Consider the following 144,179-nt stretch of genomic DNA (forward strand, 5'->3'; position numbering starts at 1 on the left):
GAAATATGTTTAATATGTTCCTATGTAAATTAATAAACACTATTTCACCCATAATCCCTAGAAAAAATACTTATATACATATTCTTATCAGAAATTGGGTGAACTATGTGCCTATGTATATTTATAAACAATATTCCACCCATAATCCCCATGTAGAAAAATAATTATACTTGTATTCTTATCAGAAATGGGTTAAATATATTCCTTTGTATGTTTAACTAGAATGAATATTCCATTCATAATCCCTATGTTTAACTAGAATGAATATTCCATTCATAATCCCTATGTAGAAAAATAATTATATGCATATTCTTATCAGAAATGGGTTAAATAGGTTCCTATGTATATTTTTTAAACAATTTCCCACTATAATCCCCATGCAGAAAAAATATTATATGCATATTCTTATCAGAAATGCTTTAATTAGGTTCCTATGTATATTTATAAACAATATTTCACCCATAATCCCTGTGTAGAAAAATACTTATATGCATATTCTTATCAGAAATTGCTTAAATAGGGTCCTATGTATGTATATAAACAATATTCCACCAATAATCCCCATGTAGAAAAAAAATTATATGCATATTCTTATCAGAAAGGCTTTAATTAGGTTCCTATGTATATTTATAAACAATATTCCACCCATAACCCCATATAGAAAAGAAATTATATGCATAATCTTATCAGAAATGGCTTAAATACGTTCCTATGTATATTTATAAACAATATTCCACCCATGATCCATATGTAGAAAAATAATTATATGCGTATTTTTATAAGAAATTGGATAAATATATTCCTATGTATGTTTAAAAACAATATTCCATCCATAATCCCCATGTAGAAAAATAATTATATGCATATTCTTATGAGAAATGGGTTAAATAGGTTACTATGTATATTTACAAACATTATTCCACCCATAATCCCCATGTAGAGAAATAATTGTGTGCATATTCTTATCAGAAATGGGTTAAAAAGGTTACTATGTATATTTATAAACAATATTCCATCCATAATCCCCATGTAGAAAAATAATGTTATGCATATTCATATCAGAAATAGGTTTAATATGTTCCTATGTAAATGTATAAACAATATTCCACCCATAATCCCCATGTAGAAAAATAATTATATGCATATTCTTATCAGAAATGGCTTAAATACGTTCCTATGTATATTTATAAGCAATATTCCACCCATAATCCATATGTAGCAAAATAATTATATGTGTATTTTTATAAGAAATTGGATAAATATATTCCTATGTATGTTTAAGAAACAATATTCCATCCATAATCCCCATGTAGAAAAAGAATTATATGTATATTCTTATGAGAAATGGGTTAAAAAGTTACTATGTATATTTAAAAACAGTATTCCGCCATTAATCCCTATGTAGAAAATAATTATATGCATGTTCTTACCAGAAATGGGTTAAATCAGTTCCTATGTATATTTATAAACAATATTCCACCTATAATCCCCATACTGAAAAATAATTATATGCATATACTTATCAGAAATGGGTTAAATAGGTTACTATGTATATTTATCAACAATATTCCACCCATAATCCCCATGTAGAAAAATAATGTTATGCATATTCATATCAGAAATAGGTTTAATATGTTCCTATGTAAATGTATAAACAATATTCCACCCATAATCCCCATGTAGAAATATAATTATATGCATATTCTTATCAGAAATGGCTTAAATACGTTCCTATGTATATTTATAAACAATATTCCACAAACAATCCACATGTAGAAAAATAATTATATTCATATTCTTATCAGAAATGGGTTTAATATATTCCTAATTAGGTTCCTATGTATATTTATAAACAATATTTCACCCATAATCCCTATGTAGAAAAATACTTCTATGCATATTCTTATCACAAATTGGTTAAATAGGGTCCTATGTATGTATATAAACAATATTCCACCAATAATCCCCATGTAGAAATAAATTATATGCATATTCTTATCAGAAATTCTTTAATTAGGTTCCTATGTATATTTATAAACAATATTCCACCCATAATCCAAATGTAGAAAAATAATTATATGTGTATTTTTATAAGAAATGGGATAAATGGGATAAATATATTCCTATGTATGTTTAACAACAATATTCCATCCATAATCCCCATGTAGAAAAATAATTATATGCATATTCTTATGAGAAATGGGTTAAATAGGTTACTATGTATATTTATAAACAATATTCCACCCATAATCCCCATGTAGAAAAATAATGTTATGCATATTCATATCAGAAATAGGTTTAATATGTTCCTATGTAAATGTATCAAAAATATTCCACCCATAATCCCCATGTAGAAAAATAATTATATGCATATTCTTATCAGAAATGGCTTAAACGCGTTCCTATGTATATTTATAAACAATATTCAACCCATAATCCACATATAGCAATATGATTAGATGCACATTCATATCAGAAATAGGTTTAATATGTTGCTATGTAAATTTATAAACAATATTCCATCCATAATCCCCATGTATAAAAATAATTATATGCATATTGTTAACAGAAATGGGTTAAATAGGTTACAATGTATATTGATAAACAATATTCCACCCATAATCCATATGTAGAAAAATAATGATATGCGTATTTTTGTAAGCAATGGCATAAATAGGTTCCTATATATATTTATAAACAATATTCTAACTATAATCCCATGTAGAAAAATAATTATATCCATATTCTTAATAGAAAATTGGTTAAATAGGTCCTATGTATATTTATAAATAATATTGAACCCATAATCCCCATGTAGAAAAATAATGATATGCATATTCTTATCAGAAATGGGCTAAATAGGTCCCTATGTATATTTATAAACAATATTTCACCCATCATCCCTACGTAGAAAAATACTTATATGCATATTCTTATCAGAAATTGGTTAAATATATTCCTATGTATGTTTAACTACAATATTCATTCATAATCCCCATGTAAAAAATAGTTATATGCATATTCTTATGAGAAATGGGTTTAATAGGTTACTATGTATATTTAAAAACAGTATTCCACCAATAATCCCTATGTAGAAAAATAATTATATGCATATTTGTATCAAAAATGGGTTAAATAGCGTCCTATGTATATTTATAAACAATATTCCACCCATAATCCCCATGTAGAAAAATAATTTTATGCATATTCATAACAGAAATATGTTTAATATGTTCCTATGTAAATTAATAAACACTATTTCACCCATAATCCCTAGAAAAATACTTATATACATATTCTTATCAGAAATTGGGTTAACTATGTGCCTATGTATATTTATAAACAATATTCCACCCATAATCCCCATGTAGAAAAATAATTATACTCGTATTCTTATCAGAAATGGGTTAAATATATTCCTTTGTATGTTTAACTAGAATGAATATTCCATTCATAATCCCTATGTTTAACTAGGATGAATATTCCATTCATAATCCCTATGTAGAAAAATAATTATATGCATATTCTTATCAGAAATGGGTTAAATAGGTTCCTATGTATATTTTTTAAACAATTTCCCACTATAATCCCCATGCAGAAAAAATATTATATGCATATTCTTATCAGAAATGCTTTAATTAGGTTCCTATGTATATTTATAAACAATATTTCACCCATAATCCCTGTGTAGAAAAATACTTATATGCATATTCTTATCAGAAATTGGTTAAATAGGGTCCTATGTATGTATATAAACAATATTCCACCAATAATCCCCATGTAGAAAAAAAAATATATGCATATTCTTATCAGAAATGCTTTAATTAGGTTCCTATGTATATTTATAAACAATATTCCACCCATAACCCCATATAGAAAAAAAAATGATATGCATAATCTAATCAGAAATGGCTTAAATACGTTCCTATGTATATTTATAAACAATATTCCACCCATAATCCATATGTAGAAAAATAATTATATGCGTATTTTTATAAGAAATTGGATAAATATATTCCTATGTATGTTTAAAAACAATATTCCATCCATAATCCCCATGTAGAAAAATAATTATATGCATATTCTTATGAGAAATGGGTTAAATAGGTTACTATGTATATTTACAAACATTATTCCACCCATAATCCCCCTGTAGAGAAATAATTATGTGCATATTCTTATCAGGTTAAATCAGTTCCTATGTATATTTATAAACAATATTCCACCTATAATCCCCATACTGAATAATAATGACATGCATATACTTATCAGAAATGGGTTAAATAGGTTACTATGTATATTTATAAACAATATTCCACCCATAATCCCCATGTAGAAAAATAATGTTATGCATATTCATATCAGAAATAGGTTTAATATGTTCCTATGTAAATGTCTAAACAATATTCCATCCATAATCCCCATGTAGAAAAATAATTATATGCATATTCTTATCAGAAATGGCTTAAATACGTTCCTATGTATATTTATAAACAATATTCAACCCATAATCCCCATATACCAATATAATTATATGAACATTCATATCAGAAATAGGTTTAATATGTTGCTATGTAAATTTATAAACAATATTCCACCCATAATCCCCATGTAGAAAAATAATTTTATGCATATTCATATCAGAAATAGGTTTAATATATTCCTATGTAAATTAATAAACACTATTTCACCCATAATCCCTAGAAAAATACTTATATACATATTCTTATCAGAAATTGGGTTAACTATGTGCCTATTTATATTTATAAACAATATTCCACCCATAATCCTCATGTAGAAAAATAATTATATTCGTATTCTTATCAGAAATGGGTTAAATATATTAATTTGTATGTTTAACTAGAATGAATATTCCATTCATAATCCCTATGTTTAACTAGAATGAATATTCCATTCATAATCCCTATGTAGAAGAATAATTATATGCATATTCTTATCAGAAATGGGTTAAATAGGTTCCTATGTATATTTTTTAAACAATTTCCCACTATAATCCCCATGCAGAAAAAATATTATATGCATATTCTTATCAGAAATGCTTTAATTAGGTTCCTATGTATATTTATAAACAATATTTCACCCATAATCCCTGTGTAGAAAAATACTTATATGCATATTCTTATCAGAAATTGCTTAAATAGGGTCCTATGTATGTATATAAACAATATTCCACCAATAATCCCCATGTAGAAAAAAAATTATATGCATACTCTTATCAGAAATGCTTTAATTAGGTTCCTATGTATATTTATAAACAATATTCCACCCATTACCCCATATAGAAAAAAAATGATATGCATAATCTTATCAGAAATGGCTTAAATACGTTCCTATGTATATTTATAAACAATATTCCACCCATAATCCATATGTAGAAAAATAATTATATGCGTATTTTTATAAGAAATTGGATAAATATATTCCTATGTATGTTTAAAAACAATATTCCATCCATAATCCCCATGTAGAAAAATAATTATATGGATATTCTTATGAGAAATGGGTTAAATAGGTTACAGTGTATATTTACAAACATTATTCCACCCATAATCCCCATGTAGAGAAATAATTGTGTGCATATTCTTATCAGAAATGGGTTAATTAGGTTACTATGTATATTTATAAACAATATTCCACCCATAATCCCCATGTAGAAAAATAATGTTATGCATATTCATATCAGAAATAGGTTTAATATGTTCCTATGTAAATGTATAAACAATATTCCACCCATAATCCCCATGTAGAAAAATAATTATATGCATATTCTTATCAGAAATGGCTTAAATACGTTCCTATGTATATTTATAAACAATATTCCACCCATAATCCATATGTAGCAAAATAATTATATGTGTATTTTTATAAGAAATTGGATAAATATATTCCTATGTATGTTTAAGAAACAATATTCCATCCATAATCCCCATGTAGAAAAATAATTATATGTATATTCTTGTGAGAAATGGGTTAAAAAGTTACTATGTATATTTAAAAACAGTATTCCGCCATTAATCCCTATGTAGAAAATAATTATATGCATGTTCTTACCAGAAATGGGTTAAATCAGTTCCTATGTATATTTATAAACAATATTCCACCTATAATCCCCATACTGAAAAATAATTATATGCATATACTTATCAGAAATGGGTTAAATAGGTTACTATGTATATTTATAAACAATATTCCACCCATAATCCCCATGTAGAAAAATAATGTTATGCATATTCATATCAGAAATAGGTTTAATATGTTCCTATGTAAATGTATAAACAATATTCCACCCATAATCCCCATGTAGAAATATAATTATATGCATATTCTTATCAGAAATGGCTTAAATACGTTCCTATGTATATTTATAAACAATATTCCACAAACAATCCACATGTAGAAAAATAATTATATTCATATTCTTATCAGAAATGGGTTTAATATATTCCTAATTAGGTTCCTATGTATATTTATAAACAATATTTCACCCATAATCCCTATGTAGAAAAATACTTATATGCATATTCTTATCACAAATTGGTTAAATAGGGTCCTATGTATGTATATAAACAATATTCCACCAATAATCCCCATGTAGAAATAAATTATATGCATATTCTTATCAGAAATTCTTTAATTAGGTTCCTATGTATATTTATAAACAATATTCCACCCATAATCCAAATGTAGAAAAATAATTATATGTGTATTTTTATAAGAAATGGGATAAATGGGATAAATATATTCCTATGTATGTTTAACAACAATATTCCATCCATAATCCCCATGTAGAAAAATAATTATATGCATATTCTTATGAGAAATGGGTTAAATAGGTTACTATGTATATTTATAAACAATATTCCACCCATAATCCCCATGTAGAAAAATAATGTTATGCATATTCATATCAGAAATAGGTTTAATATGTTCCTATGTAAATGTATCAAAAATATTCCACCCATAATCCCCATGTAGAAAAATAATTATATGCATATTCTTATCAGAAATGGCTTAAACGCGTTCCTATGTATATTTATAAACAATATTCAACCCATAATCCACATATAGCAATATGATTAGATGCACATTCATATCAGAAATAGGTTTAATATGTTGCTATGTAAATTTATAAACAATATTCCATCCATAATCCCCATGTATAAAAATAATTATATGCATATTGTTAACAGAAATGGGTTAAATAGGTTACAATGTATATTGATAAACAATATTCCACCCATAATCCATATGTAGAAAAATAATGATATGCGTATTTTTGTAAGCAATGGCATAAATAGGTTCCTATATATATTTATAAACAATATTCTAACTATAATCCCCATGTAGAAAAATAATTATATGCATATTCTTAATAGAAAATTGGTTAAATAGGTCCTATGTATATTTATAAACAATATTTCACCCATCATCCCTACGTAGAAAAATACTTATATGCATATTCTTATCAGAAATTGGTTAAATATATTCCTATGTATGTTTAACTACAATATTCCATTCATAATCCCCATGTAAAAAAATAGTTATATGCATATTCTTATGAGAAATGGGTTTAATAGGTTACTATGTATATTTAAAAACAGTATTCCACCAATAATCCCTATGTAGAAAAATAATTATATGCATATTTGTATCAAAAATGGGTTAAATAGCGTCCTATGTATATTTATAAACAATATTCCACCCATAATCCCCATGTAGAAAAATAATTTTATGCATATTCATAACAGAAATATGTTTAATATGTTCCTATGTAAATTAATAAACACTATTTCACCCATAATCCCTAGAAAAATACTTATATACATATTCTTATCAGAAATTGGGTTAACTATGTGCCTATGTATATTTATAAACAATATTCCACCCATAATCCCCATGTAGAAAAATAATTATACTCGTATTCTTATCAGAAATGGGTTAAATATTTATAAACAATATTCCACCTATAATCCCCATACTGAAAAATAATTATATGCATATACTTATCAGAAATGGGTTAAATAGGTTACTATGTATATTTATAAACAATATTCCACCCATAATCCCCATGTAGAAAAATAATGTTATGCATATTCATATCAGAAATAGGTTTAATATGTTCCTATGTAAATGTATAAACAATATTCCATCCATAATCCCCATGTAGAAAAATAATTATATGCATATTCTTATCAGAAATGGCTTAAATACGTTCCTATGTATATTTATAAACAATATTCAACCCATAATCCCCATATACCAATATAATTATATGCACATTCATATCAGAAATAGGTTTAATATGTTGCTATGTAAATTTATAAACAATATTCCACCCATAATCCCCATGTAGAAAAATAATTTTATGCATATTCATATCAGAAATAGGTTTAATATGTTCCTATGTAAATTAATAAACACTATTTCACCCATAATCCCTAGAAAAATACTTATATACATATTCTTATCAGAAATTGGGTTAACTATGTGCCTATTTATATTTATAAACAATATTCCACCCATCATCCTCATGTAGAAAAATAATGATATTCGTATTCTTATCAGAAATGGGTTAAATATATTCCTTTGTATGTTTAACTAGAATGAATATTCCATTCATAATCCCTATGTTTAACTAGAATGAATATTCCATTCATAATCCCTATGTTGAAAAATAATTATATGCATATTCTTATCAGAAATGGGTTAAATAGGTTCCTATGTATATTTTTTAAACAATTTCCCACTATAATCCCCATGCAGAAAAAATATTATATGCATATTCTTATCAGAAATGCTTTAATTAGGTTCCTATGTATATTTATAAACAATATTTCACCCATAATCCCTGTGTAGAAAAATACTTATATGCATATTCTTATCAGAAATTGCTTAAATAGGGTCCTATGTATGTATATAAACAATATTCCACCAATAATCCCCATGTAGAAAAAAAATTATATGCATATTCTTATCAGAAATGCTTTAATTAGGTTCCTATGTATATTTATAAACAATATTCCACCCATAACCCCATATAGAAAAAAAATTATATGCATAATCTTATCAGAAATGGCTTAAATACGTTCCTATGTATATTTATAAACAATATTCCACCCTTAATCCATATGTAGAAAAATAATTATATGCGTATTTTTATAAGAAATTGGATAAATATATTATTCCTATGTATGTTTAAAAACAATATTCCATCCATAATCCCCATGTAGAAAAATAATTATATGCATATTCTTATGAGAAATGGGTTAAATAGGTTACTATGTATATTTACAAACATTATTCCACCCATAATCCCCATGTAGAGAAATAATTATGTGCATATTCTTATCAGGTTAAATCAGTTCCTATGTATATTCATAAACAATATTCCACCTATAATCCCCATACTGAATAATAATGACATGCATATACTTATCAGAAATGGGTTAAATAGGTTACTATGTATATTTATAAACAATATTCCACCCATAATCCCCATGTAGAAAAATAATGTTATGCATATTCATATCAGAAATAGGTTTAATATGTTCCTATGTAAATGTATAAACAATATTCCACCCATAATCCCCATGTAGAAAAATAATTATATGCATATTCTTATCAGAAATGGCTTAAATACGTTCCTATGTATATTTATAAACAATATTCAACCCATAATCCCCATATACCGATATAATTATATGCACATTCATATCAGAAATAGGTTTAATATGTTGCTATGTAAATTTATAAACAATATTCCACCCATAATCCCAATGTAGAAAAATTATTTTATGCATATTCATATCAGAAATATGTTTAATATGTTCCTATGTAAATTAATAAACACTATTTCACCCATAATCCATAGAAAAATACTTATATACATATTCTTATCAGAAATTGGGTTAACTATGTGCCTATGTATATTTATAAACAATATTCCACCCATAATCCCCATGTAGAAAAATAATTATATTCGTATTCTTATCAGAAATGGGTTAAAAATATTCCTTTGTATGTTTAACTAGAATGAATATTCCATTCATAATCCCTATGTTTAACTAGAATGAATATTCCATTCATAATCCCTATGTAGAAAAATAATTATATGCATATTCTTATCAGAAATGGGTTAAATAGGTTCCTATGTATATTTTTTTAACAATTTCCCACTATAATCCCCATGCAGAAAAAATATTATATGCATATTTTATCAGAAATGCTTTAATTAGGTTCCTATGTATATTTATAAACAATATTTCACCCATAATCCCTGTGTAGAAACATACTTATATGCATATTCTTATCAGAAATTGCTTAAATAGGGTCCTATGTATGTATATAAACAATATTCCACCAATAATCCCCATGTAGAAAACAAATTATATGCATATTCTTATCAGAAATGCTTTAATTAGGTTCCTATGTATATTTATAAACAATATTCCACCCATAACCCCATATAGAAAAAAAATTATATGCATAATCTTATCAGAAATGGCTTAAATACGTTCCTATGTATATTTATAAACAATATTCCACCCATAATCCATATGTAGAAAAATAATTATATGCGTATTTTTATAAGAAATTGGATAAATATATTCCTATGTATGTTTAAAAACAATATTCCATCCATAATCCCCATGTAGAAAAATAATTATATGCATATTCTTATGAGAAATGGGTTAAATAGGTTACTATGTATATTTACAAACATTATTCCACCCATAATCCCCATGTAGAGAAATAATTATGTGCATATTCTTATCAGGTTAAATCAGTTCCTATGTATATTTATGAACAATATTCCACCTATAATCCCCATACTGAATAATAATGACATGCATATACTTATCAGAAATGGGTTAAATAGGTTACTATGTATATTTATAAACAATATTCCACCCATAATCCCCATGTAGAAAAATAATGTTATGCATATTCATATCAGAAATGGTTTAATATGTTCCTATGTAAATGTATAAACAATATTCCACCCATAATCCCCATGTAGAAAAATAATTATATGCATATTCTTATCAGAAATGGCTTAAATACGTTCCTATGTATATTTATAAACAATATTCAAACCATAATCCCCATATACCAGTATAATTATATGCACATTAATATCAGAAATAGGTTTAATATGTTGCTATGTAAATTTATTAACAATATTCCATCCATAATCCCCATGTAAAAAAATAATTATATGCATTTTGTTAACTGAAATTCGTTAAATAGGTTACAATGTATATTGATAAACAATATTCCACCCATAATCCATATGTAGAAAAATAATGATATGCGTATTTTTGTAAGCAATGGCATAAATAGGTTCCTATATATATTTATAAACAATATTCTAACTATAATCCCCATGTAGAAAAATAATTATATGCATATTCTTAATAGAAAATTGGTTAAATAGGTCCTATGTATATTTATAAATAATATTGAACCCATAATCCCCATGTAGAAAAATAATGATATGCATATTCTTATCAGAAATGGGCTAAAAAGGGCCCTATGTATATTTATAAACAATATTTCAACCATCATCCGTACGTAGAAAAATACTTATATGCATATTCTTATCAGAAATTGGTTAAATATATTCCTATGTATGTTTAACTACAATATCCCATTCATAATCCCCATGTAAAAAAATAGTTATATGCATATTCTTATGAGAACTGGGTTAAATAGGTTACTATGTATATTTAAAAACAGTATTCCACCAATAATCCCTATGTAGAAAAATAATTATATGCATATTCGTATCAGAAATGGGTTAAATAGCGTCCTATGTATATTTATAAACAATATTCCACCCATAATCCCCATGTAGAAAAATAAATTTATGCATATTCATATCAGAAATATGTTTAATATGTTCCTATGTAAATTAATAAACACTATTTCACCCATAATCCCTAGAAAAAATACTTATATACATATTCTTATCAGAAATTGGGTGAACTATGTGCCTATGTATATTTATAAACAATATTCCACCCATAATCCCCATGTAGAAAAATAATTATATTCGTATTCTTATCAGAAATGGGTTAAATATATTCCTTTGTATGTTTAACTAGAATGAATATTCCATTCATAATCCCTATGTTTAACTAGAATGAATATTCCATTCATAATCCCTATGTAGAAAAATAATTATATGCATATTCTTATCAGAAATGGGTTAAATAGGTTCCTATGTATATTTTTTAAACAATTTCCCACTATAATCCCCATGCAGAAAAAATATTATATGCATATTCTTATCAGAAATGCTTTAATTAGGTTCCTATGTATATTTATAAACAATATTTCACCCATAATCCCTGTGTAGAAAAATACTTATATGCATATTCTTATCAGAAATTGCTTAAATAGGGTCCTATGTATGTATATAAACAATATTCCACCAATAATCCCCATGTAGAAAAAAAATTATATGCATATTCTTATCAGAAAGGCTTTAATTAGGTTCCTATGTATATTTATAAACAATATTCCACCCATAACCCCATATAGAAAAGAAATTATATGCATAATCTTATCAGAAATGGCTTAAATACGTTCCTATGTATATTTATAAACAATATTCCACCCATGATCCATATGTAGAAAAATAATTATATGCGTATTTTTATAAGAAATTGGATAAATATATTCCTATGTATGTTTAAAAACAATATTCCATCCATAATCCCCATGTAGAAAAATAATTATATGCATATTCTTATGAGAAATGGGTTAAATAGGTTACTATGTATATTTACAAACATTATTCCACCCATAATCCCCATGTAGAGAAATAATTGTGTGCATATTCTTATCAGAAATGGGTTAAAAAGGTTACTATGTATATTTATAAACAATATTCCACCCATAATCCCCATGTAGAAAAATAATGTTATGCATATTCATATCAGAAATAGGTTTAATATGTTCCTATGTAAATGTATAAACAATATTCCACCCATAATCCCCATGTAGAAAAATAATTATATGCATATTCTTATCAGAAATGGCTTAAATACGTTCCTATGTATATTTATAAACAATATTCCACCCATAATCCATATGTAGCAAAATAAATATATGTGTATTTTTATAAGAAATTGGATAAATATATTCCTATGTATGTTTAAGAAACAATATTCCATCCATAATCCCCATGTAGAAAAATAATTATATGTATATTCTTGTGAGAAATGGGTTAAAAAGTTACTATGTATATTTAAAAACAGTATTCCGCCATTAATCCCTATGTAGAAAATAATTATATGCATGTTCTTACCAGAAATGGGTTAAATCAGTTCCTATGTATATTTATAAACAATATTCCACCTATAATCCCCATACTGAAAAATAATTATATGCATATACTTATCAGAAATGGGTTAAATAGGTTACTATGTATATTTATAAACAATATTCCACCCATAATCCCCATGTAGAAAAATAATGTTATGCATATTCATATCAGAAATAGGTTTAATATGTTCCTATGTAAATGTATAAACAATATTCCACCCATAATCCCCATGTAGAAATATAATTATATCCATATTCTTATCAGAAATGGCTTAAATACGTTCCTATGTATATTTATAAACAATATTCCACAAACAATCCACATGTAGAAAAATAATTATATTCATATTCTTATCAGAAATGGGTTTAATATATTCCTAATTAGGTTCCTATGTATATTTATAAACAATATTTCACCCATAATCCCTATGTAGAAAAATACTTATATGCATATTCTTATCACAAATTGGTTAAATAGGGTCCTATGTATGTATATAAACAATATTCCACCAATAATCCCCATGTAGAAATAAATTATATGCATATTCTTATCAGAAATTCTTTAATTAGGTTCCTATGTATATTTATAAACAATATTCCACCCATAATCCAAATGTAGAAAAATAATTATATGTGTATTTTTATAAGAAATGGGATAAATGGGATAAATATATTCCTATGTATGTTTAACAACAATATTCCATCCATAATCCCCATGTAGAAAAATAATTATATGCATATTCTTATGAGAAATGGGTTAAATAGGTTACTATGTATATTTATAAACAATATTCCACCCATAATCCCCATGTAGAAAAATAATGTTATGCATATTCATATCAGAAATAGGTTTAATATGTTCCTATGTAAATGTATCAAAAATATTCCACCCATAATCCCCATGTAGAAAAATAATTATATGCATATTCTTATCAGAAATGGCTTAAACGCGTTCCTATGTATAGTTATAAACAATATTCAACCCATAATCCACATATAGCAATATGATTAGATGCACATTCATATCAGAAATAGGTTTAATATGTTGCTATGTAAATTTATAAACAATATTCCATCCATAATCCCCATGTATAAAAATAATTATATGCATATTGTTAACAGAAATGGGTTAAATAGGTTACAATGTATATTGATAAACAATATTCCACCCATAATCCATATGTAGAAAAATAATGATATGCGTATTTTTGTAAGCAATGGCATAAATAGGTTCCTATATATATTTATAAACAATATTCTAACTATAATCCCCATGTAGAAAAATAATTATATGCATATTCTTAATAGAAAATTGGTTAAATAGGTCCTATGTATATTTATAAATAATATTGAACCCATAATCCCCATGTAGAAAAATAATGATATGCATATTCTTATCAGAAATGGGCTAAATAAGTCCCTATGTATATTTATAAACAATATTTCACCCATCATCCCTACGTAGAAAAATACTTATATGCATATTCTTATCAGAAATTGGTTAAATATATTCCTATGTATGTTTAACTACAATATTCCATTCATAATCCCCATGTAAAAAAATAGTTATATGCATATTCTTATGAGAAATGGGTTTAATAGGTTACTATGTATATTTAAAAACAGTATTCCACCAATAATCCCTATTTAGAAAAATAATTATATGCATATTTGTATCAAAAATGGGTTAAATAGCATCCTATGTATATTTATAAACAATATTCCACCCATAATCCCCATGTAGAAAAATAATTTTATGCATATTCATAACAGAAATATGTTTAATATGTTCCTATGTAAATTAATAAACACTATTTCACCCATCATCCCTAGAAAAATACTTATATACATATTCTTATCAGAAATTGGGTTAACTATGTGCCTATGTATATTTATAAACAATATTCCACCCATAATCCCCATGTAGAAAAATAATTATACTCGTATTCTTATCAGAAATGGGTTAAATATATTCCTTTGTATGTTTAACTAGAATGAATATTCCATTCATAATCCCTATGTTTAACTAGAATGAATATTCCATTCATAATCCCTATGTAGAAAAATAATTATATGCATATTCTTATCAGAAATGGGTTAAATAGGTTCCTATGTATATTTTTTAAACAATTTCCCACTATAATCCCCATGCAGAAAAAATATTATATGCATATTCTTATCAGAAATGCTTTAATTAGGTTCCTGTGTATATTTATAAACAATATTTCACCCATAATCCCTGTGTAGAAAAATACTTATATGCATATTCTTATCAGAAATTGCTTAAATAGGGTCCTATGTATGTATATAAACAATATTCCACCAATAATCCCCATGTAGAAAAAAAATTATATGCATACTCTTATCAGAAATGCTTTAATTAGGTTCCTATGTATATTTATAAACAATATTCCACCCATTACCTCATATAGAAAAAAAATGATATGCATAATCTTATCAGAAATAGCTTAAATACGTTCCTATGTATATTTATAAACAATATTCCACCCATAATCCATATGTAGAAAAATAATTATATGCATATTTTTATAAGAAATTGGATAAATATATTCCTATGTATGTTTAAAAACAATATTCCATCCATAATCCCCATGTAGAAAAATAATTATATGCATATTCTTATGAGAAATGGGTTAAATAGGTTACTGTGTATATTTACAAACATTATTCCACCCATAATCCCCATGTAGAAAAATAATGTTATGCATATTCATATCAGAAATAAGTTTAATATGTTCCTATGTAAATGTATCAAAAATATTCCACCCATAATCCCCATGTAGAAAAATAATTATATGCATATTCTTATCAGAAATGGCTTAAACACGTTCCTATGTATATTTATAAACAATATTCAACCCATAATCCACATATAGCAATATGATTAGATGCACATTCATATCAGAAATAGGTTTAATATGTTGCTATGTAAATTTATAAACAATATTCCATCCATAATCCCCATGTAAAAAAATAATTATATGCATATTGTTAACAGAAATGGGTTAAATAGGTTACAATGTATATTGATAAACAATATTCCACCCATAATCCATATGTAGAAAAATAATGATATGCGTATTTTTGTAAGCAATGGCATAAATAGGTTCCTATATATATTTATAAACAATATTCTAACTATAATCCCCATGTAGAAAAATAATTATATGCATATTCTTAATAGAAAATTGGTTAAATAGGTCCTATGTATATTTATAAACAATATTGAACCCATAATCCAGATGTAGAAAAATAATGATATGCATATTCTTATCAGAAATGGGCTAAATAGGTCCCTATGTATATTTATAAACAATATTTCACCCATCATCCCTACGTAGAAAAATACTTATATGCATATTCTTATCAGAAATTGGTTAAATATATTCCTATGTATGTTTAACTACAATATTCCATTCATAATCCCCATGTAAAAAAATAGTTATATGCATATTCTTATGAGAAATTGGTTTAATAGGTTACTATGTATATTTAAAAACAGTATTCCACCAATAATCCCTATGTAGAAAAATAATTATATGCATATTTGTATCAAAAATGGGTTAAATAGCGTCCTATGTATATTTATAAACAATATTCCACCCATAATCCCCATGTAGAAAAATAATTTTATGCATATTCATAACAGAAATATGTTTAATATGTTCCTATGTAAATTAATAAACACTATTTCACCCATAATCCCTAGAAAAATACTTATATACATATTCTTATCAGAAATTGGGTTAACTATGTGCCTATGTATATTTATAAACAATATTCCACCCGTAATCCCCATGTAGAAAAATAATTATATTCGTATTCTTATCAGAAATGGGTTAAATATATTCCTTTGTATGTTTAACTAGAATGAATATTCCATTCATAATCCCTATGTTTAACTAGAATGAATATTCCATTCATAATCCCTATGTAGAAAAATAATTATATGCATATTCTTATCAGAAATGGGTTAAATAGGTTCCTATGTATATTTTTTAAACAATTTCCCACTATAATCCCCATGCAGAAAAAATATTATATGCATATTCTTATCAGAAATGCTTTAATTAGGTTCCTATGTATATTTATAAACAATATTTCACCCATAATCCCTGTGTAGAAAAATACTTATATGCATATTCTTATCAGAAATTGGTTAAATAGGGTCCTATGTATGTATATAAACAATATTCCACCAATAATCCCCATGTAGAAAAAAAATTATATGCATATTCTTATCAGAAATGCTTTAATTAGGTTCCTATGTATATTTATAAACAATATTCCACCCATAACCCCATATAGAAAAAAAATGATATGCATAATCTTATCAGAAATGGCTTAAATACGTTCCTATGTATATTTATAAACAATATTCCACCCATAATCCATATGTAGAAAAATAATTATATGCGTATTTTTATAAGAAATTGGATAAATATATTCCTATGTATGTTTAAAAACAATATTCCATCCATAATCCCCATGTAGAAAAATAATTATATGCATATTCTTATGAGAAATGGGTTAAATAGGTTACTATGTATATTTACAAACATTATTCCACCCATAAATCCCCATGTAGAGAAATAACTATGTGCATATTCTTATCAGGTTAAATCAGTTCCTATGTATATTTATAAACAATATTCCACCTATAATCCCCATACTGAATAATAATGACATGCATATACTTATCAGAAATGGGTTAAATAGGTTACTATGTATATTTATAAACAATATTCCACCCATAATCCCCATGTAGAAAAATAATGTTATGCATATTCATATCAGAAATAGGTTTAATATGTTCCTATGTAAATGTATAAACAATATTCCATCCATAATCCCCATGTAGAAAAATAATCATATGCATATTCTTATCAGAAATGGCTTAAATACGTTCCTATGTATATTTATAAACAATATTCCACAAACAATCCACATGTAGAAAAATAATTATATTCATATTCTTATCAGAAATGGGTTTAATATATTCCTAATTAGGTTCCTATGTATATTTATAAACAATATTTCACCCATAATCCCTATGTAGAAAAATACTTATATGCATATTCTTATCACAAATTGGTTAAATAGGGTCCTATGTATGTATATAAACAATATTCCACCAATAATCCCCATGTAGAAATAAATTATATGCATATTCTTATCAGAAATTCTTTAATTAGGTTCCTATGTATATTTATAAACAATATTCCACCCATAATCCAAATGTAGAAAAATAATTATATGTTTATTTTTATAAGAAATGTGATAAATGGGATAAATATATTCCTATGTATGTTTAACAACAATATTCCATCCATAATCCCCATGTAGAAAAATAATTATATGCATATTCTTATGAGAAATGGGTTAAATAGGTTACTATGTATATTTATAAACAATATTCCACCCATAATCCACATATAGCAATATGATTAGATGCACATTCATATCAGAAATAGGTTTAATATGTTGCTATGTAAATTTATAAACAATATTCCATCCATAATCCCCATGTAAAAAAAATAATTATATGCATATTGTTAACAGAAATGGGTTAAATAGGTTACAATGTATAATGATAAACAATATTCCACCCATAATCCATATGTAGAAAAATAATGATATGCGTATTTTTGTAAGCAATGGCATAAATAGGTTCCTATATATATTTATAAACAATATTCTAACTATAATCCCCATGTAGAAAAATAATTATATGCATATTCTTAATAGAAAATTGGTTAAATAGGTCCTATGTATATTTATAAACAATATTGAACCCATAATCCCCATGTAGAAAAATAATGATATGCATAGTCTTATCAGAAATGGGCTAAATAGGTCCCTATGTATATTTATAAACAATATTTCACCCATCATCCCTACGTAGAAAAATACTTATATGCATATTCTTATCAGAAATTGGTTAAATATATTCCTATGTATGTTTAACTACAATATTCCATTCATAATCCCCATGTAAAAAAATAGTTATATGCATATTCTTATGAGAAAGGGATTTAATAGGTTACTATGTATATTTAAAAACAGTATTCCACCAATAATCCCTATGTAGAAAAATAATTATATGCATATTTGTATCAAAAATGGGTTAAATAGCGTCCTATGTATATTTATAAACAATATTCCACCCATAATCCCCATGTAGAAAAATAATTTTATGCATATTCATAACAGAAATATGTTTAATATGTTCCTATGTAAATTAATAAACACTATTTCACCCATAATCCCTAGAAAAATACTTATATACATATTCTTATCAGAAATTGGGTTAACTATGTGCCTATGTATATTTATAAACAATATTCCACCCATAATCCCCATGTAGAAAAATAATTATATTCGTATTCTTATCAGAAATGGGTTAAATATATTCCTTTGTATGTTTAACTAGAATGAATATTCCATTCATAATCCCTATGTTTAACTAGAATGAATATTCCATTCATAATCCCTATGTAGAAAAATAATTATATGCATATTCTTATCAGAAATGGGTTAAATAGGTTCCTATGTATATTTTTTAAACAATTTCCCACTATAATCCCCATGCAGAAAAAATATTATATGCATATTCTTATCAGAAATGCTTTAATTAGGTTCCTATGTATATTTATAAACAATATTTCACCCATAATCCCTGTGTAGAAAAATACTTATATGCATATTCTTATCAGAAATTGGTTAAATAGGGTCCTATGTATGTATATAAACAATATTCCACCAATAATCCCCATGTAGAAAAAAAATTATATGCATATTCTTATCAGAAATGCTTTAATTAGGTTCCTATGTATATTTATAAACAATATTCCACCCATAACCCCATATAGAAAAAAAATTATATGCATAATCTAATCAGAAATGGCTTAAATACGTTCCTATGTATATTTATAAACAATATTCCACCCATAATCCATATGTAGAAAAATAATTATATGCGTATTTTTATAAGAAATTGGATAAATATATTCCTATGTATGTTTAAAAACAATATTCCATCCATAATCCCCATGTAGAAAAATAATTATATGCATATTCTTATGAGAAATGGGTTAAATAGGTTACTATGTATATTTACAAACATTATTCCACCCCTAATCCCCATGTAGAGAAATAACTATGTGCATATTCTTATCAGGTTAAATCAGTTCCTATGTATATTTATAAACAATATTCCACCTATAATCCCCATACTGAATAATAATGACATGCATATACTTATCAGAAATGGGTTAATTAGGTTACTATGTATATTTATAAACAATATTCCACCCATAATCCCCATGTAGAAAAATAATGTTATGCATATTCATATCAGAAATAGGTTTAATATGTTCCTATGTAAATGTATAAACAATATTCCACCCATAATCCCCATGTAGAAAAATAATTATATGCATATTCTTATCAGAAATGGCTTAAATACGTACCTATGTATATTTATAAACAATATTCCACCCATAATCCATATGTAGCAAAATAATTATATGTGTATTTTTATAAGAAATTGGATAAATATATTCCTATGTATGTTTAAGAAACAATATTCCATCCATAATCCCCATGTAGAAAAATAATTATATGTATATTCTTGTGAGAAATGGGTTAAAAAGTTACTATGTATATTTAAAAACAGTATTCCGCCATTAATCCCTATGTAGAAAATAATTATATGCATGTTCTTACCAGAAATGGGTTAAATCAGTTCCTATGTATATTTATAAACAATATTCCACCTATAATCCCCATACTGAAAAATAATTATATGCATATACTTATCAGAAATGGGTTAAATAGGTTACTATGTATATTTATAAACAATATTCCACCCATAATCCCCATGTAGAAAAATAATGTTATGCATATTCATATCAGAAATAGGTTTAATATGTTCCTATGTAAATGTATAAACAATATTCCACCCATAATCCCCATGTAGAAATATAATTATATGAATATTCTTATCAGAAATGGCTTAAATACGTTCCTATGTATATTTATAAACAATATTCCACAAACAATCCACATGTAGAAAAATAATTATATTCATATTCTTATCAGAAATGGGTTTAATATATTCCTAATTAGGTTCCTATGTATATTTATAAACAATATTTCACCCATAATCCCTATGTAGAAAAATACTTATATGCATATTCTTATCACAAATTGGTTAAATAGGGTCCTATGTATGTATATAAACAATATTCCACCAATAATCCCCATGTAGAAATAAATTATATGCATATTCTTATCAGAAATTCTTTAATTAGGTTCCTATGTATATTTATAAACAATATTCCACCCATAATCCAAATGTAGAAAAATAATTATATGTTTATTTTTATAAGAAATGGGATAAATGGGATAAATATATTCCTATGTATGTTTAACAACAATATTCCATCCATAATCCCCATGTAGAAAAATAATTATATGCATATTCTTATGAGAAATGGGTTAAATAGGTTACTATGTATATTTATAAACAATATTCCACCCATAATCCCCATGTAGAAAAATAATGTTATGCATATTCATATCAGAAATAGGTTTAATATATTCCTATGTAAATGTATCAAAAATATTCCACCCATAATCCCCATGTAGAAAAATAATTATATGCATATTCTTATCAGAAATGGCTTAAACGCGTTCCTATGTATATTTATAAACAATATTCAACCCATAATCCAAATATAGCAATATGATTAGATGCACATTTATATCAGAAATAGGTTTAATATGTTGCTATGTAAATTTATAAACAATATTCCATCCATAATCCCCATGTAAAAAAATAATTATATGCATATTGTTAACAGAAATGGGTTAAATAGGTTACAATGTATATTGATAAACAATATTCCACCCATAATCCATATGTAGAAAAATAATGATATGCGTATTTTTGTAAGCAATGGCATAAATAGGTTCCTATATATATTTATAAACAATATTCTAACTATAATCCCCATGTAGAAAAATAATTATATGCATATTCTTAATAGAAAATTGGTTAAATAGGTCCTATGTATATTTATAAACAATATTGAACCCATAATCCCCATGTAGAAAAATAATGATATGCATATTCTTATCAGAAATAGGCTAAATAGGTCCCTATGTATATTTATAAACAATATTTCACCCATCATCCCTACGTGGAAAAATACTTATACTAACTACAATATTCCATTCATAATCCCCATGTAAAAAAATAGTTATATGCATATTCTTATGAGAAATGGGTTTAATAGGTTACTATGTATATTTAAAAACAGTATTCCACCAATAATCCCTATGTAGAAAAATAATTATATGCATATTTGTATCAGAAATGGGTTAAATAGCGTCCTATGTATATTTATAAACAATATTCCACTCATAATCCCCATGTAGAAAAATAATTTTATGCATATTCATAACAGAAATATGTTTAATATGTTCCTATGTAAATTAATAAACACTATTTCACCCATAATCCCTAGAAAAATACTTATATACATATTCTTATCAGAAATTGGGTTAACTATGTGCCTATGTATATTTATAAACAATATTCCACCCATAATCCCCATGTAGAAAAATAATTATATTCGTATTCTTATCAGAAATGGGTTAAATATATTCCTTTGTATGTTTAACTAGAATGAATATTCCATTCATAATCCCTATGTTTAACTAGAATGAATATTCCATTCATAATCCCTATGTAGAAAAATAATTATATGCATATTCTTATCAGAAATGGGTTAAATAGGTTCCTATGTATATTTTTTAAACAATTTCCCACTATAATCCCCATGCAGAAAAAATATTATATGCATATTCTTATCAGAAATGCTTTAATTAGGTTCCTATGTATATTTATAAACAATATTTCACCCATAATCCCTGTGTAGAAAAATACTTATATGCATATTCTTATCAGAAATTGGTTAAATAGGGTCCTATGTATGTATATAAACAATATTCCACCAATAATCCCCATGTAGAAAAAAAATTATATGCATATTCTTATCAGAAATGCTTTAATTAGGTTCCTATGTATATTTATAAACAATATTCCACCCATAACCCCATATAGAAAAAAAATTATATGCATAATCTTATCAGAAATGGCTTAAATACGTTCCTATGTATATTTATAAACAATATTCCACCCTTAATCCATATGTAGAAAAATAATTATATGAGTATTTTTATAAGAAATTGGATAAATATATTATTCCTATGTATGTTTAAAAACAATATTCCATCCATAATCCCCATGTAGAAAAATAATTATATGCATATTCTTATGAGAAATGGGTTAAATAGGTTACTATGTATATTTACAAACATTATTCCACCCATAATCCCCATGTAGAGAAATAATTATGTGCATATTCTTATCAGGTTAAATCAGTTCCTATGTATATTCATAAACAATATTCCACCTATAATCCCCATACTGAATAATAATGACATGCATATACTTATCAGAAATGGGTTAAATAGGTTACTATGTATATTTATAAACAATATTCCACCCATAATCCCCATGTAGAAAAATAATGTTATGCATATTCATATCAGAAATAGGTTTAATATGTTCCTATGTAAATGTATAAACAATATTCCACCCATAATCCCCATGTAGAAAAATAATTATATGCATATTCTTATCAGAAATGGCTTAAATACGTTCCTATGTATATTTATAAACAATATTCAAACCATAATCCCCATATACCAATATAATTATATGCACATTCATATCAGAAATAGGATTCATATGTTGCTATGTAAATTTATTAACAATATTCCATCCATAATCCCCATGTAAAAAAATAATTATATGCATTTTGTTAACTGAAATGGGTTAAATAGGTTACAATGTATATTGATAAACAATATTCCACCCATAATCCATATGTAGAAAAATAATGATATGCGTATTTTTGTAAGCAATGGCATAAATAGGTTCCTATATATATTTATAAACAATATTCTAACTATAATCCCCATGTAGAAAAATAATTATATGCATATTCTTAATAGAAAATTGGTTAAATAGGTCCTATGTATATTTATAAATAATATTGAACACATAATCCCCATGTAGAAAAATAATGATATGCATATTCTTATTAGAAATGGGCTAAAAAGGGCCCTATGTATATTTATAAACAATATTTCAACCATCATCCCTACGTAGAAAAATACTTATATGCATATTCTTATCAGAAATTGGTTAAATATATTCCTATGTATGTTTAACTACAATATTCCATTCATAATCCCCATGTAAAAAAATAGTTATATGCATATTCTTATGAGAAATGGGTTAAATAGGTTACTATGTATATTTAAAAACAGTATTCCACCAATAATCCCTATGTAGAAAAATAATTATATGCATATTCGTATCAGAAATGGGTTAAATAGCGTCCTATGAATATTTATAAACAATATTCCACCCATAATCCCCATGTAGAAAAATAATTTTATGCATACTCATATCAGAAATATGTTTAATATGTTCCTGTGTAAATTAATAAACACTATTTCACCCATAATCCCTAGAAAAAATACTTATATACATATTCTTATCAGAAATTGGGTGAACTATGTGCCTATGTATATTTATAAACAATATTCCACCCATAATCCCCATGTAGAAAAATAATTATATTCGTATTCTTATCAGAAATGGGTTAAAAATATTCCTTTGTATGTTTAACTAGAATGAATATTCCATTCATAATCCCTATGTTTAACTAGAATGAATACTCCATTCATAATCCCTATGTAGAAAAATAATTATATGCATATTCTTATCAGAAATGGGTTAAATAGGTTCCTATGTATATTTTTTAAACAATTTCCCACTATAATCCCCATGTAGAAAAAATATTATATGCATATTCTTATCAGAAATGCTTTAATTAGGTTCCTATGTATATTTATAAACAATATTTCACCTATAATCCCTGTGTAGAAAAATACTTATATGCATATTCTTATCAGAAATTGCTTAAATAGTGTCCTATGTATGTATATAAACAATATTCCACCAATAATCCCCATGTAGAAAAAAAATGATATGCATATTCTTATCAGAAATGCTTTAATTAGGTTCCTATGTATATTTATAACCAATATTTCACCCATAATCCCTGTGTAGAAAAATACTTATATGCATATTCTTATCAGAAATTGCTTAAATAGGGTCCTATGTATGTATATAAACAATATTCCACCCATAACCCAATATAGAAAAAAAATTATATGCATAATCTTATCAGAAATGGCTTAAATACGTTCCTATGTATATTTATAAACAATATTCCACCCATAATCCATATGTAGAAAAATAATTATATGCGTATTTTTATAAGAAATTGGATAAATATATTCCTATGTATGTTTAAAAACAATATTCCATCCATAATCCCCATGTAGAAAAATAATTATATGCATATTCTTATGAGAAATGGGTTAAATAGGTTACTATGTATATTTACAAACATTATTCCACCCATAATCCCCATGTAGAGAAATAATTATGTGCATATTCTTATCAGGTTAAATCAGTTCCTATGTATATTTATAAACAATATTCCACCTATAATCCCCATACTGAATAATAATGACATGCATATATTTATCAGAAATGGGTTAAATAGGTTACTATGTATATTTATAAACAATATTCCACCCATAATCCCCATGTAGAAAAATAATGTTATGCATATTCATATCAGAAATAGTTTGAATATGTTCCTATGTAAATGTATAAACAATATTCCACCCATAATCCCCATGTAGAAAAATAATTATATGCATATTCTTATCAGAAATGGCTTAAATACGTTCCTATGTATATTTATTAACAATATTCAACCCATAATCCCCATATACCAATATAATTATATGCACATTCATATCAGAAATAGGTTTAATATGTTCCTATGTAAATGTATAAACAATATTCCACCCATAAACCCCATGTAGAAAAATAATTATATGCATATTCTTATCAGAAATGGCTTAAATACGTTCCTATGTATATTTATAAACAATATTCCACCCATAATCCATATGTAGCAAAATAATTATATGTGTATTTTTATAAGAAATTGGATAAATATATTCCTATGTATGTTTAAGAAACAAAATTCCATCCATAATCCCCACGTAGAAAAATAATTATATGTATATTCTTATGAGAAATGGGTTAAAAAGTTACTATGTATATTTAAAAACAGTATTCCGCCATTAATCCCTATGTAGAAAATAATTATATGCATGTTCTTACCAGAAATGGGTTAAATCAGTTCCTATGTATATTTATAAACAATATTCCACCTATAATCCCCATACTGAAAAATAATTATATGCATATACTTATCAGAAATGGGTTAAATAGGTTACTATGTATATTTATAAACAATATTCCACCCATAATCCCCATGTAGAAAAATAATGTTATGCATATTCATATCAGAAATAGGTTTAATATGTTCCTATGTAAATGTATAAACAATATTCCACCCATAATCCCCATGTAGAAATATAATTATATGCATATTCTTATCAGAAATGGCTTAAATACGTTCCTATGTATATTTATAAACAATATTCCACAAACAATCCACATGTAGAAAAATAATTATATTCATATTCTTATCAGAAATGGGTTTAATATATTCCTAATTAGGTTCCTATGTATATTTATAAACAATATTTCACCCATAATCCCTATGTAGAAAAATACTTATATGCATATTCTTATCACAAATTGGTTAAATAGGGTCCTATGTATGTATATAAACAATATTCCACCAATAATCCCCATGTAGAAATAAATTATATGCATATTCTTATCAGAAATTCTTTAATTAGGTTCCTATGTATATTTATAAACAATATTCCATCCATAATCCAAATGTAGAAAAATAATTATATGTGTATTTTTATAAGAAATGGGATAAATGGGATAAATATATTCCTATGTATGTTTAACAACAATATTCCATCCATAATCCCCATGTAGAAAAATAATTATATGCATATTCTTATGAGAAATGGGTTAAATAGGTTACTATGTATATTTATAAACAATATTCCACCCATAATCCCCATGTAGAAAAATAATGTTATGCATATTCATATCAGAAATAGGTTTAATATGTTCCTATGTAAATGTATCAAAAATATTCCACCCATAATCCCCATGTAGAAAAATAATTATATGCATATTCTTATCAGAAATGGCTTAAACGCATTCCTATGTATATTCATAAACAATATTCAACCCATAATCCCCAATATATACCAATATAATTATATGCACATTCATATCAGAAATAGGTTTAATATGTTGCTATGTAAATTTATTAACAATATTCCATCCATAATCCCCATGTAAAAAAATAATTATATGCATATTGTTAACAGAAATGGGTTAAATAGGTTACAATGTATATTGATAAACAATATTCCACCCATAATCAATATGTAGAAAAATAATGATATGCGTATTTTTGTAAGCAATGGCATAAATAGGTTCCTATATATATTTATAAACAATATTGAACCCATAATCCCCATGTAGAAAAATAATTATATGCATATTCTTATCAGAAATGATTTAATTAGGTTCCTATGTATATTTATAAACAATATTCCACCCATAACCCCATATAGAAAAAAAATTATATGCATAATCTTATCAGAAATGGCTTAAATACGTTCCTATGTATATTTATAAACAATATTCCACCCATAATCCATATGTAGAAAAATAATTATATGCGTATTTTTATAAGAAATTGGATAAATATATTCCTATGTATGTTTAACTACAATATTCCATTCATAATCCCCATGTAAAAAAATAGTTATATGCATATTCTTATGAGAAATGGGTTAAATAGGTTACTATGTATATTTAAAAACAGTATTCCACCAATAATCCCTATGTAGAAAAATAATTATATGCATATTCGTATCAGAAATGGGTTAAATAGCGTCCTATGTAAATTTATAAACAATATTCCACCCATAATCCCCATGTAGAAAAATAATTATATTCGTATTCTTATCAGACATGGGTTAAATACTTTCCTTTGTATGTTTAACTAGAATGAATATTCCATTCATAATCCCCATGTTTAACTAGAATGAATATTCCATTCATAATCCCTATGTAGAAAAATAATTATATGCATATTCTTATCAGAAATTTGTTAAATAGGTTCCTATGTATATTTTTTAAACAATTTCCCACTATAATCCCCATGCAGAAAAAATATTATATGCATATTCTTAACAGAAATGCTTTAATTAGGTTCCTATGTATATTTATAAACAATATTTCACCCATAATCCCTATGTAGAAAATTACTTATATGCATATTCTTATCAGAAATGGGTTAAATAGGGTCCTATGTATGTATATAAACAATATTCCACCCATAATCCCCATGTAGAAAAATAATGATATGCATATTCTTACCAGAAATGGGTTAAATATATTCCTATGTATGTTTAACTACAATATTCCATCCATAATCCCAATGTAGAAAAATAATCATATGCATATTCTTATGAGAAATGGGTTAAATAGGTTACTATGAATATTTATAAACAATATTCCACCCATAATCCCCACGTAGAAAAATAATTTTATTCATATTCTTATCAGAAATAGGTTTAATATGTTCCTATGTAAATTAATAAACAATATTTCACCCATAATCCCCATTTAGAAAAATAATTATAAGCATATTCTTATCAGAAATGGGTTAAATAGGTTCCTATGTACATTTATAAACAGTCTTCCACTCATAATCCCCATGTAGAAAAATAATTATATGCATATTCTTATCAGAAATTGGTTAAATATATTCCTTTGTATGGTTAACTACAATATTCCATTCATAATCCCCATGTAGAAAAATATGCATATTCTTATGAGAAATTTGTTAAATAAGCTACTATGTATATTTAAAAACAGTAAACCACCCATAATCCCTATGTAGAAAATAATTACCGTATATGCATATTCTTATCAGAAATTGGTTAAATACGTTCCTTGGTGTATTGATAAACAATATTCCATCCATAATCCTCATGTAGAAAAAGATTTATATGCATATTCTTATCGGAATGGGTTCAATAGGTTCCTAGGTTTATAAACAATAGGTTTATAAACAATATTCCATCTATAATCCCCATATTGAAAAATATTTATATGTGCATATTCTATAAGAAATGGTTTACATAGGTTACTATGTATATCTATAAACAGTATTCCATACATAAACCCCATGTAGAAATATAATTGTACGCATATTCATATCAAAAATACGTTTAATATGTTCCTATGTAAAGTTATAAATAATTTTCCACTATAATCTCCATATTGAAAAATAATTATATACATATTCTTATCAGAAATGTTCCTTTGTATATTTATAAACATAATTCCACACATAACACCGTATAGAAAAGTAAGTATATGCATATTCTTATCAGAAATGTATGTATATTTATAAAATATATTCCATCCACAATCTACATGTAGAAAAATAATTTTATGCATATTCATATCAGAAATGCGATTACTATATTCCTATGTATGTTTAACTACAATATACCATCCTTAAATGGCAATGTAGAAAATTAATTTAATGCATATTCTTACCAGAAATGGGTATCCCTTGGAGGAATAGTGGACCCAACATTTTTGTCAGTTGAAAGAATAGTGACCCATCATTGGTGTAAGTGGAAGAAATAGTACCATATTATTGGTGTTAGTGGAGAAATAGTCACCCATGATTTGTGTCAGTGTCCCATCATTGGTGTCACTGGGAGAAATCGTACTGCATTATTGGTGTCAATGGGAAGAATAGTGAGTCATCATTGGGAGGAATAGTCTCCTATCATTGGTTCGGTGGGAGGAATAGTAACCCATGATTAGTTTTAGTGGGAGAAATCGTGACCCACGTGTCAGTGGAAAAAATAAGGATCATTGTGGGATGAGTTGGCGGTAGCCTTGTTCGTTTCAGTGGGAAGGATACTGAGCCATCGTTGGTGTATTAATGGGAGAAATAGTGAGCCATCATTATGTCAGTAGGACGAATACGGTTTGAGTAGCGGAAAAAGCCCTTAATATTTTCCTATTGTGAGTTTACCAACGAGACGTTAAGATGAGACGTTGAGTGTGACACGGTATACATTAGTATTATTTAGATGCATTTTCTTAAAACATATGGATCACACTGGCTGAGAGCTAGTTAGTGGAAAAGTAAGTTAGTGGGAAAGTAAAATAATAAGCCTATACTGATAAACTAACGAACACTGCTGTGCTTATGTAAAAATTATTCAACTATTTTGAATCCTAGTCAAACCGTCTGACAGATGTGAACTCCACAGTATCTGACATCTAAAATAATCCGTTATTCGGATTATTATATTCTGTTTTTTTATTACTCTTTTATTGGCAATGATCACTTAATTATTTACTAGATTTAGAGTAAAGCAAAAAATTCTGAGCCTATGTGTGGAAGGAACGGTTGGAGGAATAATGATGAGTGAATAAATAGTATGAGCTTGGTGTCAGATAAAGTAACACAATATTTAGCAGGGCTTTAGAAAACCAGTGCGCATTTTTATATTTTCGAGAGATAGTTGCAATTGCAATTAAGTTAGAATGTTGGTAATAACAATCAGATCAGATTGTTTGATTATTTATGCATCAACTTTTTCAGACAACAACTTGAAGACTGGGAAATTGCTTAAATTTGGAAAGATAGAACCTGTCACCTAAAAGTGAATTTGTATTACATGATCCGTATCCACTGGTCCACAGCAAAATATCAGTGAGATGTTTGACATGGTTGAGGAAAACGTCTGGTTACACTATATATATATAAAAGACCTGAAAATAGTGAGTTGGTTGCCGGACATGTTAAGAGTGTTATCACATTAGGTATACATTAAGATGCATTTTCTATAAACATATCAAATATGGCATTGAGACAACACATTGACAATTTAAATCGGTTTCCTTAGCCTGTTAGTGTTTTACGGATAGTTGCATTAGAGTAGATATATACAAAGAGATTGATATTTGTAAAGCTAAAACACAAAATATTAATCAATTGTAATCAAAGCCGTGAGTCGGTTTATAGAGATCTTTACAATCTGTATTTCACAAGCAATTTGTTTTTAAATGTAAGATATGTTGCATTTACGATAAATTTAGCAATAAGAGAAGATAACTGTTGAACATGGTATTAAATTTGCAACTATGCATTTCGTCTTATTTACGGTATTGGTAACTTATTTGTCCGAAACGTGACACCTGCATTTATGATAATTGCATGAGTATTTAGAATTACGTTAATGAGATTGAGGAAGCAGAGAAGGAGAAGATGTATCCGGAGATGTGCCAACAAATTCTCAGCCAGTGAGCGAAATAGTACACATCATTGGTGTCAGTGGAAGGCACAGTAAACAAACATTGGTGTCACACAATATTTAGCTGGGCTTTAGAAAACCAGTGCGTATTTTTATATTTTTGAGAGATAGAATGAGATAGAATAATATAGAGATAGATTTAAGAATAGCAATGAGATCAAATTGTGTGCATTATCTGTAAGACTCAAGCACAGTTATAACGAAGACTGGGTAAGTGCCGATGTGATGATATACTGTAAATTTAACATTATACTCAAGATAACACTGATTTAACCTAAATGTGAATTTGCATTACACTATCCGTTTTCCCTGGTTTTGCTATATCAGCAAAATATCACAGTACAAATATATAGCGATAAAGTCTTTATTATTATAACTATTGTGAGTGGTTTGAGAGACAGATCAAGGAGGTTGAGATGATATACATTAGGATTATTTGATGTAGATATTAAATCTATATATCTATGCGTACAACATATCAAGACGGATTTTAACACCTGCCGAGAGACAGGTTTAAGCGCAAGTTGTTAGTTGCTTAGTTTTTAGTTGCGCTGTTGTTATTTGTCAAAATAAATTCCGATACTATTACAACAGAAAGTCAGTAATGTGATGAGATGATTCCTGCATAACTTAAAATAAAGCAAACTTTAGCACATCGTGAGTCGGTTTTGTTTCAAGCAAATGTTCAGTATAGATATACATATAGTATAGTAGAGATATACATTAAATATATGATAAGGTTGCATTTATGCTAAATATAGTAAGACGAGAAGATAGCTGGTGCTATATATAGTTTATATTGCACAATCGAAATCAGGATCAGGATTAGCACTGAGATAGCTGATATAAATTGAGTGACTATTGCATTTTAATGCAATAGTCACTTAATTTATATCAGCTATCTTAGTAAAAAGAGTAAAAAAAACAGAAATACGGTTTAGCATTTATAAACAATCTTCCACTCATAATCCCCATGTAGAAAAATAATTATATGCATATTCTTATCAGAAATGGGTTAGATATATTCCTATGTATGTTTAACTACAATATTCCATTCATAATCCCCAAGTAGAAAAATAATGATATGCATATTCTTATGAGAAATTGGATAAATAGGCTACAATCCCCATGTAGAAAAATAATTTTATGTATATTCATATCAGAAATGCGTTTACTACATCCTTGGTATGTTTAACTACAATATTCCATCCTTAATGGCCATGTAGAAAATTAATTTAATGCATATTCTTACCAGAAATGGGTATCCGTTGGAGGAATAGTGGACCCAACATTTTTGTCAGTTGAAACAATAGTACCATATTATAGGTGTTAGTCACCCATGATTTGTGTCAGTGGACAGAATAGTGTCCCATCATTGGTGTCACTTAGAGAAATCGTACTGCATTATTGGTGTCAGTGGGAAGAATAGTGAGCCATCATTGGGAGGAATAGTCACCTATCATTGGTATCGGTGGGAGCAATAGTAACCCATGATTGGTTTTAGAGGGAGAAATCGTGACCCACGTGTCAGTGGAAAAAATATATATAAGCCCTGATAATAGTGAGTTGGTTGCGGGACATGTTAAGAGTATTATCTTATTAGTTATACATTAGGATACATTTTCTTTAAACATATCAAATATGGCAATGAGACAACACATTGACAATTTAAATCGGTTTCTTTAACCAAATTAATAGGCTACTGCTATTAGTGTTTTAGAGATAGTTGCATTACAGTAGATATATGCAAAGACATTGATATTTGTTGAGATAAAGCTTAAACACAAAATAGTGATCAATGGTAATCAAAAGCCGTGAGTCGGTATATATGGAGATCGTTACAATCTGTCTTTCACAAGCAATTTGTTTTTAGAGGTAAGATATGTTGCATTTACGCTAAATTTAGCAATAAGAGAAGATAAGCTGTTGAACATCGTATTGTAATTGCGACTATGCATTTCGTCTTAATTAAGGTATTGGTAACTTATTTGTCCGACAATATTAACGTGAGACCTGCAACTTTATCTCAATGCTTGATGTTATCCTGACTTTATTTATGATAATGCATGAGTATTTAGGATTACGTTAATGAGATTGTGGAAGCAGAGAAGGAGAAGGAGAAGATGTATACCAGATTTAGAGTAATGCAAAAAATTCTCAGCCAGTTAGCGAAATAATACATCATTGGTGTCAGTGGAAGGCACAGTAAACAAACATTGGTGTCACACAATATTTAGCTGGGCTTTAGAAAACCAGTGCGTATTTTTATATTTTTTGAGAGATAATTGAGAGTATAACTGGACAGTTAACGAAGACTGGGGAAGTGCTGAAGTGCTGAAATACTGAAATTTAACATTACTCAAGATAGCACTGATATCACCTAAATGTGAATTTGCATTACACTATCCGTTTTCAGTGGTTTTGCTATATCACCAAAATATCAGAGTACAAATATATAGCGAAAAAGTCTTTATTTATTTATTTATTTATTTATTTATTTGAGTGGTTTGCGAGACATGTCAAGGAGGTTGAGACGATATACATTAGGATTATTTGATGTAGATGTTAAATAGATGCATAAAACATATCAAGTATAGCAGTAACACTTACCGAGAGACAGGTTTAAGCGCAAGTTGTTATTGTTTAGTTGTTAGTTGCGCTGTTGTTATTTGTCATAATAAAAGCCGAAATTATTACAACAGAGGGTCGGTAATTGTGATGAGATGATTCCTGCATAACATAAAATAAAGCAAACTTTAGCACACATTGAGTCGGTTTTGTTTCAAGCAAATTTTCAGTATATCTTACATTAAATATATGATAAGGTTGCATTTATGCTAAATATAGTAAGACGAGACGATTGCTGTTGCATTTCAGGTTATATTGCACAATCGAAATCAGGATCAGGATTAGCACTGAGTTACCTCATATAAATTGAGTGACTATTGCATTTTAATGCAATAGTCACTCAATTTATATCAGCTATTTTGGTAAAAAGAGTAAAAAAAACAGAAATACTGTTTAGCTTAGATACGGTTTAGCTTAGACATTGCGGAGTTTAAGCATAGCATAGCTTTGTCAGACAGTTAGACTTGGTTTCGAGTAATTAAATAAAAACAGCAGTGAGACAAGCCCCACATGTCAGACGGATTGAATCGGATCCGCCCTAGTTGAATAATTCTTAAATTAGCACAGTGTGGCAAACCTGATTCTTTTTCTAACTTTGAAGATAGAAGACTTTAAGTGTTTTCATAGCTAACTTGAGAGTTTTCATAGCTTAGTTAATATATTTGAATTATGTTCAAAATACCAATATCAATATTGGGCTTTATTTTTAATGGCTGAGTCGGTTTCTATTCGTTTCTAATATTGTTATATTAGAAACGAATAGAAACCGACTCAAACCTATGCCGATATTGTCCTCTGTGTTTTTCTCTTTGCAATTCCGACATTCTGTCTTAATTTTGGTTATTGGCAACTATGTCTCCAACAGTATAAACCGTGAGCCCTGTAACTCTATTGCAAAGAATATATACTGGCTCAATGCTATCCTGACTTTAGTTATGCAACACGTTATGTTGTATGCAATTATGTTAATGCGACTATTCCTTAACCGATGTAAACCTCAATCTTTACACATTTTTATCAGGACCAGTGAAATAAATAGTACCCCATTGTTGTTGTGAGTGGGTAGAGGACCTTTGTAAAGGAACTAAAGGTGTCAGTGTGATTGGTGTGTTGTTCGTGTCAGTGGAGGAATATTTAAATCATCATTTGTGGAAGGAATAATGACTCATCAAGCGTTGTGGGTTCTCAGTGGAGAAATAAGCATTGGTGTCAGTTAGAGGAACAGTGACCCATCATTTCTTATGAGAAATGGGTTAAATAGGTTACTATGTATATTTAAAAACAGTATTCCACCAATAATCCCTATGTAAAAAAATAGTTATATGTATATGCTTACCAGAAATGGGTTAAATAAGTTCCTATGTATATTTATAAACAATATTCCACCTATAATCCTCATACTGAAAAATAATTATATGCATATTTTTATCAGAAATGGGTTAAATAGGTTACTATGTATATTTATAAACAATATTCCACCCATAATCCTCATGTAAGAAAATAATTATATGCATATTCTTAACAGAAATGGGTTAAATAGGTTACAATGTATATTTGTAAACAATATTCCACCCATAATCCCCATGTAGAAAAATAATTATATGCATATTCTTATCAGAAATGCTTCCTATGTATATTTATAAACAATTTCCCAATATAATCCCCATGTAGAAAAAACATTATATGAATATTCTTATCAGAAATGCTTTAATTAGGTTCCTATCTATATTTATAAACGATATTTCACCCATAATCCCTATGTAGAAAAATACTTATATGCATATTCTTATCAGAAATTGGTTAAATAGAGTCCTATGTATATTTATAAACAATATTCCACCCATAATCCATATGTAGAAAAATAATTATATGTCTATTTTTATAAGAAATTGGATAAATATATTCCTGTGTATTTTTAACAACAATATTCCATCCATAATCCCCATGTAGAAAAATAATGATATGCATATTCATATGAGAAATGGGTTAAATAAGTTACTATGTATATTTATAAACAATATTCCACCCATAATCCCCATGTAGAAAAATAATTAAATGCATATTCATATCAGAAATAGGTTTAATATGTTCCTATGTGAATGTATAAACAATATTCCATCCATAATCTCCATGTAGAAAAATAATTATATGCATATTCTTATGAGAAATGGGTTAAATAGGTTACTATGTATATTTACAAACATTATTCCACCCATAATCCCCATGTAGATAAATAATTATATGCATATTTTTTATAAGAAATGGGATAAATAGGTTCCTATATATATTTCTAAACAATATTCTATCTATAATCCCCATGTAGAAAAATGATTATATGCATATTCTTATCAGAAATTGGTTAAATAGGTCCTATGTATATTTATAAACAATATTCAATCCATAATCCCCATATAGCAAAATAATTATATGCATGTTCAAACAGAAATAGGTTTAATATGTTGCTAAGTATATTTATAAACAATATTCCACCCATAATCCCCATGTAGAAAAATAATGATATGCATATTCTTATCAGAAATTGTTTAAATATATTCCTATGTATGTTTAACTACAATATTCTATCCATAATTCCCATGTAGAAAAATAATGATATGCATATTCTTATCAGAAATTGGTTAAATATATTCCTATGTATGTTTAACTACAATATTCTATCCATAATTCCCATGTAGAAAAATAATTATCTGCATTTTCTCATGAGAAATGGGTTAAATAGGTTACTATGTATATTTTAAAACAGTATTTCACCCATAATCCCCATACAGAAAAATAATTAAATGCATATTCTTACCAGAAATGGGTTAAATAAGTTACTATGAATAATTATAAACAATATTCCACTCATAATCCCCATGTAGAAAAATAATTTTATTCATATTCATATCAGAAATAGGTTTAATATGTTTCTATGTAAATTAATAAACAATATTTCACCCATAATCCCTACGTAGTAAAATACTCATATACATATTCTTATCAGAAATGGGTGAAATATGTTCGTATGTATATTTATGAACAGTATTCCACCAATAGCCGCATATAGAAAAATAATTATATGCATATTCGTATCAGAAAATGGGTTAAATAGCGTCCTATGTATATTTATAAACAATATTCCACCCATAATTCCCATGTAGAAAAATAATTTTATGCATATTCATATCAGAAATATGTTTAATATGTTCCTATGTAAATTAACCACTTGACCACCGCCTCACGACGATTTACGTCGGCAAGGTGGCACGGACAGGCAAAATCACGTACATATACATGATTTGCCGTCCGCGGGTGGGGGGTCCGATCGGACCCCCCCCCGGTGCCCGAGGCTTCCGTCTTTTGTCCCACGGCGATAGGAGATGAGGGGGAGGCCATCCGTTCGTGGCCCCCCCCTCGCGATCGCCGCCGGCCAATCACATCATTCCTTTGCTGCTGTATGCTAAACAGCAGCAGAGGAAATGATATCATCTCTCAAAGGAAATGATGTCATATGTTCCTATGTAAGTTAATAAACAAAATTTCACCCATAATCCCTACATAGTAAAATACTCATATACATATTCTTATCAGAAATGGGTGAAATACGTTACTATGTATATTTATAAACAATATTCAACTCATAATCCCCATATAGCAATATAATTATATGCGTATTCATATCAGAAATAGGTTTAATATGTTGCTATGTAAATATATAAACACTATTCCTTCTATAATCCCAATGTAAAAAAATAATTATATGCATATTCTTAACAGAAATGGGTTAAATAGGATACAATGTATATTTATAAACAATATTCCACCCATAATCCATATGTCGAAAAATAATGATATGCATATTTTTATGAGAAAATAGATAAATAGGTTCCTATGTATATTTATAAACAATATTCCACCCATAATCCATATGTAGAATAATAATGATATGCATATTTTTATAAGAAAATTTATAAATAGGTTCCTATGTATATTTATAAACAATATTCAATCCATAATCCCCATATAGCAAACTAATTATATTCAAACAGAAATAGGTTTAATATGTTGCTATGTATATTTATTAACAATATTAGACCCATAATCCCTATGTAGAAAAATAATTATATGCATATTCTTATCAGAAATTGGCTAAATAGGTTCCTATGTATATTTATAAACAATATTTCACCCATAATCCATATGTAGAAAAATACTTATATGCATATTCTTATCAGAAATTGGTTAAATAAGGTCCTATGTATATATATATAAATACTATTCCACCAATAATCTCCATGTAGAAAAAAAATGATATGCATATTCTTATCAGAAATGCTTTAATTAGGTTCCTATGTATATTTATAAACAATATTCCTCCCATAATCCATATGTAGAAAAAAAATATATGCATATTTTTATAAGAAATGGGATAAAAATATTCCTATGTATGTTTAACAACAATATTCCATCCATAATCCCCATGTAGAAAAATAATTATATGCATATTCTTATGAGAAATGGGTTAAGTAGGTTACTATGTATATTTTAAAAAATTATTCCACGCAAAATCCCTATGTAGAAAATAATTTTATGCATTTTCTTACCAGAAATGGGTTAAATAAGTTCCTATGTATATTTATAAACAAAATTCCACCTATAATCCCCATACTGAAAAATAATTATATGCATATTCTTATCAGAAATGGGTTAAATATGTTACTATGTATATTTATAAACAATATTCCACCCATAATCCCCATGTAGAAAAATAATGTTATGCATATTCATATCAGAAATAGGTTTAATATGTTCTTATGTAAATGTATCAAAAAAATCCACCCATAATCCCCATGTAGAAAAATAATTATATGCATATTCTTATCAGAAATGGCTTAAACGCGTTCCTATGTATATTTATAAACAATATTCAACCCATAATCCACATATAGCAATATGATTAGATGCACATTCATTTCAGAAATAGGTTTAATATGTTGCTATGTAAATTTATAAACAATATTCCATCCATAATCCCCATGTAAAAAAATAATTATATGCATATTGTTAACAGAAATGGGTTAAACAGGTTACAATGTATATTGATAAACAATATTCCACCCATAATCCATATGTAGAAAAATAATGATATGCGTATTTTTTTAAGCAATGGCATAAATAGGTTCCTATATATATTTATAAATAATATTCTAACTATAATCCCCATGTAGAAAAACAATTATATGCATATTCTTAATAGAAAATTGGTTAAATAGGTTCTATGTATATTTATAAACAATATTGAACCCATAATCCCCATGTAGAAAAATAATGATATGCATATTCTTATCAGAAATGGGCTAAATAGGTCCCTATGTATATTTATAAACAATATTTCACCCATCATCCCTACGTAGAAAAATACTTATATGCATATTCTTATCAGAAATTGGTTAAATATATTCCTATGTATGTTTAACTACAATATTCCATTCATAATCCCCATGTAAAAAATAGTTATATGCATATTCGTGTCCGAAATAGGTTAAATAGCGTCCTATGTATATTTATAAACAATATTCCACCCATAATCCCCATGTAGAAAAATAATTTTATGCATATTCATATCAGAAATAGGTTTAATATGTTCCCATGTCAATTAATAAACACTATTTCACCCATAATCCCTAGAAAAATACTTATATACATATTCTTATCAGAAATTGGTTAAATATATTCCTTTGTATGTTTAACTAGAATGAATATTCCATTCATAATCCCTATGTTTAACTAGAATGAATATTCCATTCATAATCCCTATGAAGAAAAATAATTATATGCATATTCTTATCAGAAATGGGTTAAATAGGTTCCTATGTATATTTTTTAAACAATTTCCCACTATAATCCCCATGCAGAAAAAATATTATATGCATGTTCTTATCAGAAATGCTTTAATTAGGTTCCTATGTATATTTATAAACAATATTTCACCCATAATCCCTATGTAGAAAAATAGTAATATGCATATTCTTATGAGAAATGGGTTAAATAGGTTACTATGTATATTTAAAAACAGTATTCCACCAATAATCCCTATGTAGAAAAATAATTATATGCATATTCTTATCAGAAATGGGTTAAATAGCGTCCTATGTATATTTATAAACAATATTCCACCCATAATCCCCATGTAGAAAAATAATTATATTCGTATTTTTATCAGAAATGGGTTAAATATATTCCTTTGTATGTTTAACTAGAATGAATATTCCATCCATAATCCCTATGTTTAACTAGGAATTATGGGTGGAATACTGTTTTTAAATATACATAGGAACCGATATTAAATCCCCATATTGAAAAATATTTACATATGCATATTCTATAAGAAATGGTTTACATAGGTTACTATGTATACCTATAAACAGTATTCCACCCATAATCCCCATGTAGAAATATAATTGGAACATATGGATCACACTGGCTGAGAGCTAGTTAGTGGAAAAGTAAGTTAGTGGGAAAGTAAAATAATAAGGCTATACTGATATACTAACGAACACTGCTGTGCTTATGTAAAAATTATTCAACTATTTCGAATCCTAGTCAAACCGGCTGACAGATGTGAACTCCACAGTATCTGACATCTAAAATAATCCGTTATTCGGATTATTATATTCTGTTTTTTTATTACTCTTTTATTGGCAATGATCACTTAATTATTTACTAGATTTAGAGTAATGCAAAAAAAAATTCTGAGCGTATGTGTGGAAGGAACAGTTGAGACATAATTAGTGTCAGTTGGAGGAGTAATGATGAGTGAATGAATAGTATGAGCTTGGTGTCAGATAAAATATAAAAATTTTTAGCAGGGCTTTAGAAAACCAGTGCGCAATTTTATATTTTCGAGAGATAGTTGCAATTGCAATTAAGGTAGAATGTTGGTAATAACAATCAGATCAGATTGTTTGATAATTCATGCATCATTTTTTTCGGACAACTGTTTGAAGACTGGGAAATTGCTTAAATTTGTAAAGATAGAACCTGTCACCTAAATGTGAATTTGTATTACATGATCCGTATCCACTGGTCCACAGCAAAATATCAGTGAGATGTTTGACATGGTTGAGGAAAACGTCTGGTTACACTATATATATATAAAAGACCTGAAAATAGTGAGTTGGTTGCCGGACATGTTAAGAGTGTTATCACATTAGGTATACATTAAGATGCATTTTCTATAAACATATCAAATATGGCAGTGAGACAACACATTGACAATTTAAATCTGTTCCCTTAACCAAATTAATAGGCAGTAGCCTGTTAGTGTTTTACGGATAGTTGCATTAGAGTAGATATATACAAAGACATTGATATTTGTTGAGATAAAGCTAAACACAAAATATTAATCAATTGTAATCAAAGCCGTGAGTGGGTTTATAGAAATCGTTACAATCTGTATTTCACAAGCAATTTGTTTTTAGATGTAAGATTTACGCTAAATTTAGCAATAAGAGAAGATAGCTGTTGAACATGGTATTAAAATTGCAACTATGTAATTAAGGTATTGGTAAATTATTTGTTTGACAATATAAAAGTGAGACCTGCAACTTTATCTTAATGCTCAATGTTATCCAGACTTTATTTATGATAATGCATGAGTATTTAGAATTACGTTAATGAGATTGAGGAAGCAGAGAAGCAGAAGATGTATCCGGAGATGTGCCAACAAATTCTCAGCCAGTGAGCGAAATAGTACACATCATTGGTGTCAGTGGATTGCACAGTAAACAAACATTAGTGTCACACAATATTTAGCTGGGCTTTAGAAAACCAGTGCGTATTTTTATATTTTTGAGAGATAGAATAAGATAGAATAATATAGAGATAGATTTAAGAATAGCATTGAGATCAAATTGTGTGCATTATCTTGTAAGACTCAAGCAGCAGCAGAGTATAATTGGACAGTTAACGAAGACTAGGGAAGTGCTGAAGTGATGATATACTGTAAATTTAACATTACTCAAGATAGCACTGATATAACCTAAAGGTGAATTTGCATTACACTATCCGTTTTCCCTGGTTTTGCTATATCAGCAAAATATCACAGTACAAATATATAGCGAAAAAGTCTTTATAATAGTAAGTGGTTTGCGAGACATGTCAAGGAAGTTGAGACGTTATACATTAGGATTATTTGAAGTAGATATTAAATCTATATTTAACACCTGCCGAGAGACAGGTTTAAGCGCAAGTTGTTAGTTGCGCTGTTGCTAGTTGCGCTGTTGTTATATTATTCCACCCATAATCCCCATGTAGAAAAATAATTATATGCATATTCTTATCAGATATGGGTTAAATAGGTTCCTATGTACATTTATAAACAATCTTCCACTATAATCCCCATGTAGAAGAATAATTATATGCATATTCTTAAAACAAATATGTCAAAACAAATTCCGAAACTATTACAACAGAAAGTCAGTAATGTGATGAGATGATTCCTGCATAACACAAAATAAAGCAAACTTTAGCACATCGTGAGTCGGTTTTGTTTCAAGCAAATGTTCAGTATATGTACATTAAATATATGATAAGGTTGCATTTATGCTAAATATAGTAAGACGAGAAGATAGCTGGTGCACGGTAATTTCAGTTTATATTGCACAATCGAAATCAGGATCAGGATTAGCACTGAGATAGCTGATATAAATTGAGTGACTATTGCATTTTAATGCAATAATCACTCAATTTATATCAGCTATCTTAGTAAAAAGAGTAAAAAAAACAGAAATACGGTTTAGCTTAGATACGGTTTAGTTTAGACATTGCGGAGTTTGTCAGACAGTTTGACTTGGTTTCGAGTAATTCTTAAATAAGAAAAGCAGTTAGACAAGCCCCACATAGTATGTCAGACGGTTTGAATTGGATTCGAACTAGTTAAATAATTCTGAAATTAGCAAACCTGATTTTTTTACTTTGAAGATAGTCTTAGTAGACAATAGTAGACAATATTCCACCCATAATCCCCATGTAGAAAAATAATTATATGCATATTCTTATCAGATATGGGTTAAATAGGTTCCTATGTACATTTATAAACAATCTTCCACTATAATCCCCATGTAGAAGAATAATTATATGCATATTCTTATCAGAAATGGGTTAGATATATTCCTATGTATGTTTAACTACAATATTCCATTCATATTCAATTCATAATCCCCATGTAGAAAAATAATGATATGCATATTCTTATGAGAAATTGGATAAATAGGCTACTATGTATATTTAAAAACAGTAATCCACCCATAATCCCCATGTAGAAAAATAATTTTATGTATATTCATATCAGAAATGCGTTTACTATATTCCTATGTATGTTTAACTACAATATTCCATCCTTAATGGCCATGTAGAAAATATTCTTACCAGAAATGGGAATAGTGGAGGAATAGTGGACCCAACATTTTTGTCAGTTGAAAGAATAGTACCATATTATTGGTGTTAGAGGGAGAAATAGTCACCCATTTCGTCTTAATTAAGGTATTGGTAACTTATTTGTCCGACAATATTAACGTGAGACCTGCAACTTTATCTCAATGCTTGATGTTATCCTGACTTTATCTATGATAATGCATGAATATTTAGAATTACGTTAATGAGATTGAGGAAGCAGAGAAGGAGAAGATGTATACCAAATTTAGAGTAATGCAAAAAATTCTCAGCCAGTGAACGAAATAATACACATCATTGGTGTGAGTGGAAGGCACAGTAAACAAACATTGGTGTCACACAATATATTTAGCAGGGCTTTAGAAAACCAATGCGTATTTTTATATTTTTGAGAAATAGAAAAAGATAGAATAATATAGAGATAGATTGGAGAATAGCAATGAGATCAAATTGTGTGCAGCAGCAGAGTATAATTGGACAGTTAACGAAGACTGGGGAAGTGCTGAAGTGCTGAAATACTGCAGGATTAGCACTGAGTTAGCTCATATAAATTGAGTGACTATTGCATTTTAATTTATATCAGCTATCTTGGTAAAAAGAGTAAAAGAGTAAAAAAAACAGAAATACTGTTTAGCTTAGATACGGTTTAGCTTAGACATTGCGGAGTTTAAGCATAGCATAGCTTTGTCAGACAGTTTGACTTGGTTTCGAGTAATTCTTAAATAAAAACAGAAGTGAGACAAGCCCCACATGTCAGACGGATTTACTTGGATTCGCCCTAGTTGAATAATTCTTAAATAAGCACAGTGTGGCAAACCTGATTTTTTTTCTTACTTTGAAGATAGAAGATTTTAAGTGTTTTCATAGCTAACTTGAGAGTTTTCATAGCTTAGTTAATATATTTGAATTATGTTCAAAATACCAATATCAATATTGGGCCATATTTTAATGGCTGAGTAACAACATTAGAAACGAATAGAAACCGACTCAAGCCTATGCCGATATTGTCCTCTATTTGTGTTTTTCTCTTTGCAATTCCGACATTCTGTCTTAATTTTGGTTATTGGCAACTATGTCTCCAACAGTATAAACCGTGAGCCCTGTAACTCTATTGCAAAGAATATATACTCGCTCAATGCTATCCTGACTTTAGTTATGCAACACGTTATGTTGTATGCAATTATGTTAATGCGACTATTCCTTAACCGATGTAAACCTCAATCTTTACACATTTTTATCAGGACCAGTGAAATAAATAGTACCCCATTGTTGTTGTGAGTGGGTAGAGGACCTTTGTAAAGGAACTAAAGGTGTCAGTGTGATTGGTGTGTTGTTCGTGTCAGTGGAGGAATATTTAAATCATCATTTGTGGAAGGAATAATGACTCATCAACCGCTGTGTGTTCTCAGTGGAGAAATAATCATTGGTGTCAGATAGAGGAACAGTGACCCATCATTTCTTATGAGAAATGGGTTAAATAGGTTACTATGTATATTTAAAAACAGTATTCAACCAATAAACCCTATGTAAAAAAATTATTATATGTAAATGCTTACCAGAAATTGGTTAAATAAGTTCCTATGTATATTTATAAACAATATTCCACCTATAATCCTCATACTGAAAAATAATTTTTTTGCATATTTTTATCAGAAATGGGTTAAATAGGTTACTATGTATATTTATAAACAATATTCCACCCATAATCCTCATGTAGACAAATAATGTTATGCATATTCATATCAGAAATAGCTTTAATATGTTCCTATGTAAATGTATAAACAATATTCCACCAATAATCCCCATGTAAGAAAATAATTATATGCATATTCTTAACAGAAATGGGTTAAATAGGTTACAATGTATATTTGTAAACAATATTCCACCCATAATCCATATGTAGAAAAATAATGATAAGCATATTTTTATAAGAAATGGGATAAATAGGTTCCTATATATATTTATAAACAATATTCTATCTATAATCCCCATGTAGAAAAATGATCATATGCATATTCTTATCAGAAATTGGTTAAATATGTCCTATGTATTTTTAAAAACAATATTCACTCAATAATCTCCATATAGCAAAATAATTATATGCATGTTCAAACAGAAATAGGTTGATATGTCGCTATGTATAATAATTATATGCATATTCTTATCAGTAATGGGCTAAATAGGTTCCTATGTATATTTATAGACAATATTTCACCCATAATTGCTATGTAGAAAAATACTTACATGCATATTCTTATCAGAAATGGGTTAAATAGGTTCCTATGGTCATGATGCTCTTAGAATGACGGGGTGGAGAGGGACTGTTGGTTTCAAGAAAAGCAGACAGATTTAGATGTTATCAATGCAAGATTAGATATTTGGACAAACTTCTATGATGTTCCTACGTTGACATTGTGGTTAATGTTAGATATAAACAAATGATACTGAAAAATTTGCATTATTACAGTACCACAATGACACCTGGCCCTAAATGTGATTACCCTTAATGTGAAAGGACTTAACGTCCCGGAGAAGAGTCGGATGCTATTAAACGACATGAAGCGATTGAAAGCAGACATTGTGCTTCTACAAGAGACACACTTTAAGGACAACAAATTACCAATACTTAAAAACAGACACTACCCAACAGTATACCATTCTACCCACTCAGCAGACAAATCCAGGGGGGTCTCTATTCAGATTTCAGCAAAAGTTCCGTGGACCTTGACAGACAAAAAGACAGACACGATGGGGAGATTCCTGTTTTTAAAGGGCTCCATAGGTGGAGCTAAGGTGACCATCGCCAATTTTTATGCTCCAAACGTCCAACAAGACTATTTTGTGCAGAGACAATCAGACGCGCTCCAAAAATTCAATGAGGGCCAACTCATCCATTGGAGGTGATTTTAATGTCCCCCTACTTCCCGCAGAGGACACCTCTACAGGGTCCTTATCATTTACCAGAGGCACACGTAAGAGGATACAAGCTGCGCTCCACACACTACAGCTGGTGGATGTCTGGCGCCTCTTTCACCCGGGTGAAAGAGATTACTCCTTCTTCTCCCGGCCCCATCAAGCGTATTCACGCATTGATTTTTTCCTAATCCCTCAAAATCAATTACATGCGGTCAAAGGCTCGGCTATCGGTTCTATCACATGGTCAGACCACGCTCCAGTCTCAATGCAATACGCTCTAGCAGAATACTTTAGGGGACAAAGAAGCCCGTGGAGACTTAATGAAAGCCTCCTACAAAATCCAGATGTAGTTGCGGATGTGACTAAAGAAATCACACAGTATTTTCCACTCTAACCCCCCAGCCGATGTGGACGGGGGTTTGGTTTGGGAAGCACACAAGGCAGTGATCCGTGGATTGCTCATAAAGCATGGAGCACGCCTGAAAAAACAAAGAACTGCACAATTAACAACACTTTTAACTAAACTACGCAGCCTGGAAAAAGATCACAAACAGACACCGACCAGGGTGCGAGGCAATGAACTTTTCAATGACTTAGGCAAGGGGAAGGCGCTACACCACGACACATTACAGGCCCAAATTGCAGTGATTCCCAAAGAGGGTAAAGACCCGACGCAATGCGGGAGTTATCGCCCAATATCCCTTTTAAACACAGACCTAAAATTGTTTACTAAAATACTAGCCACCAGAATACAACAACAGATTCCTAACTTAATACATCTTGACCAAGTAGGCTTCGTCCAATCCAGGGAAGCTCGCGACAACACTACAAAAGTCTTGAACCTGCTCAATAATGCCATCACAACTAACACACCGACGGTCTTCCTTAGCACAGATGCCGAGAAGGCATTCGATCGGGTAAACTGGTCATTTATGTTTGCCACTCTGAGACATATAGGCCTGGGAAGTAATATGCTGAATTGGATCTCTGCTATCTATACCACACCGTCAGCAAAAGTCAGGGTTAATGGAGTAACTTCAAACACCTTTGCAATCACGAACGGTACGCGACAGGGATGCCCACTATCACCCCTACTTTTTGCACTCTCACTAGAACCTTTCCTGTGCCACGTAAGACAAAATCCAGACATAACTGGGATACCCATCAACCAAATCCAACATAAAGTCTCTGCTTATGCGGACGATTTGATGTTTTCATTATCGAACCCGTTACTCTCACTCCCCAATCTGTTAAAAGAATTTACCACATATGGAGCCCTTTCCCACCTGAAAATTAATTTCGCGAAATCAGAAGCGATGGGGGTGGGGATTCAACCTACACAACTGACTCATCTCCAATCCAGCTTCAAGCTGATGTTGACGAATAAAGCCCAAAAATATCTGGGTACATTTATCCCTCCATCACTATCCCAGGTATATGAACTAAACTCCCCCCCATTGTTAGCAAAAATTAAAACGCTTCTGAACAACTGGCAAACCGGTCTCCACTCCTGGTTAGGCCGATGCAACATTTTGAAAATGTCCATACTACCAAAAATTCTATATTTAATGCAGGCCCTCCCTGTACGCATCCCCTCCATCTTTTTTAAGCGGGTACAAACAGCCTTCACAGACTTTGTTTGGGCAAAAAAAAAACCAAGACTCTCTAACAAACTATTGGTACTCCCCAAAGAAGACGGGGGTCTTGCACTACCAAACATCCGTGCATACTATCAAGCGGTACATCTAGGAAGGCTCGTAGACTGGTGTCGCCATCAAGAGACCAAGCTATGGACTCATATTGAACAATCTCACACCGCTATTCCACTAGGGGGCACTCCATGGTGTTATAAGGATATACCTGCAGATCTTAGACGCCACCCACTGATAGGCAACACGGCACGAATATGCTCACAATTAATTTCCCAGACGACTCTTACATCCCAAAATTCACCTCTATAACCTCTGTTCAAACCGGGACTAGAAGACGGTTTCTTCCGGAAACTTGGGGAAGCAGGACTACACCTAGCATCCCATTATAGCAATGAGGGACATTGGAGAACGCATAAAGAACTCTCTGACCCAAATGGCGTATACCGGCTAGACTTTATACGAACACTCCAGTTGCGACACTTCCTCAGGTCTATACCGCCCCCTCCTGCGGAAAACGATAGAACTCTCACGACCCTGGAGACACTCCTTACAGGGACGGGAGCGTTGCCACACACATTATCGTTGACTTACAGGCTGGTAAACACTCCCCCTACAGACTTTGTCCCCCCGGGACTACTGAAATGGGAGGCGGAACTAGATTGTAGGTTTGACAACATAAAGAAACAACATATTCTCAGATTCACGCATAAATCATCTATATGCGCCAAGATCCAGGAAACAAATTACAAAATACTCTCCCGATGGTATAGAACTCCAGCATTATTGCATAAATTTTTCCCTATGAAATGTGTTGGAGATGTCAGAGGGAAAAGGGAACCCTCTTACACATTTTCTGGTCTTGTCCCAAATTGGCACACTTCTGGGAAGTAGTGCGTGAAACAGTACAAAAATTCACGGACAGACCAATAACCGATGACCCCGCATTCTTTTTGCTACACGCTACTGACACCCCCGATAAGATCTATAAGAAGTCCGTAAAACGCCACCTACTGGACGCAGCAAAAGCTTGCATCCCGGTTTGTTGGAAATCTCCTCTCCCGCCGTCCATTGATATGTGGTTGGAGAAAGTAGAAGAAATAAGGAAAATGGAAGACCTCATCCTGACGGCACAACATAGAGAAGAAACATTCTCTAAGACCTGGCAATTATGGACCATGTTCATCTACTCATCTGAGGGCCAAGCCCTAAAAAAGACCGACGACATCCCATGACCGCAAACTCATAACACACAACCGATACCTTCCAGACTAAATTGTCAAATATCTGACAAACTCAGATCGCATAAACAATATTCCACCCATCATCCTCATGTAGAAAAATAATGATATTCGTACTCTTATCAGAAATGGGTTAAATATATTCCTTTGTATGTTTAACTAGAATGAATATTCCATTCATAATCCCTATGTTTAACTAGAATGAATATTCCATTCATAATCCCTATGTAGAAGAATAATTATATGCATATTCTTATCAGAAATGGGTTAAATAGGTTCCTATGTATATTTTTTAAACAATTTCCCACTATAATCCCCATGTAGAAAAAAAATTATATGCATATTCTTATCAGAAAGGCTTTAATTAGGTTCCTATGTATATTTATAAACAATATTCCACCCATAACCCCATATAGAAAAAAAATTATATGCATAATCTTATCAGAAATGGCTTAAATACGTTCCTATGTATATTTATAAACAATATTCCACCCATAATCCATATGTAGAAAAATAATTATATGCGTATTTTTATAAGAAATTGGATAAATATATTCCTATGTATGTTTAAAAACAATATTCCATCCATAATCCCCATGTAGAAAAATAATTATATGCATATTCTTATGAGAAATGGGTTAAATAGGTTACTATGTATATTTACAAACATTATTCCACCCATAATCCCCATGTAGAGAAATAATTATGTGCATATTCTTATCAGGTTAAATCAGTTCCTATGTATATTTATAAACAATATTCCACCTATAATCCCCATACTGAATAATAATGACATGCATATACTTATCAGAAATGGGTTAAATAGGTTACTATGTATATTTATAAACAATATTCCACCCATAATCCCCATGTAGAAAAATAATGTTATGCATATTCATATCAGAAATAGGTTTAATATGTTCCTATGTAAATGTATAAACAATATTCCATCCATAATCCCCATGTAGAAAAATAATTATATGCATATTCTTATCAGAAATGGCTTAAATACGTTCCTATGTATATTTATAAACAATATTCAACCCATAATCCCCATATACCAATATAATTATATGCACATTCATATCAGAAATAGGTTTAATATGTTGCTATGTAAATTTATAAACAATATTCCACCCATAATCCCCATGTAGAAAAATAATTTTATGCATATTCATATCAGAAATAGGTTTAATATGTTCCTATGTAAATTAATAAACACTATTTCACCCATAATCCCTAGAAAAATACTTATATACATATTCTTATCAGAAATTGGGTTAACTATGTGCCTATTTATATTTATAAACAATATTCCACCCATAATCCTCATGTAGAAAAATAATTATATTCGTATTCTTATCAGAAATGGGTTAAATATATTCCTTTGTATGTTTAACTAGAATGAATATTCCATTCATAATCCCTATGTTTAACTAGAATGAATATTCCATTCATAATCCCTATGTAGAAGAATAATTATATGCATATTCTTATCAGAAATGGGTTAAATAGGTTCCTATGTATATTTTTTAAACAATTTCCCACTATAATCCCCATGCAGAAAAAATATTATATGCATATTCTTATCAGAAATGCTTTAATTAGGTTCCTATGTATATTTATAAACAATATTTCACCCATAATCCCTGTGTAGAAAAATACTTATATGCATATTCTTATCAGAAATTGCTTAAATAGGGTCCTATGTATGTATATAAACAATATTCCACCAATAATCCCCATGTAGAAAAAAAATTATATGCATACTCTTATCAGAAATGCTTTAATTAGGTTCCTATGTATATTTATAAACAATATTCCACCCATTACCCCATATAGAAAAAAAATGATATGCATAATCTTATCAGAAATGGCTTAAATACGTTCCTATGTATATTTATAAACAATATTCCACCCATAATCCATATGTAGAAAAATAATTATATGCGTATTTTTATAAGAAATTGGATAAATATATTCCTATGTATGTTTAAAAACAATATTCCATCCATAATCCCCATGTAGAAAAATAATTATATGCATATTCTTATGAGAAATGGGTTAAATAGGTTACTGTGTATATTTACAAACATTATTCCACCCATAATCCCCATGTAGAGAAATAATTGTGTGCATATTCTTATCAGAAATGGGTTAATTAGGTTACTATGTATATTTATAAACAATATTCCACCCATAATCCCCATGTAGAAAAATAATGTTATGCATATTCTTATCAGAAATGGCTTAAATACGTTCCTATGTATATTTATAAACAATATTCCACCCATAATCCATATGTAGCAAAATAATTATATGTGTATTTTTATAAGAAATTGGATAAATATATTCCTATGTATGTTTAAATATAATTATTTTTCTACATGGGGATTATGGATGGAATATTGTTTCTTAAACATACATAGGAATATATTTATCCAATTTCTTATAAAAATACACATATAATTATTTTATTACATATGGATTATGGGTGGAATATTGTTTATAAATATACATAGGAACGTATTTAAGCCATTTCTGATAAGAATATGCATATAATTATTTTTCTACATGTGGATTATGGGTGGAATATTGTTTATACATTTACATAGGAACATATTAAACCTATTTCTGATATGAATATGCATAACATTATTTTTCTACATGGGGATTATGGGTGGAATATTGTTTATAAATATACATAGTAACCTAATTAACCCATTTCTGATAAGAATATGCACACAATTATTTCTCTACATGGGGATTATGGGTGGAATAATGTTTGTAAATATACATAGTAACCTATTTAACCCATTTCTCATAAGAATATGCATATAATTATTTTTCTACATGGGGATTATGGATGGAATATTGTTTTTAAACATACATAGGAATATATTTATCCAATTTCTTATAAAAATACGCATATAATTATTTTTCTACATATCTATTATGGGTGGAATATTGTTTATAAATATACATAGGAACGTATTTAAGCCATTTCTGATAAGATTATGCATATCATTTTTTTTCTATATGGGGTTATGGGTGGAATATTGTTTATAAATATACATAGGAACCTAATTAAAGCATTTCTGATAAGAATATGCATATAATTTTTTTTCTACATGGGGATTATTGGTGGAATATTGTTTATATACATACATAGGACCCTATTTAACCAATTTCTGATAAGAATATGCATATAAGTATTTTTCTACACAGGGATTATGGGTGAAATATTGTTTATAAATATACATAGGAACCTAATTAAAGCATTTCTGATAAGAATATGCATATAATATTTTTTCTGCATGGGGATTATAGTGCGAAATTGTTTAAAAAATATACATAGGAACCTATTTAACCCATTTCTGATAAGAATATGCATATAATTATTTTTCTACATAGGGATTATGAATGGAATATTCATTCTAGTTAAACATAGGGATTATGAATGGAATATTCATTCTAGTTAAACATACAAAGGAATATATTTAACCCATTTCTGATAAGAATACGAGTATAATTATTTTTCTACATGGGGATTATGGGTGGAATATTGTTTATAAATATACATAGGCACATAGTTAACCCAATTTCTGATAAGAATATGTATATAAGTATTTTTCTAGGGATTATGGGTGAAATAGTGTTTATTAATTTACATAGGAACATATTAAACATATTTCTGTTATGAATATGCATAAAATTATTTTTCTACATGGGGATTATGGGTGGAATATTGTTTATAAATATACATAGGACGCTATTTAACCCATTTTTGATACAAATATGCATATAATTATTTTTCTACATAGGGATTATTGGTGGAATACTGTTTTTAAATATACATAGTAACCTATTAAACCCATTTCTCATAAGAATATGCATATAACTATTTTTTTACATGGGGATTATGAATGGAATATTGTAGTTAAACATACATAGGAATATATTTAACCAATTTCTGATAAGACTATGCATATAAGTATTTTTCTACGTAGGGATGATGGGTGAAATATTGTTTATAAATATACATAGGGACCTATTTAGCCCATTTCTGATAAGAATATGCATATCATTATTTTTCTACATGGGGATTATGGGTTCAATATTGTTTATAAATATACATAGGACCTATTTAACCAATTTTCTATTAAGAATATGCATATAATTATTTTTCTACATGGGGATTATGGGTGGAATATTGTTTATAAATATACATAGTAACCTATTTAACCCATTTCTGATAAGAATATGCACATAATTATTTCTCTACATGGGGATTATGGGTGGAATAATGTTTGTAAATATACATAGTAACCTATTTAACCCATTTCTCATAAGAATATGCATATAATTATTTTTCTACATGGGGATTATGGATGGAATATTGTTTTTAAACATACATAGGAATATATTTATCCAATTTCTTATAAAAATATGCATATAATTATTTTTCTACATATATATTATGGGTGGAATATTGTTTATAAATATACATAGGAACGTATTTAAGCCATTTCTGATAAGATTATGCATATAATTTTTTTTCTATATGGGGTTATGGGTGGAATATTGTTTATAAATATACATAGTAACCTATTTAACCCATTTCTGATAAGTATATGCATATAATTATTTTTCAGTATGGGGATTATAGGTGGAATATTGTTTATAAATATACATAGGAACTGATTTAACCCATTTCTGGTAAGAACATGCATATAATTATTTTCTACATAGGGATTAATGGCGGAATACTGTTTTTAAATATACATAGTAACTTTTTAACCCATTTCTCACAAGAATATACATATAATTATTTTTCTACATGGGGATTATGGATGGAATATTGTTTCTTAAACATACATAGGAATATATTTATCCAATTTCTTATAAAAATACACATATAATTATTTTATTACATATGGATTATGGGTGGAATATTGTTTATAAATATACATAGGAACGTATTTAAGCCATTTCTGATAAGAATATGCATATAATTATTTTTCTACATGTGGATTATGGGTGGAATATTGTTTATACATTTACATAGGAACATATTAAACCTATTTCTGATATGAATATGCATAACATTATTTTTCTACATGGGGATTATGGGTGGAATATTGTTTATAAATATACATAGTAACCTAATTAACCCATTTCTGATAAGAATATGCACACAATTATTTCTCTACATGGGGATTATGGGTGGAATAATGTTTGTAAATATACATAGTAACCTATTTAACCCATTTCTCATAAGAATATGCATATAATTATTTTTCTACATGGGGATTATGGATGGAATATTGTTTTTAAACATACATAGGAATATATTTATCCAATTTCTTATAAAAATATGCATATAATTATTTTTCTACATATCTATTATGGGTGGAATATTGTTTATAAATATACATAGGAATGTATTTAAGCCATTTCTGATAAGATTATGCATATCATTTTTTTTCTATATGGGGTTATGGGTGGAATATTGTTTATAAATATACATAGGAACCTAATTAAAGCATTTCTGATAAGAATATGCATATAATTTTTTTTCTACATGGGGATTATTGGTGGAATATTGTTTATATACATACATAGGACCCTATTTAACCAATTTCTGATAAGAATATGCATATAAGTATTTTTCTACACAGGGATTATGGGTGAAATATTGTTTATAAATATACATAGGAACCTAATTAAAGCATTTCTGATAAGAATATGCATATAATATATTTTTTCTGCATGGGGATTATAGTGGGAAATTGTTTAAAAAATATACATAGGAACCTATTTAACCCATTTCTGATAAGAATATGCATATAATTATTTTTCTACATAGGGATTATGAATGGAATATTCATTCTAGTTAAACATAGGGATTATGAATGGAATATTCATTCTAGTTAAACATACAAAGGAATATATTTAACCCATTTCTGATAAGAATACGAATATAATTATTTTTCTACATGGGGATTATGGGTGGAATATTGTTTATAAATATACATAGGCACATAGTTAACCCAATTTCTGATAAGAATATGTATATAAGTATTTTTCTAGGGATTATGGGTGAAATAGTGTTTATTAATTTACATAGGAACATATTAAACATATTTCTGTTATGAATATGCATAAAATTATTTTTCTACATGGGGATTATGGGTGGAATATTGTTTATAAATGTACATAGGACGCTATTTAACCCATTTTTGATACAAGTATGCATATAATTATTTTTCTACATAGGGATTATTGGTGGAATACTGTTTTTAAATATACATAGTAACCTATTAAACCCATTTCTCATAAGAATATGCATATAACTATTTTTTTACATGGGGATTATGAATGGAATATTGTAGTTAAACATACATAGGAATATATTTAACCAATTTCTGATAAGAATATGCATATAAGTATTTTTCTACGTAGGGATGATGGGTGAAATATTGTTTATAAATATACATAGGGACCTATTTAGCCCATTTCTGATAAGACTATGCATATCATTATTTTTCTACATGGGGATTATGGGTTCAATATTGTTTATAAATATACATAGGACCTATTTAACCAATTTTCTATTAAGAATATGCATATAATTATTTTTCTACATGGGGATTATAGTTAGAATATTGTTTATAAATATATATAGGAACCTATTTATGCCATTGCTTACAAAAATACGCATATCATTATTTTTCTACATATGGATTATGGGTGGAATATTGTTTATCAATATACATTGTAACCTATTTAACCCATTTCTGTTAACAATATGCATATAATTATTTTTTTACATGGGGATTATGGATGGAATATTGTTTATAAATTTACATAGCAACATATTAAACCTATTTCTGATATATGAATGTGCATCTAATCATATTGCTATATGTGGATTATGGGTTGAATATTGTTTATAAATATACATAGGAACGCGTTTAAGCCATTTCTGATAAGAATATGCATATAATTATTTTTCTACATGGGGATTATGGGTGGAATATTTTTGATACATTTACATAGGAACATATTAAACCTATTTCTGATATGAATATGCATAACATTATTTTTCTACATGGGGATTATGGGTGGAATATTGTTTATAAATATACATAGTAACCTATTTAACCCATTTCTCATAAGAATATGCATATAATTATTTTTCTACATGGGGATTATGGATGGAATATTGTTGTTAAACATACATAGGAATATATTTATCCCATTTATCCCATTTCTTATAAAAATAAACATATAATTATTTTTCTACATTTGGATTATGGGAGGAATATTGTTTATAAATATACATAGGAACCTAATTAAAGAATTTCTGATAAGAATATGCATATAATTTATTTCTACATGGGGATTATTGGTGGAATATTGTTTATATACATACATAGGACCCTATTTAACCAATTTGTGATAAGAATATGCATATAAGTATTTTTCTACATAGGGATTATGGGTGAAATATTGTTTATAAATATACATAGGAACCTAATTAGGAATATATTAAACCCATTTCTGATAAGAATATGAATATAATTATTTTTCTACATGTGGATTGTTTGTGGAATATTGTTTATAAATATACATAGGAACGTATTTAAGCCATTTCTGATAAGAATATGCATATAATTATATTTCTACATGGGGATTATGGGTGGAATATTGTTTATACATTTACATAGGAACATATTAAACCTATTTCTGATATGAATATGCATAACATTATTTTTCTACATGGGGATTATGGGTGGAATATTGTTTATAAATATACATAGTAACCTATTTAACCCATTTCTGATAAGTATATGCATATAATTATTTTTCAGTATGGGGATTATAGGTGGAATATTGTTTATAAATATACATAGGAACTGATTTAACCCATTTCTGGTAAGAACATGCATATAATTATTTTCTACATAGGGATTAATGGCGGAATACTGTTTTTAAATATACATAGTAACTTTTTAACCCATTTCTCACAAGAATATACATATAATTATTTTTCTACATGGGGATTATGGATGGAATATTGTTTCTTAAACATACATAGGAATATATTTATCCAATTTCTTATAAAAATACACATATAATTATTTTATTACATATGGATTATGGGTGGAATATTGTTTATAAATATACATAGGAACGTATTTAAGCCATTTCTGATAAGAATATGCATATAATTATTTTTCTACATGTGGATTATGGGTGGAATATTGTTTATACATTTACATAGGAACATATTAAACCTATTTCTGATATGAATATGCATAACATTATTTTTCTACATGGGAATTATGGGTGGAATATTGTTTATAAATATACATAGTAACCTAATTAACCCATTTCTGATAAGAATATGCACATAATTATTTCTCTACATGGGGATTATGGGTGGAATAATGTTTGTAAATATACATAGTAACCTATTTAACCCATTTCTCATAAGAATATGCATATAATTATTTTTCTACATGGGGATTATGGATGGAATATTGTTTTTAAACATACATAGGAATATATTTATCCAATTTCTTATAAAAATATGCATATAATTATTTTTCTACATATATATTATGGGTGGAATATTGTTTATAAATATACATAGGAACGTATTTAAGCCATTTCTGATAAGATTATGCATATAATTTTTTTTCTATATGGGGTTATGGGTGGAATATTGTTTATGAATATATACATAGGAACCTAATTAAAGCATTTCTGATAAGAATATGCATATAATTTTTTTTTCTACATGGGGATTATTGGTGGAATATTGTTTATATACATACATAGGACCCTATTTAACCAGTTTCTGATAAGAATATGCATATAAGTATTTTTCTACACAGGGATTATGGGTGAAATATTGTTTATAAATATACATAGGAACCTAATTAAAGCATTTCTGATAAGAATATGCATATAATATTTTTTCTGCATGGGGATTATAGTGGGAAATTGTTTAAAAAATATACATAGGAACCTATTTAACCCATTTCTGATAAGAATATGCATATAATTATTTTTCTACATAGGGATTATGAATGGAATATTCATTCTAGTTAAACATAGGGATTATGAATGGAATATTCATTCTAGTTAAACATACAAAGGAATATATTTAACCCATTTCTGATAAGAATACGAGTATAATTATTTTTCTACATGGGGATTATGGGTGGAATATTGTTTATAAATATACATAGGCACATAGTTAACCCAATTTCTGATAAGAATATGTATATAAGTATTTTTCTAGGGATTATGGGTGAAATAGTGTTTATTAATTTACATAGGAACATATTAAACATATTTCTGTTATGAATATGCATAAAATTATTTTTCTACATGGGGATTATGGGTGGAATATTGTTTATAAATATACATAGGACGCTATTTAACCCATTTTTGATACAAATATGCATATAATTATTTTTCTACATAGGGATTATTGGTGGAATACTGTTTTTAAATATACATAGTAACCTATTAAACCCATTTCTCATAAGAATATGCATATAACTATTTTTTTACATGGGGATTATGAATGGAATATTGTAGTTAAATATACATAGGAATATATTTAACCAATTTCTGATAAGAATATGCATATAAGTATTTTTCTACGTAGGGATGATGGGTGAAATATTGTTTATAAATATACATAGGACCTATTTAACCAATTTTCTATTAAGAATATGCATATAATTATTTTTCTACATGGGGATTATAGTTAGAATATTGTTTATAAATATATATAGGAACCTATTTATGCCATTGCTTACAAAAATACGCATATCATTATTTTTCTACATATGGATTATGGGTGGAATATTGTTTATCAATATACATTGTAACCTATTTAACCCATTTCTGTTAACAATATGCATATAATTATTTTTTTACATGGGGATTATGGATGGAATATTGTTTATAAATTTACATAGCAACATATTAAACCTATTTCTGATATGAATGTGCATCTAATCATATTGCTATATGTGGATTATGGGTTGAATATTGTTTATAAATATACATAGGAACGCGTTTAAGCCATTTCTGATAAGAATATGCATATAATTATTTTTCTACATGGGGATTATGGGTGGAATATTTTTGATACATTTACATAGGAACATATTAAACCTATTTCTGATATGAATATGCATAACATTATTTTTCTACATGGGGATTATGGGTGGAATATTGTTTATAAATATACATAGTAACCTATTTAACCCATTTCTCATAAGAATATGCATATAATTATTTTTCTACATGGGGATTATGGATGGAATATTGTTGTTAAACATACATAGGAATATTTTTATCCCATTTCTTATAAAAATATGCATATATTTTTTTTCTACATATGGATTATGGGAGGAATATTGTTTATAAATATACATAGGAACCTAATTAAAGCATTTCTGATAAGAATATGCATATCATTTTTTTTCTACATGGGTATTTATATATATATACATAGGACCTTATTTAACCAATTTCTGATAAGAATATGCATATAAGTATTTTTCTACATATGGATTATGGGTGAAATATTGTTTATAAATATACATAGGAACCTATTTAGCCAATTTCTGATAAGAATATGCATATAATTATTTTTCTACATAGGGATTATGGGTCTAATATTGTTAATAAATATACATAGCAACATATTAAACCTATTTCTGTTTGAATATAATTAGTTTGCTATATGGGGATTATGGATTGAATATTGTTTATAAATATACATAGGAACCTATTTATCTATTTTCTTATAAAAATATGCATATCATTATTATTCTACATATGGATTATGGGTGGAATATTGTTTATAAATATACATAGGAACCTATTTATCTATTTTCTCATAAAAATATGCATATCATTATTTTTCGACATATGGATTATGGGTGGAATATTGTTTATAAATATACATTGTATCCTATTTAACCCATTTCTGTTAAGAATATGCATATAATTATTTTTTTACATTGGGATTATAGAAGGAATAGTGTTTATATATTTACATAGCAACATATTAAACCTATTTCTGATATGAATACGCATATAATTATATTGCTATATGGGGATTATGAGTTGAATATTGTTTATAAATATACATAGTAACGTATTTCACCCATTTCTGATAAGAATATGTATATGAGTATTTTACTACGTAGGGATTATGGGTGAAATATTGTTTATTAATTTACATAGGAACATATGACATCATTTCCTTTGAGAGATGATATCATTTCCTCTGCTGCTGTTTAGCATACAGCAGCAAAGGAATGATGTGATTGGCCGGCGGCGATCGCGAGGGGGGGGCCACGAACGGATGGCCTCCCCCTCATCTCCGATCGCCGTGGGACAAAAGACGGAAGCCTCGGGCACCGGGGGGGTCCGATCGGACCCCCCACCCGCGGAAGGCAAATCACGTATATGTACGTGATTTTGCCTGTCCGTGCCACCTTGCCGACGTAAATCGTCGTGAGGCGGTGGTCAAGTGGTTAATTTACATAGGAACATATTAAACATATTTCTGATATGAATATGCATAAAATTATTTTTCTACATGGGAATTATGGGTGGAATATTGTTTATAAATATACATAGGACGCTATTTAACCCATTTTCTGATACGAATATGCATATAATTATTTTTCTATATGCGGCTATTGGTGGAATACTGTTCATAAATATACATACGAACATATTTCACCCATTTCTGATAAGAATATGTATATGAGTATTTTACTACGTAGGGATTATGGGTGAAATATTGTTTATTAATTTACATAGAAACATATTAAACCTATTTCTGATATGAATATGAATAAAATTATTTTTCTACATGGGGATTATGAGTGGAATATTGTTTATAATTATTCATAGTAACTTATTTAACCCATTTCTGGTAAGAATATGCATTTAATTATTTTTCTGTATGGGGATTATGGGTGAAATACTGTTTTAAAATATACATAGTAACCTATTTAACCCATTTCTCATGAGAAAATGCAGATAATTATTTTTCTACATGGGAATTATGGATAGAATATTGTAGTTAAACATACATAGGAATATATTTAACCAATTTCTGATAAGAATATGCATATCATTATTTTTCTACATGGGGATTATGGGTGGAATATTGTTTATAAATATACTTAGCAACATATTAAACCTATTTCTGTTTGAACATGCATATAATTATTTTGCTATATGGGGATTATGGATTGAATATTGTTTATAAATATACATAGGACCTATTTAACCAATTTCTGATAAGAATATGCATATAATCATTTTTCTACATGGGGATTATAGATAGAATATTGTTTAGAAATATATATAGGAACCTATTTATCCCATTTCTTATAAAAAATATGCATATAATTATTTATCTACATGGGGATTATGGGTGGAATAATGTTTGTAAATATACATAGTAACCTATTTAACCCATTTCTCATAAGAATATGCATATAATTATTTTTCTACATGGGGATTATGGATGGAATATTGTTTATACATTTACATAGGAACATATTAAACCTATTTCTGATATGAATATGCATTTAATTATTTTTCTACATGGGGATTATGGGTGGAATATTGTTTATAAATATACATAGTAACTTATTTACCCATTTCACATAAGAATATGCATATAATTATTTTCTACATGGGGATTATAGGTGGAATACTGTTTTTAAATATACATAGTAACCTATTTAACCCATTTCTCATATGAATATGCATATCATTATTTTTCTACATGGGGATTATGGGTAAAATATTGTTTATAAATGTACATAGGACGCTATTTAACCCATTTTTGATACAAGTATGCATATAATTATTTTTCTACATAGGGATTATTGGTGGAATACTGTTTTTAAATATACATAGTAACCTATTAAACCCATTTCTCATAAGAATATGCATATAACTATTTTTTTACATGGGGATTATGAATGGAATATTGTAGTTAAACATACATAGGAATATATTTAACCAATTTCTGATAAGAATATGCATATAAGTATTTTTCTACGTAGGGATGATGAGTGAAATATTGTTTATAAATATACATAGGGACCTATTTAGCCCATTTCTGATAGGACTATGCATATCATTATTTTTCTACATGGGGATTATGGGTTCAATATTGTTTATAAATATACATAGGACCTATTTAACCAATTTTCTATTAAGAATATGCATATAATTATTTTTCTACATGGGGATTATAGTTAGAATATTGTTTATAAATATATATAGGAACCTATTTATGCCATTGCTTACAAAAATACGCATATCATTATTTTTCTACATATGGATTATGGGTGGAATATTGTTTATCAATATACATTGTAACCTATTTAACCCATTTCTGTTAACAATATGCATATAATTATTTTTTTACATGGGGATTATGGATGGAATATTGTTTATAAATTTACATAGCAACATATTAAACCTATTTCTGATATGAATGTGCATCTAATCATATTGCTATATGTGGATTATGGGTTGAATATTGTTTATAAATATACATAGGAACGCGTTTAAGCCATTTCTGATAAGAATATGCATATAATTATTTTTCTACATGGGGATTATGGGTGGAATATTTTTGATACATTTACATAGGAACATATTAAACCTATTTCTGATATGAATATGCATAACATTATTTTTCTACATGGGGATTATGGGTGGAATATTGTTTATAAATATACATAGTAACCTATTTAACCCATTTCTCATAAGAATATGCATATAATTATTTTTCTACATGGGGATTATGGATGGAATATTGTTGTTAAACATACATAGGAATATATTTATCCCATTTATCCCATTTCTTATAAAAATAAACATATAATTATTTTTCTACATTTGGATTATGGGAGGAATATTGTTTATAAATATACATAGGAACCTAATTAAAGAATTTCTGATAAGAATATGCATATAATTTATTTCTACATGGGGATTATTGGTGGAATATTGTTTATATACATACATAGGACCCTATTTAACCAATTTGTGATAAGAATATGCATATAAGTATTTTTCTACATAGGGATTATGGGTGAAATATTGTTTATAAATATACATAGGAACCTAATTAGGAATATATTAAACCCATTTCTGATAAGAATATGAATATAATTATTTTTCTACATGTGGATTGTTTGTGGAATATTGTTTATAAATATACATAGGAACGTATTTAAGTCATTTCTGATAAGAATATGCATATAATTATATTTCTACATGGGGATTATGGGTGGAATATTGTTTATACATTTACATAGGAACATATTAAACCTATTTCTGATATGAATATGCATAACATTATTTTTCTACATGGGGATTATGGGTGGAATATTGTTTATAAATATACATAGTAACCTATTTAACCCATTTCTGATAAGTATATGCATATAATTATTTTTCAGTATGGGGATTATAGGTGGAATATTGTTTATAAATATACATAGGAACTGATTTAACCCATTTCTGGTAAGAACATGCATATAATTATTTTCTACATAGGGATTAATGGCGGAATACTGTTTTTAAATATACATAGTAACTTTTTAACCCATTTCTCACAAGAATATACATATAATTATTTTTCTACATGGGGATTATGGATGGAATATTGTTTCTTAAACATACATAGGAATATATTTATCCAATTTCTTATAAAAATACACATATAATTATTTTATTACATATGGATTATGGGTGGAATATTGTTTATAAATATACATAGGAACGTATTTAAGCCATTTCTGATAAGAATATGCATATAATTATTTTTCTACATGTGGATTATGGGTGGAATATTGTTTATACATTTACATAGGAACATATTAAACCTATTTCTGATATGAATATGCATAACATTATTTTTCTACATGGGGATTATGGGTGGAATATTGTTTATAAATATACATAGTAACCTAATTAACCCATTTCTGATAAGAATATGCACACAATTATTTCTCTACATGGGGATTATGGGTGGAATAATGTTTGTAAATATACATAGTAACCTATTTAACCCATTTCTCATAAGAATATGCATATAATTATTTTTCTACATGGGGATTATGGATGGAATATTGTTTTTAAACATACATAGGAATATATTTATCCAATTTCTTATAAAAATACGCATATAATTATTTTTCTACATATCTATTATGGGTGGAATATTGTTTATAAATATACATAGGAACGTATTTAAGCCATTTCTGATAAGATTATGCATATCATTTTTTTTCTATATGGGGTTATGGGTGGAATATTGTTTATAAATATACATAGGAACCTAATTAAAGCATTTCTGATAAGAATATGCATATAATTTTTTTTCTACATGGGGATTATTGGTGGAATATTGTTTATATACATACATAGGACCCTATTTAACCAATTTCTGATAAGAATATGCATATAAGTATTTTTCTACACAGGGATTATGGGTGAAATATTGTTTATAAATATACATAGGAACCTAATTAAAGCATTTCTGATAAGAATATGCATATAATATTTTTTCTGCATGGGGATTATAGTGCGAAATTGTTTAAAAAATATACATAGGAACCTATTTAACCCATTTCTGATAAGAATATGCATATAATTATTTTTCTACATAGGGATTATGAATGGAATATTCATTCTAGTTAAACATAGGGATTATGAATGGAATATTCATTCTAGTTAAACATACAAAGGAATATATTTAACCCATTTCTGATAAGAATACGAGTATAATTATTTTTCTACATGGGGATTATGGGTGGAATATTGTTTATAAATATACATAGGCACATAGTTAACCCAATTTCTGATAAGAATATGTATATAAGTATTTTTCTAGGGATTATGGGTGAAATAGTGTTTATTAATTTACATAGGAACATATTAAACATATTTCTGTTATGAATATGCATAAAATTATTTTTCTACATGGGGATTATGGGTGGAATATTGTTTATAAATATACATAGGACGCTATTTAACCCATTTTTGATACAAATATGCATATAATTATTTTTCTACATAGGGATTATTGGTGGAATACTGTTTTTAAATATACATAGTAACCTATTAAACCCATTTCTCATAAGAATATGCATATAACTATTTTTTTACATGGGGATTATGAATGGAATATTGTAGTTAAACATACATAGGAATATATTTAACCAATTTCTGATAAGACTATGCATATAAGTATTTTTCTACGTAGGGATGATGGGTGAAATATTGTTTATAAATATACATAGGGACCTATTTAGCCCATTTCTGATAAGAATATGCATATCATTATTTTTCTACATGGGGATTATGGGTTCAATATTGTTTATAAATATACATAGGACCTATTTAACCAATTTTCTATTAAGAATATGCATATAATTATTTTTCTACATGGGGATTATGGGTGGAATATTGTTTATAAATATACATAGTAACCTATTTAACCCATTTCTGATAAGAATATGCACATAATTATTTCTCTACATGGGGATTATGGGTGGAATAATGTTTGTAAATATACATAGTAACCTATTTAACCCATTTCTCATAAGAATATGCATATAATTATTTTTCTACATGGGGATTATGGATGGAATATTGTTTTTAAACATACATAGGAATATATTTATCCAATTTCTTATAAAAATATGCATATAATTATTTTTCTACATATATATTATGGGTGGAATATTGTTTATAAATATACATAGGAACGTATTTAAGCCATTTCTGATAAGATTATGCATATAATTTTTTTTCTATATGGGGTTATGGGTGGAATATTGTTTATAAATATACATAGTAACCTATTTAACCCATTTCTGATAAGTATATGCATATAATTATTTTTCAGTATGGGGATTATAGGTGGAATATTGTTTATAAATATACATAGGAACTGATTTAACCCATTTCTGGTAAGAACATGCATATAATTATTTTCTACATAGGGATTAATGGCGGAATACTGTTTTTAAATATACATAGTAACTTTTTAACCCATTTCTCACAAGAATATACATATAATTATTTTTCTACATGGGGATTATGGATGGAATATTGTTTCTTAAACATACATAGGAATATATTTATCCAATTTCTTATAAAAATACACATATAATTATTTTATTACATATGGATTATGGGTGGAATATTGTTTATAAATATACATAGGAACGTATTTAAGCCATTTCTGATAAGAATATGCATATAATTATTTTTCTACATGTGGATTATGGGTGGAATATTGTTTATACATTTACATAGGAACATATTAAACCTATTTCTGATATGAATATGCATAACATTATTTTTCTACATGGGGATTATGGGTGGAATATTGTTTATAAATATACATAGTAACCTAATTAACCCATTTCTGATAAGAATATGCACACAATTATTTCTCTACATGGGGATTATGGGTGGAATAATGTTTGTAAATATACATAGTAACCTATTTAACCCATTTCTCATAAGAATATGCATATAATTATTTTTCTACATGGGGATTATGGATGGAATATTGTTTTTAAACATACATAGGAATATATTTATCCAATTTCTTATAAAAATATGCATATAATTATTTTTCTACATATCTATTATGGGTGGAATATTGTTTATAAATATACATAGGAATGTATTTAAGCCATTTCTGATAAGATTATGCATATCATTTTTTTTCTATATGGGGTTATGGGTGGAATATTGTTTATAAATATACATAGGAACCTAATTAAAGCATTTCTGATAAGAATATGCATATAATTTTTTTTCTACATGGGGATTATTGGTGGAATATTGTTTATATACATACATAGGACCCTATTTAACCAATTTCTGATAAGAATATGCATATAAGTATTTTTCTACACAGGGATTATGGGTGAAATATTGTTTATAAATATACATAGGAACCTAATTAAAGCATTTCTGATAAGAATATGCATATAATATATTTTTTCTGCATGGGGATTATAGTGGGAAATTGTTTAAAAAATATACATAGGAACCTATTTAACCCATTTCTGATAAGAATATGCATATAATTATTTTTCTACATAGGGATTATGAATGGAATATTCATTCTAGTTAAACATAGGGATTATGAATGGAATATTCATTCTAGTTAAACATACAAAGGAATATATTTAACCCATTTCTGATAAGAATACGAATATAATTATTTTTCTACATGGGGATTATGGGTGGAATATTGTTTATAAATATACATAGGCACATAGTTAACCCAATTTCTGATAAGAATATGTATATAAGTATTTTTCTAGGGATTATGGGTGAAATAGTGTTTATTAATTTACATAGGAACATATTAAACATATTTCTGTTATGAATATGCATAAAATTATTTTTCTACATGGGGATTATGGGTGGAATATTGTTTATAAATGTACATAGGACGCTATTTAACCCATTTTTGATACAAGTATGCATATAATTATTTTTCTACATAGGGATTATTGGTGGAATACTGTTTTTAAATATACATAGTAACCTATTAAACCCATTTCTCATAAGAATATGCATATAACTATTTTTTTACATGGGGATTATGAATGGAATATTGTAGTTAAACATACATAGGAATATATTTAACCAATTTCTGATAAGAATATGCATATAAGTATTTTTCTACGTAGGGATGATGGGTGAAATATTGTTTATAAATATACATAGGGACCTATTTAGCCCATTTCTGATAAGACTATGCATATCATTATTTTTCTACATGGGGATTATGGGTTCAATATTGTTTATAAATATACATAGGACCTATTTAACCAATTTTCTATTAAGAATATGCATATAATTATTTTTCTACATGGGGATTATAGTTAGAATATTGTTTATAAATATATATAGGAACCTATTTATGCCATTGCTTACAAAAATACGCATATCATTATTTTTCTACATATGGATTATGGGTGGAATATTGTTTATCAATATACATTGTAACCTATTTAACCCATTTCTGTTAACAATATGCATATAATTATTTTTTTACATGGGGATTATGGATGGAATATTGTTTATAAATTTACATAGCAACATATTAAACCTATTTCTGATATATGAATGTGCATCTAATCATATTGCTATATGTGGATTATGGGTTGAATATTGTTTATAAATATACATAGGAACGCGTTTAAGCCATTTCTGATAAGAATATGCATATAATTATTTTTCTACATGGGGATTATGGGTGGAATATTTTTGATACATTTACATAGGAACATATTAAACCTATTTCTGATATGAATATGCATAACATTATTTTTCTACATGGGGATTATGGGTGGAATATTGTTTATAAATATACATAGTAACCTATTTAACCCATTTCTCATAAGAATATGCATATAATTATTTTTCTACATGGGGATTATGGATGGAATATTGTTGTTAAACATACATAGGAATATATTTATCCCATTTATCCCATTTCTTATAAAAATAAACATATAATTATTTTTCTACATTTGGATTATGGGAGGAATATTGTTTATAAATATACATAGGAACCTAATTAAAGAATTTCTGATAAGAATATGCATATAATTTATTTCTACATGGGGATTATTGGTGGAATATTGTTTATATACATACATAGGACCCTATTTAACCAATTTGTGATAAGAATATGCATATAAGTATTTTTCTACATAGGGATTATGGGTGAAATATTGTTTATAAATATACATAGGAACCTAATTAGGAATATATTAAACCCATTTCTGATAAGAATATGAATATAATTATTTTTCTACATGTGGATTGTTTGTGGAATATTGTTTATAAATATACATAGGAACGTATTTAAGCCATTTCTGATAAGAATATGCATATAATTATATTTCTACATGGGGATTATGGGTGGAATATTGTTTATACATTTACATAGGAACATATTAAACCTATTTCTGATATGAATATGCATAACATTATTTTTCTACATGGGGATTATGGGTGGAATATTGTTTATAAATATACATAGTAACCTATTTAACCCATTTCTGATAAGTATATGCATATAATTATTTTTCAGTATGGGGATTATAGGTGGAATATTGTTTATAAATATACATAGGAACTGATTTAACCCATTTCTGGTAAGAACATGCATATAATTATTTTCTACATAGGGATTAATGGCGGAATACTGTTTTTAAATATACATAGTAACTTTTTAACCCATTTCTCACAAGAATATACATATAATTATTTTTCTACATGGGGATTATGGATGGAATATTGTTTCTTAAACATACATAGGAATATATTTATCCAATTTCTTATAAAAATACACATATAATTATTTTATTACATATGGATTATGGGTGGAATATTGTTTATAAATATACATAGGAACGTATTTAAGCCATTTCTGATAAGAATATGCATATAATTATTTTTCTACATGTGGATTATGGGTGGAATATTGTTTATACATTTACATAGGAACATATTAAACCTATTTCTGATATGAATATGCATAACATTATTTTTCTACATGGGAATTATGGGTGGAATATTGTTTATAAATATACATAGTAACCTAATTAACCCATTTCTGATAAGAATATGCACATAATTATTTCTCTACATGGGGATTATGGGTGGAATAATGTTTGTAAATATACATAGTAACCTATTTAACCCATTTCTCATAAGAATATGCATATAATTATTTTTCTACATGGGGATTATGGATGGAATATTGTTTTTAAACATACATAGGAATATATTTATCCAATTTCTTATAAAAATATGCATATAATTATTTTTCTACATATATATTATGGGTGGAATATTGTTTATAAATATACATAGGAACGTATTTAAGCCATTTCTGATAAGATTATGCATATAATTTTTTTTCTATATGGGGTTATGGGTGGAATATTGTTTATGAATATATACATAGGAACCTAATTAAAGCATTTCTGATAAGAATATGCATATAATTTTTTTTTCTACATGGGGATTATTGGTGGAATATTGTTTATATACATACATAGGACCCTATTTAACCAGTTTCTGATAAGAATATGCATATAAGTATTTTTCTACACAGGGATTATGGGTGAAATATTGTTTATAAATATACATAGGAACCTAATTAAAGCATTTCTGATAAGAATATGCATATAATATTTTTTCTGCATGGGGATTATAGTGGGAAATTGTTTAAAAAATATACATAGGAACCTATTTAACCCATTTCTGATAAGAATATGCATATAATTATTTTTCTACATAGGGATTATGAATGGAATATTCATTCTAGTTAAACATAGGGATTATGAATGGAATATTCATTCTAGTTAAACATACAAAGGAATATATTTAACCCATTTCTGATAAGAATACGAGTATAATTATTTTTCTACATGGGGATTATGGGTGGAATATTGTTTATAAATATACATAGGCACATAGTTAACCCAATTTCTGATAAGAATATGTATATAAGTATTTTTCTAGGGATTATGGGTGAAATAGTGTTTATTAATTTACATAGGAACATATTAAACATATTTCTGTTATGAATATGCATAAAATTATTTTTCTACATGGGGATTATGGGTGGAATATTGTTTATAAATATACATAGGACGCTATTTAACCCATTTTTGATACAAATATGCATATAATTATTTTTCTACATAGGGATTATTGGTGGAATACTGTTTTTAAATATACATAGTAACCTATTAAACCCATTTCTCATAAGAATATGCATATAACTATTTTTTTACATGGGGATTATGAATGGAATATTGTAGTTAAATATACATAGGAATATATTTAACCAATTTCTGATAAGAATATGCATATAAGTATTTTTCTACGTAGGGATGATGGGTGAAATATTGTTTATAAATATACATAGGACCTATTTAACCAATTTTCTATTAAGAATATGCATATAATTATTTTTCTACATGGGGATTATAGTTAGAATATTGTTTATAAATATATATAGGAACCTATTTATGCCATTGCTTACAAAAATACGCATATCATTATTTTTCTACATATGGATTATGGGTGGAATATTGTTTATCAATATACATTGTAACCTATTTAACCCATTTCTGTTAACAATATGCATATAATTATTTTTTTACATGGGGATTATGGATGGAATATTGTTTATAAATTTACATAGCAACATATTAAACCTATTTCTGATATGAATGTGCATCTAATCATATTGCTATATGTGGATTATGGGTTGAATATTGTTTATAAATATACATAGGAACGCGTTTAAGCCATTTCTGATAAGAATATGCATATAATTATTTTTCTACATGGGGATTATGGGTGGAATATTTTTGATACATTTACATAGGAACATATTAAACCTATTTCTGATATGAATATGCATAACATTATTTTTCTACATGGGGATTATGGGTGGAATATTGTTTATAAATATACATAGTAACCTATTTAACCCATTTCTCATAAGAATATGCATATAATTATTTTTCTACATGGGGATTATGGATGGAATATTGTTGTTAAACATACATAGGAATATTTTTATCCCATTTCTTATAAAAATATGCATATATTTTTTTTCTACATATGGATTATGGGAGGAATATTGTTTATAAATATACATAGGAACCTAATTAAAGCATTTCTGATAAGAATATGCATATCATTTTTTTTCTACATGGGTATTTATATATATATACATAGGACCTTATTTAACCAATTTCTGATAAGAATATGCATATAAGTATTTTTCTACATATGGATTATGGGTGAAATATTGTTTATAAATATACATAGGAACCTATTTAGCCAATTTCTGATAAGAATATGCATATAATTATTTTTCTACATAGGGATTATGGGTCTAATATTGTTAATAAATATACATAGCAACATATTAAACCTATTTCTGTTTGAATATAATTAGTTTGCTATATGGGGATTATGGATTGAATATTGTTTATAAATATACATAGGAACCTATTTATCTATTTTCTTATAAAAATATGCATATCATTATTATTCTACATATGGATTATGGGTGGAATATTGTTTATAAATATACATAGGAACCTATTTATCTATTTTCTCATAAAAATATGCATATCATTATTTTTCGACATATGGATTATGGGTGGAATATTGTTTATAAATATACATTGTATCCTATTTAACCCATTTCTGTTAAGAATATGCATATAATTATTTTTTTACATTGGGATTATAGAAGGAATAGTGTTTATATATTTACATAGCAACATATTAAACCTATTTCTGATATGAATACGCATATAATTATATTGCTATATGGGGATTATGAGTTGAATATTGTTTATAAATATACATAGTAACGTATTTCACCCATTTCTGATAAGAATATGTATATGAGTATTTTACTACGTAGGGATTATGGGTGAAATATTGTTTATTAATTTACATAGGAACATATGACATCATTTCCTTTGAGAGATGATATCATTTCCTCTGCTGCTGTTTAGCATACAGCAGCAAAGGAATGATGTGATTGGCCGGCGGCGATCGCGAGGGGGGGGCCACGAACGGATGGCCTCCCCCTCATCTCCGATCGCCGTGGGACAAAAGACGGAAGCCTCGGGCACCGGGGGGGTCCGATCGGACCCCCCACCCGCGGAAGGCAAATCACGTATATGTACGTGATTTTGCCTGTCCGTGCCACCTTGCCGACGTAAATCGTCGTGAGGCGGTGGTCAAGTGGTTAATTTACATAGGAACATATTAAACATATTTCTGATATGAATATGCATAAAATTATTTTTCTACATGGGAATTATGGGTGGAATATTGTTTATAAATATACATAGGACGCTATTTAACCCATTTTCTGATACGAATATGCATATAATTATTTTTCTATATGCGGCTATTGGTGGAATACTGTTCATAAATATACATACGAACATATTTCACCCATTTCTGATAAGAATATGTATATGAGTATTTTACTACGTAGGGATTATGGGTGAAATATTGTTTATTAATTTACATAGAAACATATTAAACCTATTTCTGATATGAATATGAATAAAATTATTTTTCTACATGGGGATTATGAGTGGAATATTGTTTATAATTATTCATAGTAACTTATTTAACCCATTTCTGGTAAGAATATGCATTTAATTATTTTTCTGTATGGGGATTATGGGTGAAATACTGTTTTAAAATATACATAGTAACCTATTTAACCCATTTCTCATGAGAAAATGCAGATAATTATTTTTCTACATGGGAATTATGGATAGAATATTGTAGTTAAACATACATAGGAATATATTTAACCAATTTCTGATAAGAATATGCATATCATTATTTTTCTACATGGGGATTATGGGTGGAATATTGTTTATAAATATACTTAGCAACATATTAAACCTATTTCTGTTTGAACATGCATATAATTATTTTGCTATATGGGGATTATGGATTGAATATTGTTTATAAATATACATAGGACCTATTTAACCAATTTCTGATAAGAATATGCATATAATCATTTTTCTACATGGGGATTATAGATAGAATATTGTTTAGAAATATATATAGGAACCTATTTATCCCATTTCTTATAAAAAATATGCATATAATTATTTATCTACATGGGGATTATGGGTGGAATAATGTTTGTAAATATACATAGTAACCTATTTAACCCATTTCTCATAAGAATATGCATATAATTATTTTTCTACATGGGGATTATGGATGGAATATTGTTTATACATTTACATAGGAACATATTAAACCTATTTCTGATATGAATATGCATTTAATTATTTTTCTACATGGGGATTATGGGTGGAATATTGTTTATAAATATACATAGTAACTTATTTACCCATTTCACATAAGAATATGCATATAATTATTTTCTACATGGGGATTATAGGTGGAATACTGTTTTTAAATATACATAGTAACCTATTTAACCCATTTCTCATATGAATATGCATATCATTATTTTTCTACATGGGGATTATGGGTAAAATATTGTTTATAAATGTACATAGGACGCTATTTAACCCATTTTTGATACAAGTATGCATATAATTATTTTTCTACATAGGGATTATTGGTGGAATACTGTTTTTAAATATACATAGTAACCTATTAAACCCATTTCTCATAAGAATATGCATATAACTATTTTTTTACATGGGGATTATGAATGGAATATTGTAGTTAAACATACATAGGAATATATTTAACCAATTTCTGATAAGAATATGCATATAAGTATTTTTCTACGTAGGGATGATGAGTGAAATATTGTTTATAAATATACATAGGGACCTATTTAGCCCATTTCTGATAGGACTATGCATATCATTATTTTTCTACATGGGGATTATGGGTTCAATATTGTTTATAAATATACATAGGACCTATTTAACCAATTTTCTATTAAGAATATGCATATAATTATTTTTCTACATGGGGATTATAGTTAGAATATTGTTTATAAATATATATAGGAACCTATTTATGCCATTGCTTACAAAAATACGCATATCATTATTTTTCTACATATGGATTATGGGTGGAATATTGTTTATCAATATACATTGTAACCTATTTAACCCATTTCTGTTAACAATATGCATATAATTATTTTTTTACATGGGGATTATGGATGGAATATTGTTTATAAATTTACATAGCAACATATTAAACCTATTTCTGATATGAATGTGCATCTAATCATATTGCTATATGTGGATTATGGGTTGAATATTGTTTATAAATATACATAGGAACGCGTTTAAGCCATTTCTGATAAGAATATGCATATAATTATTTTTCTACATGGGGATTATGGGTGGAATATTTTTGATACATTTACATAGGAACATATTAAACCTATTTCTGATATGAATATGCATAACATTATTTTTCTACATGGGGATTATGGGTGGAATATTGTTTATAAATATACATAGTAACCTATTTAACCCATTTCTCATAAGAATATGCATATAATTATTTTTCTACATGGGGATTATGGATGGAATATTGTTGTTAAACATACATAGGAATATATTTATCCCATTTATCCCATTTCTTATAAAAATAAACATATAATTATTTTTCTACATTTGGATTATGGGAGGAATATTGTTTATAAATATACATAGGAACCTAATTAAAGAATTTCTGATAAGAATATGCATATAATTTATTTCTACATGGGGATTATTGGTGGAATATTGTTTATATACATACATAGGACCCTATTTAACCAATTTGTGATAAGAATATGCATATAAGTATTTTTCTACATAGGGATTATGGGTGAAATATTGTTTATAAATATACATAGGAACCTAATTAGGAATATATTAAACCCATTTCTGATAAGAATATGAATATAATTATTTTTCTACATGTGGATTGTTTGTGGAATATTGTTTATAAATATACATAGGAACGTATTTAAGTCATTTCTGATAAGAATATGCATATAATTATATTTCTACATGGGGATTATGGGTGGAATATTGTTTATACATTTACATAGGAACATATTAAACCTATTTCTGATATGAATATGCATAACATTATTTTTCTACATGGGGATTATGGGTGGAATATTGTTTATAAATATACATAGTAACCTATTTAACCCATTTCTGATAAGTATATGCATATAATTATTTTTCAGTATGGGGATTATAGGTGGAATATTGTTTATAAATATACATAGGAACTGATTTAACCCATTTCTGGTAAGAACATGCATATAATTATTTTCTACATAGGGATTAATGGCGGAATACTGTTTTTAAATATACATAGTAACTTTTTAACCCATTTCTCACAAGAATATACATATAATTATTTTTCTACATGGGGATTATGGATGGAATATTGTTTCTTAAACATACATAGGAATATATTTATCCAATTTCTTATAAAAATACACATATAATTATTTTATTACATATGGATTATGGGTGGAATATTGTTTATAAATATACATAGGAACGTATTTAAGCCATTTCTGATAAGAATATGCATATAATTATTTTTCTACATGTGGATTATGGGTGGAATATTGTTTATACATTTACATAGGAACATATTAAACCTATTTCTGATATGAATATGCATAACATTATTTTTCTACATGGGGATTATGGGTGGAATATTGTTTATAAATATACATAGTAACCTAATTAACCCATTTCTGATAAGAATATGCACACAATTATTTCTCTACATGGGGATTATGGGTGGAATAATGTTTGTAAATATACATAGTAACCTATTTAACCCATTTCTCATAAGAATATGCATATAATTATTTTTCTACATGGGGATTATGGATGGAATATTGTTTTTAAACATACATAGGAATATATTTATCCAATTTCTTATAAAAATACGCATATAATTATTTTTCTACATATCTATTATGGGTGGAATATTGTTTATAAATATACATAGGAACGTATTTAAGCCATTTCTGATAAGATTATGCATATCATTTTTTTTCTATATGGGGTTATGGGTGGAATATTGTTTATAAATATACATAGGAACCTAATTAAAGCATTTCTGATAAGAATATGCATATAATTTTTTTTCTACATGGGGATTATTGGTGGAATATTGTTTATATACATACATAGGACCCTATTTAACCAATTTCTGATAAGAATATGCATATAAGTATTTTTCTACACAGGGATTATGGGTGAAATATTGTTTATAAATATACATAGGAACCTAATTAAAGCATTTCTGATAAGAATATGCATATAATATTTTTTCTGCATGGGGATTATAGTGCGAAATTGTTTAAAAAATATACATAGGAACCTATTTAACCCATTTCTGATAAGAATATGCATATAATTATTTTTCTACATAGGGATTATGAATGGAATATTCATTCTAGTTAAACATAGGGATTATGAATGGAATATTCATTCTAGTTAAACATACAAAGGAATATATTTAACCCATTTCTGATAAGAATACGAGTATAATTATTTTTCTACATGGGGATTATGGGTGGAATATTGTTTATAAATATACATAGGCACATAGTTAACCCAATTTCTGATAAGAATATGTATATAAGTATTTTTCTAGGGATTATGGGTGAAATAGTGTTTATTAATTTACATAGGAACATATTAAACATATTTCTGTTATGAATATGCATAAAATTATTTTTCTACATGGGGATTATGGGTGGAATATTGTTTATAAATATACATAGGACGCTATTTAACCCATTTTTGATACAAATATGCATATAATTATTTTTCTACATAGGGATTATTGGTGGAATACTGTTTTTAAATATACATAGTAACCTATTAAACCCATTTCTCATAAGAATATGCATATAACTATTTTTTTACATGGGGATTATGAATGGAATATTGTAGTTAAACATACATAGGAATATATTTAACCAATTTCTGATAAGAATATGCATATAAGTATTTTTCTACGTAGGGATGATGGGTGAAATATTGTTTATAAATATACATAGGGACCTATTTAGCCCATTTCTGATAAGAATATGCATATCATTATTTTTCTACATGGGGATTATGGGTTCAATATTGTTTATAAATATACATAGGACCTATTTAACCAATTTTCTATTAAGAATATGCATATAATTATTTTTCTACATGGGGATTATGGGTGGAATATTGTTTATAAATATACATAGTAACCTATTTAACCCATTTCTGATAAGAATATGCACATAATTATTTCTCTACATGGGGATTATGGGTGGAATAATGTTTGTAAATATACATAGTAACCTATTTAACCCATTTCTCATAAGAATATGCATATAATTATTTTTCTACATGGGGATTATGGATGGAATATTGTTTTTAAACATACATAGGAATATATTTATCCAATTTCTTATAAAAATATGCATATAATTATTTTTCTACATATATATTATGGGTGGAATATTGTTTATAAATATACATAGGAACGTATTTAAGCCATTTCTGATAAGATTATGCATATAATTTTTTTTCTATATGGGGTTATGGGTGGAATATTGTTTATAAATATACATAGTAACCTATTTAACCCATTTCTGATAAGTATATGCATATAATTATTTTTCAGTATGGGGATTATAGGTGGAATATTGTTTATAAATATACATAGGAACTGATTTAACCCATTTCTGGTAAGAACATGCATATAATTATTTTCTACATAGGGATTAATGGCGGAATACTGTTTTTAAATATACATAGTAACTTTTTAACCCATTTCTCACAAGAATATACATATAATTATTTTTCTACATGGGGATTATGGATGGAATATTGTTTCTTAAACATACATAGGAATATATTTATCCAATTTCTTATAAAAATACACATATAATTATTTTATTACATATGGATTATGGGTGGAATATTGTTTATAAATATACATAGGAACGTATTTAAGCCATTTCTGATAAGAATATGCATATAATTATTTTTCTACATGTGGATTATGGGTGGAATATTGTTTATACATTTACATAGGAACATATTAAACCTATTTCTGATATGAATATGCATAACATTATTTTTCTACATGGGGATTATGGGTGGAATATTGTTTATAAATATACATAGTAACTTATTTACCCATTTCACATAAGAATATCCATATAATTATTTTCTACATGGGGATTATAGGTGGAATACTGTTTTTAAATATACATAGTAACCTATTTAACCCATTTCTCATATGAATATGCATATCATTATTTTTCTACATGGGGATTATGGGTGGAATATTGTTTATAAATGTACATAGGACGCTATTTAACCCATTTTTGATACAAGTATGCATATAATTTTTTTTCTACATAGGGATTATTGGTGGAATACTGTTTTTAAATATACATAGTAACCTATTAAACCCATTTCTCATAAGAATATGCATATAACTATTTTTTTACATGGGGATTATGAATGGAATATTGTAGTTAAACATACATAGGAATATATTTAACCAATTTCTGATAAGAATATGCATATAAGTATTTTTCTACGTAGGGATGATGGGTGAAATATTGTTTATAAATATACATAGGGACCTATTTAGCCCATTTCTGATAGGACTATGCATATCATTATTTTTCTACATGGGGATTATGGGTTCAATATTGTTTATAAATATACATAGGACCTATTTAACCAATTTTCTATTAAGAATATGCATATAATTATTTTTCTACATGGGGATTATAGTTAGAATATTGTTTATAAATATATATAGGAACCTATTTATGCCATTGCTTACAAAAATACGCATATCATTATTTTTCTACATATGGATTATGGGTGGAATATTGTTTATCAATATACATTGTAACCTATTTAACCCATTTCTGTTAACAATATGCATATAATTATTTTTTTACATGGGGATTATGGATGGAATATTGTTTATAAATTTACATAGCAACATATTAAACCTATTTCTGATATGAATGTGCATCTAATCATATTGCTATATGTGGATTATGGGTTGAATATTGTTTATAAATATACATAGGAACGCGTTTAAGCCATTTCTGATAAGAATATGCATATAATTATTTTTCTACATGGGGATTATGGGTGGAATATTTTTGATACATTTACATAGGAACATATTAAACCTATTTCTGATATGAATATGCATAACATTATTTTTCTACATGGGGATTATGGGTGGAATATTGTTTATAAATATACATAGTAACCTATTTAACCCATTTCTCATAAGAATATGCATATAATTATTTTTCTACATGGGGATTATGGATGGAATATTGTTGTTAAACATACATAGGAATATATTTATCCCATTTATCCCATTTCTTATAAAAATAAACATATAATTATTTTTCTACATTTGGATTATGGGAGGAATATTGTTTATAAATATACATAGGAACCTAATTAAAGAATTTCTGATAAGAATATGCATATAATTTATTTCTACATGGGGATTATTGGTGGAATATTGTTTATATACATACATAGGACCCTATTTAACCAATTTGTGATAAGAATATGCATATAAGTATTTTTCTACATAGGGATTATGGGTGAAATATTGTTTATAAATATACATAGGAACCTAATTAGGAATATATTAAACCCATTTCTGATAAGAACATGAATATAATTATTTTTCTACATGTGGATTGTTTGTGGAATATTGTTTATAAATATACATAGGAACGTATTTAAGCCATTTCTGATAAGAATATGCATATAATTATATTTCTACATGGGGATTATGGGTGGAATATTGTTTATACATTTACATAGGAACATATTAAACCTATTTCTGATATGAATATGCATAACATTATTTTTCTACATGGGGATTATGGGTGGAATATTGTTTATAAATATACATAGTAACCTATTTAACCCATTTCTGATAAGTATATGCATATAATTATTTTTCAGTATGGGGATTATAGGTGGAATATTGTTTATAAATATACATAGGAACTGATTTAACCCATTTCTGGTAAGAACATGCATATAATTATTTTCTACATAGGGATTAATGGCGGAATACTGTTTTTAAATATACATAGTAACTTTTTAACCCATTTCTCACAAGAATATACATATAATTATTTTTCTACATGGGGATTATGGATGGAATATTGTTTCTTAAACATACATAGGAATATATTTATCCAATTTCTTATAAAAATACACATATAATTATTTTATTACATATGGATTATGGGTGGAATATTGTTTATAAATATACATAGGAACGTATTTAAGCCATTTCTGATAAGAATATGCATATAATTATTTTTCTACATGTGGATTATGGGTGGAATATTGTTTATACATTTACATAGGAACATATTAAACCTATTTCTGATATGAATATGCATAACATTATTTTTCTACATGGGGATTATGGGTGGAATATTGTTTATAAATATACATAGTAACCTAATTAACCCATTTCTGATAAGAATATGCACACAATTATTTCTCTACATGGGGATTATGGGTGGAATAATGTTTGTAAATATACATAGTAACCTATTTAACCCATTTCTCATAAGAATATGCATATAATTATTTTTCTACATGGGGATTATGGATGGAATATTGTTTTTAAACATACATAGGAATATATTTATCCAATTTCTTATAAAAATACGCATATAATTATTTTTCTACATATCTATTATGGGTGGAATATTGTTTATAAATATACATAGGAACGTATTTAAGCCATTTCTGATAAGATTATGCATATCATTTTTTTTCTATATGGGGTTATGGGTGGAATATTGTTTATAAATATACATAGGAACCTAATTAAAGCATTTCTGATAAGAATATGCATATAATTTTTTTTCTACATGGGGATTATTGGTGGAATATTGTTTATATACATACATAGGACCCTATTTAACCAATTTCTGATAAGAATATGCATATAAGTATTTTTCTACACAGGGATTATGGGTGAAATATTGTTTATAAATATACATAGGAACCTAATTAAAGCATTTCTGATAAGAATATGCATATAATATTTTTTCTGCATGGGGATTATAGTGCGAAATTGTTTAAAAAATATACATAGGAACCTATTTAACCCATTTCTGATAAGAATATGCATATAATTATTTTTCTACATAGGGATTATGAATGGAATATTCATTCTAGTTAAACATAGGGATTATGAATGGAATATTCATTCTAGTTAAACATACAAAGGAATATATTTAACCCATTTCTGATAAGAATACGAGTATAATTATTTTTCTACATGGGGATTATGGGTGGAATATTGTTTATAAATATACATAGGCACATAGTTAACCCAATTTCTGATAAGAATATGTATATAAGTATTTTTCTAGGGATTATGGGTGAAATAGTGTTTATTAATTTACATAGGAACATATTAAACATATTTCTGTTATGAATATGCATAAAATTATTTTTCTACATGGGGATTATGGGTGGAATATTGTTTATAAATATACATAGGACGCTATTTAACCCATTTTTGATACAAATATGCATATAATTATTTTTCTACATAGGGATTATTGGTGGAATACTGTTTTTAAATATACATAGTAACCTATTAAACCCATTTCTCATAAGAATATGCATATAACTATTTTTTTACATGGGGATTATGAATGGAATATTGTAGTTAAACATACATAGGAATATATTTAACCAATTTCTGATAAGAATATGCATATAAGTATTTTTCTACGTAGGGATGATGGGTGAAATATTGTTTATAAATATACATAGGGACCTATTTAGCCCATTTCTGATAAGAATATGCATATCATTATTTTTCTACATGGGGATTATGGGTTCAATATTGTTTATAAATATACATAGGACCTATTTAACCAATTTTCTATTAAGAATATGCATATAATTATTTTTCTACATGGGGATTATGGGTGGAATATTGTTTATAAATATACATAGTAACCTATTTAACCCATTTCTGATAAGAATATGCACATAATTATTTCTCTACATGGGGATTATGGGTGGAATAATGTTTGTAAATATACATAGTAACCTATTTAACCCATTTCTCATAAGAATATGCATATAATTATTTTTCTACATGGGGATTATGGATGGAATATTGTTTTTAAACATACATAGGAATATATTTATCCAATTTCTTATAAAAATATGCATATAATTATTTTTCTACATATATATTATGGGTGGAATATTGTTTATAAATATACATAGGAACGTATTTAAGCCATTTCTGATAAGATTATGCATATAATTTTTTTTCTATATGGGGTTATGGGTGGAATATTGTTTATAAATATACATAGTAACCTATTTAACCCATTTCTGATAAGTATATGCATATAATTATTTTTCAGTATGGGGATTATAGGTGGAATATTGTTTATAAATATACATAGGAACTGATTTAACCCATTTCTGGTAAGAACATGCATATAATTATTTTCTACATAGGGATTAATGGCGGAATACTGTTTTTAAATATACATAGTAACTTTTTAACCCATTTCTCACAAGAATATACATATAATTATTTTTCTACATGGGGATTATGGATGGAATATTGTTTCTTAAACATACATAGGAATATATTTATCCAATTTCTTATAAAAATACACATATAATTATTTTATTACATATGGATTATGGGTGGAATATTGTTTATAAATATATATAGGAACGTATTTAAGCCATTTCTGATAAGAATATGCATATAATTATTTTTCTACATGTGGATTATGGGTGGAATATTGTTTATACATTTACATAGGAACATATTAAACCTATTTCTGATATGAATATGCATAACATTATTTTTCTACATGGGGATTATGGGTGGAATATTGTTTATAAATATACATAGTAACCTAATTAACCCATTTCTGATAAGAATATGCACACAATTATTTCTCTACATGGGGATTATGGGTGGAATAATGTTTGTAAATATACATAGTAACCTATTTAACCCATTTCTCATAAGAATATGCATATAATTATTTTTCTACATGGGGATTATGGATGGAATATTGTTTTTAAACATACATAGGAATATATTTATCCAATTTCTTATAAAAATACGCATATAATTATTTTTCTACATATCTATTATGGGTGGAATATTGTTTATAAATATACATAGGAACGTATTTAAGCCATTTCTGATAAGATTATGCATATCATTTTTTTTCTATATGGGGTTATGGGTGGAATATTGTTTATAAATATACATAGGAACCTAATTAAAGCATTTCTGATAAGAATATGCATATAATTTTTTTTCTACATGGGGATTATTGGTGGAATATTGTTTATATACATACATAGGACCCTATTTAACCAATTTCTGATAAGAATATGCATATAAGTATTTTTCTACACAGGGATTATGGGTGAAATATTGTTTATAAATATACATAGGAACCTAATTAAAGCATTTCTGATAAGAATATGCATATAATATATTTTTTCTGCATGGGGATTATAGTGGGAAATTGTTTAAAAAATATACATAGGAACCTATTTAACCCATTTCTGATAAGAATATGCATATAATTATTTTTCTACATAGGGATTATGAATGGAATATTCATTCTAGTTAAACATAGGGATTATGAATGGAATATTCATTCTAGTTAAACATACAAAGGAATATATTTAACCCATTTCTGATAAGAATACGAATATAATTATTTTTCTACATGGGGATTATGGGTGGAATATTGTTTATAAATATACATAGGCACATAGTTAACCCAATTTCTGATAAGAATATGTATATAAGTATTTTTCTAGGGATTATGGGTGAAATAGTGTTTATTAATTTACATAGGAACATATTAAACATATTTCTGTTATGAATATGCATAAAATTATTTTTCTACATGGGGATTATGGGTGGAATATTGTTTATAAATGTACATAGGACGCTATTTAACCCATTTTTGATACAAGTATGCATATAATTATTTTTCTACATAGGGATTATTGGTGGAATACTGTTTTTAAATATACATAGTAACCTATTAAACCCATTTCTCATAAGAATATGCATATAACTATTTTTTTACATGGGGATTATGAATGGAATATTGTAGTTAAACATACATAGGAATATATTTAACCAATTTCTGATAAGAATATGCATATAAGTATTTTTCTACGTAGGGATGATGGGTGAAATATTGTTTATAAATATACATAGGGACCTATTTAGCCCATTTCTGATAAGACTATGCATATCATTATTTTTCTACATGGGGATTATGGGTTCAATATTGTTTATAAATATACATAGGACCTATTTAACCAATTTTCTATTAAGAATATGCATATAATTATTTTTCTACATGGGGATTATAGTTAGAATATTGTTTATAAATATATATAGGAACCTATTTATGCCATTGCTTACAAAAATACGCATATCATTATTTTTCTACATATGGATTATGGGTGGAATATTGTTTATCAATATACATTGTAACCTATTTAACCCATTTCTGTTAACAATATGCATATAATTATTTTTTTACATGGGGATTATGGATGGAATATTGTTTATAAATTTACATAGCAACATATTAAACCTATTTCTGATATATGAATGTGCATCTAATCATATTGCTATATGTGGATTATGGGTTGAATATTGTTTATAAATATACATAGGAACGCGTTTAAGCCATTTCTGATAAGAATATGCATATAATTATTTTTCTACATGGGGATTATGGGTGGAATATTTTTGATACATTTACATAGGAACATATTAAACCTATTTCTGATATGAATATGCATAACATTATTTTTCTACATGGGGATTATGGGTGGAATATTGTTTATAAATATACATAGTAACCTATTTAACCCATTTCTCATAAGAATATGCATATAATTATTTTTCTACATGGGGATTATGGATGGAATATTGTTGTTAAACATACATAGGAATATATTTATCCCATTTATCCCATTTCTTATAAAAATAAACATATAATTATTTTTCTACATTTGGATTATGGGAGGAATATTGTTTATAAATATACATAGGAACCTAATTAAAGAATTTCTGATAAGAATATGCATATAATTTATTTCTACATGGGGATTATTGGTGGAATATTGTTTATATACATACATAGGACCCTATTTAACCAATTTGTGATAAGAATATGCATATAAGTATTTTTCTACATAGGGATTATGGGTGAAATATTGTTTATAAATATACATAGGAACCTAATTAGGAATATATTAAACCCATTTCTGATAAGAATATGAATATAATTATTTTTCTACATGTGGATTGTTTGTGGAATATTGTTTATAAATATACATAGGAACGTATTTAAGCCATTTCTGATAAGAATATGCATATAATTATATTTCTACATGGGGATTATGGGTGGAATATTGTTTATACATTTACATAGGAACATATTAAACCTATTTCTGATATGAATATGCATAACATTATTTTTCTACATGGGGATTATGGGTGGAATATTGTTTATAAATATACATAGTAACCTATTTAACCCATTTCTGATAAGTATATGCATATAATTATTTTTCAGTATGGGGATTATAGGTGGAATATTGTTTATAAATATACATAGGAACTGATTTAACCCATTTCTGGTAAGAACATGCATATAATTATTTTCTACATAGGGATTAATGGCGGAATACTGTTTTTAAATATACATAGTAACTTTTTAACCCATTTCTCACAAGAATATACATATAATTATTTTTCTACATGGGGATTATGGATGGAATATTGTTTCTTAAACATACATAGGAATATATTTATCCAATTTCTTATAAAAATACACATATAATTATTTTATTACATATGGATTATGGGTGGAATATTGTTTATAAATATACATAGGAACGTATTTAAGCCATTTCTGATAAGAATATGCATATAATTATTTTTCTACATGTGGATTATGGGTGGAATATTGTTTATACATTTACATAGGAACATATTAAACCTATTTCTGATATGAATATGCATAACATTATTTTTCTACATGGGAATTATGGGTGGAATATTGTTTATAAATATACATAGTAACCTAATTAACCCATTTCTGATAAGAATATGCACATAATTATTTCTCTACATGGGGATTATGGGTGGAATAATGTTTGTAAATATACATAGTAACCTATTTAACCCATTTCTCATAAGAATATGCATATAATTATTTTTCTACATGGGGATTATGGATGGAATATTGTTTTTAAACATACATAGGAATATATTTATCCAATTTCTTATAAAAATATGCATATAATTATTTTTCTACATATATATTATGGGTGGAATATTGTTTATAAATATACATAGGAACGTATTTAAGCCATTTCTGATAAGATTATGCATATAATTTTTTTTCTATATGGGGTTATGGGTGGAATATTGTTTATGAATATATACATAGGAACCTAATTAAAGCATTTCTGATAAGAATATGCATATAATTTTTTTTTCTACATGGGGATTATTGGTGGAATATTGTTTATATACATACATAGGACCCTATTTAACCAGTTTCTGATAAGAATATGCATATAAGTATTTTTCTACACAGGGATTATGGGTGAAATATTGTTTATAAATATACATAGGAACCTAATTAAAGCATTTCTGATAAGAATATGCATATAATATTTTTTCTGCATGGGGATTATAGTGGGAAATTGTTTAAAAAATATACATAGGAACCTATTTAACCCATTTCTGATAAGAATATGCATATAATTATTTTTCTACATAGGGATTATGAATGGAATATTCATTCTAGTTAAACATAGGGATTATGAATGGAATATTCATTCTAGTTAAACATACAAAGGAATATATTTAACCCATTTCTGATAAGAATACGAGTATAATTATTTTTCTACATGGGGATTATGGGTGGAATATTGTTTTTAAATATACATAGGCACATAGTTAACCCAATTTCTGATAAGAATATGTATATAAGTATTTTTCTAGGGATTATGGGTGAAATAGTGTTTATTAATTTACATAGGAACATATTAAACATATTTCTGTTATGAATATGCATAAAATTATTTTTCTACATGGGGATTATGGGTGGAATATTGTTTATAAATATACATAGGACGCTATTTAACCCATTTTTGATACAAATATGCATATAATTATTTTTCTACATAGGGATTATTGGTGGAATACTGTTTTTAAATATACATAGTAACCTATTAAACCCATTTCTCATAAGAATATGCATATAACTATTTTTTTACATGGGGATTATGAATGGAATATTGTAGTTAAATATACATAGGAATATATTTAACCAATTTCTGATAAGAATATGCATATAAGTATTTTTCTACGTAGGGATGATGGGTGAAATATTGTTTATAAATATACATAGGACCTATTTAACCAATTTTCTATTAAGAATATGCATATAATTATTTTTCTACATGGGGATTATAGTTAGAATATTGTTTATAAATATATATAGGAACCTATTTATGCCATTGCTTACAAAAATACGCATATCATTATTTTTCTACATATGGATTATGGGTGGAATATTGTTTATCAATATACATTGTAACCTATTTAACCCATTTCTGTTAACAATATGCATATAATTATTTTTTTACATGGGGATTATGGATGGAATATTGTTTATAAATTTACATAGCAACATATTAAACCTATTTCTGATATGAATGTGCATCTAATCATATTGCTATATGTGGATTATGGGTTGAATATTGTTTATAAATATACATAGGAACGCGTTTAAGCCATTTCTGATAAGAATATGCATATAATTATTTTTCTACATGGGGATTATGGGTGGAATATTTTTGATACATTTACATAGGAACATATTAAACCTATTTCTGATATGAATATGCATAACATTATTTTTCTACATGGGGATTATGGGTGGAATATTGTTTATAAATATACATAGTAACCTATTTAACCCATTTCTCATAAGAATATGCATATAATTATTTTTCTACATGGGGATTATGGATGGAATATTGTTGTTAAACATACATAGGAATATTTTTATCCCATTTCTTATAAAAATATGCATATATTTTTTTTCTACATATGGATTATGGGAGGAATATTGTTTATAAATATACATAGGAACCTAATTAAAGCATTTCTGATAAGAATATGCATATCATTTTTTTTCTACATGGGTATTTATATATATATACATAGGACCTTATTTAACCAATTTCTGATAAGAATATGCATATAAGTATTTTTCTACATATGGATTATGGGTGAAATATTGTTTATAAATATACATAGGAACCTATTTAGCCAATTTCTGATAAGAATATGCATATAATTATCTTTCTACATAGGGATTATGGGTCTAATATTGTTAATAAATATACATAGCAACATATTAAACCTATTTCTGTTTGAATATAATTAGTTTGCTATATGGGGATTATGGATTGAATATTGTTTATAAATATACATAGGAACCTATTTATCTATTTTCTTATAAAAATATGCATATCATTATTATTCTACATATGGATTATGGGTGGAATATTGTTTATAAATATACATAGGAACCTATTTATCTATTTTCTCATAAAAATATGCATATCATTATTTTTCGACATATGGATTATGGGTGGAATATTGTTTATAAATATACATTGTATCCTATTTAACCCATTTCTGTTAAGAATATGCATATAATTATTTTTTTACATTGGGATTATAGAAGGAATAGTGTTTATATATTTACATAGCAACATATTAAACCTATTTCTGATATGAATACGCATATAATTATATTGCTATATGGGGATTATGAGTTGAATATTGTTTATAAATATACATAGTAACGTATTTCACCCATTTCTGATAAGAATATGTATATGAGTATTTTACTACGTAGGGATTATGGGTGAAATATTGTTTATTAATTTACATAGGAACATATGACATCATTTCCTTTGAGAGATGATATCATTTCCTCTGCTGCTGTTTAGCATACAGCAGCAAAGGAATGATGTGATTGGCCGGCGGCGATCGCGAGGGGGGGGCCACGAACGGATGGCCTTCCTCTCATCTCCGATCGCCGTGGGACAAAAGACGGAAGCCTCGGGCACCGGGGGGGTCCGATCGGACCCCCCACCCGCGGAAGGCAAATCACGTATATGTACGTGATTTTGCCTGTCCGTGCCACCTTGCCGACGTAAATCGTCGTGAGGCGGTGGTCAAGTGGTTAATTTACATAGGAACATATTAAACATATTTCTGATATGAATATGCATAAAATTATTTTTCTACATGGGAATTATGGGTGGAATATTGTTTATAAATATACATAGGACGCTATTTAACCCATTTTCTGATACGAATATGCATATAATTATTTTTCTATATGCGGCTATTGGTGGAATACTGTTCATAAATATACATACGAACATATTTCACCCATTTCTGATAAGAATATGTATATGAGTATTTTACTACGTAGGGATTATGGGTGAAATATTGTTTATTAATTTACATAGAAACATATTAAACCTATTTCTGATATGAATATGAATAAAATTATTTTTCTACATGGGGATTATGAGTGGAATATTGTTTATAATTATTCATAGTAACTTATTTAACCCATTTCTGGTAAGAATATGCATTTAATTATTTTTCTGTATGGGGATTATGGGTGAAATACTGTTTTAAAATATACATAGTAACCTATTTAACCCATTTCTCATGAGAAAATGCAGATAATTATTTTTCTACATGGGAATTATGGATAGAATATTGTAGTTAAACATACATAGGAATATATTTAACCAATTTCTGATAAGAATATGCATATCATTATTTTTCTACATGGGGATTATGGGTGGAATATTGTTTATAAATATACTTAGCAACATATTAAACCTATTTCTGTTTGAACATGCATATAATTATTTTGCTATATGGGGATTATGGATTGAATATTGTTTATAAATATACATAGGACCTATTTAACCAATTTCTGATAAGAATATGCATATAATCATTTTTCTACATGGGGATTATAGATAGAATATTGTTTAGAAATATATATAGGAACCTATTTATCCCATTTCTTATAAAAAATATGCATATAATTATTTATCTACATGGGGATTATGGGTGGAATAATGTTTGTAAATATACATAGTAACCTATTTAACCACTTGACGACCGCCTCACGCCGATGTACGTCGGCAAAGTGGCACGGACAGGCAAAATCACGTACATGTACGTGATTTGCCTTCCGCGGGTGGGGGGTCCGATCGGACCCCCCCCCGGTGCCCGAGGCGGTCGTCTTTAGTCCAGCGGCGATCGGTGATGAGGGGGAGACCATCCTTTCGTGGCCCCCCCCTCGCGATCGCCGCCGGCCAATGAAAACACTCCTTTGCTGCTGTATGCTAAACAGCAGCAAAGGAAGTGATGTCATCTCCCCTCGGGTCGGTATTTTCCGTTCCGGCCCGAGGAGAGAAGACATCTATGTGAGTGCACCAACACACACACACACAGTAGAACATGCCAGGCACACAAAACACCCCGATCCCCCCCCCGATCGCCCCCCGATCCCCCCCCAATCACCCCCCCCCCCCTGTCACAAACTGACACCAGCAGTTTTTTTTTTTTTTTTTCTGATTACTGCATAGTGTCAGTTTGTGACATTTACAGTGTTGGGACAGTTAGTATTACCCCCCTTTAGGTCTAGGGTACCCCCCTAACCCCCCCTAATAAAGTTTTAACCCCTTGATCACCCCCTGTCACCAGTGTCACTAAGCGATCATTTTTCTGATCGCTGTATTAGTGACGCTGGTGACGCTAGTTAGTGAGGTAAATATTTAGGTTCGCCGTCAGCGTTTTATAGCGTCAGGGACCCCCATATACTACCTAATAAATGTTTTAACCCCTTGATTGCCCCCTAGTTAACCCTTTCACCACTGATCACCGTATAACCATTACGGATGACGCTGGTTAGTTCGTTTATTTTTTATAGTGTCAGGGCACCCGCCGTTTATTACCGAATAAAGGTTTAGCCCCCTGATCGCCCGGCGGTGATATGCGTCGCCCCAGGCAGCGTCAGATTAGCGCCAGTACCGCTAACACCCACGCACGCAGCATACGCCTCCCTTAGTGGTATAGTATCTGATCGGATCAATATCTGATCCGATCAGATCTATACTAGCGTCCCCAGCAGTTTAGGGTTCCCAAAAACGCAGTGTTAGCGGGATCAGCCCAGATACCTGCTAGCACCTGCGTTTTGTGCCTCCGCCCAGCCCACCTAAGTGCAGTATCGATCGATCACTGTCACTTACAAAACACTAAACGCATAACTGCAGCGTTCGCAGAGTCAGGCCTGATCCCTGCGATCGCTAACAGTTTTTTTGGTAGCATTTTGGTGAACTGGCAAGCACCAGCCCCAGGCGTCAGGTTAGCGCCAGTACCGCTAACACCCACGCACGCAGCATACGCCTCCCTTAGTGGTATAGTATCTGAACGGATCAATATCTGATCCGATCAGATCTATACTAGCGTCCCCAGCAGTTTAGGGTTCCCAAAAACGCAGTGTTAGCGGAATCAGCCCAGATACCTGCTAGCACCTGCGTTTTGCCCCTCCGCCCGGCCCAGCCCAGCCCACCCAAGTGCAGTATCGATCGATCACTGACACTTACAAAACACTAAACGCATAACTGCAGCGTTCGCAGAGTCAGGCCTGATCCCTGCGATCGCTAACAGTTTTTTTTGTAGCGTTTTGGTGAACTGGCAAGCACCAGCCCCAGGCAGCGTCAGATTAGCGCCAGTACCGCTAACACCCACGCACGCACCGTACACCTCCCTTAGTGGTATAGTATCTGATCGCATCAATATCTGATCCGATCAGATCTATACTAGCGTCACCAGCAGTTTAGGGTTCCCAAAAACGCAGTGTTAGCGGGATCAGCCCAGATACCTGCTAGCACCTGCGTTTTGCCCCTCCGCCCGGCCCGGCCCAGCCCACCCAAGTGCAGTATCGATCGATCACTGACACTTACAAAACACTAAACGCATAACTGCAGCGCTCGCAGAGTCAGGCCTGATCCCTGCGATCGCTAACAGTTTTTTGGTAGCGTTTTGGTGAACTGGCAAGCGCCAGCGGCCTAGTACACCCCGGTCGTAGTCAAACCAGCACTGCAGTAACACGTGGTGACGTGGCGAGTCCCATAAGTGCAGTTCAAGCTGGTGAGGTGGCAAGCACAAGTAGTGTCCCGCTGCCACCAAAAAGACAAACACAGGCCCATCGTGCCCATAGTGCCCTTCCTGCTGCATTCGCCAATCCTAATTGGGAACCCACCGCTTCTGCAGCGCCCGTACTTCCCCCATTCACATCCCCAACCAAATGCAGTCGGCTGCATGAGAGGCATTTTTATGTCCTCCCGAGTACCCCTACCCAACGAACCCCCCCAAAAAAGATGTTGTGTCTGCAGCAAGCACGGATATAGGCGTGACACCCGCTATTATTGTCCCTCCTGTCCTGACAATCCTGGTCTTTGCATTGGTGAATGTTTTGAACGCTACCATTCACTAGTTGAGTATTAGCGTAGGGTACAGCATTGCACAGACTAGGCACGCTTTCACAGGGTCTCCCAAGATGCCATCGCATTTTGAGAGACCCGAACCTGGAACCGGTTACCGTTATAAAAGTTAGTTACAAAAAAAGTGTAAAAAAAAAAAAAAATATGAAATAAAAAAAAATAGTTGTTGTTTTATTGTTCTCTCTCTCTCTATTCTCTCTCTCTATTGTTCTGCTCTTTTTTACTGTATTCTATTCTGCAATGTTTTATTGTTATTGTTATTGTTATTATGTTTTATCATGTTTGTTTTTCAGGTGTGTAATTATTTATACTTTACTGTTTACTGTGCTTTATTGTTAACCATTGTTAACCATTTTTTTGTCTTCAGGTACGCCATTCACGACTTTGAGTGGTTATACCAGAATGATGCCTGCAGGTTTAGGTATCATCTTGGTATCATTCTTTTCAGCCAGCGGTCGGCTTTCATGTAAAAGCAATCCTAGCGGCTAATTAGCCTCTAGACTGCTTTTACAAGCCGTGGGAGGGAATGCCCCCCCCCCCACCGTCTTCCGTGTTTTTCTCTGGCTCTCCTGTCTCAACAGGGAACCTGAGAATGCAGCCGGTGATTCAGCCAGCTGACCATAGAGCTGATCAGAGACCAGAGTGGCTCCAAACATCTCTATGGCCTAAGAAACCGGAAGCTACGAGTATTTCATGACTTAGATTTCGCCGGATGTAAATAGCGCCATTGGGAAATTAGGGAAGCATTTTATCACACCGATCTTGGTGTGGTCAGATGCTTTGAGGGCAGAGGAGAGATCTAGGGTCTAATAGACCACAATTTTTTCAAAAAAGAGTACCTGTCACTACCTATTGCTATCATAGGGGATATTTACATTCCCCGAGATAACAATAAAAATGATTAAAAAAAAAAAATATGAAAGGAACAGTTTAAAAGTAAGATTAAAAAAGCAAAAAAATAATAAAGAAAAAAAAAAAAAAAAAAAAAAACACCCCTGTCGCCCCCTGCTCTCGCGCTAAGGCGAACGCAAGCGGCGGTCTGTCGTCAAACATAAACAGCAATTGCACCATGCATGTGAGGTATCACCGCGAAGGCCAGATCGAGTGCAGTAATTTTTCCAGTAGACCTCCTCTGTAAATCTAAAGTGGTAACCTGTAAAGGCTTTTGAAGGCTTTTAAACATGTATTTATTTTGTTGCCACTGCACGTTTGTGCGCAATTTTAAAGCATGTCATGTTTGGTATCCATGTACTCGGCCTAAGATCATCTTTTTTATTTCATCAAACATTTGGGCAATATAGTGTGTTTTAGTGCATTAAAATTTTAAAAAGTGTGTTTTTTCCCCAAAAAATGCGTTTGAAAAATCGCTGCGCAATTACTGTGTGAAAAAAAAAAATGAAACACCCACCATTTTAATCTGTAGGGCATTTGCTTTAAAAAAATATATAATGTTTGGGGGTTCAAAGTAATTTTTTTGCAAAAAAAAAAAACTTTTTCATGTAAACAATAAGTGTCAGAAAGGGCTTTGTCTTCAAGTGGTTAGAAGAGTGGGTGATGTGTGACATAAGCTTCTAAATGTTGTGCATAAAATGCCAGGACAGTTCAAAACCCCCCCAAATGACCCCATTTTGGAAAGTAGACACCCCAAGCTATTTGCTGAGAGGCATGTCGAGTCCATGGAATATTTTATATTGCGACACAAGTTGCGGGAAAGAGACAAATTTTTTTTTTTTTTTTTTTTTTTTGCACAAAGTTGTCACTAAATGATATATTGCTCAAACATGCCATGGAAATATGTGAAATTACACCCCAAAATACATTCTGCTGCTTCTCCTGAGTACGGGGATACCACATGTGTGAGACTTTTTGGGAGCCTAGCCGCGTACGGGACCCCGAAAACCAAGCACCGCCTTCAGGCTTTCTAAGGGCGTGAATTTTTGATTTCACTCTTCACTGCCTATCACAGTTTCGGAGGCCATGGAATGCCCAGGTGGCACAAAACCCCCCCAAATGACCCCATTTTGGAAAGTAGACACCCCAAGCTATTTGCTGAGAGGTATAGTGAGTATTTTGCAGACCTCACTTTTTGTCACAAAGTTTTGAAAATTGAAAAAAGAAAAAAAAAAATGTTTTTTCTTGTCTTTCTTCATTTTCAAAAACAAATGAGAGCTGCAAAATACTCACCATGCCTTTCAGCAAATAGCTTGGGGTGTCTACTTTCCAAAATGGGGTCATTTGGGGGGGGTTTGTGCCACCTGGGCATTCCATGGCCTCCGAAACTGTGATAGGCAGTAAAGAGTGAAATCAAAAATTTTCACCCTTAGAAATCCTGAAGGCAGTGATTGGTTTTCGGGGTCCAGTACGCGGCTAGGCTCCCAAAAAGTCCCACACATGTGGTATCCCCATACTCAGGAGAAGCAGCTAAATGTATTTTGGGGTGCAATTCCACATATGCCCATGGCCTGTGTGAGCAATATATCATTTAGTGACAACTTTATGAAAAAAAAAAAAAAAAAAAAAAAAAAGTGTCACTTTCCCGCAACTTGTGTCAAAATATAAAATATTCCATGGACTCAATATGCCTCTCAGCAAATAGCTTGGGGTGTCTACTTTCCAAAATGGGGTCATTTTGGGGGGTTTTGTGCCACCTGGGCATTCCATGGCCTCCGAAACTGTGATAGGCAGTGAAGAGTGAAAGCAAAAATTTACACCCTTAGAAATCCTGAAGGCGGTGATTGGTTTTCGGGGCCCCGTACGCGGCTAGGCTCCCAAAAAGTCCCACACATGTGGTATCCCCATACTCAGGAGAAGCAGCTAAATGTATTTTGGGGTGCAATTCCACATAGGCCCATGGCCTGTGTGAGCAATATATCATTTAGTGACGACTTTTTGTAAATATTTTTTTTTTTTTTTTTTTTTTGTCATTTTTCAATCACTTGGGACAAAAAAAATAAATATTCAATGGGTTCATCATGCCTCTCAGCAATTTCCTTGGGGTGTCTACTTTCCAAAATGGGGTCATTTGGGGGGGTTTTGTACTGCCCTGCCATTTTAGCACCTCAAGAAATGACATAGGCAGTCATAAACTAAAAGCTGTGTAAATTCCAGAAAATGTACCCTAGTTTGTAGACGCTATAACTTTTGCGCAAACCAATAAATATACGCTTATTGACATTTTTTTTACCAAAGACATGTGGCCGAATACATTTTGGCCTAAATGTATGACTAAAATTTAGTTTATTGGATTTTTTTTATAACAAAAAGTAGAAAATATCATTTTTTTTCAAAATTTTCGGTCTTTTTCCGTTTATAGCGCAAAAAATAAAAACCGCAGAGGTGATCAAATACCATCAAAAGAAAGCTCTATTTGTGGGAAGAAAAGGACGCAAATTTCGTTTGGGTACAGCATTGCATGACCGCGCAATTAGCAGTTAAAGCGACGCAGTGCCAAATTGGAAAAAGACCTCTGGTCCTTAGGCAGCATAATGGTCCGGGGCTCAAGTGGTTAACCCATTTCTCATAAGAATATGCATATAATTATTTTTCTACATGGGGATTATGGATGGAATATTGTTTATACATTTACATAGGAACATATTAAACCTATTTCTGATATGAATATGCATTTAATTATTTTTCTACATGGGGATTATGGGTGGAATATTGTTTATAAATATACATAGTAACTTATTTACCCATTTCACATAAGAATATGCATATAATTATTTTCTACATGGGGATTATAGGTGGAATACTGTTTTTAAATATACATAGTAACCTATTTAACCCATTTCTCATATGAATATGCATATCATTATTTTTCTACATGGGGATTATGGGTGGAATATTGTTTATAAATGTACATAGGACGCTATTTAACCCATTTTTGATACAAGTATGCATATAATTATTTTTCTACATAGGGATTATTGGTGGAATACTGTTTTTAAATATACATAGTAACCTATTAAACCCATTTCTCATAAGAATATGCATATAACTATTTTTTTACATGGGGATTATGAATGGAATATTGTAGTTAAACATACATAGGAATATATTTAACCAATTTCTGATAAGAATATGCATATAAGTATTTTTCTACGTAGGGATGATGGGTGAAATATTGTTTATAAATATACATAGGGACCTATTTAGCCCATTTCTGATAGGACTATGCATATCATTATTTTTCTACATGGGGATTATGGGTTCAATATTGTTTATAAATATACATAGGACCTATTTAACCAATTTTCTATTAAGAATATGCATATAATTTTTCTACATGGGGATTATAGTTAGAATATTGTTTATAAATATATATAGGAACCTATTTATGCCATTGCTTACAAAAATACGCATATCATTATTTTTCTACATATGGATTATGGGTGGAATATTGTTTATCAATATACATTGTAACCTATTTAACCCATTTCTGTTAACAATATGCATATAATTATTTTTTTACATGGGGATTATGGATGGAATATTGTTTATAAATTTACATAGCAACATATTAAACCTATTTCTGATATGAATGTGCATCTAATCATATTGCTATATGTGGATTATGGGTTGAATATTGTTTATAAATATACATAGGAACGCGTTTAAGCCATTTCTGATAAGAATATGCATATAATTATTTTTCTACATGGGGATTATGGGTGGAATATTTTTGATACATTTACATAGGAACATATTAAACCTATTTCTGATATGAATATGCATAACATTATTTTTCTACATGGGGATTATGGGTGGAATATTGTTTATAAATATACATAGTAACCTATTTAACCCATTTCTCATAAGAATATGCATATAATTATTTTTCTACATGGGGATTATGGATGGAATATTGTTGTTAAACATACATAGGAATATATTTATCCCATTTATCCCATTTCTTATAAAAATAAACATATAATTATTTTTCTACATTTGGATTATGGGAGGAATATTGTTTATAAATATACATAGGAACCTAATTAAAGAATTTCTGATAAGAATATGCATATAATTTATTTCTACATGGGGATTATTGGTGGAATATTGTTTATATACATACATAGGACCCTATTTAACCAATTTGTGATAAGAATATGCATATAAGTATTTTTCTACATAGGGATTATGGGTGAAATATTGTTTATAAATATACATAGGAACCTAATTAGGAATATATTAAACCCATTTCTGATAAGAATATGAATATAATTATTTTTCTACATGTGGATTGTTTGTGGAATATTGTTTATAAATATACATAGGAACGTATTTAAGCCATTTCTGATAAGAATATGCATATAATTATATTTCTACATGGGGATTATGGGTGGAATATTGTTTATACATTTACATAGGAACATATTAAACCTATTTCTGATATGAATATGCATAACATTATTTTTCTACATGGGGATTATGGGTGGAATATTGTTTATAAATATACATAGTAACCTATTTAACCCATTTCTGATAAGTATATGCATATAATTATTTTTCAGTATGGGGATTATAGGTGGAATATTGTTTATAAATATACATAGGAACTGATTTAACCCATTTCTGGTAAGAACATGCATATAATTATTTTCTACATAGGGATTAATGGCGGAATACTGTTTTTAAATATACATAGTAACTTTTTAACCCATTTCTCACAAGAATATACATATAATTATTTTTCTACATGGGGATTATGGATGGAATATTGTTTCTTAAACATACATAGGAATATATTTATCCAATTTCTTATAAAAATACACATATAATTATTTTATTACATATGGATTATGGGTGGAATATTGTTTATAAATATACATAGGAACGTATTTAAGCCATTTCTGATAAGAATATGCATATAATTATTTTTCTACATGTGGATTATGGGTGGAATATTGTTTATACATTTACATAGGAACATATTAAACCTATTTCTGATATGAATATGCATAACATTATTTTTCTACATGGGAATTATGGGTGGAATATTGTTTATAAATATACATAGTAACCTAATTAACCCATTTCTGATAAGAATATGCACATAATTATTTCTCTACATGGGGATTATGGGTGGAATAATGTTTGTAAATATACATAGTAACCTATTTAACCCATTTCTCATAAGAATATGCATATAATTATTTTTCTACATGGGGATTATGGATGGAATATTGTTTTTAAACATACATAGGAATATATTTATCCAATTTCTTATAAAAATATGCATATAATTATTTTTCTACATATATATTATGGGTGGAATATTGTTTATAAATATACATAGGAACGTATTTAAGCCATTTCTGATAAGATTATGCATATAATTTTTTTTCTATATGGGGTTATGGGTGGAATATTGTTTATGAATATATACATAGGAACCTAATTAAAGCATTTCTGATAAGAATATGCATATAATTTTTTTTTCTACATGGGGATTATTGGTGGAATATTGTTTATATACATACATAGGACCCTATTTAACCAGTTTCTGATAAGAATATGCATATAAGTATTTTTCTACACAGGGATTATGGGTGAAATATTGTTTATAAATATACATAGGAACCTAATTAAAGCATTTCTGATAAGAATATGCATATAATATTTTTTCTGCATGGGGATTATAGTGGGAAATTGTTTAAAAAATATACATAGGAACCTATTTAACCCATTTCTGATAAGAATATGCATATAATTATTTTTCTACATAGGGATTATGAATGGAATATTCATTCTAGTTAAACATAGGGATTATGAATGGAATATTCATTCTAGTTAAACATACAAAGGAATATATTTAACCCATTTCTGATAAGAATACGAGTATAATTATTTTTCTACATGGGGATTATGGGTGGAATATTGTTTTTAAATATACATAGGCACATAGTTAACCCAATTTCTGATAAGAATATGTATATAAGTATTTTTCTAGGGATTATGGGTGAAATAGTGTTTATTAATTTACATAGGAACATATTAAACATATTTCTGTTATGAATATGCATAAAATTATTTTTCTACATGGGGATTATGGGTGGAATATTGTTTATAAATATACATAGGACGCTATTTAACCCATTTTTGATACAAATATGCATATAATTATTTTTCTACATAGGGATTATTGGTGGAATACTGTTTTTAAATATACATAGTAACCTATTAAACCCATTTCTCATAAGAATATGCATATAACTATTTTTTTACATGGGGATTATGAATGGAATATTGTAGTTAAATATACATAGGAATATATTTAACCAATTTCTGATAAGAATATGCATATAAGTATTTTTCTACGTAGGGATGATGGGTGAAATATTGTTTATAAATATACATAGGACCTATTTAACCAATTTTCTATTAAGAATATGCATATAATTATTTTTCTACATGGGGATTATAGTTAGAATATTGTTTATAAATATATATAGGAACCTATTTATGCCATTGCTTACAAAAATACGCATATCATTATTTTTCTACATATGGATTATGGGTGGAATATTGTTTATCAATATACATTGTAACCTATTTAACCCATTTCTGTTAACAATATGCATATAATTATTTTTTTACATGGGGATTATGGATGGAATATTGTTTATAAATTTACATAGCAACATATTAAACCTATTTCTGATATGAATGTGCATCTAATCATATTGCTATATGTGGATTATGGGTTGAATATTGTTTATAAATATACATAGGAACGCGTTTAAGCCATTTCTGATAAGAATATGCATATAATTATTTTTCTACATGGGGATTATGGGTGGAATATTTTTGATACATTTACATAGGAACATATTAAACCTATTTCTGATATGAATATGCATAACATTATTTTTCTACATGGGGATTATGGGTGGAATATTGTTTATAAATATACATAGTAACCTATTTAACCCATTTCTCATAAGAATATGCATATAATTATTTTTCTACATGGGGATTATGGATGGAATATTGTTGTTAAACATACATAGGAATATTTTTATCCCATTTCTTATAAAAATATGCATATATTTTTTTTCTACATATGGATTATGGGAGGAATATTGTTTATAAATATACATAGGAACCTAATTAAAGCATTTCTGATAAGAATATGCATATCATTTTTTTTCTACATGGGTATTTATATATATATACATAGGACCTTATTTAACCAATTTCTGATAAGAATATGCATATAAGTATTTTTCTACATATGGATTATGGGTGAAATATTGTTTATAAATATACATAGGAACCTATTTAGCCAATTTCTGATAAGAATATGCATATAATTATCTTTCTACATAGGGATTATGGGTCTAATATTGTTAATAAATATACATAGCAACATATTAAACCTATTTCTGTTTGAATATAATTAGTTTGCTATATGGGGATTATGGATTGAATATTGTTTATAAATATACATAGGAACCTATTTATCTATTTTCTTATAAAAATATGCATATCATTATTATTCTACATATGGATTATGGGTGGAATATTGTTTATAAATATACATAGGAACCTATTTATCTATTTTCTCATAAAAATATGCATATCATTATTTTTCGACATATGGATTATGGGTGGAATATTGTTTATAAATATACATTGTATCCTATTTAACCCATTTCTGTTAAGAATATGCATATAATTATTTTTTTACATTGGGATTATAGAAGGAATAGTGTTTATATATTTACATAGCAACATATTAAACCTATTTCTGATATGAATACGCATATAATTATATTGCTATATGGGGATTATGAGTTGAATATTGTTTATAAATATACATAGTAACGTATTTCACCCATTTCTGATAAGAATATGTATATGAGTATTTTACTACGTAGGGATTATGGGTGAAATATTGTTTATTAATTTACATAGGAACATATGACATCATTTCCTTTGAGAGATGATATCATTTCCTCTGCTGCTGTTTAGCATACAGCAGCAAAGGAATGATGTGATTGGCCGGCGGCGATCGCGAGGGGGGGGCCACGAACGGATGGCCTTCCTCTCATCTCCGATCGCCGTGGGACAAAAGACGGAAGCCTCGGGCACCGGGGGGGTCCGATCGGACCCCCCACCCGCGGAAGGCAAATCACGTATATGTACGTGATTTTGCCTGTCCGTGCCACCTTGCCGACGTAAATCGTCGTGAGGCGGTGGTCAAGTGGTTAATTTACATAGGAACATATTAAACATATTTCTGATATGAATATGCATAAAATTATTTTTCTACATGGGAATTATGGGTGGAATATTGTTTATAAATATACATAGGACGCTATTTAACCCATTTTCTGATACGAATATGCATATAATTATTTTTCTATATGCGGCTATTGGTGGAATACTGTTCATAAATATACATACGAACATATTTCACCCATTTCTGATAAGAATATGTATATGAGTATTTTACTACGTAGGGATTATGGGTGAAATATTGTTTATTAATTTACATAGAAACATATTAAACCTATTTCTGATATGAATATGAATAAAATTATTTTTCTACATGGGGATTATGAGTGGAATATTGTTTATAATTATTCATAGTAACTTATTTAACCCATTTCTGGTAAGAATATGCATTTAATTATTTTTCTGTATGGGGATTATGGGTGAAATACTGTTTTAAAATATACATAGTAACCTATTTAACCCATTTCTCATGAGAAAATGCAGATAATTATTTTTCTACATGGGAATTATGGATAGAATATTGTAGTTAAACATACATAGGAATATATTTAACCAATTTCTGATAAGAATATGCATATCATTATTTTTCTACATGGGGATTATGGGTGGAATATTGTTTATAAATATACTTAGCAACATATTAAACCTATTTCTGTTTGAACATGCATATAATTATTTTGCTATATGGGGATTATGGATTGAATATTGTTTATAAATATACATAGGACCTATTTAACCAATTTCTGATAAGAATATGCATATAATCATTTTTCTACATGGGGATTATAGATAGAATATTGTTTAGAAATATATATAGGAACCTATTTATCCCATTTCTTATAAAAAATATGCATATAATTATTTATCTACATGGGGATTATGGGTGGAATAATGTTTGTAAATATACATAGTAACCTATTTAACCACTTGACGACCGCCTCACGCCGATGTACGTCGGCAAAGTGGCACGGACAGGCAAAATCACGTACATGTACGTGATTTGCCTTCCGCGGGTGGGGGGTCCGATCGGACCCCCCCCCGGTGCCCGAGGCGGTCGTCTTTAGTCCAGCGGCGATCGGTGATGAGGGGGAGACCATCCTTTCGTGGCCCCCCCCTCGCGATCGCCGCCGGCCAATGAAAACACTCCTTTGCTGCTGTATGCTAAACAGCAGCAAAGGAAGTGATGTCATCTCCCCTCGGGTCGGTATTTTCCGTTCCGGCCCGAGGAGAGAAGACATCTATGTGAGTGCACCAACACACACACACACAGTAGAACATGCCAGGCACACAAAACACCCCGATCCCCCCCCCGATCGCCCCCCGATCCCCCCCCAATCACCCCCCCCCCCCTGTCACAAACTGACACCAGCAGTTTTTTTTTTTTTTTTTCTGATTACTGCATAGTGTCAGTTTGTGACATTTACAGTGTTGGGACAGTTAGTATTACCCCCCTTTAGGTCTAGGGTACCCCCCTAACCCCCCCTAATAAAGTTTTAACCCCTTGATCACCCCCTGTCACCAGTGTCACTAAGCGATCATTTTTCTGATCGCTGTATTAGTGACGCTGGTGACGCTAGTTAGTGAGGTAAATATTTAGGTTCGCCGTCAGCGTTTTATAGCGTCAGGGACCCCCATATACTACCTAATAAATGTTTTAACCCCTTGATTGCCCCCTAGTTAACCCTTTCACCACTGATCACCGTATAACCATTACGGATGACGCTGGTTAGTTCGTTTATTTTTTATAGTGTCAGGGCACCCGCCGTTTATTACCGAATAAAGGTTTAGCCCCCTGATCGCCCGGCGGTGATATGCGTCGCCCCAGGCAGCGTCAGATTAGCGCCAGTACCGCTAACACCCACGCACGCAGCATACGCCTCCCTTAGTGGTATAGTATCTGATCGGATCAATATCTGATCCGATCAGATCTATACTAGCGTCCCCAGCAGTTTAGGGTTCCCAAAAACGCAGTGTTAGCGGGATCAGCCCAGATACCTGCTAGCACCTGCGTTTTGTGCCTCCGCCCAGCCCACCTAAGTGCAGTATCGATCGATCACTGTCACTTACAAAACACTAAACGCATAACTGCAGCGTTCGCAGAGTCAGGCCTGATCCCTGCGATCGCTAACAGTTTTTTTGGTAGCATTTTGGTGAACTGGCAAGCACCAGCCCCAGGCGTCAGGTTAGCGCCAGTACCGCTAACACCCACGCACGCAGCATACGCCTCCCTTAGTGGTATAGTATCTGAACGGATCAATATCTGATCCGATCAGATCTATACTAGCGTCCCCAGCAGTTTAGGGTTCCCAAAAACGCAGTGTTAGCGGAATCAGCCCAGATACCTGCTAGCACCTGCGTTTTGCCCCTCCGCCCGGCCCAGCCCAGCCCACCCAAGTGCAGTATCGATCGATCACTGACACTTACAAAACACTAAACGCATAACTGCAGCGTTCGCAGAGTCAGGCCTGATCCCTGCGATCGCTAACAGTTTTTTTTGTAGCGTTTTGGTGAACTGGCAAGCACCAGCCCCAGGCAGCGTCAGATTAGCGCCAGTACCGCTAACACCCACGCACGCACCGTACACCTCCCTTAGTGGTATAGTATCTGATCGCATCAATATCTGATCCGATCAGATCTATACTAGCGTCACCAGCAGTTTAGGGTTCCCAAAAACGCAGTGTTAGCGGGATCAGCCCAGATACCTGCTAGCACCTGCGTTTTGCCCCTCCGCCCGGCCCGGCCCAGCCCACCCAAGTGCAGTATCGATCGATCACTGACACTTACAAAACACTAAACGCATAACTGCAGCGCTCGCAGAGTCAGGCCTGATCCCTGCGATCGCTAACAGTTTTTTGGTAGCGTTTTGGTGAACTGGCAAGCGCCAGCGGCCTAGTACACCCCGGTCGTAGTCAAACCAGCACTGCAGTAACACGTGGTGACGTGGCGAGTCCCATAAGTGCAGTTCAAGCTGGTGAGGTGGCAAGCACAAGTAGTGTCCCGCTGCCACCAAAAAGACAAACACAGGCCCATCGTGCCCATAGTGCCCTTCCTGCTGCATTCGCCAATCCTAATTGGGAACCCACCGCTTCTGCAGCGCCCGTACTTCCCCCATTCACATCCCCAACCAAATGCAGTCGGCTGCATGAGAGGCATTTTTATGTCCTCCCGAGTACCCCTACCCAACGAACCCCCCCAAAAAAGATGTTGTGTCTGCAGCAAGCACGGATATAGGCGTGACACCCGCTATTATTGTCCCTCCTGTCCTGACAATCCTGGTCTTTGCATTGGTGAATGTTTTGAACGCTACCATTCACTAGTTGAGTATTAGCGTAGGGTACAGCATTGCACAGACTAGGCACGCTTTCACAGGGTCTCCCAAGATGCCATCGCATTTTGAGAGACCCGAACCTGGAACCGGTTACCGTTATAAAAGTTAGTTACAAAAAAAGTGTAAAAAAAAAAAAAAATATGAAATAAAAAAAAATAGTTGTTGTTTTATTGTTCTCTCTCTCTCTATTCTCTCTCTCTATTGTTCTGCTCTTTTTTACTGTATTCTATTCTGCAATGTTTTATTGTTATTGTTATTGTTATTATGTTTTATCATGTTTGTTTTTCAGGTGTGTAATTATTTATACTTTACTGTTTACTGTGCTTTATTGTTAACCATTGTTAACCATTTTTTTGTCTTCAGGTACGCCATTCACGACTTTGAGTGGTTATACCAGAATGATGCCTGCAGGTTTAGGTATCATCTTGGTATCATTCTTTTCAGCCAGCGGTCGGCTTTCATGTAAAAGCAATCCTAGCGGCTAATTAGCCTCTAGACTGCTTTTACAAGCCGTGGGAGGGAATGCCCCCCCCCCCACCGTCTTCCGTGTTTTTCTCTGGCTCTCCTGTCTCAACAGGGAACCTGAGAATGCAGCCGGTGATTCAGCCAGCTGACCATAGAGCTGATCAGAGACCAGAGTGGCTCCAAACATCTCTATGGCCTAAGAAACCGGAAGCTACGAGTATTTCATGACTTAGATTTCGCCGGATGTAAATAGCGCCATTGGGAAATTAGGGAAGCATTTTATCACACCGATCTTGGTGTGGTCAGATGCTTTGAGGGCAGAGGAGAGATCTAGGGTCTAATAGACCACAATTTTTTCAAAAAAGAGTACCTGTCACTACCTATTGCTATCATAGGGGATATTTACATTCCCCGAGATAACAATAAAAATGATTAAAAAAAAAAAATATGAAAGGAACAGTTTAAAAGTAAGATTAAAAAAGCAAAAAAATAATAAAGAAAAAAAAAAAAAAAAAAAAAAACACCCCTGTCGCCCCCTGCTCTCGCGCTAAGGCGAACGCAAGCGGCGGTCTGTCGTCAAACATAAACAGCAATTGCACCATGCATGTGAGGTATCACCGCGAAGGCCAGATCGAGTGCAGTAATTTTTCCAGTAGACCTCCTCTGTAAATCTAAAGTGGTAACCTGTAAAGGCTTTTGAAGGCTTTTAAACATGTATTTATTTTGTTGCCACTGCACGTTTGTGCGCAATTTTAAAGCATGTCATGTTTGGTATCCATGTACTCGGCCTAAGATCATCTTTTTTATTTCATCAAACATTTGGGCAATATAGTGTGTTTTAGTGCATTAAAATTTTAAAAAGTGTGTTTTTTCCCCAAAAAATGCGTTTGAAAAATCGCTGCGCAATTACTGTGTGAAAAAAAAAAATGAAACACCCACCATTTTAATCTGTAGGGCATTTGCTTTAAAAAAATATATAATGTTTGGGGGTTCAAAGTAATTTTTTTGCAAAAAAAAAAAACTTTTTCATGTAAACAATAAGTGTCAGAAAGGGCTTTGTCTTCAAGTGGTTAGAAGAGTGGGTGATGTGTGACATAAGCTTCTAAATGTTGTGCATAAAATGCCAGGACAGTTCAAAACCCCCCCAAATGACCCCATTTTGGAAAGTAGACACCCCAAGCTATTTGCTGAGAGGCATGTCGAGTCCATGGAATATTTTATATTGCGACACAAGTTGCGGGAAAGAGACAAATTTTTTTTTTTTTTTTTTTTTTTTGCACAAAGTTGTCACTAAATGATATATTGCTCAAACATGCCATGGAAATATGTGAAATTACACCCCAAAATACATTCTGCTGCTTCTCCTGAGTACGGGGATACCACATGTGTGAGACTTTTTGGGAGCCTAGCCGCGTACGGGACCCCGAAAACCAAGCACCGCCTTCAGGCTTTCTAAGGGCGTGAATTTTTGATTTCACTCTTCACTGCCTATCACAGTTTCGGAGGCCATGGAATGCCCAGGTGGCACAAAACCCCCCCAAATGACCCCATTTTGGAAAGTAGACACCCCAAGCTATTTGCTGAGAGGTATAGTGAGTATTTTGCAGACCTCACTTTTTGTCACAAAGTTTTGAAAATTGAAAAAAGAAAAAAAAAAATGTTTTTTCTTGTCTTTCTTCATTTTCAAAAACAAATGAGAGCTGCAAAATACTCACCATGCCTTTCAGCAAATAGCTTGGGGTGTCTACTTTCCAAAATGGGGTCATTTGGGGGGGGTTTGTGCCACCTGGGCATTCCATGGCCTCCGAAACTGTGATAGGCAGTAAAGAGTGAAATCAAAAATTTTCACCCTTAGAAATCCTGAAGGCAGTGATTGGTTTTCGGGGTCCAGTACGCGGCTAGGCTCCCAAAAAGTCCCACACATGTGGTATCCCCATACTCAGGAGAAGCAGCTAAATGTATTTTGGGGTGCAATTCCACATATGCCCATGGCCTGTGTGAGCAATATATCATTTAGTGACAACTTTATGAAAAAAAAAAAAAAAAAAAAAAAAAAGTGTCACTTTCCCGCAACTTGTGTCAAAATATAAAATATTCCATGGACTCAATATGCCTCTCAGCAAATAGCTTGGGGTGTCTACTTTCCAAAATGGGGTCATTTTGGGGGGTTTTGTGCCACCTGGGCATTCCATGGCCTCCGAAACTGTGATAGGCAGTGAAGAGTGAAAGCAAAAATTTACACCCTTAGAAATCCTGAAGGCGGTGATTGGTTTTCGGGGCCCCGTACGCGGCTAGGCTCCCAAAAAGTCCCACACATGTGGTATCCCCATACTCAGGAGAAGCAGCTAAATGTATTTTGGGGTGCAATTCCACATAGGCCCATGGCCTGTGTGAGCAATATATCATTTAGTGACGACTTTTTGTAAATATTTTTTTTTTTTTTTGTCATTTTTCAATCACTTGGGACAAAAAAAATAAATATTCAATGGGTTCAACATGCCTCTCAGCAATTTCCTTGGGGTGTCTACTTTCCAAAATGGGGTCATTTGGGGGGGTTTTGTACTGCCCTGCCATTTTAGCACCTCAAGAAATGACATAGGCAGTCATAAACTAAAAGCTGTGTAAATTCCAGAAAATGTACCCTAGTTTGTAGACGCTATAACTTTTGCGCAAACCAATAAATATACGCTTATTGACATTTTTTTTACCAAAGACATGTGGCCGAATACATTTTGGCCTAAATGTATGACTAAAATTTAGTTTATTGGATTTTTTTTATAACAAAAAGTAGAAAATATCATTTTTTTTCAAAATTTTCGGTCTTTTTCCGTTTATAGCGCAAAAAATAAAAACCGCAGAGGTGATCAAATACCATCAAAAGAAAGCTCTATTTGTGGGAAGAAAAGGACGCAAATTTCGTTTGGGTACAGCATTGCATGACCGCGCAATTAGCAGTTAAAGCGACGCAGTGCCAAATTGGAAAAAGACCTCTGGTCCTTAGGCAGCATAATGGTCCGGGGCTCAAGTGGTTAACCCATTTCTCATAAGAATATGCATATAATTATTTTTCTACATGGGGATTATGGATGGAATATTGTTTATACATTTACATAGGAACATATTAAACCTATTTCTGATATGAATATGCATTTAATTATTTTTCTACATGGGGATTATGGGTGGAATATTGTTTATAAATATACATAGTAACTTATTTACCCATTTCACATAAGAATATGCATATAATTATTTTCTACATGGGGATTATAGGTGGAATACTGTTTTTAAATATACATAGTAACCTATTTAACCCATTTCTCATATGAATATGCATATCATTATTTTTCTACATGGGGATTATGGGTGGAATATTGTTTATAAATGTACATAGGACGCTATTTAACCCATTTTTGATACAAGTATGCATATAATTATTTTTCTACATAGGGATTATTGGTGGAATACTGTTTTTAAATATACATAGTAACCTATTAAACCCATTTCTCATAAGAATATGCATATAACTATTTTTTTACATGGGGATTATGAATGGAATATTGTAGTTAAACATACATAGGAATATATTTAACCAATTTCTGATAAGAATATGCATATAAGTATTTTTCTACGTAGGGATGATGGGTGAAATATTGTTTATAAATATACATAGGGACCTATTTAGCCCATTTCTGATAGGACTATGCATATCATTATTTTTCTACATGGGGATTATGGGTTCAATATTGTTTATAAATATACATAGGACCTATTTAACCAATTTTCTATTAAGAATATGCATATAATTTTTCTACATGGGGATTATAGTTAGAATATTGTTTATAAATATATATAGGAACCTATTTATGCCATTGCTTACAAAAATACGCATATCATTATTTTTCTACATATGGATTATGGGTGGAATATTGTTTATCAATATACATTGTAACCTATTTAACCCATTTCTGTTAACAATATGCATATAATTATTTTTTTACATGGGGATTATGGATGGAATATTGTTTATAAATTTACATAGCAACATATTAAACCTATTTCTGATATGAATGTGCATCTAATCATATTGCTATATGTGGATTATGGGTTGAATATTGTTTATAAATATACATAGGAACGCGTTTAAGCCATTTCTGATAAGAATATGCATATAATTATTTTTCTACATGGGGATTATGGGTGGAATATTTTTGATACATTTACATAGGAACATATTAAACCTATTTCTGATATGAATATGCATAACATTATTTTTCTACATGGGGATTATGGGTGGAATATTGTTTATAAATATACATAGTAACCTATTTAACCCATTTCTCATAAGAATATGCATATAATTATTTTTCTACATGGGGATTATGGATGGAATATTGTTGTTAAACATACATAGGAATATATTTATCCCATTTATCCCATTTCTTATAAAAATAAACATATAATTATTTTTCTACGTTTGGATTATGGGAGGAATATTGTTTATAAATATACATAGGAACCTAATTAAAGAATTTCTGATAAGAATATGCATATAATTTATTTCTACATGGGGATTATTGGTGGAATATTGTTTATATACATACATAGGACCCTATTTAACCAATTTGTGATAAGAATATGCATATAAGTATTTTTCTACATAGGGATTATGGGTGAAATATTGTTTATAAATATACATAGGAACCTAATTAGGAATATATTAAACCCATTTCTGATAAGAATATGAATATAATTATTTTTCTACATGTGGATTGTTTGTGGAATATTGTTTATAAATATACATAGGAACGTATTTAAGCCATTTCTGATAAGAATATGCATATAATTATATTTCTACATGGGGATTATGGGTGGAATATTGTTTATACATTTACATAGGAACATATTAAACCTATTTCTGATATGAATATGCATAACATTATTTTTCTACATGGGGATTATGGGTGGAATATTGTTTATAAATATACATAGTAACCTATTTAACCCATTTCTGATAAGTATATGCATATAATTATTTTTCAGTATGGGGATTATAGGTGGAATATTGTTTATAAATATACATAGGAACTGATTTAACCCATTTCTGGTAAGAACATGCATATAATTATTTTCTACATAGGGATTAATGGCGGAATACTGTTTTTAAATATACATAGTAACTTTTTAACCCATTTCTCACAAGAATATACATATAATTATTTTTCTACATGGGGATTATGGATGGAATATTGTTTCTTAAACATACATAGGAATATATTTATCCAATTTCTTATAAAAATACACATATAATTATTTTATTACATATGGATTATGGGTGGAATATTGTTTATAAATATACATAGGAACGTATTTAAGCCATTTCTGATAAGAATATGCATATAATTATTTTTCTACATGTGGATTATGGGTGGAATATTGTTTATACATTTACATAGGAACATATTAAACCTATTTCTGATATGAATATGCATAACATTATTTTTCTACATGGGGATTATGGGTGGAATATTGTTTATAAATATACATAGTAACCTAATTAACCCATTTCTGATAAGAATATGCACACAATTATTTCTCTACATGGGGATTATGGGTGGAATAATGTTTGTAAATATACATAGTAACCTATTTAACCCATTTCTCATAAGAATATGCATATAATTATTTTTCTACATATCTATTATGGGTGGAATATTGTTTATAAATATACATAGGAACGTATTTAAGCCATTTCTGATAAGATTATGCATATCATTTTTTTTCTATATGGGGTTATGGGTGGAATATTGTTTATAAATATACATAGGAACCTAATTAAAGCATTTCTGATAAGAATATGCATATAATTTTTTTTCTACATGGGGATTATTGGTGGAATATTGTTTATATACATACATAGGACCCTATTTAACCAATTTCTGATAAGAATATGCATATAAGTATTTTTCTACACAGGGATTATGGGTGAAATATTGTTTATAAATATACATAGGAACCTAATTAAAGCATTTCTGATAAGAATATGCATATAATATTTTTTCTGCATGGGGATTATAGTGCGAAATTGTTTAAAAAATATACATAGGAACCTATTTAACCCATTTCTGATAAGAATATGCATATAATTATTTTTCTACATAGGGATTATGAATGGAATATTCATTCTAGTTAAACATAGGGATTATGAATGGAATATTCATTCTAGTTAAACATACAAAGGAATATATTTAACCCATTTCTGATAAGAATACGAGTATAATTATTTTTCTACATGGGGATTATGGGTGGAATATTGTTTATAAATATACATAGGCACATAGTTAACCCAATTTCTGATAAGAATATGTATATAAGTATTTTTCTAGGGATTATGGGTGAAATAGTGTTTATTAATTTACATAGGAACATATTAAACATATTTCTGTTATGAATATGCATAAAATTATTTTTCTACATGGGGATTATGGGTGGAATATTGTTTATAAATATACATAGGACGCTATTTAACCCATTTTTGATACAAATATGCATATAATTATTTTTCTACATAGGGATTATTGGTGGAATACTGTTTTTAAATATACATAGTAACCTATTAAACCCATTTCTCATAAGAATATGCATATAACTATTTTTTTACATGGGGATTATGAATGGAATATTGTAGTTAAACATACATAGGAATATATTTAACCAATTTCTGATAAGAATATGCATATAAGTATTTTTCTACGTAGGGATGATGGGTGAAATATTGTTTATAAATATACATAGGGACCTATTTAGCCCATTTCTGATAAGAATATGCATATCATTATTTTTCTACATGGGGATTATGGGTTCAATATTGTTTATAAATATACATAGGACCTATTTAACCAATTTTCTATTAAGAATATGCATATAATTATTTTTCTACATGGGGATTATGGGTGGAATATTGTTTATAAATATACATAGTAACCTATTTAACCCATTTCTGATAAGAATATGCACATAATTATTTCTCTACATGGGGATTATGGGTGGAATAATGTTTGTAAATATACATAGTAACCTATTTAACCCATTTCTCATAAGAATATGCATATAATTATTTTTCTACATGGGGATTATGGATGGAATATTGTTTTTAAACATACATAGGAATATATTTATCCAATTTCTTATAAAAATATGCATATAATTATTTTTCTACATATATATTATGGGTGGAATATTGTTTATAAATATACATAGGAACGTATTTAAGCCATATCTGATAAGATTATGCATATAATTTTTTTTCTATATGGGGTTATGGGTGGAATATTGTTTATAAATATACATAGTAACCTATTTAACCCATTTCTGATAAGTATATGCATATAATTATTTTTCAGTATGGGGATTATAGGTGGAATATTGTTTATAAATATACATAGGAACTGATTTAACCCATTTCTGGTAAGAACATGCATATAATTATTTTCTACATAGGGATTAATGGCGGAATACTGTTTTTAAATATACATAGTAACTTTTTAACCCATTTCTCACAAGAATATACATATAATTATTTTTCTACATGGGGATTATGGATGGAATATTGTTTCTTAAACATACATAGGAATATATTTATCCAATTTCTTATAAAAATACACATATAATTATTTTATTACATATGGATTATGGGTGGAATATTGTTTATAAATATACATAGGAACGTATTTAAGCCATTTCTGATAAGAATATGCATATAATTATTTTTCTACATGTGGATTATGGGTGGAATATTGTTTATACATTTACATAGGAACATATTAAACCTATTTCTGATATGAATATGCATAACATTATTTTTCTACATGGGGATTATGGGTGGAATATTGTTTATAAATATACATAGTAACCTAATTAACCCATTTCTGATAAGAATATGCACACAATTATTTCTCTACATGGGGATTATGGGTGGAATAATGTTTGTAAATATACATAGTAACCTATTTAACCCATTTCTCATAAGAATATGCATATAATTATTTTTCTACATGGGGATTATGGATGGAATATTGTTTTTAAACATACATAGGAATATATTTATCCAATTTCTTATAAAAATACGCATATAATTATTTTTCTACATATCTATTATGGGTGGAATATTGTTTATAAATATACATAGGAACGTATTTAAGCCATTTCTGATAAGATTATGCATATCATTTTTTTTCTATATGGGGTTATGGGTGGAATATTGTTTATAAATATACATAGGAACCTAATTAAAGCATTTCTGATAAGAATATGCATATCATTTTTTTTCTACATGGGGATTATTGGTGGAATATTGTTTATATACATACATAGGACCCTATTTAACCAATTTCTGATAAGAATATGCATATAAGTATTTTTCTACACAGGGATTATGGGTGAAATATTGTTTATAAATATACATAGGAACCTAATTAAAGCATTTCTGATAAGAATATGCATATAATATATTTTTTCTGCATGGGGATTATAGTGGGAAATTGTTTAAAAAATATACATAGGAACCTATTTAACCCATTTCTGATAAGAATATGCATATAATTATTTTTCTACATAGGGATTATGAATGGAATATTCATTCTAGTTAAACATAGGGATTATGAATGGAATATTCATTCTAGTTAAACATACAAAGGAATATATTTAACCCATTTCTGATAAGAATACGAATATAATTATTTTTCTACATGGGGATTATGGGTGGAATATTGTTTATAAATATACATAGGCACATAGTTAACCCAATTTCTGATAAGAATATGTATATAAGTATTTTTCTAGGGATTATGGGTGAAATAGTGTTTATTAATTTACATAGGAACATATTAAACATATTTCTGTTATGAATATGCATAAAATTATTTTTCTACATGGGGATTATGGGTGGAATATTGTTTATAAATGTACATAGGACGCTATTTAACCCATTTTTGATACAAGTATGCATATAATTATTTTTCTACATAGGGATTATTGGTGGAATACTGTTTTTAAATATATATAGTAACCTATTAAACCCATTTTTCATAAGAATATGCATATAACTATTTTTTTACATGGGGATTATGAATGGAATATTGTAGTTAAACATACATAGGAATATATTTAACCAATTTCTGATAAGAATATGCATATAAGTATTTTTCTACGTAGGGATGATGGGTGAAATATTGTTTATAAATATACATAGGGACCTATTTAGCCCATTTCTGATAAGACTATGCATATCATTATTTTTCTACATGGGGATTATGGGTTCAATATTGTTTATAAATATACATAGGACCTATTTAACCAATTTTCTATTAAGAATATGCATATAATTATTTTTCTACATGGGGATTATAGTTAGAATATTGTTTATAAATATATATAGGAACCTATTTATGCCATTGCTTACAAAAATACGCATATCATTATTTTTCTACATATGGATTATGGGTGGAATATTGTTTATCAATATACATTGTAACCTATTTAACCCATTTCTGTTAACAATATGCATATAATTATTTTTTTACATGGGGATTATGGATGGAATATTGTTTATAAATTTACATAGCAACATATTAAACCTATTTCTGATATGAATGTGCATCTAATCATATTGCTATATGTGGATTATGGGTTGAATATTGTTTATAAATATACATAGGAACGCGTTTAAGCCATTTCTGATAAGAATATGCATATAATTATTTTTCTACATGGGGATTATGGGTGGAATATTTTTGATACATTTACATAGGAACATATTAAACCTATTTCTGATATGAATATGCGTAACATTATTTTTCTACATGGGGATTATGGGTGGAATATTGTTTATAAATATACATAGTAACCTATTTAACCCATTTCTCATAAGAATATGCATATAATTATTTTTCTACATGGGGATTATGGATGGAATATTGTTGTTAAACATACATAGGAATATATTTATCCCATTTATCCCATTTCTTATAAAAATAAACATATAATTATTTTTCTACGTTTGGATTATGGGAGGAATATTGTTTATAAATATACATAGGAACCTAATTAAAGAATTTCTGATAAGAATATGCATATAATTTATTTCTACATGGGGATTATTGGTGGAATATTGTTTATATACATACATAGGACCCTATTTAACCAATTTGTGATAAGAATATGCATATAAGTATTTTTCTACATAGGGATTATGGGTGAAATATTGTTTATAAATATACATAGGAACCTAATTAGGAATATATTAAACCCATTTCTGATAAGAATATGAATATAATTATTTTTCTACATGTGGATTGTTTGTGGAATATTGTTTATAAATATACATAGGAACGTATTTAAGCCATTTCTGATAAGAATATGCATATAATTATATTTCTACATGGGGATTATGGGTGGAATATTGTTTATACATTTACATAGGAACATATTAAACCTATTTCTGATATGAATATGCATAACATTATTTTTCTACATGGGGATTATGGGTGGAATATTGTTTATAAATATACATAGTAACCTATTTAACCCATTTCTGATAAGTATATGCATATAATTATTTTTCAGTATGGGGATTATAGGTGGAATATTGTTTATAAATATACATAGGAACTGATTTAACCCATTTCTGGTAAGAACATGCATATAATTATTTTCTACATAGGGATTAATAGCGGAATACTGTTTTTAAATATACATAGTAACTTTTTAACCCATTTCTCACAAGAATATACATATAATTATTTTTCTACATGGGGATTATGGATGGAATATTGTTTCTTAAACATACATAGGAATATATTTATCCAATTTCTTATAAAAATACACATATAATTATTTTATTACATATGGATTATGGGTGGAATATTGTTTATAAATATACATAGGAACGTATTTAAGCCATTTCTGATAAGAATATGCATATAATTATTTTTCTACATGTGGATTATGGGTGGAATATTGTTTATACATTTACATAGGAACATATTAAACCTATTTCTGATATGAATATGCATAACATTATTTTTCTACATGGGGATTATGGGTGGAATATTGTTTATAAATATACATAGTAACCTAATTAACCCATTTCTGATAAGAATATGCACACAATTATTTCTCTACATGGGGATTATGGGTGGAATAATGTTTGTAAATATACATAGTAACCTATTTAACCCATTTCTCATAAGAATATGCATATAATTATTTTTCTACATGGGGATTATGGATGGAATATTGTTTTTAAACATACATAGGAATATATTTATCCAATTTCTTATAAAAATACGCATATAATTATTTTTCTACATATCTATTATGGGTGGAATATTGTTTATAAATATACATAGGAACGTATTTAAGCCATTTCTGATAAGATTATGCATATCATTTTTTTTCTATATGGGGTTATGGGTGGAATATTGTTTATAAATATACATAGGAACCTAATTAAAGCATTTCTGATAAGAATATGCATATAATTTTTTTTCTACATGGGGATTATTGGTGGAATATTGTTTATATACATACATAGGACCCTATTTAACCAATTTCTGATAAGAATATGCATATAAGTATTTTTCTACACAGGGATTATGGGTGAAATATTGTTTATAAATATACATAGGAACCTAATTAAAGCATTTCTGATAAGAATATGCATATAATATTTTTTCTGCATGGGGATTATAGTGCGAAATTGTTTAAAAAATATACATAGGAACCTATTTAACCCATTTCTGATAAGAATATGCATATAATTATTTTTCTACATAGGGATTATGAATGGAATATTCATTCTAGTTAAACATAGGGATTATGAATGGAATATTCATTCTAGTTAAACATACAAAGGAATATATTTAACCCATTTCTGATAAGAATACGAGTATAATTATTTTTCTACATGGGGATTATGGGTGGAATATTGTTTATAAATATACATAGGCACATAGTTAACCCAATTTCTGATAAGAATATGTATATAAGTATTTTTCTAGGGATTATGGGTGAAATAGTGTTTATTAATTTACATAGGAACATATTAAACATATTTCTGTTATGAATATGCATAAAATTATTTTTCTACATGGGGATTATGGGTGGAATATTGTTTATAAATATACATAGGACGCTATTTAACCCATTTTTGATACAAATATGCATATAATTATTTTTCTACATAGGGATTATTGGTGGAATACTGTTTTTAAATATACATAGTAACCTATTAAACCCATTTCTCATAAGAATATGCATATAACTATTTTTTTACATGGGGATTATGAATGGAATATTGTAGTTAAACATACATAGGAATATATTTAACCAATTTCTGATAAGAATATGCATATAAGTATTTTTCTACGTAGGGATGATGGGTGAAATATTGTTTATAAATATACATAGGGACCTATTTAGCCCATTTCTGATAAGAATATGCATATCATTATTTTTCTACATGGGGATTATGGGTTCAATATTGTTTATAAATATACATAGGACCTATTTAACCAATTTTCTATTAAGAATATGCATATAATTATTTTTCTACATGGGGATTATGGGTGGAATATTGTTTATAAATATACATAGTAACCTATTTAACCCATTTCTGATAAGAATATGCACATAATTATTTCTCTACATGGGGATTATGGGTGGAATAATGTTTGTAAATATACATAGTAACCTATTTAACCCATTTCTCATAAGAATATGCATATAATTATTTTTCTACATGGGGATTATGGATGGAATATTGTTTTTAAACATACATAGGAATATATTTATCCAATTTCTTATAAAAATATGCATATAATTATTTTTCTACATATATATTATGGGTGGAATATTGTTTATAAATATACATAGGAACGTATTTAAGCCATTTCTGATAAGATTATGCATATAATTTTTTTTCTATATGGGGTTATGGGTGGAATATTGTTTATAAATATACATAGTAACCTATTTAACCCATTTCTGATAAGTATATGCATATAATTATTTTTCAGTATGGGGATTATAGGTGGAATATTGTTTATAAATATACATAGGAACTGATTTAACCCATTTCTGGTAAGAACATGCATATAATTATTTTCTACATAGGGATTAATGGCGGAATACTGTTTTTAAATATACATAGTAACTTTTTAACCCATTTCTCACAAGAATATACATATAATTATTTTTCTACATGGGGATTATGGATGGAATATTGTTTCTTAAACATACATAGGAATATATTTATCCAATTTCTTATAAAAATACACATATAATTATTTTATTACATATGGATTATGGGTGGAATATTGTTTATAAATATACATAGGAACGTATTTAAGCCATTTCTGATAAGAATATGCATATAATTATTTTTCTACATGTGGATTATGGGTGGAATATTGTTTATACATTTACATAGGAACATATTAAACCTATTTCTGATATGAATATGCATAACATTATTTTTCTACATGGGGATTATGGGTGGAATATTGTTTATAAATATACATAGTAACCTAATTAACCCATTTCTGATAAGAATATGCACACAATTATTTCTCTACATGGGGATTATGGGTGGAATAATGTTTGTAAATATACATAGTAACCTATTTAACCCATTTCTCATAAGAATATGCATATAATTATTTTTCTACATGGGGATTATGGATGGAATATTGTTTTTAAACATACATAGGAATATATTTATCCAATTTCTTATAAAAATACGCATATAATTATTTTTCTACATATCTATTATGGGTGGAATATTGTTTATAAATATACATAGGAACGTATTTAAGCCATTTCTGATAAGATTATGCATATCATTTTTTTTCTATATGGGGTTATGGGTGGAATATTGTTTATAAATATACATAGGAACCTAATTAAAGCATTTCTGATAAGAATATGCATATAATTTTTTTTCTACATGGGGATTATTGGTGGAATATTGTTTATATACATACATAGGACCCTATTTAACCAATTTCTGATAAGAATATGCATATAAGTATTTTTCTACACAGGGATTATGGGTGAAATATTGTTTATAAATATACATAGGAACCTAATTAAAGCATTTCTGATAAGAATATGCATATAATATATTTTTTCTGCATGGGGATTATAGTGGGAAATTGTTTAAAAAATATACATAGGAACCTATTTAACCCATTTCTGATAAGAATATGCATATAATTATTTTTCTACATAGGGATTATGAATGGAATATTCATTCTAGTTAAACATAGGGATTATGAATGGAATATTCATTCTAGTTAAACATACAAAGGAATATATTTAACCCATTTCTGATAAGAATACGAATATAATTATTTTTCTACATGGGGATTATGGGTGGAATATTGTTTATAAATATACATAGGCACATAGTTAACCCAATTTCTGATAAGAATATGTATATAAGTATTTTTCTAGGGATTATGGGTGAAATAGTGTTTATTAATTTACATAGGAACATATTAAACATATTTCTGTTATGAATATGCATAAAATTATTTTTCTACATGGGGATTATGGGTGGAATATTGTTTATAAATGTACATAGGACGCTATTTAACCCATTTTTGATACAAGTATGCATATAATTATTTTTCTACATAGGGATTATTGGTGGAATACTGTTTTTAAATATACATAGTAACCTATTAAACCCATTTCTCATAAGAATATGCATATAACTATTTTTTTACATGGGGATTATGAATGGAATATTGTAGTTAAACATACATAGGAATATATTTAACCAATTTCTGATAAGAATATGCATATAAGTATTTTTCTACGTAGGGATGATGGGTGAAATATTGTTTATAAATATACATAGGGACCTATTTAGCCCATTTCTGATAAGACTATGCATATCATTATTTTTCTACATGGGGATTATGGGTTCAATATTGTTTATAAATATACATAGGACCTATTTAACCAATTTTCTATTAAGAATATGCATATAATTATTTTTCTACATGGGGATTATAGTTAGAATATTGTTTATAAATATATATAGGAACCTATTTATGCCATTGCTTACAAAAATACGCATATCATTATTTTTCTACATATGGATTATGGGTGGAATATTGTTTATCAATATACATTGTAACCTATTTAACCCATTTCTGTTAACAATATGCATATAATTATTTTTTTACATGGGGATTATGGATGGAATATTGTTTATAAATTTACATAGCAACATATTAAACCTATTTCTGATATGAATGTGCATCTAATCATATTGCTATATGTGGATTATGGGTTGAATATTGTTTATAAATATACATAGGAACGCGTTTAAGCCATTTCTGATAAGAATATGCATATAATTATTTTTCTACATGGGGATTATGGGTGGAATATTTTTGATACATTTACATAGGAACATATTAAACCTATTTCTGATATGAATATGCATAACATTATTTTTCTACATGGGGATTATGGGTGGAATATTGTTTATAAATATACATAGTAACCTATTTAACCCATTTCTCATAAGAATATGCATATAATTATTTTTCTACATGGGGATTATGGATGGAATATTGTTGTTAAACATACATAGGAATATATTTATCCCATTTATCCCATTTCTTATAAAAATAAACATATAATTATTTTTCTACATTTGGATTATGGGAGGAATATTGTTTATAAATATACATAGGAACCTAATTAAAGAATTTCTGATAAGAATATGCATATAATTTATTTCTACATGGGGATTATTGGTGGAATATTGTTTATATACATACATAGGACCCTATTTAACCAATTTGTGATAAGAATATGCATATAAGTATTTTTCTACATAGGGATTATGGGTGAAATATTGTTTATAAATATACATAGGAACCTAATTAGGAATATATTAAACCCATTTCTGATAAGAATATGAATATAATTATTTTTCTACATGTGGATTGTTTGTGGAATATTGTTTATAAATATACATAGGAACGTATTTAAGCCATTTCTGATAAGAATATGCATATAATTATATTTCTACATGGGGATTATGGGTGGAATATTGTTTATACATTTACATAGGAACATATTAAACCTATTTCTGATATGAATATGCATAACATTATTTTTCTACATGGGGATTATGGGTGGAATATTGTTTATAAATATACATAGTAACCTATTTAACCCATTTCTGATAAGTATATGCATATAATTATTTTTCAGTATGGGGATTATAGGTGGAATATTGTTTATAAATATACATAGGAACTGATTTAACCCATTTCTGGTAAGAACATGCATATAATTATTTTCTACATAGGGATTAATGGCGGAATACTGTTTTTAAATATACATAGTAACTTTTTAACCCATTTCTCACAAGAATATACATATAATTATTTTTCTACATGGGGATTATGGATGGAATATTGTTTCTTAAACATACATAGGAATATATTTATCCAATTTCTTATAAAAATACACATATAATTATTTTATTACATATGGATTATGGGTGGAATATTGTTTATAAATATACATAGGAACGTATTTAAGCCATTTCTGATAAGAATATGCATATAATTATTTTTCTACATGTGGATTATGGGTGGAATATTGTTTATACATTTACATAGGAACATATTAAACCTATTTCTGATATGAATATGCATAACATTATTTTTCTACATGGGAATTATGGGTGGAATATTGTTTATAAATATACATAGTAACCTAATTAACCCATTTCTGATAAGAATATGCACATAATTATTTCTCTACATGGGGATTATGGGTGGAATAATGTTTGTAAATATACATAGTAACCTATTTAACCCATTTCTCATAAGAATATGCATATAATTATTTTTCTACATGGGGATTATGGATGGAATATTGTTTTTAAACATACATAGGAATATATTTATCCAATTTCTTATAAAAATATGCATATAATTATTTTTCTACATATATATTATGGGTGGAATATTGTTTATAAATATACATAGGAACGTATTTAAGCCATTTCTGATAAGATTATGCATATAATTTTTTTTCTATATGGGGTTATGGGTGGAATATTGTTTATGAATATATACATAGGAACCTAATTAAAACATTTCTGATAAGAATATGCATATAATTTTTTTTTCTACATGGGGATTATTGGTGGAATATTGTTTATATACATACATAGGACCCTATTTAACCAGTTTCTGATAAGAATATGCATATAAGTATTTTTCTACACAGGGATTATGGGTGAAATATTGTTTATAAATATACATAGGAACCTAATTAAAGCATTTCTGATAAGAATATGCATATAATATTTTTTCTGCATGGGGATTATAGTGGGAAATTGTTTAAAAAATATACATAGGAACCTATTTAACCCATTTCTGATAAGAATATGCATATAATTATTTTTCTACATAGGGATTATGAATGGAATATTCATTCTAGTTAAACATAGGGATTATGAATGGAATATTCATTCTAGTTAAACATACAAAGGAATATATTTAACCCATTTCTGATAAGAATACGAGTATAATTATTTTTCTACATGGGGATTATGGGTGGAATATTGTTTATAAATATACATAGGCACATAGTTAACCCAATTTCTGATAAGAATATGTATATAAGTATTTTTCTAGGGATTATGGGTGAAATAGTGTTTATTAATTTACATAGGAACATATTAAACATATTTCTGTTATGAATATGCATAAAATTATTTTTCTACATGGGGATTATGGGTGGAATATTGTTTATAAATATACATAGGACGCTATTTAACCCATTTTTGATACAAATATGCATATAATTATTTTTCTACATAGGGATTATTGGTGGAATACTGTTTTTAAATATACATAGTAACCTATTAAACCCATTTCTCATAAGAATATGCATATAACTATTTTTTTACATGGGGATTATGAATGGAATATTGTAGTTAAATATACATAGGAATATATTTAACCAATTTCTGATAAGAATATGCATATAAGTATTTTTCTACGTAGGGATGATGGGTGAAATATTGTTTATAAATATACATAGGACCTATTTAACCAATTTTCTATTAAGAATATGCATATAATTATTTTTCTACATGGGGATTATAGTTAGAATATTGTTTATAAATATATATAGGAACCTATTTATGCCATTGCTTACAAAAATACGCATATCATTATTTTTCTACATATGGATTATGGGTGGAATATTGTTTATCAATATACATTGTAACCTATTTAACCCATTTCTGTTAACAATATGCATATAATTATTTTTTTACATGGGGATTATGGATGGAATATTGTTTATAAATTTACATAGCAACATATTAAACCTATTTCTGATATGAATGTGCATCTAATCATATTGCTATATGTGGATTATGGGTTGAATATTGTTTATAAATATACATAGGAACGCGTTTAAGCCATTTCTGATAAGAATATGCATATAATTATTTTTCTACATGGGGATTATGGGTGGAATATTTTTGATACATTTACATAGGAACATATTAAACCTATTTCTGATATGAATATGCATAACATTAGTTTTCTACATGGGGATTATGGGTGGAATATTGTTTATAAATATACATAGTAACCTATTTAACCCATTTCTCATAAGAATATGCATATAATTATTTTTCTACATGGGGATTATGGATGGAATATTGTTGTTAAACATACATAGGAATATTTTTATCCCATTTCTTATAAAAATATGCATATATTTTTTTTCTACATATGGATTATGGGAGGAATATTGTTTATAAATATACATAGGAACCTAATTAAAGCATTTCTGATAAGAATATGCATATCATTTTTTTTCTACATGGGTATTTATATATATATACATAGGACCTTATTTAACCAATTTCTGATAAGAATATGCATATAAGTATTTTTCTACATATGGATTATGGGTGAAATATTGTTTATAAATATACATAGGAACCTATTTAGCCAATTTCTGATAAGAATATGCATATAATTATTTTTCTACATAGGGATTATGGGTCTAATATTGTTAATAAATATACATAGCAACATATTAAACCTATTTCTGTTTGAATATAATTAGTTTGCTATATGGGGATTATGGATTGAATATTGTTTATAAATATACATAGGAACCTATTTATCTATTTTCTTATAAAAATATGCATATCATTATTATTCTACATATGGATTATGGGTGGAATATTGTTTATAAATATACATAGGAACCTATTTATCTATTTTCTCATAAAAATATGCATATCATTATTTTTCGACATATGGATTATGGGTGGAATATTGTTTATAAATATACATTGTATCCTATTTAACCCATTTCTGTTAAGAATATGCATATAATTATTTTTTTACATTGGGATTATAGAAGGAATAGTGTTTATATATTTACATAGCAACATATTAAACCTATTTCTGATATGAATACGCATATAATTATATTGCTATATGGGGATTATGAGTTGAATATTGTTTATAAATATACATAGTAACGTATTTCACCCATTTCTGATAAGAATATGTATATGAGTATTTTACTACGTAGGGATTATGGGTGAAATATTGTTTATTAATTTACATAGGAACATATGACATCATTTCCTTTGAGAGATGATATCATTTCCTCTGCTGCTGTTTAGCATACAGCAGCAAAGGAATGATGTGATTGGCCGGCGGCGATCGCGAGGGGGGGGCCACGAACGGATGGCCTTCCTCTCATCTCCGATCGCCGTGGGACAAAAGACGGAAGCCTCGGGCACCGGGGGGGTCCAATCGGACCCCCCACCCGCGGAAGGCAAATCACGTATATGTACGTGATTTTGCCTGTCCGTGCCACCTTGCCGACGTAAATCGTCGTGAGGCGGTGGTCAAGTGGTTAATTTACATAGGAACATATTAAACATATTTCTGATATGAATATGCATAAAATTATTTTTCTACATGGGAATTATGGGTGGAATATTGTTTATAAATATACATAGGACGCTATTTAACCCATTTTCTGATACGAATATGCATATAATTATTTTTCTATATGCGGCTATTGGTGGAATACTGTTCATAAATATACATACGAACATATTTCACCCATTTCTGATAAGAATATGTATATGAGTATTTTACTACGTAGGGATTATGGGTGAAATATTGTTTATTAATTTACATAGAAACATATTGAACCTATTTCTGATATGAATATGAATAAAATTATTTTTCTACATGGGGATTATGAGTGGAATATTGTTTATAATTATTCATAGTAACTTATTTAACCCATTTCTGGTAAGAATATGCATTTAATTATTTTTCTGTATGGGGATTATGGGTGAAATACTGTTTTAAAATATACATAGTAACCTATTTAACCCATTTCTCATGAGAAAATGCAGATAATTATTTTTCTACATGGGAATTACGGATAGAATATTGTAGTTAAACATACATAGGAATATATTTAACCAATTTCTGATAAGAATATGCATATCATTATTTTTCTACATGGGGATTATGGGTGGAATATTGTTTATAAATGTACTTAGCAACATATTAAACCTATTTCTGTTTGAACATGCATATAATTATTTTGCTATATGGGGATTATGGATTGAATATTGTTTATAAATATACATAGGACCTATTTAACCAATTTCTGATAAGAATATGCATATAATCATTTTTCTACATGGGGATTATAGATAGAATATTGTTTAGAAATATATATAGGAACCTATTTATCCCATTTCTTATAAAAAATATGCATATAATTATTTATCTACATGGGGATTATGGGTGGAATAATGTTTGTAAATATACATAGTAACCTATTTAACCCATTTCTCATAAGAATATGCATATAATTATTTTTCTACATGGGGATTATGGATGGAATATTGTTTATACATTTACATAGGAACATATTAAACCTATTTCTGATATGAATATGCATTTAATTATTTTTCTACATGGGGATTATGGGTGGAATATTGTTTATAAATATACATAGTAACTTATTTACCCATTTCACATAAGAATATGCATATAATTATTTTCTACATGGGGATTATAGGTGGAATACTGTTTTTAAATATACATAGTAACCTATTTAACCCATTTCTCATATGAATATGCATATCATTATTTTTCTACATGGGGATTATGGGTGGAATATTGTTTATAAATGTACATAGGACGCTATTTAACCCATTTTTGATACAAGTATGCATATAATTATTTTTCTACATAGGGATTATTGGTGGAATACTGTTTTTAAATATACATAGTAACCTATTAAACCCATTTCTCATAAGAATATGCATATAACTATTTTTTTACATGGGGATTATGAATGGAATATTGTAGTTAAACATACATAGGAATATATTTAACCAATTTCTGATAAGAATATGCATATAAGTATTTTTCTACGTAGGGATGATGGGTGAAATATTGTTTATAAATATACATAGGGACCTATTTAGCCCATTTCTGATAGGACTATGCATATCATTATTTTTCTACATGGGGATTATGGGTTCAATATTGTTTATAAATATACATAGGACCTATTTAACCAATTTTCTATTAAGAATATGCATATAATTATTTTTCTACATGGGGATTATAGTTAGAATATTGTTTATAAATATATATAGGAACCTATTTATGCCATTGCTTACAAAAATACGCATATCATTATTTTTCTACATATGGATTATGGGTGGAATATTGTTTATCAATATACATTGTAACCTATTTAACCCATTTCTGTTAACAATATGCATATAATTATTTTTTTACATGGGGATTATGGATGGAATATTGTTTATAAATTTACATAGCAACATATTAAACCTATTTCTGATATGAATGTGCATCTAATCATATTGCTATATGTGGATTATGGGTTGAATATTGTTTATAAATATACATAGGAACGCGTTTAAGCCATTTCTGATAAGAATATGCATATAATTATTTTTCTACATGGGGATTATGGGTGGAATATTTTTGATACATTTACATAGGAACATATTAAACCTATTTCTGATATGAATATGCATAACATTATTTTTCTACATGGGGATTATGGGTGGAATATTGTTTATAAATATACATAGTAACCTATTTAACCCATTTCTCATAAGAATATGCATATAATTATTTTTCTACATGGGGATTATGGATGGAATATTGTTGTTAAACATACATAGGAATATATTTATCCCATTTATCCCATTTCTTATAAAAATAAACATATAATTATTTTTCTACGTTTGGATTATGGGAGGAATATTGTTTATAAATATACATAGGAACCTAATTAAAGAATTTCTGATAAGAATATGCATATAATTTATTTCTACATGGGGATTATTGGTGGAATATTGTTTATATACATACATAGGACCCTATTTAACCAATTTGTGATAAGAATATGCATATAAGTATTTTTCTACATAGGGATTATGGGTGAAATATTGTTTATAAATATACATAGGAACCTAATTAGGAATATATTAAACCCATTTCTGATAAGAATATGAATATAATTATTTTTCTACATGTGGATTGTTTGTGGAATATTGTTTATAAATATACATAGGAACGTATTTAAGCCATTTCTGATAAGAATATGCATATAATTATATTTCTACATGGGGATTATGGGTGGAATATTGTTTATACATTTACATAGGAACATATTAAACCTATTTCTGATATGAATATGCATAACATTATTTTTCTACATGGGGATTATGGGTGGAATATTGTTTATAAATATACATAGTAACCTATTTAACCCATTTCTGATAAGTATATGCATATAATTATTTTTCAGTATGGGGATTATAGGTGGAATATTGTTTATAAATATACATAGGAACTGATTTAACCCATTTCTGGTAAGAACATGCATATAATTATTTTCTACATAGGGATTAATGGCGGAATACTGTTTTTAAATATACATAGTAACTTTTTAACCCATTTCTCACAAGAATATACATATAATTATTTTTCTACATGGGGATTATGGATGGAATATTGTTTCTTAAACATACATAGGAATATATTTATCCAATTTCTTATAAAAATACACATATAATTATTTTATTACATATGGATTATGGGTGGAATATTGTTTATAAATATACATAGGAACGTATTTAAGCCATTTCTGATAAGAATATGCATATAATTATTTTTCTACATGTGGATTATGGGTGGAATATTGTTTATACATTTACATAGGAACATATTAAACCTATTTCTGATATGAATATGCATAACATTATTTTTCTACATGGGGATTATGGGTGGAATATTGTTTATAAATATACATAGTAACCTAATTAACCCATTTCTGATAAGAATATGCACACAATTATTTCTCTACATGGGGATTATGGGTGGAATAATGTTTGTAAATATACATAGTAACCTATTTAACCCATTTCTCATAAGAATATGCATATAATTATTTTTCTACATATCTATTATGGGTGGAATATTGTTTATAAATATACATAGGAACGTATTTAAGCCATTTCTGATAAGATTATGCATATCATTTTTTTTCTATATGGGGTTATGGGTGGAATATTGTTTATAAATATACATAGGAACCTAATTAAAGCATTTCTGATAAGAATATGCATATAATTTTTTTTCTACATGGGGATTATTGGTGGAATATTGTTTATATACATACATAGGACCCTATTTAACCAATTTCTGATAAGAATATGCATATAAGTATTTTTCTACACAGGGATTATGGGTGAAATATTGTTTATAAATATACATAGGAACCTAATTAAAGCATTTCTGATAAGAATATGCATATAATATTTTTTCTGCATGGGGATTATAGTGCGAAATTGTTTAAAAAATATACATAGGAACCTATTTAACCCATTTCTGATAAGAATATGCATATAATTATTTTTCTACATAGGGATTATGAATGGAATATTCATTCTAGTTAAACATAGGGATTATGAATGGAATATTCATTCTAGTTAAACATACAAAGGAATATATTTAACCCATTTCTGATAAGAATACGAGTATAATTATTTTTCTACATGGGGATTATGGGTGGAATATTGTTTATAAATATACATAGGCACATAGTTAACCCAATTTCTGATAAGAATATGTATATAAGTATTTTTCTAGGGATTATGGGTGAAATAGTGTTTATTAATTTACATAGGAACATATTAAACATATTTCTGTTATGAATATGCATAAAATTATTTTTCTACATGGGGATTATGGGTGGAATATTGTTTATAAATATACATAGGACGCTATTTAACCCATTTTTGATACAAATATGCATATAATTATTTTTCTACATAGGGATTATTGGTGGAATACTGTTTTTAAATATACATAGTAACCTATTAAACCCATTTCTCATAAGAATATGCATATAACTATTTTTTTACATGGGGATTATGAATGGAATATTGTAGTTAAACATACATAGGAATATATTTAACCAATTTCTGATAAGAATATGCATATAAGTATTTTTCTACGTAGGGATGATGGGTGAAATATTGTTTATAAATATACATAGGGACCTATTTAGCCCATTTCTGATAAGAATATGCATATCATTATTTTTCTACATGGGGATTATGGGTTCAATATTGTTTATAAATATACATAGGACCTATTTAACCAATTTTCTATTAAGAATATGCATATAATTATTTTTCTACATGGGGATTATGGGTGGAATATTGTTTATAAATATACATAGTAACCTATTTAACCCATTTCTGATAAGAATATGCACATAATTATTTCTCTACATGGGGATTATGGGTGGAATAATGTTTGTAAATATACATAGTAACCTATTTAACCCATTTCTCATAAGAATATGCATATAATTATTTTTCTACATGGGGATTATGGATGGAATATTGTTTTTAAACATACATAGGAATATATTTATCCAATTTCTTATAAAAATATGCATATAATTATTTTTCTACATATATATTATGGGTGGAATATTGTTTATAAATATACATAGGAACGTATTTAAGCCATTTCTGATAAGATTATGCATATAATTTTTTTTCTATATGGGGTTATGGGTGGAATATTGTTTATAAATATACATAGTAACCTATTTAACCCATTTCTGATAAGTATATGCATATAATTATTTTTCAGTATGGGGATTATAGGTGGAATATTGTTTATAAATATACATAGGAACTGATTTAACCCATTTCTGGTAAGAACATGCATATAATTATTTTCTACATAGGGATTAATGGCGGAATACTGTTTTTAAATATACATAGTAACTTTTTAACCCATTTCTCACAAGAATATACATATAATTATTTTTCTACATGGGGATTATGGATGGAATATTGTTTCTTAAACATACATAGGAATATATTTATCCAATTTCTTATAAAAATACACATATAATTATTTTATTACATATGGATTATGGGTGGAATATTGTTTATAAATATACATAGGAACGTATTTAAGCCATTTCTGATAAGAATATGCATATAATTATTTTTCTACATGTGGATTATGGGTGGAATATTGTTTATACATTTACATAGGAACATATTAAACCTATTTCTGATATGAATATGCATAACATTATTTTTCTACATGGGGATTATGGGTGGAATATTGTTTATAAATATACATAGTAACCTAATTAACCCATTTCTGATAAGAATATGCACACAATTATTTCTCTACATGGGGATTATGGGTGGAATAATGTTTGTAAATATACATAGTAACCTATTTAACCCATTTCTCATAAGAATATGCATATAATTATTTTTCTACATGGGGATTATGGATGGAATATTGTTTTTAAACATACATAGGAATATATTTATCCAATTTCTTATAAAAATATGCATATAATTATTTTTCTACATATCTATTATGGGTGGAATATTGTTTATAAATATACATAGGAACGTATTTAAGCCATTTCTGATAAGATTATGCATATCATTTTTTTTCTATATGGGGTTATGGGTGGAATATTGTTTATAAATATACATAGGAACCTAATTAAAGCATTTCTGATAAGAATATGCATATAATTTTTTTTCTACATGGGGATTATTGGTGGAATATTGTTTATATACATACATAGGACCCTATTTAACCAATTTCTGATAAGAATATGCATATAAGTATTTTTCTACACAGGGATTATGGGTGAAATATTGTTTATAAATATACATAGGAACCTAATTAAAGCATTTCTGATAAGAATATGCATATAATATATTTTTTCTGCATGGGGATTATAGTGGGAAATTGTTTAAAAAATATACATAGGAACCTATTTAACCCATTTCTGATAAGAATATGCATATAATTATTTTTCTACATAGGGATTATGAATGGAATATTCATTCTAGTTAAACATAGGGATTATGAATGGAATATTCATTCTAGTTAAACATACAAAGGAATATATTTAACCCATTTCTGATAAGAATACGAATATAATTATTTTTCTACATGGGGATTATGGGTGGAATATTGTTTATAAATATACATAGGCACATAGTTAACCCAATTTCTGATAAGAATATGTATATAAGTATTTTTCTAGGGATTATGGGTGAAATAGTGTTTATTAATTTACATAGGAACATATTAAACATATTTCTGTTATGAATATGCATAAAATTATTTTTCTACATGGGGATTATGGGTGGAATATTGTTTATAAATGTACATAGGACGCTATTTAACCCATTTTTGATACAAGTATGCATATAATTATTTTTCTACATAGGGATTATTGGTGGAATACTGTTTTTAAATATATATAGTAACCTATTAAACCCATTTTTCATAAGAATATGCATATAACTATTTTTTTACATGGGGATTATGAATGGAATATTGTAGTTAAACATACATAGGAATATATTTAACCAATTTCTGATAAGAATATGCATATAAGTATTTTTCTACGTAGGGATGATGGGTGAAATATTGTTTATAAATATACATAGGGACCTATTTAGCCCATTTCTGATAAGACTATGCATATCATTATTTTTCTACATGGGGATTATGGGTTCAATATTGTTTATAAATATACATAGGACCTATTTAACCAATTTTCTATTAAGAATATGCATATAATTATTTTTCTACATGGGGATTATAGTTAGAATATTGTTTATAAATATATATAGGAACCTATTTATGCCATTGCTTACAAAAATACGCATATCATTATTTTTCTACATATGGATTATGGGTGGAATATTGTTTATCAATATACATTGTAACCTATTTAACCCATTTCTGTTAACAATATGCATATAATTATTTTTTTACATGGGGATTATGGATGGAATATTGTTTATAAATTTACATAGCAACATATTAAACCTATTTCTGATATGAATGTGCATCTAATCATATTGCTATATGTGGATTATGGGTTGAATATTGTTTATAAATATACATAGGAACGCGTTTAAGCCATTTCTGATAAGAATATGCATATAATTATTTTTCTACATGGGGATTATGGGTGGAATATTTTTGATACATTTACATAGGAACATATTAAACCTATTTCTGATATGAATATGCATAACATTATTTTTCTACATGGGGATTATGGGTGGAATATTGTTTATAAATATACATAGTAACCTATTTAACCCATTTCTCATAAGAATATGCATATAATTATTTTTCTACATGGGGATTATGGATGGAATATTGTTGTTAAACATACATAGGAATATATTTATCCCATTTATCCCATTTCTTATAAAAATAAACATATAATTATTTTTCTACGTTTGGATTATGGGAGGAATATTGTTTATAAATATACATAGGAACCTAATTAAAGAATTTCTGATAAGAATATGCATATAATTTATTTCTACATGGGGATTATTGGTGGAATATTGTTTATATACATACATAGGACCCTATTTAACCAATTTGTGATAAGAATATGCATATAAGTATTTTTCTACATAGGGATTATGGGTGAAATATTGTTTATAAATATACATAGGAACCTAATTAGGAATATATTAAACCCATTTCTGATAAGAATATGAATATAATTATTTTTCTACATGTGGATTGTTTGTGGAATATTGTTTATAAATATACATAGGAACGTATTTAAGCCATTTCTGATAAGAATATGCATATAATTATATTTCTACATGGGGATTATGGGTGGAATATTGTTTATACATTTACATAGGAACATATTAAACCTATTTCTGATATGAATATGCATAACATTATTTTTCTACATGGGGATTATGGGTGGAATATTGTTTATAAATATACATAGTAACCTATTTAACCCATTTCTGATAAGTATATGCATATAATTATTTTTCAGTATGGGGATTATAGGTGGAATATTGTTTATAAATATACATAGGAACTGATTTAACCCATTTCTGGTAAGAACATGCATATAATTATTTTCTACATAGGGATTAATGGCGGAATACTGTTTTTAAATATACATAGTAACTTTTTAACCCATTTCTCACAAGAATATACATATAATTATTTTTCTACATGGGGATTATGGATGGAATATTGTTTCTTAAACATACATAGGAATATATTTATCCAATTTCTTATAAAAATACACATATAATTATTTTATTACATATGGATTATGGGTGGAATATTGTTTATAAATATACATAGGAACGTATTTAAGCCATTTCTGATAAGAATATGCATATAATTATTTTTCTACATGTGGATTATGGGTGGAATATTGTTTATACATTTACATAGGAACATATTAAACCTATTTCTGATATGAATATGCATAACATTATTTTTCTACATGGGGATTATGGGTGGAATATTGTTTATAAATATACATAGTAACCTAATTAACCCATTTCTGATAAGAATATGCACACAATTATTTCTCTACATGGGGATTATGGGTGGAATAATGTTTGTAAATATACATAGTAACCTATTTAACCCATTTCTCATAAGAATATGCATATAATTATTTTTCTACATATCTATTATGGGTGGAATATTGTTTATAAATATACATAGGAACGTATTTAAGCCATTTCTGATAAGATTATGCATATCATTTTTTTTCTATATGGGGTTATGGGTGGAATATTGTTTATAAATATACATAGGAACCTAATTAAAGCATTTCTGATAAGAATATGCATATAATTTTTTTTCTACATGGGGATTATTGGTGGAATATTGTTTATATACATACATAGGACCCTATTTAACCAATTTCTGATAAGAATATGCATATAAGTATTTTTCTACACAGGGATTATGGGTGAAATATTGTTTATAAATATACATAGGAACCTAATTAAAGCATTTCTGATAAGAATATGCATATAATATTTTTTCTGCATGGGGATTATAGTGCGAAATTGTTTAAAAAATATACATAGGAACCTATTTAACCCATTTCTGATAAGAATATGCATATAATTATTTTTCTACATAGGGATTATGAATGGAATATTCATTCTAGTTAAACATAGGGATTATGAATGGAATATTCATTCTAGTTAAACATACAAAGGAATATATTTAACCCATTTCTGATAAGAATACGAGTATAATTATTTTTCTACATGGGGATTATGGGTGGAATATTGTTTATAAATATACATAGGCACATAGTTAACCCAATTTCTGATAAGAATATGTATATAAGTATTTTTCTAGGGATTATGGGTGAAATAGTGTTTATTAATTTACATAGGAACATATTAAACATATTTCTGTTATGAATATGCATAAAATTATTTTTCTACATGGGGATTATGGGTGGAATATTGTTTATAAATATACATAGGACGCTATTTAACCCATTTTTGATACAAATATGCATATAATTATTTTTCTACATAGGGATTATTGGTGGAATACTGTTTTTAAATATACATAGTAACCTATTAAACCCATTTCTCATAAGAATATGCATATAACTATTTTTTTACATGGGGATTATGAATGGAATATTGTAGTTAAACATACATAGGAATATATTTAACCAATTTCTGATAAGAATATGCATATAAGTATTTTTCTACGTAGGGATGATGGGTGAAATATTGTTTATAAATATACATAGGGACCTATTTAGCCCATTTCTGATAAGAATATGCATATCATTATTTTTCTACATGGGGATTATGGGTTCAATATTGTTTATAAATATACATAGGACCTATTTAACCAATTTTCTATTAAGAATATGCATATAATTATTTTTCTACATGGGGATTATGGGTGGAATATTGTTTATAAATATACATAGTAACCTATTTAACCCATTTCTGATAAGAATATGCACATAATTATTTCTCTACATGGGGATTATGGGTGGAATAATGTTTGTAAATATACATAGTAACCTATTTAACCCATTTCTCATAAGAATATGCATATAATTATTTTTCTACATGGGGATTATGGATGGAATATTGTTTTTAAACATACATAGGAATATATTTATCCAATTTCTTATAAAAATATGCATATAATTATTTTTCTACATATATATTATGGGTGGAATATTGTTTATAAATATACATAGGAACGTATTTAAGCCATTTCTGATAAGATTATGCATATAATTTTTTTTCTATATGGGGTTATGGGTGGAATATTGTTTATAAATATACATAGTAACCTATTTAACCCATTTCTGATAAGTATATGCATATAATTATTTTTCAGTATGGGGATTATAGGTGGAATATTGTTTATAAATATACATAGGAACTGATTTAACCCATTTCTGGTAAGAACATGCATATAATTATTTTCTACATAGGGATTAATGGCGGAATACTGTTTTTAAATATACATAGTAACTTTTTAACCCATTTCTCACAAGAATATACATATAATTATTTTTCTACATGGGGATTATGGATGGAATATTGTTTCTTAAACATACATAGGAATATATTTATCCAATTTCTTATAAAAATACACATATAATTATTTTGCTACATATGGATTATGGGTGGAATATTGTTTATAAATATACATAGGAACGTATTTAAGCCATTTCTGATAAGAATATGCATATAATTATTTTTCTACATGGGGATTATGGGTGGAATATTGTTTATACATTTACATAGGAACATATTAAACCTATTTCTGATATGAATATGCATAACATTATTTTTCTACATGGGGATTATGGGTGGAATATTGTTTATAAATATACATAGTAACCTAATTAACCCATTTCTGATAAGAATATGCACACAATTATTTCTCTACATGGGGATTATGGGTGGAATAATGTTTGTAAATATACACAGTAACCTATTTAACCCATTTCTCATAAGAATATGCATATAATTATTTTTCTACATGGGGATTATGGATGGAATATTGTTTTTAAACATACATAGGAATATATTTATCCAATTTCTTATAAAAATACGCATATAATTATTTTTCTACATATCTATTATGGGTGGAATATTGTTTATAAATATACATAGGAACGTATTTAAGCCATTTCTGATAAGATTATGCATATCATTTTTTTTCTATATGGGGTTATGGGTGGAATATTGTTTATAAATATACATAGGAACCTAATTAAAGCATTTCTGATAAGAATATGCATATAATTTTTTTTCTACATGGGGATTATTGGTGGAATATTGTTTATATACATACATAGGACCCTATTTAACCAATTTCTGATAAGAATATGCATATAAGTATTTTTCTACACAGGGATTATGGGTGAAATATTGTTTATAAATATACATAGGAACCTAATTAAAGCATTTCTGATAAGAATATGCATATAATATATTTTTTCTGCATGGGGATTATAGTGGGAAATTGTTTAAAAAATATACATAGGAACCTATTTAACCCATTTCTGATAAGAATATGCATATAATTATTTTTCTACATAGGGATTATGAATGGAATATTCATTCTAGTTAAACATAGGGATTATGAATGGAATATTCATTCTAGTTAAACATACAAAGGAATATATTTAACCCATTTCTGATAAGAATACGAATATAATTATTTTTCTACATGGGGATTATGGGTGGAATATTGTTTATAAATATACATAGGCACATAGTTAACCCAATTTCTGATAAGAATATGTATATAAGTATTTTTCTAGGGATTATGGGTGAAATAGTGTTTATTAATTTACATAGGAACATATTAAACATATTTCTGTTATGAATATGCATAAAATTATTTTTCTACATGGGGATTATGGATGGAATATTGTTTATAAATGTACATAGGACGCTATTTAACCCATTTCTCATAAGAATATGCATATAACTATTTTTTTACATGGGGATTATGAATGGAATATTGTAGTTAAACATACATAGGAATATATTTAACCAATTTCTGATAAGAATATGCATATAAGTATTTTTCTACGTAGGGATGATGGGTGAAATATTGTTTATAAATATACATAGGGACCTATTTAGCCCATTTCTGATAGGACTATGCATATCATTATTTTTCTACATGGGGATTATGGGTTCAATATTGTTTATAAATATACATAGGACCTATTTAACCAATTTTCTATTAAGAATATGCATATAATTATTTTTCTACATGGGGATTATAGTTAGAATATTGTTTATAAATATATATAGGAACCTATTTATGCCATTGCTTACAAAAATACGCATATCATTATTTTTCTACATATGGATTATGAGTGGAATATTGTTTATCAATATACATTGTAACCTATTTAACCCATTTCTGATAAGAATACGAATATAATTATTTTTCTACATGAGGATTATGGGTGGAATATTGTTTATAAATATAAATAGGCACATAGTTAACCCAATTTCTGATAAGAATATGTATATAAGTATTTTTCTAGGGATTATGGGTGAAATAGTGTTTATTAATTTACATAGGAACATATTAAACCTATTTCTGATATGAATATGCATAAAATTATTTTTCTACATGGGGATTATGGGTGGAATATTGTTTATAAATTTACATAGCAACATATTAAACCTATTTCTGATATGAATGTGCATATAATTATATTGGTATATGGGGATTATGGGTTGAATATTGTTTATAAATATACATAGGAACGTATTTAAGCCATTTCTGATAAGAATATGCATATAATTATTTTTCTACATGGGGATTATGGATGGAATATTGTTTATACATTTACATAGGAACATATTAAACCTATTTCTGATATGAATATGCATAACATTATTTTTCTACATGGGGATTATGGGTGGAATATTGTTTATACATAGTAACCTATGTTTATACATAGTAACCTTGTTTATACATAGTAACCTATTTAACCCATTTCTGATAAGTATATGCATGTCATTATTATTCAGTATGGGGATTATAGGTGGAATATTGTTTATAAATATACATAGGAACTGATTTAACCTGATAAGAATATGCACATAATTATTTCTCTACATGGGGATTATGGGTGGAATAATGTTTGTAAATATACATAGTAACCTATTTAACCCATTTCTCATAAGAATATGCATATAATTATTTTTCTACATGGGGATTATGGATGGAATATTGTTTTTAAACATACATAGGAATATATTTATCCAATTTCTTATAAAAATACGCATATAATTATTTTTCTACATATGGATTATGGGTGGAATATTGTTTATAAATATACATAGGAACGTATTTAAGCCATTTCTGATAAGATTATGCATATAATTTTTTTTCTATATGGGGTTATGGGTGGAATATTGTTTATAAATATACATAGGAACCTAATTAAAGCCTTTCTGATAAGAATATGCATATAATTTTTTTTCTACATGGGGATTATAGTGGGAAATTGTTTAAAAAATATACATAGGAACCTATTTAACCCATTTCTGATAAGAATATGCATATAATTATTCTTCTACATAGGGATTATGAATGGAATATTCATTCTAGTTAAACATAGGGATTATGAATGGAATATTCATTCTAGTTAAACATACAAAGGAATATATTTAACCCATTTCTGATAAGAGTACGAATATCATTATTTTTCTACATGAGGATGATGGGTGGAATATTGTTTATGCGATCTGAGTTTGTCAGATATTTGACAATTTAGTCTGGAAGGTATCGGTTGTGTGTTATGAGTTTGCGGTCATGGGATGTCGTCGGTCTTTTTTAGGGCTTGGCCCTCAGATGAGTAGATGAACATGGTCCATAATTGCCAGGTCTTAGAGAATGTTTCTTCTCTATGTTGTGCCGTCAGGATGAGGTCTTCCATTTTCCTTATTTCTTCTACTTTCTCCAACCACATATCAATGGACGGCGGGAGAGGAGATTTCCAACAAACCGGGATGCAAGCTTTTGCTGCGTCCAGTAGGTGGCGTATCACGGACTTCTTATAGATCTTATCGGGGGTGTCAGTAGCGTGTAGCAAAAAGAATGCGGGGTCATCGGTTATTGGTCTGTCCGTGAATTTTTGTACTGTTTCACGCACTACTTCCCAGAAGTGTGCCAATTTGGGACAAGACCAGAAAATGTGTAAGAGGGTTCCCTTTTCCCTCTGACATCTCCAACACATTTCTGATGTCATAGGGAAAAATTTATGCAATAATGCTGGAGTTCTATACCATCGGGAGAGTATTTTGTAATTTGTTTCCTGGATCTTGGCGCATATAGATGATTTATGCGTGAATCTGAGAATATGTTGTTTCTTTATGTTGTCAAACCTACAATCTAGTTCCGCCTCCCATTTCAGTAGTCCCGGGGGGACAAAGTCTGTAGGGGGAGTGTTTACCAGCCTGTAAGTCAACGATAATGTGTGTGGCAACGCTCCCGTCCCTGTAAGGAGTGTCTCCAGGGTCGTGAGAGTTCTATCGTTTTCCGCAGGAGGGGGCGGTATAGACCTGAGGAAGTGTCGCAACTGGAGTGTTCGTATAAAGTCTAGCCGGTATACGCCATTTGGGTCAGAGAGTTCTTTATGCGTTCTCCAATGTCCCTCATTGCTATAATGGGATGCTAGGTGTAGTCCTGCTTCCCCAAGTTTCCGGAAGAAACCGTCTTCTAGTCCCGGTTTGAACAGAGGGTTACTTATTACGGGGTATAGAGGTGAATTTTGGGATGTAAGAGTCGTCTGGGAAATTAATTGTGAGCATATTCGTGCCGTGTTGCCTATCAGTGGGTGGCGTCTAAGATCTGCAGGTATATCCTTATAACACCATGGAGTGCCCCCTAGTGGAATAGCGGTGTGAGATTGTTCAATATGAGTCCATAGCTTGGTCTCTTGATGGCGACACCAGTCTACGAGCCTTCCTAGATGTACCGCTTGATAGTATGCACGGATGTTTGGTAGTGCAAGACCCCCGTCTTCTTTGGGGAGTACCAATAGTTTGTTAGAGAGTCTTGGTTTTTTTTTTGCCCAAACAAAGTCTGTGAAGGCTGTTTGTACCCGCTTAAAAAAGATGGAGGGGATGCGTACAGGGAGGGCCTGCATTAAATATAGAATTTTTGGTAGTATGGACATTTTCAAAATGTTGCATCGGCCTAACCAGGAGTGGAGACCGGTTTGCCAGTTGTTCAGAAGCGTTTTAATTTTTGCTAACAATGGGGGGGAGTTTAGTTCATATACCTGGGATAGTGATGGAGGGATAAATGTACCCAGATATTTTTGGGCTTTATTCGTCAACATCAGCTTGAAGCTGGATTGGAGATGAGTCAGTTGTGTAGGTTGAATCCCCACCCCCATCGCTTCTGATTTCGCGAAATTAATTTTCAGGTGGGAAAGGGCTCCATATGTGGTAAATTCTTTTAACAGATTGGGGAGTGAGAGTAACGGGTTCGATAATGAAAACATCAAATCGTCCGCATAAGCAGAGACTTTATGTTGGATTTGGTTGATGGGTATCCCAGTTATGTCTGGATTTTGTCTTACGTGGCACAGGAAAGGTTCTAGTGAGAGTGCAAAAAGTAGGGGTGATAGTGGGCATCCCTGTCGCGTACCGTTCGTGATTGCAAAGGTGTTTGAAGTTACTCCATTAACCCTGACTTTTGCTGACGGTGTGGTATAGATAGCAGAGATCCAATTCAGCATATTACTTCCCAGGCCTATATGTCTCAGAGTGGCAAACATAAATGACCAGTTTACCCGATCGAATGCCTTCTCGGCATCTGTGCTAAGGAAGACCGTCGGTGTGTTAGTTGTGATGGCTTTATTGAGCAGGTTCAAGACTTTTGTAGTGTTGTCGCGAGCTTCCCTGGATTGGACGAAGCCTACTTGGTCAAGATGTATTAAGTTAGGAATCTGTTGTTGTATTCTGGTGGCTAGTATTTTAGTAAACAATTTTAGGTCTGTGTTTAAAAGGGATATTGGGCGATAACTCCCGCATTGCGTCGGGTCTTTACCCTCTTTGGGAATCACTGCAATTTGGGCCTGTAATGTGTCGTGGTGTAGCGCCTTCCCCTTGCCTAAGTCATTGAAAAGTTCATTGCCTCGCACCCTGGTCGGTGTCTGTTTGTGATCTTTTTCCAGGCTGCGTAGTTTAGTTAAAAGTGTTGTTAATTGTGCAGTTCTTTGTTTTTTCAGGCGTGCTCCATGCTTTATGAGCAATCCACGGATCACTGCCTTGTGTGCTTCCCAAACCAAACCCCCGTCCACATCGGCTGGGGGGTTAGAGTGGAAAATACTGTGTGATTTCTTTAGTCGCATCCGCAACTACATCTGGATTTTGTAGGAGGCTTTCATTAAGTCTCCACGGGCTTCTTTG

The sequence above is a fragment of the Aquarana catesbeiana genome, linkage group LG02 (assembly GCF_042186555.1).
Source record: "Aquarana catesbeiana isolate 2022-GZ linkage group LG02, ASM4218655v1, whole genome shotgun sequence".
Taxonomy (NCBI): domain Eukaryota; kingdom Metazoa; phylum Chordata; class Amphibia; order Anura; family Ranidae; genus Aquarana; species Aquarana catesbeiana.